Source organism: Chenopodium quinoa, unplaced genomic scaffold (assembly GCF_001683475.1).
Source record: "Chenopodium quinoa cultivar QQ74 unplaced genomic scaffold, ASM168347v1, whole genome shotgun sequence".
In the NCBI taxonomy this organism is placed as follows: Eukaryota; Viridiplantae; Streptophyta; class Magnoliopsida; order Caryophyllales; family Amaranthaceae; genus Chenopodium; species Chenopodium quinoa.
This window is the reverse complement of record NW_018743920.1, coordinates 7,219,475-7,339,542: the sequence shown is the minus strand read 5'-3', so window position 1 is coordinate 7,339,542 and position 120,068 is coordinate 7,219,475. Positions and strand designations below refer to the sequence as shown.

Genomic DNA, 120,068 nt, shown 5'->3' with positions numbered 1-120,068 from the left:
AGAATCAGTGTTGATATGCTGAAAGAATGGTCGTCTAATGTCACTCTATCAGAAGCACTAAGGCTTTTGACCACCACCCCACATATAATCCCCTCAAAAGCTCAGAATCAGAAATGCTGGAAGAAAAATAATCTCCCTATGCACCAGTATAAGGGTTCAACCACAGTGATGCCGAATCTTGATATACGACTTTCACTTTCCTACAGTAGCAATCTTCTGATTCCATCATTAATCAGACTGGGTACAAACTCAATAAGATCGAACCTGATGTTGAATGAATTTCTTGCTATTCGTCAATCATGGACAATGGACAAACAAAACTTCAATTTTCCCTGCATTTTATATAGACTAACACTGTATACAACAAATGGAACTCTTACTACACGTGGATATGAACAAGCAAAACATACAAAGATCTCCATTACAAAATGACCAAATACATTGAATAAATATTTCATTTAAAAACTCATCAAATACAACACATGTACCAAAATCTTTGCACTTGCAGCATGTATTAAGTCAGGGTCTGCTGATCTCCCTACGATTAGCATTCCTCTTAGCTAAAATTCTCAGTTTGCTTGTTTACTCAGCAGCTTCAGGAGTGCCATCTGCCACAACACAAATATAAAACAAGGTAGGAAAATTACTCCTTACTCAAATAGACAGAAACTAAAATATTCAAGCAAAGTGTCCTCCAAAAAGGGAGACCAATGATTTGAGTGAATCTCAAGCACTATGATATCACATATCAGTGAGCATGATAGGCAATAAGGCCAGCAGCTAGAGAAAACAACGTGACCACTCCATGAAGTTTTTTTTCTCTCAACCCTCCAAAAAGTATATACCTCAATTGACATAGACCTCACAAGACAACCATCATCCCACGGGTTCAATCTGTAATGCCCGCACTTGTTATAAACTTTAGGCAAGCTCATAGTTTCTTGATCCTATTCCCTGAAGTTGCACCAATACTTAAAAAATAGGGAGGCTCTCTTAAACTTGCAAGGAAAAAAACACAAATCTAATATCAAACTAAAATTCACTTTTATAATTTTCATGCGTCTTCTTGTCAACAGTGACAGAAATTCGCTTAATATATGCATAAATAAGATTATCTTGTCAGAGCCTATATCAGGGAAGCCACATGTTTCTTAAATAAGGGATCGCGGAGCTTATTACTAATTTGGTGCACGATCCATCAGGCAGAAGTGCAGAACAATCGATGGCCCTTAGCCAAGTAGTTAAGTACTTCAAATTCATATAGGGAAACACAGGTATAGCTGACGAATATAAAAATGTTGCTAACTACTAATAGCCAGGGGAAGAATATAACCTTAGAAGCTAATCATTCTTGTACTCAAAGCTCAGTCAAGGCTTATTCTAGTGTGTACAAGAGCACTAATCATTCTTGTACTTAAACTCAGCCAAGATTTATTCCAAATAACACACTGCTGAACCAAGACAGTGAGACATTGCTCCAATTTGCGTGGACACGTGGAGTGAATGATTAACCCTTTGCAACATCAACAGCCCTCTCCCCCCTCTCAAAAATCGACTTTGAAACACCAAGCTCACACCATATATGCATGATATAATCTTTGAATACTATTCATTGGTCTCAATAAACACACCCACAGTTTCCCGCCACTCCTCCATACAAGAATAGCACGCATACAATTACAACATAATCAACGCGATCATATCAAAATTAGACCTCCTAAATCTTCCTTCTCTCCATGATCTTCCTACTGATCCTTCAACCGTAAGTAATTCGGTAATTCCAATACACTAATACACATCAAGTTTCCAAATACATTAACCAGCAAGCTCATACCATAATCTAACAGACAACACAACTAATGGATAATGCAACTGCAAAATATACTACAAATCACCTTTAGTTTCACAATTGAGTCATAGTTCACCAATTTCTTTTTAATTTGTAAACATAAGTCATTCTACCATACCAATTGAGCATGGATTGCCACATTATAACATCAATGTAATTAAAACATAAGGTAATCTATACTACCAGCTTCCCCTTAATCCAGAAATCATGTTACATCCAACACTCAAAAACTAACAAAACAATGCACAAGATTATAACTATTCATTACCTTCCTCACCATCACCAACCTCTTCTCCTTCCCCTTCCTCATCGTCGTCGTCCTCCTCCTCGTCGTCATCCACAGAATCAACCCCATACATTTGATTCAAATAATCCACAGCCCCTTTAGTAAAAACCAGCTTCTCAGCATTCAAAACATCAAACAAATTCAAACTTCTTGGAGTCAACAACTTCAAAGTCCTAATATTCCTCCCAGATTTCTCCACATTTTCTTCCAATTCCGTCAAAAAAAACATCGATTTCTCAGCTGGGTCAAGCCCCCACCTCTGCATTGCCGCAATAAAATCCTTAGTTTTAGGCTTCCCAAAATTCTCCGCAAATTCTTCCACAACAATCGAATTCTCAGCGGCACTAGCAATGGCGGTCGAAAGCGCAAGCCTCTTCTCCTTCTTGTTCATCTTAATGGACCAATCTCTGGGCTTCGGCCCAAAAACAACCCCACCACCGGGCCTGAGAGGAGACCTCTGAGACCCACGTCGGGCCCGACCAGTTTTCTTTTGTGGGTAGGGTTTCCGACCACCACCACGAACTTCCGCACGTGTGAGAGTAGAGGCGGTCCCACGGCGTTTGTTCTGGAGTTGGGTGATGAGGCCGCGGTGAACGACGGCACGGGCCGTTTCGGATGGGGCGGTTTTGAGGTTGAGAAACGTTTCGCCGACTTTTTCTCCGGAGAAATTGAGGATTGGAAGAGGGGTGAGCTCGGATTTGATGGAGAGAGAAAGTGAAATTTGAGAAGGGGAAAAGGAAGGGAGTTTGAGAATGGGTTTGGAAGAAAAATGGTGGGATTTAGTGGAGAAGAGGGAGGAAGAGAAGAAGGAGAGAGAAATAGAGGATGAAGTTGAAGTCGCCATTGTTGAAGGTAGAGTAAGGTTTTTTGAGGGGATGAGAAAGGGTGGTTAGGCTTATCCGTTGGAGAGAGAATAGAGATTATAGATTAGAGATTAGAGAGTTGGACATTGAAAGTCAGAAAGATGAGTCGACTCCATTGATTTATTACATAAACATTTTTTAAACTAATGGCAAATTTGTAATTTTGGAAAGGTTTGGAATGTACACATCAGATTCATGATTTCTACTAGGTTCTTCATTGCGCGCAGATTACAAGCTCTTTGATGGGGAAATTTGTCAAAAATAAGCCAATTTTTGCGCGGTTAGCTCAAAATAAATCATTCTTTGGATAAACTTAAAATAAGTCAATCTTTTTTGGAGTATTATCTTTAAGTACGCTAAATTACCTACAACCTGCCCAACAAATCATTACTTTAATTTATTTATTTATTTTAATTTTGGAAATTCTTTCATCCCCATGAATCCCAACTCATCAGCCACCACTTCCTGCAACTCAACCACCACATCCCAACAATTACCCTTCACCACCTATGCCCAGCTACCACCATCAAGTTGCCACTCACCATGTTAATAAACTCTTGACAATTTTTCCATATAATTATGCAATAAGTTAAACAAAAGAGAGAAAGTTATTGTTTTTAATTTTATATACAAACAAAATAACTTTAAATTTATATCTGTATTTAACAAAGACACCAAGGTTAGTACCCTTATAATACTCTTAATTACCAAAATTAGTTAGTTTAACAATAATTTATTTATTTATTTATTTTTCTATAAAAGATATGGCATATGGAGTAATATTTATAAGATACGAGTATAAAGTAATACATATGAAAAGTATGTGATTCAAATTAAAATTACTACAATAATGTAATTTGGTGAATCTTAATTTTGTCATGTTAGTGCATAAATTGTAGTAGGTGGCATTAGTTAAAAAAAAAGGGAGGGGGATTTTGAAGGGAGAGAACAACACCTAGAAGTCACATGTGTCATTCCTAGTGTATGTTTTAGTATTATACTCCCTCCGTCCCTAAATTAGAAACTTATTTCTCTTTATTATGTGAGTAATAAATATTAGAAATAGGCTTATAATAAAGCGACGAAGGGAGTATTTGATTGATAGTAACTGAAATTCAAATATAATAGGTCTAGAAAAATGTATATAATAACAAATAATTAAATAAAAAATTTTCTAGCTAAATTAATAATTTTGTAAAATTTAAAAAGAAAAAGAAGAATTAAGAGGGAAAGGTCCCTCTAAAAAAACTTTCATTTTAGCATAGAAATATAGATTTAGAAGGAAGGACCTTACATAAAAAAAGGTGGTTGATTGGATCTTATTTCAAACAAAATAAAATAAAATTGAGATGAAACCTTTAAACGGAATCCAGTCATTGACCAAAATTTCCCGATGTTGACTATCACGTGCCACGTGACATTAGTGGTGTCTGATGGAGATAGCTAAGGAGTGGTGGTTTAGCCTTCAGATGGTAATGTTCAATTTAGAGTTTTGATGGTTCTCGCGATGAGCAGATGATGAGAAGGGGAAAGAGGAGGAAACAGAACAACAGTGCCATAGTGAAGGGGGAGGAGGAGGAAAGAGAACAGTAGTGCTATGGTGAAGGGGAAGGAGAAGGAGATAGACGAAGGTTTTTTCACCGTCCCGTGCGTGGAATGTGATAGTCAACGTCGGAAAATTTTGGTCAAGGGTCAAATTTTGTCAAAGGTCCCAACTCACATTTTTTTTTTAAAAAAAAAGTCTCAATCTGCCACATTTTTTTTATATAATTTTTTCTCACAAAATAGGTCATTTGATACGAATTTTTCCTAATTTTTAAGAAAATATAGTCACTAATTTTTTATTTTTTATTTTTTTTTCAAAAACTCTATTTTTTGAATTGCAACACTTTTAACTGGCATGAAATTTTTAAGAAAATATACTCCCTCGATTAGTGTCATAATACTGAAGCCAATAAGTCTTGTATAAGGCAGACTTATCAACAAATTGGTAGAAAAAATTACTTAGGAAATATATGAGTAAATAAAATAGCAACGATGTCAATTAGGCCAATAAATAGATTACACTTGACAGGAGCCAGCACGTGTAATACATAATTACATTTTTTTTAAGGAATAATACATAATTACATAGGTACGTATTTTTGAGAGTGAGGGATAGCTCAAGTGGTTAGAGTTCCCCTCCCGATACCAAGAGATTTTGGGAACGATTCTCATTATTTTATTTTTTTTGAAAACATTACATAAGTACATATTATGCTTCTTATTCCTTTGTTATCACATTTTCCCACTTTTTTTCCCTAATAAATTTTTATTAAAACCCTCGACTACTCTTGTTCGTTTTTTTCCTCTCTTCCCCCCCCTTTTTTTCTTAGCATAACCTTAGCAACATATATATAAAAAAAATTTATTTAAATTGATAATATTGTTTGCAAGTACGAAATTAACTGAGTAAAAGCACAGTGGAAGGGACTCAAGTTTGACCTTTGTCAAAACCAGGGGACTTAAGTTTCAATTGTCAAAAGGATGAATTTAATCCACTTTCCGGCCAAGCTAACCTACACCAACCAGTTAAACCAATTTTTTTTCTTCTTTTTATATAATTTTTCTTGTCTGCTAGGTTGCCTCTGCCTTGCAAGCTTCTGAAATTTAAAGTATGTAATCAGATTATGCTCTATGTAATGTCAGATTATTTAATTGAGTTACATTATTGAACTTGAAGTTGTTGTGTTGTTATGGTAGTTGTTTCTTGGCTTTGTTGGCTTGATGGAGGGTAATCTACAACATTAAATGAGTACACTGTCTGATCACCTTCATAATCTGAATAATAAGCCATGTATACCCTCTGTTCCACATGATGTGATTGAACACCAACACTTGGTTGAGGTTATTTACTCCACCCTGTAACAATTATCATTACATCAATGTTTGATAACCTGAAATAATGATAAAACCATAAAAATGAATAACATAAACTTAAAGTTGCCACTACTCTTTAATACCCATTTGGGTAGGTGCGAATGCCAAATCCCCTCATGTGCATGGGGATGTTAGTGGTAGAAGTACCTGTTGTTGTTGTCGCTGGGTAGATGGACTGTTGCTTGATGTGGCATGTTTGTAGCCTCTTTTGTTATGAACTTGCACACTACAAACACTACATGAAACTCTTGTTCCTATCCTTTTCAACTTTTCATATATTATGACCTCTCCAAGTTGTAGTCTCCTTTTTTTTAGGCCCATGTTGGATATCACAATCCCATCACTAGGCCACTCCTAAGGGTCATTCAAAGGCTCTAACAAGTAATTATAAGCTTTTAAATATGTGGATTTGTTGAAATACTCACACACATGGCTCAGGATTGTCACCTTTGTTCCACACAGCAACAATGGCATGTTTGCAGGGAATGCAACTAAGCTCCCATGCTCAGCAGCTACAGGTTTTGTTTGCTAAATTGACAACAAATTTGTCTCGAGTTGCACCTTCTTTGACTCCGTAACAAAATCCACCATCTTTAACTAGTTTCAGTAAGACAAAAACAAACTTATTCAAGCATCTTTATGAACATCAACCACCATTCTTAAGGGACCACATACAAAGAAAGAGAAAGGGGATTAGGGGAATATACCTTATGCGCTTGAGAGTTTGGCGATCTTGTTTCCTTTTTGTTCCTCCCAGCTAGGACCTGTTGGCCGGTACATGAGCAAAACAGAGAAAGGAGTAAATTTTTTGCATGGAGCTTTCATAAAAATGGAAGAGTATAATAAAGAAGGCGAAGGTACAACTCTTTTATAGAAAAAGGGGAAGCGTACAAGGGAAGCTTTACAATATCCTTTTAGTTTTCCGCCACTCTCTTATGGTTGCAGTTCATCCTTCACGTTTACCAATGTCTCCTGCAATTCTGAAAAATTTATTATTATTATTATGAAAAGCGTCATTTTCAGTTGATAATGAAGGGTGTTTATGTAATTTGATAATCACAGTTAACTAGCTGCTGTTATTGTTTCCCATCTTCATCTTCTTCGTATATTTAATTTCCAACCATTGCACAACAATGGAGACTTTGTCTCTTCCCCACCCACTTTCACCTTCTTTGCCTCCTTCTTCAAGTTGCTGATATGGAGATTTCGCCAACCTCAACTACCACCATTTCAGCAGCTTCGCCACCGAATTAAACGAAAACCCTCTTAAGATAAAAGGGAGAAATTAAGGGTATGGTTAACCCTTAAGGGTAGGTGTTTATCGATTGCTTGTGAGCTTTCCATCCCCCATTGAAATCTCCATTCAAGTTGGTCTAACCTTCTTCTTGAACAAGTGGATGTTTGTGAGTTTCACTTCCGTCAAATAACGCCGTGAAAAGTAGTATTTTGACAGTTGTACAGAAGTACTACACTGAGTTTTTTTTATTATATAAGCTCAAATATCAGTTGTACAATAGTATTTTGACAGTTGTACATGCAATGTCTTCTTTATTATATTGATAAACTTGTATTTCCTCTATTATATCTCAAAAACAGATAAAGTCATACAACCTACAATAAATTAGTGGGAAACCGAGATACAAGCTGGGCCCCTACTTCTCTAGCTATAGCAAAGCCTACCCTAGTGAAGATATGAGCGGTCGCACGAGCCCCAATGTCTCAGCTTCAAGTTATTATTATTATTATTATTATTATTATTATTATTATTATTATTTTAAAAATCAAAAACCTACAAAATCAATTGATTTACAAGAAATTAGTGGGGAGCCGAGATACAATCTGGGCCCCCACCCCTCTAGCTATAGCGAACCCAATCCTGTAAAAGATGTGAGCAGCCGCACGAGCACCAATATCCTGAGTCCCAGCGAACGCCTGAACCCGCTTCAGCAATGCAACAACATCTTTCTCTAATTCCCCCAATGAAGAAAAGGAGAAAGGGAGAAAACCATAGCCAATAGCCCTGCAACGCGCCCCATACTTGTCTCGCTTCCGCTGAGCCGCAGCCGCCACAACACGACCAGGAACGAAGTCAGACAACCCAGATTGAGTCAATGGAGAAGACCCCGTCAAGTCAACACATACATCTAGGCCTCTATCTCAGGAGTAAAGCAACACATCTGCTGGCCGAAGAGCCCCGTCATTCCCTCCAGTCAACCCAACGTTGACCTCCTTCCTTGCAGAAATCCCAGAGCGGAAACAAATATCAACAAGGGTATCACGAACAACGTTGTGTCGATGTTTAATACCCACCATCCCAGCACAAGACACTGCATGATCCCCATAAATATCCCCAGTAAAAACCCTTGAGCAAGCAGAACAAGGTGCTGAGACGGAGAACAAGGGAACACCCAACCGGTAGCAAAGAACACAACGGTAAGTCTTACCATTAATAACCTGACCAAGATCTGATATCGGGACCGCACGCAACCAAGCAGAAGTGTGATCCCCCTGCTGGGACTTCCATAAGGCAACCTGACGCGAAGATAAGGAGAAAGTGGATTCTGCAGAAGCAGTGACCTTCGTGAAATATATATCTGCCAATTTCTTCATGAGTTTGGGGGCAGCGATCTCACTAGGGTTACGCAAAAGGTCAGTCTCCACAGTCCTATTAAAAAGGCAAAGAGCGTCGTCGAAGGCCGGACCTGGACCAACAATATCAGAATTGCGAAGAAGCGAAGCCTGAAGACCAGAAGACTGCAAACGCGACGCAAGGAAAACATAGTGTCGAACATCACCCGCTGAATAGACACCCAATCCTCCATAAGAAAAAGGTAAGGTGGCAAGTCGCCATTGCCAATCACCAAAACCTGGCCCCGAAGCAGTTACAATGCGCTCCACAGAACCTCGTAGGGCCACATCAAAAGAAATTTGGGCCGCTTCAGAAAGACGAGGAGGACAAGTGCGCATAGAAAATTAGAGTTTAGAACCCCCAGTACACGCACGAAGTAGTAACAACTCACATTGGGGATCCTCAAGCTTAGCAACAGCATCCATGAGCACAATGGTCTTCGACACTCTCTGCGAAACAAGCTCACCACAGAAAGAGGCATCCGCACTTATAGGACCCCCAAGCAGCTTAACACCATGAGCAGGACGAGCAATATCCGGAGGAAAGACATCGGCCAGACGGCTACGAGGGTCCTCCGAGGGCCAGAAAACTTCCGTTTTCTCAACGTTCACATGGAGGCCGAGACGAGGTCCCTCCACCAAAATCAACTCCATAACCTTTCCTACCACCAAGGTGCCACCAATAATAGTGTCGTCATCCAAATACCAAGCCTGCAAACATAAGTCGAAAGAATCCCTGATTCGGCACACCAACGGATGGAGCACCAAAGCAAAAAGCAAAGGGCCAAGAGGATCACCCTGTTGCACTCCTTGACAAGACCTTAAGGTATGCTCCCCATAAAACAGTCTGGCTGGAGAAGAGTAACAGAATTCAACCCAACACGAGAGAGCAGGACAACGGAGACGAACCTCACGCAGTAAAGCCGTACGATCAACCAAATTAAAGGCATTCTTGAAATCCACTAGCAACATAGAGAGGCCAACATCACTACCACGAGCCTCAACCAAACGATTAACAGCATGAAGAATAGCCTCACCACCCGCCGGCACACCAACACCAAACTGAAGTCCTCCTAAATAGTTTCCCAAATGCGGACCAATTAAAGCAGCCCCAACCTTTGAAACCAGACGCCTCCAAACAGTACCCACAGCAATAGGCCGAATACCACCACCAGGCTTAACAAGTGGTGTGAGAGGAGCACTGGTGATGTATTCTCCCAACACAGCAGGACATTTCCCAGCGAGAAAGAGATTAACCACCTGCGTAATAGAGTCTACCAACTCATCTGAAATAGCAACTGCAGCACCACCCAAGCAATCCACAAGGTGTTGAGCACGCAAGCCGTCTCTACTGCATGACGTACCACACGGAAAACCCCTAATCTGATCCAAAATTACAGCAGGTGTAGCAATAAGGGGCTGATCAACGGGGATATCCGGTAAGATAGGAGCCGGAAAGGAAGGGTGCTTAGCTTGCAAATCAGCAAAAGTAGCATCATTGTAAGGGGCAAGACCAGAAGACGAAAGAACCCTAACCGCAGCAGTGTAATGTCCGTCACTAATCTTTCTCTTACATTGCTTAATATTACGCTCAGACAAATCATGCTCATCATCAACATCCAACAAAGGTGGAGACACATCAGCCAACGTATCCCGCACAAGATGCACTGGACCACCAGGCCCACACCAAGATCGAATAGCAGCGGTGATACTCTCTTCCTGCCGCTGCCGCCTGACACCCGAAGAACACTCACGACTACTCCTCGGAGAAAAGGTTTTTAGAACACAGAGAGGCAACACAAGCAGTTGAACCCAACAAGAGACATCATCAGGCTTGCAAATCACCTTATCAAGCGCTCCTTTGAGAACCCGAGAAAAACCCAAGCGACACTTAGAAGGAATAGATTTCACCGAACGGAACCGCTTAGATAGCAAACTATCCAAGAGAGTAACATCGAACGCGAAAAGGGGCTCACGAGGCACACTAGGAACAAGATCAGATACCCCTGAAGATGGACCCTGCGGTTTAGGAAAACCATAAAGAACAAACCGAACAATACCATCCCCAGAATCAGGTGGGGCCACAATATCATCAGAACCAGGGCCATGTCTACACTTCGTACGAAAAGTATGCGTCTTGAAACACTCCCCACAAAACCAAATGCCCATACGACGAAATTTTGACTCCGCCTCTAAGAAAATAGCCAAATCAGAAGAAAGAGAGTGTCGAGTCATTTCTCGCGCATCCCCACAACAATGATGATCACAAAGATGAGTCAGCAAATAAGCTTTAGTGAGCCCATTACCCCCACCATCCTGACACCTATTAAGTCCTACAAACGGACAATGAAATCGAACCATAGGAGGCATAACACCCACCACAACTTCCCCCGAGAAGAACACAAAACAACACACCAAAAACTACACCAAAATAGCACACCAACTACACACTAAAACCACACCCAAAAAGCACCAAAAACTGCACCTTATATACACCAATACTGCACATGAAACTACTCCAAAACCACACCAAAACTGCATCAGGAACTGCACCAAAATCACACTCAAACGTACCACCAAACTGCACCCAAACCTGAGCAGGAAACTGCCTGAAAAACAAAGAGAAAACCGCTTGAGCCTTGCGCTGAAAACTGCCTGAAACTCGCCCACAACAGCCCAAAACACGACCACAATACACCTGAAAACAACCCAGCAACGAAGCCTATCTGCCCTGAAGAAAACGCTGCCGAAAAACCACCGAAAAACTTCCTGAAACAACACCAAAACACGCCTAGAAACTGCACCCAGAAAACAGCTTGAATATTCGCCGGAAAACCGATAATGAAACCTCCGAAAAATTCACCTGAAAAGTCACGCCCGCTTGGGTTTGCAATCCGCAGGAAAATTCACCTGAAAAGTCGTCGAACCTGCCCGGAAAACGCCCAGAAACAGTCAATAAAACTTGCTGAATTTCGACGGAATAACGCCTAGATATTGCTTGCTAACCGCCCTGAAACCCCTGACATCGACGGCCACCAAATCGGACTACACCTCGCCGGAAAAAAGACGTGGAAGAAGACGGAATAGCCTAAACCTACCCAACCCTAATCGCCCCAACCCGAGAGAAATTGATTATTATTATTATTATTATTATTATTATTATTATTATTGTTATTATTATTGTTATTCTTCTTCTTATTGTTGTTGTTTTTTTTCAAATAATAAGGAAACTAGTTGTAGAAGGTCATGCAACCGGAATATTCTTGAACAACCGGTTAAAGTCCCCTCCTTTTGACAATTGAAACTTGAGTCCCCTACTTTTGACAAAAGCCAAACTTAAGTCCCATGTATTATGTTTTACCCGAAATCAACTTATCAATAAGATTACACAATGCAAGTAATAACAATAATTAAGAAAGACTCACCTTTCTTCATTATAAAAGTAATTTTGTGGATCTCCAACATTTGGTGACTGCTTTTTTTCCTTACAAAATTGATATTCTTTTCTTTGTCATCACTTCAATTTAGATGGGGTAAAGGAAATATGGAAAGACTTTCCTCACACTCTGTAGTCTACTGTATTGAGGGAAAAAGGCAAGGCCATTAAAGAAAAGAGTTTTTTTTCTAGGAGTATTATTTTGGAAGATGAACAAGGTGAGTTGAGAGTTAAAGTTCAAGAGGGTGAAAAAAAAACTAAAAAAAAATAAAATAATTACAGTACATAAGTGTGATTACACATTTACACGTGTTTACTTCCGTCAAGTCAGTTTATTGGCCTAATTGACGCCAGAGTTATTTTTATTTACTTAAATGTCGCATGAGCTTTATTTTACCAATTTGTCACATGAGGTCTTTTGTTTTTTTTTTTTTAGCAAATTGGTCAATAGCAAATTGGTCAATTGGCCAACCTTAAGCAAACAGAAAATATTAATTGCACTATCAAATGATGTTCTCCAAAATCCACAAACATGAAAGAATTTTACCAAGATATTATATGAAGTATGAACCACATTTTTGCTTCTTGAACAACTTTTTTTCTTTGACGGAAATCAGAGTATATTATTAATCAGAGGCTTAAAACTCAGACAAAACAAAACAAAGTGCTTCTTGAGGAACTTCCTCAATCCACACCCTTAACTCCCCCAAAAAGTTTACTAAGGTGAGCAAGGCAATAGACTACCTTGTTACCCCTTCTGCCTATGTGTAAAAACTTGATAAAATTACATTTCTTAGCTATTTCCAGAATATCACAAACAATAAGACCAAAAGTGCTGGCTTCCTTTGTCCCATTATCAAGATGCTTGAAGAGTTTCACGTTATCAGTCCAGTCTCGAGCTCAATCCTCGTAAGGCCAGCCTCCACAGCAATGCTGATTGCGTGCCTAGCAGCCAACGCTTCAGCAACTCCCCCACATCACCATTCCCCTGCATAATCGCACAAGTAGCAGCCATAGGGTCCCCCACACAGCCACACTATTGAAGGTTCAATGGGCACTCAAGAGGGGGGGGGGGGTGAATTGAGTGTTAAGTAATCGTTGGCTAATTTTGCTTCTTTTCGGATTATGTGTGAGGAACCAGTTGTGCTGGTTGCCGTACGCAGCGGAATATAAATAAGCAATAAAGAAGACAACAAATTTAACGAAACAAAGCAATAAAGAACACAACAAATTTAACGAGGTTCAGCCAACTCAGGCCTACGTCCTCCTATCCTAAGTTCTTTATTAATCTACTCCGAAAAACAAAGACAAAGAACACTCTGCTGTTTCCCTACTCCGGGAACCAGCAAACCCCACACTCTACTCCGAGTGTGCTCTCGACTTACACTCGTAAGCCCAATGTGTTTGAACTCACAAACACTCACCCAGCCTTTAACCCCTTTGTTAAAGACTCAATACAAGAATCAAGAACTCTCCTTTGATCTCACTTCTACGAAGCTAATTAAGAGAAAAAGTTTAAGTACTAGAATGCTCTTGTATATGACTTGATGAATGGGATTAGTGCTTAAGTATATGCTCTCAAATAATTGCTCTTTTAATTTCTGGAGAGGCACACGAAATATGTGAAATAAGATGAGTTTATATAAGCTTAGATTCCTAAAACCTAGTTTCCTTAAATCACACAATCTTAGAGAATAAGATATAATGTAATTTTAGGAAAGTTTTTATCTTATTTGATTTAATCACAAAGATAGAATCAATTAAGATAAATACTCCTAGTTTTTAGGTAACCAAGAATATTTCATCTTATTTCCAGCTGCACAAAATATTTTCAAGATAATCTTTTTGAAAAAATCTTTTTGTAAAATCTTTTTCCAAAACGGCAGCTCGAATACAGTGAACCTGGTTCCCCAACCTGGTTCCCTGAATTGAAACATGTTATGAAACCTGTTCCAACTTTGTACCAGATTTCATATCATACTTCAATATACTTTTAAGCACTTATATAACCCAAACATGCAAGCATACTACGGAGCATATTACATGAAAACCTAGATAACATATTAAAGCATAAATCGTCTTTTCTTCATGTAATCTTCAAGACTTGAATCTTCCTTGAATACTTCTATTATGAGCAAACAATCTTTCTTCGAAATATCTTCGAAAGACTTCTATGCTCCAAGTCTTGGAATCAACTCAACTACTGCACATGTAACATGGTTAATGCACAACATAAAGTAAGTGACTGCTGTACCACGTAGCAACCATGGAAACAGTACATACTGGTTCCCTACCAGTACATAACACTTTTATCATATAACTGTTCCCTGTATAAAGACAAGTTAGTTCAATAAGAAAACTCATGTAAGTAATAACTTGTCTGGGGAAACAGTGTTCTATGTTAGCTGGTTCCCCCAACTGTATCGAACACTTTCAAGGACCTGTTTCCCTTAGCTGTTTGTCATCATTCAAAACTATCAATCAAAACCTAAGGGACTCAACAAATTCCCCCTTTTTGATGATGACAAACTTTTGAAGTTCCTGAACCTGTGAACATGCTCAAAAGGAAAACCGTCAAAAACTTCAAGGACTCAAGACTCTTTGGAACAAGTCAGTTAGGCCAACTGGTTCCCTAAACAGAAAATAGAAAATACGAAATAAAAAGACTCAAACTGACTCAATCTAAACTAGCTAAACCTTAGGCTTCAACTTCAGACTACTTCCCCCTTTTGGCATCATTAAAAAGTATCCACAAGTAAAAGCAATGTGCACAAGTTAATGTGCTTATCCATACAATGGCATCAACCACCATTCAAGCATTATGCTGCAAAAAGAGATTAGTCAAACAGTTCATACCATAGCAGAGTTAGTAGTTCATACAAGCCAACAAAGTTCAACCAAAGAAGCCCAAATCCATCCAAAAAGAAAGTTCATGGAATGGAGAGAAGTAGACAGACCAACAAAATCAGTTATTTTAGAATAAACATGAGGGTGAGGAAAACAAGAACAGAAACAGCATCACTCCTCATCATCATTCTCGTTCCCTTCCTCCTCCTCAAACTTTGCAACATCTTCTGTATTATCATCTGATTCCTCTTCATCTTTGTCACCATGCTCTGCCAAAATCATTATATTACTAAGCATATTCTTGTGATTCCCCAATCTGTTTCAAAAACCACTTCCTGACCTGCTGGTTCCTCTTTTTTTTTTTTTTTTTTTTTTTTTTTTTTTTTTTTTTTATAAATCATGAGAGATATGTACTGATTCAGAATGTTCTCCTTGTTGCATAACGAGTGCAAAACTAGCATCACATCAATCAAGCAAGGAGGTTCTTGCTGGTACCCTTTTTCTCTTGGTTCCTGGAACAGCGTCAATGGACTGTTCCTCCTGCACCTTCTCAGTGAACTTCTTTAATTGAGTTACTCTACTTCGTACCATGGTCTTAGCAGTGGGTGTCTCCTCATAATAACCAACAACCTCTATTTCATCCTTTTCACTCTGACTTTTCTGAATTTCCTCCAACTTCGGGCTTAAGGACATTTATGCTTCCTTCTGATGTTCCCCCTGAGACTGAGCTGGTTCCTTGAGTGAACAGTAACCGAATGATCAATGATGAATTTAAAGCATACGAGAGAGAGAAAGAGAATTTCGAGTGATGATGATTGATGATCTGCACAAAGGGTTAGTGTACATTTTTAACAATGAAGCACAAAGAGAGAAGAAGGAAAGAAAAGAGTTAGTTGAGCCAATAAAAAGCAACTGTAAAGGATATTTTTAAATTGAAATCAAAAATTTGGTAATTATCTTTTACCATAATTATCTCAACCAACTATAAATAAGGCATATGATATGTTTGCCTTTTATATGGGATTAAATAACTGAAATAAGATAAATTCCTTCCAAAAGGAAATATCTTATAGTAATCTTCCGAAAATAAAAGATATTATCGGATGACATATCAGAGCTGGTCTGCTGTTTCCCTTTGCTGGTACCTGTATAGAACCATGTCACGCTGTTTCTGGCAATTCAGCCTGATTTCACCTGTTTCTTACAACAATGATTCTCAATCTTTTTGAGATTTTGAACCATCTACACAACACTTGAAAGATATCAACATAAGTATGTACACACACTATACAAGAGAATACCATTCTAACCAATCATTGAAGGAAGTAATTGAAGCCAAAACCTAAAATCTAACTAGACCTAAAAGGACTCTTAACCTACAAAAAGACTCTCTACACAAAGGCTTTGTGAAGATATCAGCAATTTGATCTTCACTTTTACAAAACAACATCTCCACCAATCCTTTTTCCACATTGTCTCTTAAAAAATGGTGTCTTATTTCAATGTGTTTTGTCTTGGAGTGTTGCACAGGATTCTTTGAAATATTGATTGCACTAGTGTTATCACAGAAAATAGGAACACTTTTATAAATAACACCAAAATCTTTCAGCTGGTTCCTTATCCACAGTAGCTGGGAACAGCATGAAGCTGCAGCTATATATTCAGACTCTGCCGTGGATAGGGCCACTGAATTTTGCTTTTTAGAACCCCATGAAATTAGACAAGAGCCAAGAAAGTGTGCCATACCTGATGTGCTCTTTCTATCAACTAAGAAACCAGCATAATCTGCATCTGTGTATCCAATAAGATCAATGGTACTGCCTTTGGGGTACCACAATCCCAGATTTGCTGTTCCTACAAGATACCTAAGTATCCTTCTAACAGCCTTCAAGTGAGATTCCTTTGGATTGCTTTGAAACCTAGCACACAAACCAACAGAAAATACAATGTCAGGTCTACTAGCTGTTAGGTAAAGTAGAGAACCTATCATTCCTCTATAAAGAGAAGCTTCAACATCTTTTCCCTTAAGATCAGCATCTAATTTTGTAGATGGGGAAACAGGTGTATCATAAGCTTTGCTGTTCTCCATGCCGAATTTTTTCAGCAACTCTTTTAAGTACTTTTGTTGATGGATCATTATTCCATCATCCATTTGCTTAATCTGCAGCCCTAGGAAGAATCCTAGTTCTCCCATCATGCTCATTTCAAATTCACTCTGCATAAGATTAGCAAATTCATCACATAAAACCTGATTAGTAGCACCAAATAAAATATCATCAACATAAATTTGTACTACAATCAAGTGTTTCCCCCTGGTTCTTATGAACAAGGTCTTGTCTATTGTTCCCCTCTTGTAATCATTTGCCATCAAGAAATTGGACAATCTTTCATACCAAGCCCTCGGAGCTTGTTTCAACCCATATAATGCTTTGTCCAACTTGTACACATGTTGGGGGAACAGTGCATCTTCAAAACCAGGTGGCTGCTCCACATATACTTCTTCCTTTAAATATCCATTGAGGAAGGCAGTCTTTACATCCATCTGAAACAGCTTAAAATTCATGTGAGCAGCATAAGCAATTAAAATCCTAATAGCCTCTAGCCTAGCTACTGGTGCAAACGTCTCATCATAGTCAATTCCTTCTTGTTGATTGTACCCTTGCACCACTAGCCTTGCTTTGTTTCTGACTATAGTACCAAGGTCATCTAACTTGTTTCTAAAGACCCATCTGGTGCCAATGACTGATCTTTCCTTGGGACGGGGAACCAGGTGCCAAACCTGGTTCCTCTGAAACTGATTTAACTCATCTTGCATAGCTAGTACCCAATCAGGATCAGTCAATGCCATTTTATAGTCAGTAGGCTCTACATTAGACAAGAAAGAATAGAAAGCACAAAAGTTTTGAAAAACATTTGTTCTCGTTTGAATCCCCTTATTTATATCACTAATTATTTGATCAGTGGGATGAGAAGATTGATATCTATAACTTTTAAAATTAAGACTGTTTTGTGCTTTCTCATTAAGTTGGGAACCAGCATGTTCATGGATCTCTCCTTCTTCTGAGGAGCCAGGAGGATTCACATTCATGCTGTTTCCTCTATCATTACTTACCTCAGGTTCAGGGGTGGTACCTTCTTCTGTTCCCCCTGAACTCATTACCTGTCTATTATTTGAGGAACCATCAGGACTTGGTTCCCCTTCAGAGTCCTCATTATCTTCATTTTCTTCTCTAGGCACTTCATCATTATCATCTGGTGGAGTATTTGGTAGGCCTAGATCTGCTTGCACTTCATCCGTGGGACCAGTATACTGGTTCCCCGTGAAATCCATCAATCCAATCACTTCATCAGGTTGTACCTGCGCAATCTCAGAAGACATGTTAAATTCATCAAAAATGACATGGACACTCTCCTCAACACGAAGAGTCCTTTTATTAAAGACTCTATATGCTTTGCTGTGAGAAGAGTATCCAAGGAAGATTCCCTCATCACTTCTAGGATCAAATTTATCAAGCTGGTCCTTCCCATTATTATGCACATAACATTTACATCCAAAAATGCGAAAATATGTAATGTTGGGCTTTCGACCTTTAAGCAGTTCATAGGGAGTCTTATTTAACTTTGGTCTAATGAGACCTCTATTCAATATATAGCAAGCAGTGTCAACAGCTTCTCCCCAAAAACTCTTTGGGAGACCACTCTCAATGAGCATCGTCCTCGCCATCTCCTCAAGAGTTCTATTCTTCCTTTCTACAACACCATTTTGTTGAGGTGTTCTAGGGGCTGAGAAGTTGTGATTAACTCCATGTTCCCTACAATAATCAATAAAGTTAGCATTTTCAAATTCAGTACCATGGTCTGATCTTACCGAGACCAGCTTGTGGGTGAGCTGGTTCTCCACTTGTTTCACCAATGTTACCCATTCTTCAAACGTTTCATCCTTTGTGTGTAACATCATTACCCAAGTGTACCTGGAATAATCATCAACCATAACACAGACATATCTATGACCTCTTCGACTTTGTACTCTCATGGGACCACACAAATCAATGTGTACAAGTTCGAAGGGTCTGCTGGTACTCAAAACAGTTTTAGGCTTAAAAGAGATTTTGACCTGTTTCCCCCTTACACATTCAGAACAAACTTTATCAGCTTCATACTTAATGTTAGGAAGGCCTACAACTAAGTCACGTGTTTTAAGTTTGTTTAGAAGTGTTAGGCTAGCATGTCCAAACCTCTTATGCCAAATCCATTGATTATTGTCAGAAACAGCTTTCAAACAGATGGACTTGTCTTGAGGGATTTTATCTAAGAAGGTGATGTAAACATCATGCTTCCTGGTTCCCTCACATACAAGTTCTCCTGTTTGTGAGTTAACTATGTGACATAGGTTGGCTTGAAACTCAACTATATTACCTTTGTCACATAATTGAGAAATACTCAAGAGATTATGTTGCAAGCCTTCAACATAATAAACATCATCTATTGCGTTAGAAAGTGTCTTACCAACCTTACCTAAACCAGTGATGGTTCCCTTGCTGTTATCCCCAAAGGTGACACTTCCTCCATCAAAGGCCACTAGTGAAAGGAATTGATCTTTATCCCCGGACATGTGTCTTGAGCAACCACTGTCCAAATACCAATAGGTGTCTCCCTTCACTCTAGCCTGCAAGAGCAAATCAAACATTAGTTTTAGGAACCCAAACATACTTGGGTCCCTTTTCAACAACATTAACATCTTGTTGATCCTTTCTTCTCCACACATATTTTACACCCTTGCTGTTCTTATTAGCACTAATTTTCTTAGCTGGACATTCATGTATCTTATGTCCATTTTTACCACAATGAAAACACACATGCATCTCTTTAGTCATGACATACTTGCCTCGTTGATATTCTTTGATCCAGGTGGTTTCTCTGGGAGACCAGTTAGTCCTGGTTCTCTGTCTAGTATAACCAAGACCAACTTTTCCTCTGTTTCCTCTTGATGAAATCAGGTAATTTAAGGATTCTTGAGCATTCAATAATTTGTCCACATGTCTATGACTATCATTAAGTTCTTTTTCTCTGGTTTCAAGTGTTTTAGTTAACAATTCGTTTTTCTCTTTAAGAAAATCAAAGTTACTTTTTAAAGCTTCGAATTGTAGATTAAGTTTTGAAACCATAGAGTCAATAGACATGTCAACAATCACTGGTTGCTTGTCCTTTTTCAGTTGATTGATTTCCGCATGCAAATCACAAATATTACTTTCATACTTATCAATCGTATTACTGACATCTACACTGGTACCTGTAGGGGAAACAGTGAACTGTGCAGCTTTAAGTGAAGCAATTTCCTTGTGAGAGTTTTCCAGGTTGTAAGCCAATGTTTCAAAGGCCTTCAACAAGGAAGTTCTAGTACACGAATTTGCTTTACTTATAGCTACTGAAAAATCAAGAGTATCACTAGTGGTTGATAAGTCTCTAGGGAACCAGGAGGTCAGATCCTCTTCTCCATCAATTGGTTCAAACGATCTTTCCTTTTCTAGTTCCACTTTACACTTGTCCAATTCAACCTCTAGTTCTGCTACTTGATTTTTTAGTTCATAACAGACTCCTTCTAGATGATCACAACTAGCAATAGCAATATTACATTCACCACGTTTTTCTTTTAATTCTCTTTTGCAAGTTATGTATGTTTCACTTAGTTTATAGCATTCATCTAGTAAGGAATCAATACAAGCAAGCATATTTTCTCTATCATATTCATGCATATCTTCTCTAATTTGCTCTAAGCTTACCTTGCGTTCATGTAGTACATCCTTCTTTGCCATAAAGCATTTGTTGAATGTACTGGTTCCCCCTCTGGTTCCTGGACCAGTGCTATTTTCCTTGATGTTTGTAAAGGCAGTTAGGCAAACATCTGAGTTGGGTGATCCTTCTTCTTCATCTGACTCTGAGTCAGAGTCTCCCCACATGGAAGCTATCATGGCATTCTTGTATGCTTGTTTATCTCCGGATTTAGACTGTTTGTCATTCCACTTAGGACAATCTCGAATAAGATGTCCTTTTTCTCCACACTTGAAACATCCTGTAGAAGAAGAATTAGAGTTAGATTTTTTATAGTTTTTAAAATGCTTACCTTTGAAATTCTTTCTTTGATCTCGAAGAGATCTCTCAAATCTTTTTGCAATCATGCTAATTTCATCTTCATCATCTTCTACTGTTCCCTTAAGCGCCATGCCTCTTGCTGGTTCCTTCTCAGACTTAGAGTCAATCAGCATCTCATGAGTCATAAGGGAACCAATCAGCTGTTCCAGAGACAAGGTAGACAGATCCTTTGCTTCATATACTGCTGTTACCTTGGCTGTCCATGCATCTGTTAAACTACGCAATAATTTTCTCACAAGATCCTCGTCAGATAAATTTTTACCAAGAGATCTAAGATCATTTACAATAGTCATAAACCTACGAAAGCAGTCATTGATTTTTTCATTTTTATTCATGGCAAACAATTCATATTTAGACATGATTAAATCAATTTTAGACCGTTTTACCTCGCTGGTTCCCTCAAACGCAAGTTCAAGGGTGTCCCATATCTCCTTAGCACTACTACAGCCAGAGATACGATTTGTTTCGGTCTCACCTATTGCTTGTTGTAGTATTGACATTGCCTTAGCATTCTTTTCCAGCAACTTGTAATCAGCAATGACCAATTCGCTATCCTTCTTGGGAACCTGGTTCCCCTCAACATCTGTCTTGAGAATGATATTAGGACCATTTTTAACTACGAGCCAGCATTCATAATCAATACCCATGATAACATTCTGGATCCTGTTCTTCCACCAAGCATAATTATTTCCATTAAACTTGGGTGACTTGTTGTCATAACCGATTGCACTTAATTCTTGAGTACTCATTCTTAACTCCTCTAGATGTTACTCTTTCGAGAAGCTTAGGCTCTGATACCAATTGAAGGTTCAATGGGCACTCAAGAGGGGGGGGGGGTGAATTGAGTGTTAAGTAATCGTTGGCTAATTTTGCTTCTTTTCGGATTATGTGTGAGGAACCAGTTGTGCTGGTTGCCGTACGCAGCGGAATATAAATAAGCAATAAAGAAGACAACAAATTTAACGAAACAAAGCAATAAAGAACACAACAAATTTAACGAGGTTCAGCCAACTCAGGCCTACGTCCTCCTATCCTAAGTTCTTTATTAATCTACTCCGAAAAACAAAGACAAAGAACACTCTGCTGTTTCCCTACTCCGGGAACCAGCAAACCCCACACTCTACTCCGAGTGTGCTCTCGACTTACACTCGTAAGCCCAATGTGTTTGAACTCACAAACACTCACCCAGCCTTTAACCCCTTTGTTAAAGACTCAATACAAGAATCAAGAACTCTCCTTTGATCTCACTTCTACGAAGCTAATTAAGAGAAAAAGTTTAAGTACTAGAATGCTCTTGTATATGACTTGATGAATGGGATTAGTGCTTAAGTATATGCTCTCAAATAATTGCTCTTTTAATTTCTGGAGAGGCACACGAAATATGTGAAATAAGATGAGTTTATATAAGCTTAGATTCCTAAAACCTAGTTTCCTTAAATCACACAATCTTAGAGAATAAGATATAATGTAATTTTAGGAAAGTTTTTATCTTATTTGATTTAATCACAAAGATAGAATCAATTAAGATAAATACTCCTAGTTTTTAGGTAACCAAGAATATTTCATCTTATTTCCAGCTGCACAAAATATTTTCAAGATAATCTTTTCGAAAAAATCTTTTTGTAAAATCTTTTTCCAAAACGGCAGCTCGAATACAGTGAACCTGGTTCCCCAACCTGGTTCCCTGAATTGAAACATGTTATGAAACCTGTTCCAACTTTGTACCAGATTTCATATCATACTTCAATATACTTTTAAGCACTTATATAACCCAAACATGCAAGCATACTACGGAGCATATTACATGAAAACCTAGATAACATATTAAAGCATAAATCGTCTTTTCTTCATGTAATCTTCAAGACTTGAATCTTCCTTGAATACTTCTATTATGAGCAAACAATCTTTCTTCGAAATATCTTCGAAAGACTTCTATGCTCCAAGTCTTGGAATCAACTCAACTACTGCACATGTAACATGGTTAATGCACAACATAAAGTAAGTGACTGCTGTACCACGTAGCAACCATGGAAACAGTACATACTGGTTCCCTACCAGTACATAACACTTTTATCATATAACTGTTCCCTGTATAAAGACAAGTTAGTTCAATAAGAAAACTCATGTAAGTAATAACTTGTCTGGGGAAACAGTGTTCTATGTTAGCTGGTTCCCCCAACTGTATCGAACACTTTCAAGGACCTGTTTCCCTTAGCTGTTTGTCATCATTCAAAACTATCAATCAAAACCTAAGGGACTCAACAACTATCAAATAGCTTCTTTTTTCAAAACCCAAGCATTTCTTTTCAACCACAAACCCCACAAAAAAAAACCAAAATAAGCTCCACCAAAGCTTATCAGAGTGAATTTTCTCCAGAGAAAGGCACCACTCTTTGCAGGAATGCACATTACAAACAATCGTATCAAGTCAGAGGGGGGAAACATACCATAGCAGTTGGGCTTCTTTGCACTTAAAAAGCACATGAAGAAGAGACTCAGCCTCATTACCGCACATGGGGCACTAACATGCAAAAACTTCCAGGCAAAGTTTATTGATTTTTGGTGGAGCACCAGCATCCCACATGTTTTCCATATGCTCTTTGTTTGCTGAACTGAAGAGGAGACCCCAGAGTTCTTCGCTTTTAATTCATTGAAGTAAGCACTTCTCACACTTAAGCAATAACATAGAATTTTAAAAAAATAATTAAAACAAAAAAAAACCTAAAAGCTAGAGATTGAGGCTCGTCCACTTCACAAATGCTTGAAAAAGAAAGTTTTTACTCTTAAATGAGTCACCTGTTGTTTTAGGTCGTGTTCTTTTCAGAGATGGAGGGTTAAATGCTTGCTTGTATTGGAGAGTCTCAATACGTTTTCCATCAACGAGCACATGCAGTTTAGCAGAAACAACAAGAGACGTGTTGCCATTAAGTGGGACAGCAACCACTGACTTTGACAATGGTATTTTACCAAGATTTACAGCCTCCTCCACGTCCTTTCTAAAAAGACTACTTTGATAGTACTTCTTTTGATAGTGCGTTGAGTATTTGTAGCTGCTGTAACTTGTATTTATCCTCCCATAAACTCCATAATTTACATTATCACAAAGCATAATAGGCTCTAATGTAAATTTGAGTTTAGTTTGAATTGCATCAGCAAATATAGTGTACTGAAGAGCTGCAAAACCATGTTTTCCCCGGATAATTGAACACATGCGCATATTATAAAATATTTGCGCATTGCTGAAATCATATCCCACACATCCCCTACTGATCTCACGACCCTCGCCATCCTTGAGGTTGACGTGAATAGAAAAATGATCACCGCAATAACAACGTCTAGGGCCTGTTAAATTTACAGTCTCGTGGGAGTTGTGATACCCCAAGGCTCCGTCAAAAAGAACAAAATCTTCCTCTTCATCGCAAGCTTTAATCTTTCCATTAAGGCCTTCGCAACCATTAACACCATAGAAACAAACAGAGACTGAGAAAATCTCCATGTATGCCATGGGAGTATCAGATACAAACCTAGAACAACACAAATAGTGTAGTCTGAGTAATTTATTTGATGTTGAAAATAGAAATATACTTCGTATGTCACATTACAAAACAAGTGCAAAACTAAATCACTTTCATATATCAATGCAACTTTACAAGTTATTACTTTGTATTAATTACAAAACAATATTGAGTATTGAAAATTTGAATTTGAATGTCACTTAAAAAATTTCAATATTATTACCATTTATACTAATTTTAAGGAGTTTGAGATTAATATGTGTTTACCAGTCTAATGGATGGCGATGATCATAAATGAGCTACAATAAGAGATAAAAACCAAGTTAGATCCAACACAAAGCAAAATCCAAAAATAAAAATGAATAAAAAAAGTACAGGAAGTATTTATATGCACCAACCTTGTCTTTCTTACTATTGTCATACTGAAGCTCAGAGGAAGGGTATTCAAGAAGGAACCTTTTTCCAAGCCCCCAATCCACAATCAAGCGGATATGATATACTTTGCCAAAGAATTCATCCTCATGTGGTGTGTGAAACCAACCATCAGGTTCAAACTTGGTTGAATATGTAATTTTATCACCATTAACCTCCAGGTTTACTTCAAATTCAAGAAAGGAATAACTTGGAACGGCAAAGGAAGCCAAGTTATTCAAAACCCCAAAAACCAACTCCTTTGATCCATAAAATAATAAACGTTGAATTCTTGAAAGATCACTCATCACAGTAGCACTAGTTATGCTACCATGTACTTCAGAAGGAACAATATTACTCTCAGGACTTTTATCTTTCTTATCAACTATGATACCTACATTGGCTATTAGTGCACATCGGAGAAACAAAAAGTCGAATGAAACCCATAAAACAGGAGTATTGTACCAAACTGTTTGTACTTGGTCATAAATTACAGATTGAGAGCAATCAACATCTTTAGATTCATCTAATATTGTGACATTCTGACGCTTATCTTTGAGAAGAAACTTCAAACGAGACTTCTTCGTTATACAGCGTGGACCTTGGATGTCGAAATTATTCAGAATAACTGTTGTTGGGTTACCTGATTCACTTGAATTGTGAAGAAAAACAGTCTTTGCTTCATTTTTCTTTCGATGAAAGAGAGAAAACTTGTTCTGATTCTCATCAATGAGTTCAATTCGACCATAAATTTCAAGACGCAGATCTTTGAAATTGTGGTAGCCTACTCTAAGAGAGAGTAATTCAAATAATGGTGTCCCTTTTAAATCTTTGCAAGAGTATTCGTAAGCTGGAGATTTTGGTACTTTGATTGTATCTACCGGAGGACTACCATATGCATTCGGCATTATGATAAGACTGCACAACATAAAAAATTATACATTCAGTAAATAAGATAACAACAGGGTCGAAAAACAAAAATTAATTCAATTATCAAACTAGGGTCTAAAAATTACGACTTTAGGTAGAACAGGTGCAATTTTTATAATTCTATCCTAACAAACAACAAAGGCAAATTTGATTCAATAATGAAATTATGATCTTTCATAACCAGTAAGTTGGTAATCATAACCCATAGTTTAATAATCAACTTTAAAAAAAACCTTAAATTGAATATCCTGACAAAAAAAAAAAAAAAAAAAAAAACCCTAGATTGTGAAATTGATAATCGACGAATACAAAAGGAAACAACATCTTACCTCAGAAGCTGCTTCAATGGAGGATAGAGATTTCAGTCAGAAAGGAAAGCGTGGAGTGCGTCAATGAGAAACCGAGGGAGAGGAAGAAACTGAGGACAGAAAGGAACCTAGTCACGTGCATTACTATTTATCATTAATTAGATTAGCCCTACATATAATTATAAAGAGGAAAATTTGCGAGAAAGGTACTTTTAAGTGGTCGATCTTGTGAGGAAGGTCCTTTTAAATAAAAGATGGCACTAAAAGTCCTTATATCCTATTTGGGTTGTGGGGAGGGTCCTTTGACCAAACTTCGATGTTGACCAAAATTTTCCGGCCAAAAAAAGTCACGACAACTTAAGTTTTTTTTTTTTCCTCTTTTTTCCTCAATTTCCCTTTTTCCCCCTTATGAAACCTGAATTTCAGAACCAAAGTAATCCCAAATATTCAATTCTTATCCTTGAAATTACAATTGAAGGGCAATCAAAGCCATTTAACGCCAGTCGAAGAAGGTAAGGTAAGAATCCTTTATCAAATTCAAGTGTTATTTTGAAATTTATCTTTGTTTTTTTTTAGATTATAGTTGCGCATAACGATGAAGAGGTGTAATTGCGGTCTTCCAATTGAAGATTTGGGATTACTTTGGTTCTGAAATTAGGGTTTCATAAGGGGGAAAAGGGGGAAAAAGGAAAATCGAGGGAAAAAGAGGAAAAGAGGGATTTTATCAACCGTATGTTTACTAATTAATCTACAATTTTTCAAGCGTCCAACAAAGAAGCGTACACATTAGCCAAAAAGAAGTCATTCAACAAATAAATAAAGTATCCTCAAAATTATCAATATATCCTCAAAATAAAATTTTAGTTTGCACACAATATAATTACTCATTCAACAAATACAGTAAATAAAGTCACTACAATATCTTTGTTTACTAATTCATAGAAAGGTACCAATAACGATGAGAAATTCTCCGATCTTCTCTGATTGATAACACTCCCCGTTGGCGTCCGAACCACCACACCCTAGCGGCGCCCAGACCACCCTCCCTGGCGACGAACCACCCTTCCTGTATTACAGATACTACTAATGCTGCTGCCAGCTCATCCTCCAAGTCATAAGTTTGTTAGCTTTTAAATGCTTTAAATAGCTTCTATTTGTAATTCTTCAGTTGTTATTGGTGTATTTGGTGATCAAAGACAGCTCCAAGCATTGATCACGACAAGCTGGTTTCTGAATTGATAGCTTGCTTATTGCATGAAGATGATCTAGCTACTGATATTGATGATTCGACGTGGCAGCAATCCTCTAAAGACACACCTCAGCAGTCCTCTAATAAAGACACATCTTAGCAATCCGTGTGAGTTGTCCAAGTCAGCATTCTGTTATTACTAGCTATAACAGAATTAGATCCCTTTTGTAACCGATTCTAGTAGCTTCCTTCTGTAATACTTGAGCTTGTATTCCTCTATGAATACTCTAGCTCTATATCTTCTGTAATTGATTTGAGATAACACTGATTTTCAATGGGTTCATTCTCTCTCTATTTTCCTAGCGAGTTCACTATTCAGTGAACATCGATAGTTGTCTAATTGAATTACAGAATCTTCTTCCTCAAGATTTCTCTCTCCTCTTCTTCTACTTTACTTCATTTCTCTCTGTAAAAGAAGCTGAAGCTGAAGCTTATTCAGCCATTAATGGAGTTTCTCGAGTTCTGCTGATCTTGACTGTTTCATTACCCTGCCGGCGAACCGCCCTGAACACTCAACCCCCCTCCTATTTCCGTCATCCTAAGTCTTTGATTTCAGTGTATGCCATTGAAATTGCCTGCGTCAGCTTCTTGATTGTGGTTGCGATCAACTATTTTACTGGGAAGAAGGAAATCGAATGACAATTTGGCTTTAGCTTGGGCAGCCAAATTTGCAATTACGGACACCGTTTTCAAGAAGAAGTTTAGTTCGATCATCTGTTCATCTTCTTGCTTTGATTCTGCTGATCAATTCAGGTGTGATTTTAATTAGTATTACTCGATTTGTTTTTGATAGATCACTGTGATTCTGAGGTGTTTGCATGTAGTTGTTTTTGGAGAATTGTTGATTGATGTTTGTAGATAAGATACTTGATTGTTTGATTGATTATGGAATTGCTGGTTGATTGAGGTATTTTTTGGATTTTTGTATCATTCTTCTGATCGAATTTGCCAGAAGTTGTTTTGATTTTGTTGTTTGATGTTTATTCCAGTATTGTAATTTGCAACTAAGCTTTCATTTAATGCTAACGTATATTGATTTAGACCAACTAGAGCACATGGTTGATGTGATTACTCTATAGTTTTTATAAAATGATTGCAAGTTTCCAAAAGAGTCAACTAAAAATCTAACACCATTTTTTTTTTGTTAATGATTACACTATAAGCCCATTGTTAGATTGCCAAAGTAAATTATCAAGTTGAGATCGAATGCTACCCTGAATGATCATATGTCAAGTAAATAATTCGTATTCTTTAATTGGACTCGGGGTTTTAGCCTGAATTTAAGAGAATAAACATGTTTGGAATGAATCCTATATGGTCGGTGGTATCATGGTTATTACTTTCAAAACTGATGCATAATGGAAGGTTTTTTTTGTTCAAAATAAAACATAGTTTAAGATATTGTTGATGAAACTATTAGTGTTTAAGGTTTCTTGTAGTTTTGGAGGCGAATTTAAGCTTGATCGTGTAGGGAAGACTTATCTTGGGTTTCTATATGTTCTCTGGCTCCAGCATAATTGTATTATTATATTGTTCATTGGGTTTCACATTATATTCCAGGTTGATCAGATCGTATGAACGAAAGCATTTTATTTTTATAGAATATTATGTATGAAATATTATGAGTACTAATTTTCTAGGATATATTAAAAATCAAAATCATCCAACATCAAGGAAATTTTCTCTTCACCCCAAGCTGAGCAGAGCTTCCTTCCAGCCAAAGCAAAAGGACGTCAACTATATTATGGGTAAAAAAAACCCCAAAAAAAGGTTCATCAGCTAGCCGAAGGTAAATTATTAGTTTCCTTTTATTGATTAGCCAAATATAATGGACTTAGTGTTTAAAAAAAATATAATGGGCTTAAACTTGGGTTTAAATTTGGATAATTAGAGAAGATTTGCATGTGGACATGTAGTGGTCTTAGTGTTGGGTTTGAACAAGTAAAATCAAGCCTAACTTTATATATCTTTTCATGGAATCGGAACGTTTTTTTTGTGGATTTGTTAATTTGATATATTGTATATAGTTTGAATGGTTTGAATTTATCTCCTAGTTTGTTAAGGCCATTTAGTTCCTTGTTTATAAGCTAGGATTACTTTTTGTAAAGTGTATATAATTGACGTTAAGCATGATAAAATTTGGACGCACGCGGAAGTTTAATGGACCCGAATATCATATAACAATTTTATGTTTTCATAAATTTCATCATAAATTGTACAACAATAATTTTGGTGGAGACTTACTGACCCCTATACCACTCATATATATCTAATTTGTGAGAGCTCATGTATCTCACTATCTTGGTGAATACTTCCCTCACCACATCAATGGGAGCTCTCTTAATTGGCTCACTTCTAAAGTTCTAATCCATGTACATTGAACATATTTATAGTGGTTGTTCCTACATTCTAGATTTTTCTACACATGTCTAATATTACATTTATCTAGATCTTTCTACATCAAATATCCTTGATATTTTTACAAGATATTTCTAGATATGAACCTCTCTTGATTTTTCTACTTTATTCTAGAATTTTCTAAACTACTCACTAGATTTTTCGTTGGACATCTAGATTTTTCTAGATTAACTTCTAACAAAGCAATGAGAAAGGCAACACATTGAATTCCTTCAATAATACTTGTTTATTTTTTATAATAGGGAGTATGATATATCGAGTTTTCCACTTAAAGATTTGATCGATATTGATATTTGCAATGCAAAATTTGATGGAGATTCGTATATTTCAAAGTTTGATTCACTTAATGGCAAGTGTTTTAGAGGCGGTACGAGTTATAAGCTCAAGCCTACTACATTTGATGACGAGGAGCACCCTGGGTGTATAATTAGGCTAAGTGGTTCATTGTTTGAGAAAGATGTAGCTACAACATTTTTCATTCTAAAAAGGGACGTATATAACAGGGGTTACTGCCATGATTGTAAAAAACATAATTTTCTGATTGGAAGAAATTGGAGGTCGATTATTGGATCACTTGTGAAGATTAAGGACTCTGTACAGGCACGTTTGATGTAGCATACGACAAAAAAGAGGAGAAGGAAAAAATTAATGATACATTGTCATTTTTATATGATTGGGTTGGTAAGGAAGTTTTATTGACTCCCCTGTATAATCTAAAGTATGGAAGTACTCAATCTCCAAACCTGCTGAAAATCTCATTCCATTCTGTGTCTCACCATCTTTGTGAAGGAGCGCGATTAACTATTGTTTCGGAGTTGATTTGTCGATCATTTAACTCTAATGAGAATTTAGAGTGAGGTGACTTGAGAGACTTGTTTAAAAAGTGGTCAAAATTGTCGAAAGTTCATAGGAACGTTTGTTTAGGAAGACGGAAAGAAGCTGAAAATGGGATGAAGAACAAGGATTTTGCTAAGCTTGGGTTGACCGGTTTTTGAGAGTGTTGAGAAGGCTTTGAAAATTGTGTTGATGGAAAATGAAGGTGAGCGTGTAGTTAGAAGACAACAACTCGCTCAAAAATCCATTTGTCTTGAAGTATTATAAGAAGGTTGTGTATACCAAATTGGGAAGAGAGAGCCATGTTGGTACGATGTTCATAGGCTAACTTGGAACAAATTGAAAGAAGCTCGGGAAGAAAGGTTAAAATTGCTAATGGACAGTGGAGAAGGAGATCCAGGTATATTGATGGAAGCCCGTGCGATGCACGGTTTTTTCATCTAAGATATTTAATTATTTGATTTATTGTATTTAATAATTTCAGACAAAATTACAAAATTTTAATATTTTTTTTTTACTATAATTTATAATGAATTTATTAAATATAAATAAATTGTAAATATGATATTTTTTCCATTATATAAAAACTTTAATGTGACATGATAAATTTTTAATAATTTAAATCTTTAATCATTATTCATTGTTTTACCATATCTTTTATTTCAATAGAATCACCAACCTCGTCCACAACCAACCTACTACATCAATGGATAAATTGAACCGTGAAATGTTAGCCAAACTAAAATTGATATAAATTAAATCTTTACATTTATATAAAATAAATCAATATATTTACCAAAAAATGAAAAATTGTTGCGATATAAAATCAAATCTATGCATTGGAATTTTTTCATCATCTCCAAAAATAACCAAAGACATCTATATATTAAGTATACAACATCTAACCGTATGACATTACATAAACAAATAATCGTTAAGTATCCTAAATAAATACAATGTAATTAATAATTACAAATATAAATTTAAACATAAGGTTTTAAAAATTACCCGGACATTGATGACGTAAAACTAACACAAAAATTTGCTTGATGGGGTTTTGTGTTGATACAAAATTTTATTTGTGTCGTATGATGTGTTAGATCTGCATGTATAAAAACATTTAGTAAATAAAACATAAACATATAATCGTTGAGTATCCCAAATTCATACAATGTAAGTAATAATTAGAAATACTAATTTAAACATAGGATTTTAAAAATTAAGCTAAAAATTACCCGGCCATTGATGACCAAAAATTAACACAAAATTACTAACACAAAATTCGCTTGATATGATGGGGTTTTTATTGATACGAAATTTTGTTTGTGTCGTATGATGTGTCAATTTATAATGGTAGGTATCACAAATTTTAATTTTAATTATAATTAACATACAATTTGTATTTCTTATCACAAATACTATCAAAATTTATCTTATAATGATAGGTATCAAACTTTATTTTAAGCGTTTATCATTTAAATATTTTTTAGTATATAAAACAAGTAAAGCTTCCTTATCCCACCAATATGCAGTGGGACAAAGAGTTTTCCTCTAAAACAATAAATTCAACACTCTAATAACTTATTATCCCAAGATTTTTATAATCCTTGTTTTTCATAACACTCTTTACTTGTTTCAGATTACCTAAACAGTTGTTTAGGTGAATTTTGGACAACTTAGACCATTTGTGAAACAAAACTTTTAAATTCTCAATTTCAAATCCTTATTAGTGTTGAATGCCCGACGGACTAAATCTGCTACAGCAGTCAAACGTGCACTTTCGCATACATGATGAAAAATAGAGGAAAATGCAACTTTACATTCATCGAGAGTTGTTCCAAACTTCAAATAGTAGAGAGCAGTGAGCAAAACAGCTTTACCTAACGAATCCACTAAAGTTGACAATTTATCATCATTGTTTTCTACTTGATCATATGAAACATCAAATGAAGCATTGCTAGATCCCATAATCCGCACAAGTGATCCAGCAAGAGTTTTCATGCTTTAATGTTTAAAGTGGGGTGACTTGAGAGACTTGTTTAACAAGTGGTCAAAATGGATTGTAGATATTATTAATCACATATAAACAAATTATATTACAATCAATAAAGTAATGTAATTTGTTAATTTATCTTAAGTTTCACGTAATTTGTTAATTTGTAAGTTTCACGTAATTTGTTAATTTTGATATAATTTGCTTTTATGTATATACTAGTATATACCTCGGGCGTTGCCCTGGATATTTGTTTTTATGTATATACCACTTGTTAAACAAGTCTCTCAAGGTTAAACTAACTAAAGATATACACAAAATAATAGACATTATTATCTACATATATGAATAGGTTATTATCATAATCTATCAATCCCAATTTAAAATTATAAGATTTGTATTCCCAATATAACGACAATTATTTAGTGCTAATAAAATTACTAATTAGTACAAAATATTTAACACTAAACAAGGAAAGAGATATACCTTTCCATGATTGGGTTGGTAGGGAAGTTTTATTGACTGCCCTGTGTAATCTGAAGTATGGAAGTACTCAATCTCTAAACCTGCTGAAAATCTCATTCCATTCTGTGTCTCACCATCTTTGTGAAGGAGCGCGAATAACTGTTGTTTCGAAGTTGATTTGTTGATCATTTAACTCTAATGAGAATTTAGAGTGGGGTGACTTGAGAGACTTATTTAACAAGTGGTCAAAATAAGTTGTAAATATTATTAATCACATAAAAACAAATTATATTACAATCAATAAAGTAACGTGATTTGTTAATGTATCTTAAGTTTCACGTAATTTTTTAATTTGTCGTAAGTTTCACGTAATTTGTTGATTTTGATATAATTTGCTTTTATGTATATACTAGTATATACCCCAGGCGTTGCACCAGATTTCTGTTTTAGGTAGAGTGTACTTATTTTTATACTCATGCTTCGTAATTTTTTATGAAACTCATTATTATTATTATTATTATTATTATTATTATTATTTGTTTTTTAATTTTTACAAATATAAGATTTTTAGTGGTAGGACAAAGTTTGGTAGATGGAGAACATAAATTTGAGTGGAAGCGAGAAAGTGACAATGACAAATGAAACATAAGGCGGACTATCCAGGGGTCATTGGTACAAGTCCAATAATGTATTTTGGAATAAATGAAGTATTTGATTTTTATTTATTTAATCGAGGCTTAGCTAGGTAATAGTAATCTAATGTATTTCCTATCAAAATATTGATTCTCATATTATAAAGTGAACTGTTAAACATCGCCCGCAAATTCCTACATAAAGCCCACAAAATAAGAGTGAAATGACACTTTTGCCCTCAAACTAAAAAACACAATTTCTCTCTCTACTCTCTACTTCCACTTTCTCTCTCTAAATTATTTCCCGAGCTATGTCGAGGCGGCCCGGCAAGGAAGTGGCGGCTCCGGCAGTGGGCGGAAGGCGGTTTGCCGGCGAGAAGGTAATTTTTGTAATTTTTTAAAAAAAAAAAAACCTCCGGCGACGGTGGGGCGCCAAGGCCAGACGCCACCACCACGGAGGAGGCGCCTAGGCAGGACGCCCGTACGGTGGAGGCGGCGCCTAGCCCAGACGCCACTACCACGGCGGCGGCGGATAGGCTAGGCGCCACGGCCGTGGTGGTGGCGTCCGGGCTAGGCGCCGCCACCACCGTACAGGCGTCTTGCCTAGGCGCCTCCTCCTTTTTTTTTTTTTTAATTTTTTTTTGTTTTTTTTTAATTTTAAATTTTATTTTCGAAATTTTTTTTTTTTTTTTTTAAAAATTTGTTTTTCTTTTTTTTAAATTGTATGTTCCCTTTTTTTTTTTTTAAATTTTGTTTTTTTATTTGTTTTAATTTTATGTTCTATTTTTTTTTTAAAAAAAAAATTGTTTCTGGTTTTAATTTTTAATTTTATGTTCCTATGTATTGTTTTTTTTTTTTTTTTTTGAATTATATTTTTGTATGTAAAAAAATTATAAGTTCCCTTTTTTTTTTATAAATTTTCTTTAAAATTTTGATGTTCTTCTTTTTTTAAGTTTTTGCAATTTTAAATTTTTTAAGTTTTGTTAGTTTTTTGTTTTTGGTTTTTCTTTGCATTTTTGATTTTTTGTTTTTGTTTATGTTTTTCATTTTTTAGTTTGTTGTTTATATTTTTTGTTTTTGGTTATATATTTTGTTTTTGGTATATTGTTTTGTTCATATTTATATTTTTTTATGTTCATATTTATATTTTTTTATGTTTATATTTATATTTTTTATGTTTTTATTTATATTGTGTTGTTTATGTTTTTATTTTTTATGTTTATAATTTTATTTCCGTTACTTGTTTATTTGCTTTTGTGTTTATTTTCGTCCTTTTTTGTATTTATATTTTTTGTTTTTGGTAATATTTTTTGTTTTTGTTTATGTTTGTTTTTTTTTTGTTTGTAGTTTATATTTTTTGTTTTTGGTTATATTTTTTGTTTTTGGGTATATGTTTATGTTTATATTTCTTATGTTTATATGTATATTGTCTTGTTTATATTTATATTTTTTATGTTTATAATTTTATTTCTGTAACTTGTTTATTGTCTTTTGTGTTTATTTTCGACTTTTTTTTAATTTGTTTTCGTTATTATGTTTCGTTATTTACTTGGAGTTAGGCATCGCAATTTGGACCTGGTGTGGGGAAGAGTATTGACGTCGTGAGGAGTACGATCTACTCAATGGAGAGCTCGGGGCCCAGACACGTTAGATCCCGTGGTATTTCGGCCTCGGCCCGCAGAGAACGGGTGCACTGTTCTGCGGATGATCAAGATGATGATGATGATGATGAGGAGGAGGAGGAGGAGGAGGAGGTCGAGGACGAGGATGATGCAGATGAGGATGTCGACGATCAGAGTGGACCATATGATGATTACGGTCCATTCAGTCAGAGGCTTGATGATACGTATGAGACGCATAGGGTAGATGTGCGTAAGGGTCGAGATGGTAGGTTTGTTAGTAGATCTGGCACATCATCTGCGTCCACTGTGTCTGCGGGTAGCAGAAAACGGTCGAGGGCCGTTAATGATTCTTGGGTGGTGAGGGGTGAGGTGGCCGGGGGACCTATAGACGGGAGTGTGATTCCTAGCTTTCTAGGACACATCGCTACCCGTATTTGGGAGGACCAGGAGCGGGCTTTGGATAGCGGCATTTTGAAATGCCAAACCCGGGAGAGGACTTGTAACTTCTTGTGTAGTTGGGCTGAGGCTTGGCCGGAGCAGTTTTGCAGCGATGTTTGCACCCCACTTCACGTAGGACGCAGGACACACAGCTGGCTGCATATGTTTTTCTTCTTCTCGGGTGTACCTTGTTTCCGGATAAGAGCGGAAACAAGCTCAGGCCACGCGACATAGTTGACGCGTGTGAGCCCGACAGAGTAGGCCAGTTTTCTTGGGGGTCGGCTACATTAGCGTACATGTATCGCCAGTTAGGATTCTCGAGCCGGGTTGATGCGGCAGGTATCACTGGATGTATGACGTTGTTACAGACGTGGATATACGAGTATTTCCCGGCGTTTCGACCACACCGCGACCCGGTTCCTATTGGGGATGGCCAGCCACGTGCCTGTGCGTGGAGTCCGCGTGTCGAGAAGAAGTCCATTGACCGCCTGCGATCGATACGGTTATTGCTTGACAGGATGTCCCCATTAGAGGTAAAGTGTTTAAATTATTTCTACTTTTATAGTTTGATGTGTTTATTGTATGAATCTTACTAATTTTAAAAAATGTGCAGGTGAACTGGATGCCTTTCGGCCAGAACCCTAGTAATAGGGTACCCAGGACCCTCTACACGGGACTGATTCAGTATCGTGAGATCGTAGAGGCGTACATGCCGCAGCGCTGTCTTCGCCAGCTTGGATATGTCCAAGTTGTTCCTCCTCCACCAGCATGGCCCAGTAAGGCCGTCCGATCTGCGTCGTCGAAGGAGTACGTCGTCCAATGGCCGGCAAGCATGATTGGCACGTGGGAGCAGTTTCCGATGGTTGCCCGCATATGGATTGAGCAGCTGCAGCGGCCGCCAACTGGGGTGGCTGCCATGTGTGACCAGCACTACATGGAGTGGTACAACCGGCACTCGCACCCGAGGTTGATCAGAGACGTCCACCACGGCGACGACGCCGATGATGATGATGTGCCACCGCCCACTGCCGTGGATGCGGTACGTCTCATAAAACATTTGTAGTTGTGTTTTTTTTCATATTATACGTCGTTATTGAATTTTATGTGTTTTGTTATGTGTAGTGGATGGGAAAGATGACGCAGTTGGGACACAGACTTTTTGAGGAGAGGGACAACATGACGACTGCAACAGGCAGAGCTGTTATTGATGAACTGGAACGGGCCCTTGAGCAGTGGCAGTGGGCGTCACAAAGAGATTATTGATATGTCGGCAGTGCATTTATATAACATTTTCCTAGTTGTTTGTAAAAGTTAACATTATCTATTCTTATAATTATTATTTTAAGTTCTTAGAATTTGACATTATATTTTTAGTTTTTATAATTTTTATTTTAAGTTGTAATTAGTGGGCATACGAAAATTAAATACAAGTTCACATTTAAATGGGAAAACTAAATACGAAAATTAGAATCCGAAAATTAAATAAATGGGAAAAACATAGCAATAACAATAGAAGGTCACATAGAAAAGGCAACTAGATTGTTCCACTGCTGCACCCGGTCATGATATAGCGCATCCCAGCCCTCTACGCTTGCTGTACGAATGGTGTACCACGTTGGTATGATCGGTGGGACCGGAAAATCGGGTGACAGGTCCAGTCGGATGAAATGTCTGTATGACGGCCCCAGAAATCCAATAGCAACCTCTCTTACCGGTCTGGTGACGGTCTCACGCGAACACCAAGGCAGAACCGTGGTACATGGATAGTAAGCTCCACCATGCAAACCAAGGCCGAAATGCATCACTGCACACTTGTAGATGTTTGCAACGGCGAAGAGATCAAGTGGCGCGTCGAACCAATGATTTTGACCGCAACGTCCTCCTCCCCACCGGATACGCTGCAGAGACCTATCCAAGTCCTGTCCGTACACGTGGCGATAAACAGCTCGGTTTGACGTTGTAGATGTGTCTTCGGTTTGGCTGGTCTTCAGGAAATTTCTCCAACACAGATGCTAATATTTTAGCAGGCTTCACTTGAGCATCACTCATTTCTTTTACAATTAGTTTCGCACCAGGACTTAGGCCACTTAACTGTCGATGACCCACTTCATATGCGATCATCTCATGGTTGTGATACCCCCATTTACCGTAACTCTTCACTTCCCAACCGTCACCCCTTTGCTGTTGTCGAACCTTTACTCTGAACTGACACCCACAACCTTTCCGCTTTGTATCAAACCGAATCGCTTGACTGAAATCTCGTTCCTCCCTTTTGCGATAACGGTCGCATCTCAAAATGCGATCCATTCTACCATCCCGTTGAGATTTATGAGTTGCTACTACTAAACAAAAACCTGATCTAATTGCAACATGTTTCGCCCAATCAACCGCTTGTTGAGCATCTTCGAACAGACCATTGTGTACAAAAATCCCACTATAATCATTTCCGTCTCCACCATAATCCTGCAACAATAACATATAAATATAATCACATAAGATTAGATTAAATTAATACATTTGACACAACATTAGCACAAAAGCAAAAACAATAATAAAATATAAACAACAAACAAAGAAATAAAAAACATAAACAAAAAGTATTCAAAAAAAAAAAAAAAAAAACAAAACACAAAAATAAAAAACATAAACAAAACTTTAGATTAAATAAAAAAAAAAACCAAAAAAATAAAAAACAAAAAAAAAACATAAACATAAAAAACATAGCGATCAAAAACACAAAAATCAAACACAAAATTTTACATTACATTTTAAAACAATTAAAAACAAAACAAAAAAAAACCAAAAAAAAACGAAAAAAAATTGTAACACAAAAAAAAAAAAAAATAAACAAATTTTAAATTAAATTAAAAAAAAAAAAAAAAAAAATGCAGTGGCGCCTAGCCAGGACGCCGCTACCGTGGCGGTGGCGTCTAGCCAGGACGCCGCCACCGTGGCGATGGCGCCTGGCCAGGACGCCGCTTTCATGGTGGCGGCTTCTTGGCCAGACGCTACGGCCACGGTGGCGGCGTCCTGGCCAGGCGCCATACCTACGGAGGCAGCGTCCTGGCTAGGCGCCACCACTACGGTCACGGCGTCCCGGCAGGACGCCAGCCGCCAATTCGTGGTTTTAGATGGCTTCGTACCTCCTTTTCCGGCGTCAACGGCGTCTCTCCGGTACATCTAGCCGACGTTGAGGGCTCTTCGGTTTCACTCGGCGATCCAGTCCTGCTCCACATTTTTGGTGAGTGAAAATTTTCAATTTCGGTAAAAATTAAAACAAGGGCAATAATGTCAAAATTTTTAAAAAATGTGGGCTTTATGTAGAAAAACGCGGGCGATGTTTAACAAGTCCCATTATAAATTTGTTTTTATTACACTGCTTGTACACTTGTATAAGTATGTTATACATTTAGTTATGATTGGCCCAAAAGAAATTTTTTGTAGTAATTTAACATGTATATTATCTTTTCTTTTTCAGATATTTGGAGAGCTCTTTATGAGAGTCTCCGGGAGCCCGAGGTTCGTTATGCAAAATACAAGGTTCAAAATTCAGATGTAAATCTCAAGCGTCGTGACATCTCTCGATCTATAGATGACAATGGTAATACAATTCTGTTAATTTAAATACATATACTTTTATTTATATCACTTTGAACTAGCTAATTGTTTTTAAATTGTACGTTTCAGGTGTGAATTACAAGTTTAAGAAGGGCTTTATGCTATGCGATCCTATTGATGGCTGTGAGAGATCGAAGAAGAAGTTAAAGACCAGTGTTTAACTCATCACTGTTTATCATTGTATTTCATTGACAACTGCCCTATCGTTTATTCCGCACACTGCCAAAGCCTAGCTTTCAAAGGCTATCGTGAGGTTGAGATGAGCTGTTCTTAGAATCCTACTAGCAAGTAATCACACTTCTGATTTTATTCTAAGTTTATATAGGGAGGGAAAACCGGAAAAGGAAAAGGACTCTTTGTAAATTTACCTGCAGATATACAAAGATGGTAGAGGAGGAGAAAATTCTGATTCTGGAGCAAACTCTCTCACATGTATTCATCTTAGCAAATTCCTTCAAGGGCATGTAATGACTCTCATAAGGCTTGCAGACATGCATAGAGGCAAAGATGCAAACCTAACACATCATCGAGCAAACAATAATTAGCTAATTAACTATATTACTTTACTATCTAGTTTCCTCCTTTCCATACAGCTAAATGTTCAAAGATTCAATTTAGCACAATCTGAAAGAAATCATTTCTTATAAAATCATGACATTCTTCTCTTTCTTAGTCAACTAGAGATAGATCAGTGGTGGTTCCAATGAAGTAATTCATACTGAAAACAAAAGCTATACACTAGAAAATGTTTAGTTCAAGACATGGAACAAAAACAATTACACAACTATCCAATATGAATCCCACATAAAGGGTGTATGCAGAAGGAATGAATAAAGCATGCATGAATGCAACTTGACTCCCTATTTTTCAACCCCGTAGGCCATGATACTTATTTTATCCTATCTTATCTGTACTTGTCGAATCCAAAGGGTCTCTAAATGTTTAGGATGAAGAGAGTATTGGTTTTAATTGCGAAAATTCACAGGAACCATACTTAAACATTGTAAAATAAAATAAAACAAAAGTAATTCTTTATACACTCCAGCCACTTTTGGAATAAACAAATTAAAAGCAAAAGTCAACAAACATTTGTGTACCTGATCAAGATAATAATTAAATGATTACAGTATCATTCTAGAACTAAGTCTCAAAACAAGGTCGAGAAATGTCATTATAAGAATCTGGTTCTATTATACAAACAATAACAAGTTTGCTAATATAATGCAGATCTACCAATAGCTGACAATAAAATTGCAATGAGGTATTCACTTAACTACTTAAGGGCAAATCATACATTAGCTAAAGGAGTCAGGACACATGATCATTTAAAAGTACTTTGGGTTTGCAGAACATTTTGGTTCAAACCTAAACAGCACAAATGTGTTTGATGAATGCCAAAACAACATCCTCTTATTGAGCCTGCCCAGCTAGCTGAGGATCCACTTGCAGCAAATCATCATCATTTTGATTTTTGTGGCCTTTTGATTGATGAGTTATCTCACGAACAACCATAAATAGTTTATCTGAGAAATAAGAGCTGATCTACAGCAGAAAACATCCTTCATAAATAGCAGAAATGCAGAACATATACAATCCTGGGCACAAATAACAATGAAATTACAACTATATGATAACCAGTATGCTCTTCAAACCTGATCTTTGAGATATTTAGTCATGTGTGACTCAAAATTTTCAGCTACTAGTTGTGGGACCCCAATCCGGAAAAATATTACCGAGGACATTAATGGTAATTAAGTTCTGTGATGATAATGTGTAATACCAAATGCAGTAGCTAAGTAATGTAGAAGAATGTTTGTGAAGAGCTAAGTTTTGTTTTTTCACAAATAATTTTGGTAAAACACGAACTAATATGGATGGTGAAATGATAGTTCTCTACTATGCTGGTAATAGGAGATTCTATGTAAATATATTTTCTGATTCAATGGTCGAAAGGTTAGCTTGCCTCGAACCTAGTCAAAGGAATGTAATACTGTTATTTTCACTGGGTTTGGTTTAAATGTACAATAAGTTATTTCTTTTTTAGCTAGGTTTATTTAGAAAAAGTGACTTGCAAATAAGCCACATTATTGTGTAACAACAAAGTAAGAAAAATACTGGAATACATGCATTTAGCAAATGCATGAAAGGCAAGTTATTTAAAAGACAGTTAAATAGATATCACATAATATGTTTTAGCAACAAGCTCTACATGCATACACATGTAGTCTGATAGGCAGGTTTTTTTATACCATATAATTTCTGGCCTATGTTTCTCTTAGATTTCTCAAAAGATTTAGGCTTAAGCTGGACAGCCTGGTGTTTGTTAGGAACAGAAATTGCTATGTATGTTCCTCTAAAACACTTCAAAAGGCTATAGTTGTAGTAGTAGTAGTTAAACTTTACATTAGTAGGCAAGATAGTCTTGTTGCTGGCAAAAAGTGGCATCTATCACCAGTCATAGTAGTGCTGCTCAATTCAATATTCACTGCTGGCAAAAGGGAGCAGCGACTATTTACATTAAAAGCGGTTGTAAGTTTATGGCTTGGTTGGTGCTGATGCAGTGGAATCTTTGTTCATTGGTGCTTTTGCAGGTGGAGTTTGAGTTGATGACTTAGCAGAAGGAGTAGCAGTCCCAGTAACAGGAGGAACATGATCCTTGTTTTCTGGAATTGTAAGGCCCTTTGCTGTAATAATATTGCCTTCAGGAAAAGGGGTTGTTCGCAGCTTCTTACAAGGTGCAGTTTCCAGGCTATCAGATTCAGGTGATTGTCAGTCGTCACACTCAGAAACAACTTCTTTGTTCTTGGACCGTTTGTTGATGTTGTAGGAGTGCATCTGTTTAGCAGCATCTTTTTATTCTGCTGTTGTCTCAGCATTGGAGCTTGATCCTTTCTCAGTATGAGGAATACCTTCTTTTGACTGACTGGGGAAGTCATACAATGGAACAATAGGGTCTAATTTATCAAAATAAGGTTCTAGCTGATTGTACGACATTGCTCATGGATAGTGCAATTGATGGGCCAACTTTAGCAAGGAACGGCTTGGTAGTTAGCAGGTTTTGAATGTGATGGAAGGCGAGAACAATTTACCTGAACACACACAACCAAATGTATCATAATTTGGTATTGATTGTGATTTAAGTGTAGTCAAAGTTATGTGAAGAATTCCAATAAAATCAGATAACTTTTTTAACATGACCAGGTGTTCAAGGAAATATGTCATTCTTTAATAATTTTGAACTCAGCATGGTAATTTGAAATATTCAATAATGCAGATTATTAACATAACCTAGGAAACATGTGAAGTGTTGGATTTTATTTTTTAAGGAAGGCAACCAAAAGAGGACTGTGCAGCAATTTAAGGCCAAACTTAGTCTTCAAATATTGTATATGAAGTATTGGCAAAAGTAGAAGTCCAGTTGCTTAAATAAGATTGTGCATACGTTTTCATCTTTGAGAATGAGAACTTGAAACCTGGTTCCTTTTGCAGGAGAAAGTGTAGGTCTGCCTTTGTCAGCCACATTAACCTTAACTTTGGAAGCCCTGGCTTCTAGGGTTAGCTCGTCCAAAGCCATACTTTCAATCTTCATGGTTTTGTTTGAAATTGAGTCCTGCCAAAGTTAAACAAAGCACAGTGTATAAGTTAAAGTAAACAAAAGTACAGCATACAATTTCAAAAGGACTTTCTGTTTAGTTTCATATAGAATATACAGAGAGCAAAAAGAAGATGCAAGATTCTCTTACCTAGATTATAGAAACAAACAATGAAGCATATTCAATATTTGTTTGATAATTTAGCTACACAGGACTGTAAAGATATAAAATATACGGAGTATATGCTTTGGTCATTTCATTATATGTGTACATGTTTCTATTTTTAAAATGAAGAAGGCAACACTTGTTTGTTTGTTCAGCTCATGCTGAAGTAATAGTACTTCCTCCATTCTTTTTTACTTGACTTGTTTCTTTCATCATGATTGCCAATGTAAAACTTTAACAAATCATAACTTTAATTTTTCATTAGTAAACATTACTATATGTTATGATAGTACTTAATGAGATGAATTAAAAAAGATTTCATATGAATATGTTTTTCCTTACATTATTCACAAAAGACGGTTATAGAAAAAGTGATAAATAGTGTAAAAGTCAAAGCGGGTCAAGTAAAAAAGAATGGAGGAAGTAGTAAATATACTGTATAAAAAAAAATTAAAAAAAAAAGTAGTAAATAATTAAATATACACTGTACAAACTTTAACTAATATTATAACGTGTGATATTGTAATACTATATAGTAGGGTCCTACCAAAAAAAAGTTGCCTTCTTTTTTTTCCTTCTTTTTCAATGTAACAGTTCATTAAACTGGTTAACCCTTACTGCATAGCTGCTATTTGTAAACAAACATATAGGATGGTAAAAAGTACCACTACATGTATAATAGTACACAAAAAATACTCTTAAGACAACTTATACTTTAAAGGGTTGGTGGAAGGGGGATGTGAATTTATTGGAAGTAAATAATACTTGCATTGTTCTTATTCCGAAGTGTGATGACCCAACTCAACTTTCGGAATTCCGACCTATTAGTTGCTGTAACGTGATTTATAAAATTGTTTCGAAAACGGTGGCTAATAAATTGAAGGGTATTTTGGATAAGGTGATTTCCCTTAATCAGAGTGCGCTTATTCCGGGTCGGTTAATATCAGATAATGCTCTTGTTGCTTTCGAAATTTTTCATGCTATGAAGTGGGGCGGTGAGGGGAAGCATGTTAGTATTGCTTTGAAGCTTGATATGAGTAAGACCTATGATCGGGTTGAGTGGGTGTTTCTGGAGAAGGTGATGTGTAAGATGGGTTTTTCGTTGGCATGCATTGGACGAATTATGAGTTGCTTGCAGAGTGTTCAGTTTGCATTTAAAATAAATGGGCAGATTTCAGGGTCGGTTACTCCTTCTAGAGGTCTCCGGCAAGGTGATTCGATTTCCTCATATTTATTTCTTTTATGTGCTGATGTCCTTTTGTGTTTGATCAATAAGGCGGTTAGGGTAGGGCTTATTCATGAGGCACGAATTTGTAGAGGTGCTCCACGAGTGTCACATTTATTCTTTGCAGACGATAGTATTCTTTTTGTTAGAGCTAATACTCAAGAGTGCTCTGTGATAGCTAATATTATTAGCAAGTGTGAGAGAGCATCGAGCCAGAAAATTAATTTAAACAAAACTGAAGTTGCTTTTAGTAAAAAAGTTTGCATCAATTGTCGAAAGGAAATTGTGGACACTTTAGAGGTTCGTGAAGTGGACAAGCATGAGAAATATCTTGATCTGCCGACAATAGTTGGTAGATCGAAGAGAGCTATTTTTGCAGGCCTTAAGGAACGTCTCTGGGATAAGTTACAGGGTTGGAAGAAGAAATTACTGTCAATGTCGGGTAAAGAAATCTTGATAAAAGCGGTAGCACAGGCAATCCCGACGTATATGATGAGTATTTTGAGGATTCCTGATGGTATCATTGATGAAATTCACTCTATTTTGAGGTTTTTGGGACCGAAGAAAGAAAATGCACCCTAAATTTGGGATTATTGTAGAACAATCAAAAGTTGAGATTATTTAAAGTAAATTAGGCAAAGTTGGGATTATTAAAATGAATTTTTCCTTTAGTTATTTAGTTATTTGACCTTGACATGTAATCTATACTAAATATTTTACCACCAAGCTATAAATAAGTATTTTACCACCAAGCTATGAGATTTTTTATACAATCTTTTTAATACAACATATTAATACTCCATCCACCTCATAATACAATGTCTCTTTTGGTTTTTACGCGGGACTTAAGAAATTTGTAAATTCCTTGAAACTAATGATTAGAAGTACATATGTGCATGTGGGGTTAGAGAGAGATAGAAAGAACGACCCTTTTGGGTTGATTTCACGGGTATTAGAGCATCATTATTGGTGAACACAAAAAAATGGTTCATGGGTCACTATCACCATTTCTCTCTCATCCACATCAACCCAACAAACCATTTACAATATTCACTCTTAACAATGAACACTAAACAATGGTTCATCATCAATACTCCCTACCCCACCTTATTTTATTTTTGTAAATATAATCTTTTTTGTTTCATAATTATAATTTATTAACCCGATGTCAATGTAATTAATTGACGTATTTAATATTTTAATCGTGATTACTAATTAAGAAATTATCGCATTTTTTTATTAGCTTTTTAAAAAACTAATTCTTGTGATTAATATTTTTTAAACAACAACGCAGCTAATTTTAATTAACAAAAAAAAAAGAGGTACAAATCGTGATTACAGTTCTACAACTATAATCTAGTACATTTTATTTAAAAAAAAAACAACTACACGTCGTTTTGTAAGATGTCCTTAGGGATAACCATTTGTTGTAAACCTAGTTGCCTAAGTTTTCGTTGTTACCAAATTTATTCCATATATGTTCGACCAAGTCGTTTTTTAGCTGCAAATGAGTCTGTTGATCCTCAATCTCTGTTCTACGAGACAAGTATAAGCCGATATCCACAATACGATCAGTACGGTACTCGGTAGTGTCCTCATTAGCGTTGCCTCCAGCATTCATAAACTCATTGGTATTAACGTTATTTTGATACGTCTCTCGTTCATCTTCAACGATCATATTATGTATTATGATGCAGGCGAGCATGATATTGTGGAGTATGTCGGTATCCCACGCCAAAGACGGCTTTTAATAATGGCAAAACGAGCTTGAAGGACCCCAAATGCGCGTTCAACGTCTTTCCTTGAAGCTTCCTGGTGTTTTGCGAATAAACGATCCTGACGAGTTTGTGGACTCGTAATGGATTTCACAAAAGAAGCCCATCTAGGGTAGATTCCATCAGTAAGATAATACCCATTCGTATAATGATGACCATTGACTACGAAGTTCACAGGAGGTGTTCGACCCTCTAAGACGTCTTCGAACACAGGGGATCGATGAAGCACATTAATATCGTTGCAGCTACCTGGCATCCCAAAGAACGAATGCCATATCCATAGATCTCTGTTCGCAACTGCCTCCAGTACGAGAGTTGCAACTCCTTCTCTTCCTTGATACTGCTCCTTCCATGCGTGTGGACAGTTCTTCCACTCCCAGTGCATACAATCAATGCTGCCTATCATGCTAGGAAATCCACGTTCTTCCCCAATACGTAGCAATCTTTCCATATCTGCGATGATTGGACGGCGTAGGTACTGATCACCGAACAGGTTGATGACACCTTCTGTAAACTTTTGGAGTGCCAATCGTGAAGTTGCCTCACTTATACGGACATACTCATCACAAGCGTCTGAAGCACACCCGTAAGCTAGTTGTCTAACGGCCGCAGTGCACTTTTGAAGTGGAGACAAACCAAGACGACCTGCCGCATCTCGCCTTTGTTGAAACCAGGGGTCATGTTGGGTCACTGCGTTGAGAAGGCGCTCAAACACATGTTTACGCATTCGAAACCGGCGCCGGAACAAGGAACTTGGATAAACTGGGACTTCCGCGAAATAGTCATTGTATAACCGTGCATGACCTTCTTCGCGTCCCCTATCCTTTCAGGGCTCAGTAGATTTGCGTCGGCGTTGCTGAGTGGCAGCTTGAATAATTGGTGGAATGTACTCATGCATTACGTGTTGTATCATAAGACACACTTCATTACGTTGTTGAACTCTAAGCTCCCTTCCCTCATCATCCGAGTTAGATGAAGATGAAGAGGAATCGGTTGAGCTTTCGTTTAAACTGTTTGAATTCATTTTGTACGTAAGAAATGTAAGATAGAGTGAGGTTTGCTAATAGTAACTGCAAACGATTTATGTGTTTGTGTGTAAAAAAAAAAAGAATGGTGTTTATTTATAGTGAACTAATTTGTAATTCTTCTTCAGAAATAACTGAATATAAAGAGATAAAGATCACATGGGCTATGACAAACAATGAATTACAACCACACAGAAATTGAATGGAGAAGAAGGGTTTCACATGAGCTATGACCAACACTGGATTAGAACCACACAGAAATTGAATGGAGAAGAAGGGTTTCACATGGGCTAACAAAGGGGAAATTAAGATACTGACACAATTATATATAAAGAGACAAATTGATATAATTGAATAAACAGAATAAGATCACATGGGCTATGAAAATGGGAAAGTGGAAAAGATCCATTTTACTGATTAATTGATAAAGTACAAACATAAGGAAATGAGTACAAGAGGTTGAACTGGAATTGAAAACTTATCACTACTGAAAATGAAGAACAACAAAGGAATTGAACACACTTAACTACAATAAAAATAAAGGACACTAAGCATCATTATTGAAACGTTGAATATTGTTCCGAAGTATTACTATCATTTCGTCTTCCCACTGTTCTCGGTTTACTTTCTGTTCTAGACGAGATAGTTGCTCCCAGTTGATCCTATATTGTTCTAGCTCAATTTTCCGTTGTTTCCTTGCCTCCTTGCGCTCCTGTATTTCAAGTCTCTTCATTTCTTCTTCGTTTGACACATTCATCGAATCCCCAAGTAGCTGCAATCGGCTGTTGAATGTTTCTAATTCCTTAAATGCTTGACTTGATGGAGCTTTACCCTTCAATCTCGACTTAGCCTTTTTAATACCTTCAGCACGAGCTACTCTCTCATCACCGACACCCACGCTGGTTGGTGTGGTAGGTGAGGAATTGTCACCCTCATCCCGTGTCCTCTTCCCACTACTTCCGCTCCCTACAGACTCATCCGTCAGTGGAGTTGAATGTGGACGTCCCACCGAAGGCTTGAATGTTTGTTGGTCCAAGAAAGACCGGAATTTGTCCCACTTCCTTAATTGGATCCATTCCTCGTAGAAGGTGAATCGTCCGAATGAGTTCTCATGGATTTTGTGGGCCTCTTGGATAACATCATCTTCGTTATAGCCACTTCCCTTTCGCTTCCGGGCCTTATCATAGCTTCCGCACCACCTTAACACGGCTTCAGAGATTCGCATCCACCTTCCCTTCAAACTACTAATAGTTCGTAGGGATATTTCATCTGCATTCGATTCCCTGGCAGCATCGTATGCGTCCAAGACTCTCTTCCAAAATACACCCTTCTTTTGATTTGTGCCGGTAATTATGTCGGTGCTGGTGTTCATGTAGCCGGATATAAGAGCCGCAGTTTCTGATCGCGACCAACCTCTATTGTTTGAACCACTAACACGAAATTCCGGAGTTGATTGGAGTGGTTGCTGTAACATTTGAGTGAAGTTTTGATGGGGAGAAGGAGTTTCATTTCCCTCACCATCATCCTCGCATTCTTCATTTGCCTCATCTTCTTCAGATAAGACATTGTTCGATTCCCAAATATTGGGATTCGGTTGTTGTGACGGAAAATAACCAGATGCAGCACCATATTCACCGTAACCCATTGGTATCATGGATGGATGTGGGAAATTTGAACTGCTTTGAGAAAAATTAAAATTTGGAGGGAAATTTGGTGGATTATTTGGGAAACTTGACTGGGGTATTTGAGGATAAACTCCAGAAAAATTATGGGGAATATTTGTGGGTGTTTGTGAAAAATTTGGGTGAATTGGAGGAAAATTGGCTTGATTCGGGATCATATTTTGACCCAAATTTTTTTTCTTCTTTCTATTTGTTTTGGGGTTGGTATTAGCATCCATAATTATAATTTATATTTGGAAAAAATAAAAATTTAATAATAATAATAATAATAATAATAATAACAATAATAATAAAAATAATAATAACGATAATAATAATAATAATAATAATAACAATAATAATAATAATAATAATAATAATAATAACGATAATAATAATAATAATAATAACGATAATAATAAAAATAATAATAATAATAATAATAACGATAATAATAAAAAATAATAGTAACGATAATAATAATATTAATGATAATAATTAAAAATAATAATAACAATAATAATATTAATATTGGTATAAATAATAATAATATTGGTAATTATAGAGGGGATTTTTGAAGAGAAAAATATAGTAGAAAAAAATGAATTTTCAAAGTTGAAAAAAGTATATCAATATGGGTGTCTATTTATAGAGGGGAAAAAAATAGAGTCGTTGGTAATTTTTTTTTTTTTTTTTGATTTGTATTTTGTAAAATATATCCGTTGTAAAATTACAACGGATATATTTAAAACAGTACACACGTGTCAAGCAGCGGCTGGGCCAAGTGGCGCGCTCCCAGCCGCTGATTTCTAATTTTTTTTTTCTGACCTTTAACAGCAAAACGACGTTATTTTGCAACATGAAACAGCAAAACGACGTCGTTTTGCATGAATATCAGTCCAAAATATTGGTGGGGCCCACAACGAATTAATTCATGCAAGTGCTTGCTCCTGCAATCGAACCCATGACCACTCAACATGAACAATTAAAGAGTTTGCCATTAAGCCACCACCTTATTTGTTCACTCATTGTGAACTATTAAAATGTTCACCCTTAAAGATGCTCTTAAGAAAGTGAAAAAGTTAGTAATAAAAATACATTGGAAAGTGAAATTTACATGGGGTTTGCAAAAAAGTAAAGAGAGAAAGTAATAAAAGTACATGGAAAAACAAAATTTACATGGGGAAGTTAACTTTGCACAAAAAGTATTGCAAATTGGATAATATTTTAATGCAAATGGGATGATCATTTTAGGACTAGATTAAGGCCATAAGGGTCATTCTTTCGGGGACGGAGGGAGTAGTTAGGAATAATCGAAGAGATAGAGAGAGAATGTATTGGAAATTGATGTTAAAAGTACAAAAAAAAATGACAATTTATCAAAAAAGGGTAATAATGTCAAAAAATACAACCTCTAAATAAAAAGAGCATCGTATTTTGGTTTGACCAAAAAGGAAAAGAGGCATTATAATAGGAGATAGAGGAAGTATGTAGCAAATTACAATATAAACAACAAATTTAATTACAAGAAAATCTACCCAGCCACTCTAGCCCCACCATCGACCACCACTGCCACCTTCACCCAACACAGTCGCCGACCAGACGCCGACGCATCCCCTCCCCCTCCCTTACCTGACCCACCTGAACCCTCCCCCTCTCTTTCTCGCAACCCTAATCCGCCCCAAAACCACCTATCCATATTCCCTCTCCTCTATTTCTCTTAACTACTTTTGTTTTTTTATAATATTTTATTTTTTCACCTACCTATTACTTCTATATTTTATTACTTTCTCCAATTTCTCCTAAAACTTCAAGCATGAAACAAGTATTTAGAAATGAAGGGAGTATAATAATATATAGATATAATAACCCGGGGCATCGCCCGGGCCGTACACTATTTTTTATTATATAGAGTAAGCCTTCAAATCTGATCATTTCTATGGGAATTAAACTTCTGGGTTCGTTATGGAAGAGCAAATCAAGTCGGGAATTTACCATGAACGTCAAAGATTGCAGTTTTGCCTCCTTCATGCCCTCAACAATCTCTTTCAGGTAAACCCCACTTTTCCCCTTCTTTAATTTGACACAGTAGTTCTATTCCAAACAAAGAAATTAATTTTGCTTGAAAAAAATGTAATCTTTGATGTTTCAATATTAGTAAATTAATTTCCCGTCAAAAATTTTTTTTGGCAAATTAATTTAGGATTTAACTAATTTTAGGAGAAAGTTGCATTTAGCCGAACAGATTTGGATGGAATTGCTGAAGAACTCAATTTGGATGATCCCACCCCAGTAAATTGGAACCCTATTTCTGTTGTCTTTAAGCCTCACCATAATCTGTTTACTGGGAACTATGATGTTAATGTTTTGATTGCTTCCATTGAAAGGAAAGGTAAGAATATAGTGTGGCATGATCGGAGAAATGGGGCTAGTTCAATTTCTTTTCTTGATGGGTCTGAAGATGATGGGTTAATGGGGATTGTGTTGAATATTCCTGTGAAAAGGTATGGTGGGCTTTGGAAGAACAGGCATTGGGTCAGTTTGAGAAAGATTAATGGGGTTTGGTATAATTTGGATAGTGATCTTAAGGCTCCTATCGCTTTCGAGGATGTCCATGAAGTTAGGGTGTTCTTGGATAGTGTTATTCTTGCTGGTGGTGAAATTCTACTTGTTATGAATGGTAAACAACAAGATTGAATGTGTGGCGATTGTTTTGTTCAAATCTATGATGTTGAATTCATGGTCAATTGATGAAGTCAGCTTTGAGATCTTTGGGATTTTTGGAACGAAGGTGGATGCTTCGGCTATTATGTGATACATGAGGTCTGTTGTTTCAAGGGGATTAAGGAAGGAGGGAAAGAATGGATGATGCTCATATGTTATGATTTTTTTTTCTAGTTGGTGAATGAAATGTCTGATGAAAAGATTCATGGTTCTGAGCTCTGTCAAAGTAGGTGATAGTCTGGAAGGCGGGATGCTGAAGACTATCATGATCGTCATACTTCTAGCTTCTATTATGAGAGATTTTCTCTGCAGTGGTACAGCTCTATTTGTGCCGTGCTGGTTAGTGCTTTGTTCTCCTTTCTTCACTGTCCATTGATGTACTATATTGCTGCATAATGAACACAAATGCAAGTTATTGTATAGTTTTACATGAGTATATAGTTTATGGGTACATGTGTTTTCTTACAGGAATTCTTTTAGCATATTTTGTTCAAGTGTGAATGGTGAAAAGTATAAGATTTCATGATTGTGCAAAAAAGCTTCTGCTCTGAGTTCATTTATAGCTCAAGTCTATATACTTTATGTTTGCCTGCTGAATTATGCCAGCAATCTGCCTCTTGGTCGTGTGAAAATTATTTTTGAGGTTTTGTTCATTCATTTTCCTCATAGCATAATATAAAGGGGAATTTATCATTATATCACCGTGATTTAAAGAGTGGCCTGCTTTTGTTTCTTTTATATGACTTTACAAATTAAAGGATTTCTAGACAGCCTAAACACAACACAGGACTTTTTTTTTTAACCTTGTGTTCCCGTAACGTTGAGTGGAAGGTTCTTCTATACACGGTTTTTTCTTTTTACAATGAGAAAATATATTCTCAAGTAAATCTGCGTTATTGCATCTTGTTTTAATAAGTCTTGCATGATATATGTGTTCGGTGAGAACGTAGGTAACTTTTACGAGTGACTTGTTTGTGGATGGGTGACTATAGTGAGATTTAGAGGACTGTCAAAGGAACTTGAGTGGCTTGGACTTGTCATATTGCTCCCTTCTCCTTTACTTAAACTAGTAGACAAAGGTGATTTGTTGCAAACTTTAGTTATTCATTTTAGGAAACATATCTGTTTGAAGATATTTTTTCCATTAATGCTTACATTTTGGTGATTATTTGCTCCTTTGTTTAGCTGCCAGCTAATATCAATAATGCATCAATTAACTTTTATACTTTGAATTATTAATGTTTCTGTAAAAATTTCAGAGAGCTTTATTGACTTTACCCATCCACCTATGCCAATTCTTCAGTAAATTCTCCCTGCCTAAAACTTCATCCTCTCTCTCTGTTCTAAGAACTGCTGCTCTGTTCAGATGTCAAGAGGTGATACTCAAACACAAACTTTCACCAGACTAGTAGGCAATGAACTTATAATTAAGAGGCAGAACTCAAGTAATATTTCTGGTCATGGAGCACCCTTTTCGAAAAATATCAAGAATGCATTTTCACCTTTGCAATTCTTGAAGCGTTTTGGTATAGGCATCAGAAATACCTTAAGAATTGTAACCGATAAAAAAACCTGTTCGTCTAAGAACTCAACTCTAGGGTGCACAAAATCAATAGATGTGATAGAAGCTCATTCAAGAGAAGCTATTGATGATTGCATCGATTATATTAAGTCATGTTCTCCATCTCCCCCGTCAAAAAATATTGATCGGAGCTCTAGTATCTAGTTAAAAAACATGATGCTGATTGCTGGTTGCAGTTGAGAAGAAATGGTGCCAAAATTCTACAGATATCCAAAAATTCTGGAAATGGTTTCATCAGTATGCTGTTCAGACCTCCCTCCCCCCTTTTTTCCCCCTGACTTTCACAGAGCCATCGTTCTGCCTTTCCTCATCCCCGACACCCTCTTATTTTGTTGCATCTGAAATTCTCCTGTAACCACAATTTATGCCTGAATTATTGTTATGTTTGGGACTTTTGAAATTTTATTAATCACTTCTCTGAGCTCTCTCCCAAATTATGCACACCAGGTTTCAGATCTCTCTGTGAACCATATTTTTTTTTTTGACGCTTTATTCGCAAAATTGATTGATTTGGAGCAAGAATAGCTGATTGATTTGGAGCAAGAATAGCTGATACTAATCACACTAAGCAATCTTATTCTGTGTTAATCATGGACAATCAGTTAGGTATTTCATACAAAGTCATGGCCAATCAATTGCGTGTCTTGCTGTAAAACTGTGATGTGTCTCTCAGACCCTTAGAAAGGCAGTCTGATTCACGAAATCATCCTTTATTAACAGTTACAAATTCTTCATTAAAAAAGATTAATGGTTATTGATCTTTGTATGTAGTTTGAAATTATCCATAATGCCATTCTATGTAAAATATTTGCACAAATTAAAACAACTCCATCTTACAGAGGGACTCCTTCCCACTTCCCTAGTTCCCTGGGATGGGTGATTTATATCACCATTGTTCATAGATGATAGGAAACCAAAGCATACCACCGAGATTGGACAAGGTATCCAACGCCTCGGAAAGTGACCCTTCAGGGCTGGATCACGTATTCACCTTGGAAACTTAGTAGTTGGAATTTAGACCATCTTCACAAGAATGAACATGACAAATGCAAATGAATAGTGTGATAAAAGAAACAATAGAGGGCAGATATATATACGTTTCGAGTATATTCTAAAGCATATCCCAGGGTAGTAAATGAAGATTGAATGATAACAATGGGATTAAAACATTAACAGAACTCAAATCATCCAATAATATACTAAATAAAACACTGCAGGAAACTGAAAAGTGAAGAGTGTGATGTATGATCAACTAGTCCTTCTTGGCAAATAGACCACCAAAGACACCTCCATTACCATTAGTCTTCTTCTTGCTCTGCACTGATACCGTGCCCTTCATTGAAACCGTGCCCTTCCTTCCATTAGTGGTGCCACCGGATTTCTCCTCAACCTTCTGAAGAATTGGGTCAGTCTCATAGAATTGATCTTCCTTTGTTACTTTGCCTAGAAGCCAGTCCACAAAGCTCTTTTCTTCCTTGGTTTCTACCGTGCCTTTGGCTGCTGACACTCTGACTACTCTCGCGCTTGCGGCTGCTCCGAATATGGAGGGCAATGATGCCATTATCTTCTTCTTGGGTTGTAAATGGGTTAAGTGATGGAGGTTTAAGGGAAGAAATGCTCTTAGACCAACAGTTTTATTATGGAAAAGGCTTAGGATAATATATGCAACTTGGAGGGTGTGAAATTTTCAGGCCTTTGATTTTTTCTTTAATTTGAAATTTGTTATAGGAGTGTTTCCACCACGGGTTTTCTACAAGGGTCTTATAAATCTTATCTTTAATATATATTTTTTTTCCTGAATTTTATTTGTGAAATTTCCCAAGAGATTTATGATAAATCATCTTCCTTGAGTATGGTCGTGTGCTTGACATGTGGCTGCTTTTGGCCCATTCTCTTATCAAAATATTACTCCCTTCGTTTTTAAATACTTGTTCCATTTCTCCATGCGCGGAGTTTTAGGAGAATTTGGAGAAAGGAATAAACTATGGAGGTAGTGGGGTAGGAGGAAAATATAAAATTGTAAAAAGCAAAAGTGGTTGAGAGAATTGGAAGAGAGAGAATATGAAATTAATACAATATGATTTATGTTGGATCCACTAGGTGAGAGAAATGAATTAAATATTGTAAAAACTTTTCAAATAAGAAAATGGAACAAATATTTAAAAACGGCTGAAAAAAAAAAAAAGTGGAGCAAGTATTTAAAAATGGAGGGAGTACAATTTTCTGCCCAAAAGTTTTTAGTCACCTCAATTTGTTGTGTGCCATAATCTTCGGATTGAAAATATTTACCTTTACTTTGTTTGGATAGGATACATGGAAGGAAAGGAAGGGAAGAGAGAAGAAAGGGAGGGGGAGGTGAGCTCCATTTTCCCTCCAAATCTCTTCAAATTTGGAGGGATTATGCTTATTAAAGAGAGAGGGAAAATAGATCCCTCTCCTTTCCCTTCCTTCCCCTAATCATTTATCCAAACAAGAGAGTTAGTCCCCCTCCCTTTCTCTTCCTTTTTATTCCTTCCATTTCCTTCTATCCAAACTAGGTGTTAATGAATTACATATCATTTAAAGTTCAGTACGCCGTATAAAAATGAGGTAACCAGTTTGTTTATAGTTTTGCATGTAGACAAACTTTTAAAAAAATCGGATGTACAATATTGTACATCCGTTATAAAGGTACCCTAAAATGAGCAAAAGTTACCCCTAAAATGAATAAAAGTTACCCCAATATGCATAAAAGTAACCCAGTACAAATAAAAATTATCTACGCTTTATTAGTAAAGAATCACATTTTACATGACTAAAAATCAATTATTAGTGATTGAATGTAATTAAATTACCTTTATAAAACTTTTCTGTTGTCTATATATATAAAAATTGTATTATGTTTAAAGTTACCCAAAAAAAAGGGCAAAAAATTACCCTAAAATTAGCTAATAGTTACCCTTATACTGCTCGATGTACACTAATATTAGTGTAAATCGGGTGTATACAAAAGTTTTTCTTGCATGTAATTCGCGCGCAAGGATCAAGAGCCCTTAGGAGGAATACCACATTGCAATCCTCAACCTCGATAGCAATACTCGCAACCATCTAATATACTTGTATAAACTCACAGCCTCCGGGCCTCCATGACATACCTTTACAGTCATTCAAAGTATCACTGAAAACAATGTTGCCACAATTATACAGTTCCACAAAGTTATATTACTATACAAGTTGAGGAAGAACTGAAACAGAGACCTTAGAAGTTTTCATAATCCAACCAATTATGAAAATAAATAATTGTCATGTTAAAACAGTATTTGTCGTTCTGATTAAGAAGCCACAGATCACCCTTTTTTAGCAGTAATGTGCACAATATTGCCATTGTGCATAGCTACTGAGGCTTCTATTACTATACATCTTCAAGTTGGCTGACAGTATCAATTACCAGTATTTTTTGAGGTAGTAGCTAAGCGAAGCCAATTGAGGTCATACTCAAATAGCTAAAAACAAGTACGAAGGATAATATAAACCTAAACTGCAGTCAAATAACAACACTGAAAGAATCAAAAGCATTGAATACGCTTGAGAATACATTATCCAGTGGACAAAATTTTCGAGCTACAGATATATCACCAACAACAAAATTATCAAAGGCTATTCTCAGGAGTACCAGAAGATTATATATCAATACACACTCTTCTCTAAAATCCAGGGCGCAGAATCAAGGCTGGATGCGTAAAACTGCTTGAATTAGACTCACAAAATCTGAGCAGCGGTGTTCAACTTCTCTGCTAAACTCAGCTGTGTCCTAGTGATGCTAGATAAATATACTAACAAAAGTTGGTCCTGTTCACACAAAAATGACATGTAGTCAGATAAGATAATCACTACATAAGATTGAAAAATAAAAAAAAAAAAAAAAAAAAAAAAAAAAGGGATTCGACAAAAAAGATGTAAAAGAGGCCAATCCCTCATATCTCTCCAGTCAAGCTCGTTCTATGCCTATCAGCTTTTGAAATCAACTAGATAAAAAGAAGAAACGATTTTTTGAAGTGTTGAATTGAGAAAGAGTTGATATACCTGTAGGCTGTCGTTCACAAGCTTATCAAAAGCGGAAGGTGTTAACTTCGGGAGGGAAGATACTGCCTCTGCAAGGAACCGCCCAATTTTGTTGTCAGGAGCAACACGACTCTCCTGGAGATACATAATAAACACATAGCTCATTAAAGAAAAGAAAAAAAAAAGAAAAAAAGGGCCGAATAATAGTCGAAAGAAGAGTGCTGCATCAATTGAGTTCTCACCACAACATCATCCACATATTTATAAGTTTCATCAATTAAAGCCAGCAACCTCTCCAGAGTACTTTCCATGCCTTCCAAATCACTTGGAATTTTGTCCGCCACAGTTGATTTCAAAAGTTCATCTGCCAACAGCAATAAAGCCAATCAATTTCCAATAAACCAGAATATATAACAAGTAAATACAAATTAGCATTGTTAATTAGGTGGTTTCATTATTTTGACAAAAAAATATATCAAGTGCTTGTGCCTACATCCAACCCTCTCAGCTTCTGACATCCGAAGCTCTGCAGGAATTTCCTGAAATTGAGCAGCAAGCGGCTGGTCTCCAAGAGACAAACTAACAGAAACAAAGGCTTTTATTGTTGCCTCTCCATTTCTGAATGTAGTATCCACAGTTAAATGGACTGGATTTGCAACCTCTCTAGAGTAAAATTCATGAATCAAAGCAGAACCTCCAGTAACACCAAACCCGGTTGAATACCTGTGGCACAAAAAATGGGGAGATTAAACAACAATGACGCCAAGGTAGTAAAGCTTGCATTAGCTACAGCCGTAGATGTAATCATCACAACCTAGACAGTAAATATCACTAATTTTTTTGCCAAAACATATAAAGGTTTTTAGAACTCAAACTTACATACAATCAAAGATTCCCAAAACATGATTAGAGTGAATAAAGCACCAATGCAAAGTATTAAAAACATGGAAGAAAGTAAACCAATGTTTTCAAGCAAAACTAAAATGGACCAATTTGTCTAAACTAAAAGGTACAGACAGTCTAATTGCAATAGATGAAAACTGCAAACAGGAAATCTTGTTAGACACTACATAGTGCCTGACACTATATACTTACAAGTAGTTAGTATATCTAGCCATTAACGGTTCAAACAATTCCTTAATTAGATTGAGTCAAGGTAAATTTGAGGCAGTAGCAGCATTTTTAATCAGGATGCTATCTCAAGCAAAAAATAGAATGCCAATTAAGCATTTGACAGCAAATGGCAATTCTCATAGGTAACTGTTGCTCTAGAAGTATGACATGATAAATGAAGCTACTGAAAGGTTCAAAGATAATATAAGCTACGAAGACTTACCATCCAACAATGACTTCCTTTGGGTTCACTTTTTGATGGGATGTCAACATATTGTGGTGGTACTCAATGTCTAATGCCACCTGCAAGGGAATAAAAAGTAGGTTAATTTCTACAGGTTGCTAATATAAGACAAAAATGAACACTAAAATATAGTTAATAGCGGTAAGACAACACACATTAAAAAAAATTAAAAAAATCAATTTACAGAACAGTGAAGAACAGAAGAGCAAAAGCTGTTCACCAGATTTCAAATCATAGCACATCAGAGACCAAATGTACCATGGTGATGAAATTGCTGATAACTGTGCAATATGGGCACATCAAATAACTTCCTTTTTTTTTTTTTTTTTGAAGTTCAACGATCTACCATCAATTGATAGTAGACACCTATGTCTGAACTCTCCACTATGACATCAAATATAGCGATATCAAATTTCAAACACCAGATAGTCAGATACTATTATAAATGAATCAATACCATAGGGCATTCAACAGTATACTATATGATCCAATAAGTACAGCCACCTACAAAAATCTTCAGACAATACCATGATCCAATAAGTACTACAATAGCCAAAAAGTAGTGACATGGATTATAACTACATCAAACCACAAAAGAGTTCATACATATGAGTTGTTCACCAGAATTTCAAACCAAAGATGCATGTAGAGTCCAAATGTACTCCGAGTAATAAAACCGTATATTACTGGACAACGAAGGACACATAAATTTCTTTCCCAGGACATTCAACGGTCTACCATAGGATTGCCAGTAGACCTCTGACAATGCCTGGAATCAGGGTGATGATAAAAGAAAACCAGTGCATGTCTAAACAACTGTCCCAATAAACTCAGAAGCTTAACAGATAAAACCATACATGAGCACATAATAAACAAGTCAGTCATATCCACATTGGTATTAAGCATTGCTAGATGTCAGATTTCAAAAATCCAATTCCACATTAGAAAAAAGTAACGATACACAACCAAGATCCACTTCATACTATTCAACACTCAACATGACAAGGTTCAACAAGAATGGTTGCTTATGATTTCTTTGCTGTACATAAAACATCGATTTAGTGTGGTGTGTATTAAACATACACCAGAGTACACATTAAATCAAAATGAAGACATCCAAAAACAATATAAGTCTTTGTTATTTATGCTAATATATAGCAACAAGTGCATAAAGTAACTCCTCCTTCTCAATACACCATAAGAAGTCTCGAGACAAACATAACATATTCAAGTGCTCAGCTTCTTCAAGAATTGACATCATAAAACTCAGAAGAAAACCATTTACTTGAGAAATATATCCACCGACTTTCAACTGCAAAGGAGTTCTCAGTGTGCAAAGATAGGAGCACGCATACAATGATACAAGAGTAACAAAAAAAACTGCCATTCTAGCTTTCCTGTGGCTCCTATTCTCTTTAAAAAAAACATTAGTAATCCCCTGAACAAAGGACTTAAAGTTGTGTCTTTTCCCATTCATTGACGACCATCTACTTAATAAGGGGGGATTTTAGAACTTACTAACTATCATCACAATCAACACTAAAATCGCTAATCTTCCTTAGGGTGGTGTTAGTCAATCTACATTTGGAAATTAAAAAGAATTAAAAAAAAAAAAAAAATCACAAGAAATAAGAACTCCTCAACAACGACATTCTCATATCCGAAACTCCACCAATCAGTCCACCATAACTCAAACAATCATGTCTACTGTCAGCACTTATACTCACTAAAATCTGATTGTTCCGTTCCGTCTAAAAATCAAATTCCAGTTCAAATTCACTAGCCTTTGAAAAGACAGAAGATTTCGTCACCTTTCTTAAAATAATGTTGGTTTGGCTAAATTCACAAAGATAACTCCACTAGTCCACTAAGTTTAAGTAATAGAGGCAGTCAGCCAACTATAGTTAACAACTTATAGCAAAATCATACCATATCCTTAATTACAAAAGATTGAGACAATTACACTCACTTAACACAGAGAACTTAACAACTTATTGATAATATCTAATCCTATTTAATTTTACAGAAACAATTTCTTCGAAAAACCTAAACAATGCAAATTAAACAATTGCATCCAATTTGTTGAAATTATCACTATTTACAATTCCAGATTTAACAAAACAATCCAAACTTTCAACAAATAGTGTGAATTTCACAATCTAAAACAAACAAAATACGAAATTTCACAATCTAAAAAGGAAATACCTGATCGGAAAATTCATTGTGAGGAACAGCGTAAGAGTTACGAACATCAACAGTACCGTCGGGTAAAAGGGATCCGAGAAGAGTTCCGATGACCCGTTCAGCTTGGTCGGGTCGTCGGACATAGCAATCACAGATGTTGAAGATCACCAACGGATGAACCTTCACATTCAAAGACGTCGAACCTCCGAATTGGAGCACCGTTTTCTCGCCCGGCGCCATTGTTGAAGATGAACAAATTAGGGTTTGGTTTTTGAGAGGAGAGAGAATTTGCGCCGGAAAGAGAGAGAAAGAGATGTTGCGTTTTGTGGGAAATAATAATAATAAATAAATTGATGAGGGGTGTAAGTGTAATTTAGTTGATTACTTTGATTGTTTTTTATTGTACGAAGTATGATTTATTGGGCTTGGAGTTTTCCTATTTCGTCTCAAGGCCCAAGTAACAATTTTATCAAACTAACAATTTTTTATTGGATTAATGTTGTTTTTTAATCCCAACTTTTACTAATTTAGTTTCATTAATCCCAACTTTGGATTATTCCTCAATAATCCCAATTTTGGATTATTCCTCAATAATCCCAACTTTAAGGTGGTCTATCATTCTTCAATCCCCAAAACCGGTTACCGGTTGAATGGGTTAATTTTTTTTTTGTTAAAGTGACACGTGTCACAAATTAATTGGTTAAAAATATTTTTTTAAAAAAATAACCAAAAATAAAAAAATAAAAAAAAAATTTCACCCAGCGCAACCACCTTCCACTGCCACGTAGCCCCACCAACCCAACCCCCTGCCTGGCCCCCAGCCGCAGCCTCGCGCCAACCACCCTCCCCCTCCCCCTGAACCGCCGACTCCCCTCCCCCTCACCCTCACCCTGAAACCACCAACCACCCCCGAAACCTCTACGCAACCGCCAATAAAACCCCTCCCCTTTTTGGAAAACTTCCAACCACCACTCCGGTTACCTCGAAACCCTAGCGGCTAGGGTTTTCGACGGTGAGGAAGTGGCTGTTGGGGTTTTCGGGAGTGGGGAAGGGGTTTCGAGGGTGTTTCGAATGGTTGGAGAGGTTTAAACGGAGTTTTGATTGTGGTTGGCGGAAAATCGAATCAGAAAAGGAGGGGATTGGGGGTGGAGGTGGGTCACAGCACCGACACAGGGGGATTGGGGGGAAAGCGGCGCAACATTGGGGCAGGGGAAGGGAGGGGTCAGTGCGGACGGCTGGAGGCAGGTGGTGGTGGTGGGGGGGGGGTTACGGTGGGGATTATTGTTTACTGGGTTTTTTTTTTAATTTTTAGACCAATCAGGACTTGACACGTGTCAAGTGACCTGATATAACAGATTTAGTTACCGGTTGGGTATGAAGAATGATAGGCCACCTTAAAGTTGGGATTATTGTGGAATAATCCAAAGTCGGGATTAATGAAAATAAATTGGTGAAATTTTGGATTAAAAAACAGTATTAATCCTTTTTTATTCTACCTTTTTTTTTTTTTTTATTATTCTACTTGTTCAACAAAACTTATCAAACTTTGAGGTACAAAACTTATCAAACTTTTTTTGTGAGGAACAAAATTTATCAAACTATTTGTATATAATACATAAAATGAACCGCACATAAAGTAGTAGTAGTATTTTTCAACAAAAAAAAATAAAAAATAAGTAGAAATTATAGACTAGTGAGATAGGTGGATAGAGCAATTGGCTAGCTCTTCGACTTCCTAACATAAGGTCAGTATCAATATCTATCTATCTATTAACCTATACTAAAAGCAAATCCTTCTATGACACTTGTCATTACCTTATAAAAAAAAATTCACGCCTTTTTCGCTTCTCTTTTTTTTTTTTTTTTTTTTGTGCAAAATCCTTAAGTAATTAAACTATTTATACGTATTTTATTTCCAGTTTGACAATCATATTCCATACATACCTAAATGACATATTTCTGAATATTTTTTATATACTTTATATTTTGTAATATTATTGTCAAAAACATTTAACAACCGTGCATTGCACGGGATTTTAACCTAGTTGTAACAATTGGTAAATAAAAAGCTTTATGTAACCAATTTAATTTTAGGCTATGGGTGCAAAAGCTTTTTTTTAATATCTTTGTAAGTGTCAGTTTACAACCATCAATAGTATGATGGATTGATCAAACAAGGTAAGTGCAACATTTATATTGTAATTGTCTCTAATCGATAATACCTTTATCATCTTTAATATTAATCTATCCCTAATTTAATTATTCTTCAATGGGTAGATATTGCTGGGTGCCAATATACCACAAAAGGTACAATGGTACAATAAGATTAGGGAAGCTATGTTTTTCAAGCAAAAGTAAACCCTTACAATTAATAACTAGGTGCTTCATAATTCATGTAAGTTGTTAGTTCAAGGAATCTTTTGAATTTTAACTTACGGTAGGTTTAGTTCAAAAAGGTGTTAAAACTTTTATTTTGTAGAATTTTAACGTGTGTTTAATTTATGAGGTATGATCTAACTTCTAAGTTTTAATTAATACTCCGTATAAAATGGGGCTTGAATTTGTATTGTTATAATTTTTATAGTTTATCATCCCTTCGTTCTATCCGGAAACGATTGATGCAACAAAATGAAAGCTAAGAATGACACAATTAGCGAATTTACATACTCTAGCTCTCCAAGTGAGGAAGAGGGGGTAAACAAATTACACTAAACCCGTATTGTACGTCGTCTATACGTACATAAGCAGATTATATGACTGTCTTATGGACACTATTATTCTAGAAACTACTACACTATTATTCTAGAAACTACTACAAGATAGGTATTACTCTGCTAGTAATAATGTAATGCGTTATACCAAGAGTACAAAGTTAGCTAAGAAGCTGTTGATCTTCAGCTGATAATTAATAAGCTTACGACTTTACGAACAGCAAGATTTATACATATACCAACAGCTAATAAGTAATAAGCCAAAAAGTTTATTATATGGTCTTACTAACTTTTTTTTGGTGGGACAATTCCTCTAATTAAAAATAGCAAGCATAACTTGTTACCTCAAATTTACTTGCATTTAATTAACATTTTTCTACTCTCAACAACTGATTTCTCAAATAGGTCAAAAATACCCATTACCATTTTTATTCATTCTCTTCCTTCTATTTTTTCTTTTGTAGAAAAAGTGTTTTTCCTTGCTTTTTATCAACCTTATTTTCCTAGCATGGTTACACCATCTCTAACTACCTGGTATAATTTCTCACATTTTTAATTAAAAACTATCCAATAATTAGTAGCCGTATCACCAACAACTAATATCATATGATAATTAATATTATACTTAGTTGATCGATTCACGTATATTATATAAAATATATATTATAAAATACAACTTACTTCGTATAATATTACTGTATTAGTACTATAGTGTGTGTTAGTATGAACCTGCTACTTGGTAGTCATTGGTACACGACAGGAAAGTAGACAAAATATGTATAAACTATGGTTTGCGTAAACTAACCAAGAAAAATAAGATCTTTTCAATTCATTAATAGTTAGTTGCATGTAGCTGACTATAGTGCCATTCTGCCTGTAAATAATCTAAATATCCTAGGTAGATTTAATTAATATGGTGTCTAGAAGAGAATATATATTATTACTCCGTAATAATTATACTAGTAAGTCTACATTAGTCGTTTAATTGAACAATATTGTCAACTTTGTCATACATCAACAGATGTTACACATACAATAATCGAACTTATTCATTTCATTTGTATTAAAATTGAATCTCATTTGTATCACTTTTTGTTTTAGTTTGATGTCTTTTTTTGAATATCACCGCCTTGATTGGGTTGAAGACTTTCTTACTTTGCGATACGCTGAAATAATGCATTGCTTGACGATTGAATTAAATATGATCACTGTACTTAATTTTATGAAGGTTAATTTGTTAATCCATGATTTTTGGACCGTGAGTTGCAATATTGAGTTGCCTTCTACTGGAATTAATATGTTTTTTAAGGGAGGAGCAGGGGTTGATTGAGTGAAGAGTCAAAGAATGAATTAATTTGCTTTATGATTTTTTGCATTTATAATTTTTATTGCTTTATTGCTTTATTATCAGTTATCAATTATACGAGTTTTCTTTTTTTCATCACTATATTGATTTTGTTGGGAAACTTTATCACTCATGACTCTCGTTTGCTTTTATTTTCTGATTTTTCGGTTCCTCATTGTATTCAATTTTGTCCCTTTGTGTAATATTTTTATTTCATATTCTTATGAATCTTATTCATGTTTTGCATCCGATTTCTCATCCCCTCTTGTATAATTGTAAGAGACTTATCTTAGATCTTAAAGGTCCAAAGTTTGAATCATACCTACTTAGAGGTAGCTTAGGAGTACCTTTACCTTTTTCCCCTACTTATAAAAATCTGGCCTGTAAAAATTGGACACAGAGTAAAAAATATTACTCGCATAAGATGAGGATTAAGGTATGATCAAAATTCAAAAACCAAATTGGCTTTATTATTATTAATAATAATAATAATAATAATAATAATAATAATAATAATATATTTTACATAATTTCAATATTATAATCATCCAAGCAAAAGCAAGTTCATTACCATAATCGTCATTGCTAATCTAACTTACACTTGCCACTTCTTTGAGTACTTGTCTTATTCTTACACGAGTAGCAAAAGCCAAAAACGCATATGAAATATCCTCACACATGTGCAAATATGTAGTGCCCTGGTGACTAACCCCCTAAACCCCCAAAATTAAACAAAAACAAATTCTCAACAACTTTTACTAAACTCCTTTTACCAAATTTATCACCTTTTTGGTTTACCGCTTACCTCATCTATATATTATAACACCCCATTTCTCTCACTCTCCTCAAACCCATTACTTCATCACATCAACTCTTCTTCTATCATATCCCTCTTTTCTTAAACACCCCCCCTTCCCCCCAAAAGAAAAAAAAGAAAAACCATAACTTAAAACTTCACAATTAGCACCACATATACATACATATCATAAAAATGGAAACCATGCAAATGCAAATCTTTTTAGGCATGGTGGCCATGTTATCGGTCTACATGTTATGGTTCTCTCAGCTGTGTAGACGTTTAAGTACTGGTCCAAACCTTTGGCCTCTAGTAGGAAGTCTACCATATCTGTTCAAAAATCGAAATCGACTCCATGATTGGATTGCGAGTAACCTCCGGCGGACTAGTGGGGCCGCCACGTACCAAACATGTACCATAGCCATACCTTTCTTGGCATACAAGCAAGGGTTCTACACGGTTACGTGCCATCCAAAAAATATTGAGCACATCCTCCGAACCCGGTTCGATAACTACCCTAAGGGCCCACAATGGCAAGCAACTTTTCATGATTTACTAGGCCAAGGTATTTTTAACAGTGATGGTGAAACTTGGCTTTTACAACGTAAAACTGCTGCTCTTGAATTTACTACAAGAACCCTACGTCAAGCCATGAACCGGTGGGTTAACCGGACTATCCGAACCCGGCTTTGGAAGATTCTAGAAACAGCTGAAGATGAAAAAAAACCGATTGATTTACAAGACTTGCTTCTTAGGCTTACTTTTGATAATATTTGTGGGTTGACTTTTGGGAAAGACCCGATGACTTTGTCACCGGGTCTACCCGATAACCCGTTTGCCTCCGCTTTCGACTCCGCTACCGAGTCTACCCTCCAGAGGCTACTATACCCTGGTTTTCTATGGAGGTTAAAAAAGGTATTTCAAGTTGGAGCTGAAAAAAGGTTACAAAAAAGTTTACAAGTTGTGGAAAATTATATGTCAGGTGCACTCAATGCAAGAAAAGAGAACCCTTCTGATGATTTACTATCAAGGTTTATGAATAAGAGAGATCAAAACGGTAACGTCTTTGCTGATGATGTGCTTAAACGCATCGCTTTGAACTTTGTCCTTGCTGGACGTGACACGTCATCAGTGGCCTTGAGTTGGTTTTTCTGGTTAGTGATGAATCACCCTGAGGTTGAGGCAAAGATCATCGATGAGATATCGACGGTGTTAAAGCAGACACGTGGCGATGAACCGGGTAAGTGGGTTCGTGAACCACTAGAGTTTGATGAGGCTGATAAACTTGTTTATCTAAAAGCAGCGTTAGCTGAGACTTTACGATTATACCCTTCTGTACCGGAGGATTTCAAGTACGTTGTAAACGACGACGTATTGCCAGATGGGACAATTGTTCCTGCGGGGTCCACGGTGACGTACTCGATTTACTCCGTAGGAAGGATGAAAACTGTATGGGGAGAGGATTGCATGGAGTTCAGACCCGAAAGGTGGTTAAGTGAACCGGTACTCGGTTCAGGATACCGGTTCGAACCACCTAAGGATGGTTATAAGTTTGTGGCGTTTAATGCGGGTCCTAGGACTTGTTTAGGGAAAGAGTTGGCTTACCTACAGATGAAATCTGTGGCTTCTGCTGTGCTGCTCCGGTACCGGCTACAGCCGGTTCCCGGTCATCGGGTCGAGCAAAAGATGTCCTTGACTTTGTTCATGAAACATGGGCTCAAGGTTTATGTTGAGCCTAGAGAGCTCAAGGGTGGTGCGGGTGGCATTGCTACTTGTGCATAGCGAGATTGGGGGCATTTTCGTCTTTTCAAGTGTTCAAAGAAGTTTCATTTTATCATTATATTACTCATAAAATGTGCATTTTGATTTTAATATTTACATTTGTGTATGTTTACTAGTGTTTTGATTTGTATTATTGTTGTTACTATTCTATTGAATTGAAGTTCTTAAAATGAGATTCATTTGTATCTAGAAAATTGCTGTTTAAGGCATATATATTTTGATGACTTCGTATGTAATACATTGTACTCGTATATAATTTACTTCTATAAAGAGTGGAAATGTACAATGTCCCCTCTAAATGAGATCGGATGCTCTTGTGTTACAGATGAATGAATGATAGGAAGTAAATAAAAATGTGGTTGAAACTTGCTCCAGCTGTTTTTTTTTTTTTTTTTTTTTTTTTTTTTTGTAGGGAGTATTAAGTAGTAAGATCATATTTAAAACTTTATAAAGATATGAGAAACTCGCAATCAATTGAATGGCCCAATAATTAATAGTTTCAGTGATACATCGGATAGATGTTATGCTATTTTTCAAGTTTTGTAATATCACATAGTTTTAGTAACACCTTGAATGATTTTCGTTTGTGACGGTACTATAAATGACTAGTGGTACATGCATTGGTACTTAAAGGTGCATCAGTGCCCATACGATGAGGTATTTGAGCTTGACCATGAAGGACATCTTACTTACTCCGTACGTAATAATCGGTTCGAAATTTCACGTTAGCTGACTCCAAATCATTTTGGGACTAAAGGTTTTGATGTTGTTGTTGCCGGAATATATGATATGGTGTGGAAATCCGATTTTATGTGAATTTGCAAAGAAGTTAGCAAATTCACAAAGTAACATTAGTTAACATGATAATCAGGCATAGTTTAAGTCAATGGACAACTTCACCCAGATAATTTGGCATAATTTTTTATGCAACTGCATAACTTCATTAGTCCAACCAGCAGATAGAATAACTTAGTTTGGAGTTATAAAATTTTCGCAACTAATAAAGCACCTAACAAACAGCTTCAGAGACACACTGAAAGTTGATTTCTTGGTAGTGGAAAAATTAGTTGCTGACTTGTAGACTGGGGTTGATAAAACAAATCCAATTTCAGAAGCCATATCTTATGTATGCCCCAACCAATGGGGCAATAGCACTAGCTTAAATTCCTGCCTATTTTTCCATGCATCATTTTTCCATGGAATATAATTTAGTCTTGTGTTTAATGAAAAGCCACTCCCAAAAAAGCAAAACTCCCACTTTTGAATTATCTAACTGCACTATTGACTTCAACGTCATCACGCTTTAAAAGGTAATTATGTATATGTAGGGGCGAAGCTAGGATTTGAGAATTAGAGACAAGACTTGACGTATTCAATTGGTTGATTTTTGTATACATATTTCTTTTTATACTTTGTATATATAATTCTTAAGAATTATACAGCATGAAATCATGCAATTTTAAGATTATAAAAGATTGGGACAATGTAACAACTAAGTATAGACAAGGAGTACACAAAATGGATTCTAGTTCTTTTGTTATTTACAGCAATAACAACCACCGTGCCAGTATGAATCCTGCCATTGGTGGATCTAAGATTTACTCTAATTTACAAGTAGCCGTGTCAATAGAACATCTGCAAATTGTATAGAACATTTTCTGTAAGAGTGATTAGGCTAGTGACAGACCTTCGAGGGAGCTGCTAGTGTAATGAATCAAATCTTCTCATTGTACTAATTCAAAGCAGCATTCAGCATTTCAGCTTCATGTTGATCAGATGACCATCCATGACCCATCCATTACTTTTTTGAGCCCAAAAAAAAGGCCTAATAACGAGCTCTGTCGATTTCTCATTATATTATGGTGAACTTTCTTTTCTGAATATCTTGGACTAGCATTTCCTTGAAACAATCTGGCCTTGCAGAAGTAAGATTTATTTTAAAAAGGATTAATCCAAGATCTTTTCACCTGTTGAAAAGAGGTTCCAGACCACAGTTCCAACCAAATACAGCCCAACTGAAACCTCGAACACATTATCCCAAGAACCTGAGAGTAATAATAAAAAGCGTCAGAAAGCTGCACAGCATCAGATCTTGTTTTTTTTATGCATGTCTCATACAGCACTTTCAACCTCAATAAAGTTATGGGATTTGTGGTTATATTATTGACAGTATCACTTAATGATGCATAGAGGAGTTTTGGTTATCAGTCCCACACTAGAGTAGCCAAAGCTCACTACAACATGCTATAATTTCATTTGATCACATTCTGACACAACCTCTAATATATAGGGAATGTAAACAAACCATGTTGCAATATATAGCCGGTGGCTGCTGTTCCCAGGACACCCGCCAGCACTCCAGCAGTGTTTGAAAGGCCTAACAAGATCCCCTGAGGACGGTTCATAAGAAAGGATTAAACAAACCACATTTGAAGACTTAGGGAACACCAGAACAATTCCATAATTATGGAATAAAAAAATGTTTTACCTACTGCGATTTCAGTGTAGCTACGGCTTATGAGGCCTATTATAAACAGAGGGGGGGGGGGAGGGGGCTGAGTTACAAATACTCACAGAGTACCGAGGGGCTATGTCTTGATGATTTGAATATAGGCCAGATTGTGAGAACGCATCAGTTCCCTAGTTATGACAGACAACATAAGAAACAAATGGCCGTTAGGATCAAGAATCATGCATGATTTAACAATGCAGACAATTTCAACGAGTAACAAGAATTTTTTTTCATATCTAATTTCAAAAAGAAATTCTCTGGCTAGACCAATAAATTTGTACACAGTAGGATTTTGTTTGTCATATATAACAATTAGTTTGCAGGTGTATAGAATTGAAATAGCTCATACTAAAAGATCCTGAAACTATGTGCAGGCGGTTTTGTTTCCGAAGAATGAATGTCACAAGGTTTACTTCAGCAAACCAGAGCATGATTAACGGTGCGTTCCGTGGTCATGTACTCATGTGTAATATGCTAACTGTTGATTAATACCAGGCACTAAGCCATCACTGCCTTCTCTCATGAAAAGCAAAAATTACAAACCTGGCTGCAGGACATGCAAAGAACAGCCATTGCAGGTGAATCAACATGGCTCAATTGAGTTAGGAAAAACGCAGGTCCAAGAAAACCAACAGTTTGCATAATCTGCAAAAGGAGTAGACAAGTATAGTTAACAAAACAATTTAACTTTGTTACTGTCATTGAACATCGGCACAAACTTTAATGATCAAGAGATCAATTATACACAGCCAGCATAAACATGCTTGGCTGCTTGCTGCAGGATACTGTAACTAACACAGGACTTCAAATTCAAATGCAGTAAACTAAAAGGAACATAATCAACCAGCGGTTAGAATAATAAATATTAAAGGCTAATAAATTTCATTACCTTGCGAACTGTTGTCACAGAATAACCTTTACTCACAAGAGTATCTGCAATCCAACCACCGAAATTTGCAGATATTGCCATTGTAAGCCAAGGCACAACACATAACATTCCAGAATCCGAAAGGTTAAATTTCAACACCTGTTGAGAAGCATGGTACAAAGGAGAAAAAATAGTCATGATTCAAGTATATTTCTCATGATTTGATGTTCAAATTAATTCAGAAGAACAACTAAATCACATCAATTATAAGAGAGTTGAACCATGCCAGCACACAAGGATGTCCTTCTAAGCATACCTTAAAGTCGCATAACTTTCAAGTTGCTGGCTTCATTCAATTATCCCTTTTAACTTTTTAAGTCGCATAACTTTTTCATAATAAGCATCATAGGGGCATAGGGCCATAGGGTGATCAATCTTAGACAAATGAAAGTATTAAAGTTCACTTTGGTTACTCACTAGTCATTAGCATATTTTTATGGGTCTCATAAGAGTGCTGCTCACTATGTTCAACAATTTGATTTCATCCAACCGTATAATTTTGAACCAATATCTCTACTCAACAACTTCGGCTAGGCACAACTCACTAACCAGTAACCACACTTCTGAACTTGTAAAAATAGTCAAATGACGAGGACCTATAAGGGTCCATAATCTTCAGATATTATTTCTTAAGTTAGTTCATATTTTGTGCTTTGTATTTACAAATTTGAGCTGCAGTCTGCAGACAGGTTATTGCCCAAATCAAGCTGGGAAAAAAGCAACATGTAAAGAACATATGCTGGAATATAGAAGTACACCTGGTGATAATATGTTGGCATCCATGTAAGTATGATAAATGTTCCCCAATTATGACAGAAATGCGACACTATCAGAGCCCAAACTGGTGCTTTTGACAAAATTAACTTCCATGGAATGCTCTTAATTGGCTCTTTGGATAAGCTGCTGCTGAGAATCAACTTTTTCTCTGCAGGCCGCAATGAAGGATCTTCAAGTGGTGAGTTACTTGCCTATGTGTTTATTCCCCAGAACAAAGAGAAAGGAGAAAAGTACCCAAGTTGAGAATATTAAAAAGCAAAATGTATATTGTGGCTGAAATATATGATAAGGGAAATTGCAATGAATTATAAGAAATTACCTTACTTAGCCACACTGCAAACCATACAGTTCCTAAAGAACCAAAGGAGTAAAAAACTGAAGGCCAACCATAAGTATGTATTAAATATGGTGAAAATGCCAAGCCTGTCACAGATCCAAGGTACATTCCACTATACACCAATGCCAATGATCTACTTCTCTCTGACACAGGAACCCATTTTGAGAGCATATTGTTCATGGCTGGCATGGCCACACCCTGGAGAATCACAGAGAAAACAGAACTTAAACTATGTTATTTGGACTTCAAGAATCTACAAAAAAAAAAAAAAAAAAAAAAAAAAGGTACCAACCTCGCCAATGCCCATGAAAGCACGAGTGACAAGTAAGAATGGCAATCCAAGCTTCGCAGCAACAGGAGTAAGAGCAGTAGCAATAGACCACCAAACTACAGCAAACCCAAGTACAGCTTTGCCACCTAGAGTATCTGCCCAAATACCCCCTGCTATCTGTACATTAAGTGGCCACTTAGCATATTTAATTTGAACAAAACAAAGCAAAAATTACCACATGTCCATAAACCATAACTATAGCAATTAGTTTCCTCATGCTAATCTAAAAAGATGCCTGAGATAAACATACAAGCATATAAGCTAAAAGTAGGTTAACTTGAATAGCCTATGACATATGATGGACACAAGACATACCAGAAACAAGAAACAAACACAAAACACCCAAAATTCGGAGGATAGGAAATGTCACCTGTGTAAGAAGATAGCCCCAGAAAAAAGAAGACTGTATCAAACCAACAGTGGTTGGATTCCAGCCATACTCGGCTGACATTGGAAGTATAGCAATGCTCATATTTACCTGCCAATCAACATCTGTTTAAAGTTACTCACCCTAGCATAGACCATTGCAGTTGAATGCACATTACAGGCTTATGAATTATAGAGTATATATCATACTTTCGTAGTTTCATTATATCATAAATAAGGCTTGCTTTAGCAATGGACATGTACATTTGCAAGGTGACCAACAAACAACCTCTATATAAACATTGAATTGAAGCAAGCCAATGAAAAGCTCAACCTCCCTCCCCTTTCATATATTGTTTTATAACACATCAACTCTGAGTGCTATCAACCATCACTAACAATTCAATTACGATCCAATAGTCCCAACACAAGAAGTTTAAGGATGTCAATATACAATTATACACGGAACATTGAGTCTAATTAGTACATTTCAAGATCCTCTCCAATTACTCGACGGTCCAAGATAATTAGAGGGGGATTTGCAAATACAATTTCCTTCTTTTAAAACATCTTCATCTATCATTCTAATAACAAGACGTCTAGACGGCCTAGTCACTATAAAGAATTCGTTTTTGTAAACACATTTCATTAATGGAGGGACAATACTAGCAAGGGGACACATAACTACATAAGAAGTGCAATTAATTGGTTGTTAGTTGTTATTCTTGTTACTCTACTAAAAATGGCTTAGTGTTCATCTCAGTCAAACTTCAACTACATTGCTGTAAATTCCATTCATTCAAAATTACTTGTCACGTTGATAGTGTAATTCTACAATCTATTATGAGTAATGATAAAAAACCCTAGATGCATGTCTAGATTATTAATAATCGAATCAAACAGTAAACTTTAGGTAAATTAATAGTAATAAAATAAATAATTAGCAGAAAAATAAAATTAAATTAGGATTAAAAAATTAGAAAAGCTTACTCGGTCCATATTACAAAGAAGAAAAGCGGAGAAACACAGAATCACAATAATCCACCGTTTAGGAAACTGCTCCCACCATTTCTCCTCCGAAACTACATCGTTTAACGCGTCACGGAACTTCACTGACTCAGTAGGAACCGAGTCAGCGGATACCTCAAATGGCTTAGGTTTTACATCAGCCCAAACTTTCCCGAAACTTCTCCTTTTCACCGAAACGTTTCGTAATTCTGCGGTCACTGAATCCCGCCGGAAATTCGACGGAGACCGATGAATATCCGACCAGAGTAACCGGAAAGAAAATCGACGGCGACATGTAGATTCTGGAAGCTTCGGAGAAGTTAAGGAAGAGGAGAGAGAAAGTGAATTTGTGATGAGAAACGTTTCGGCGTTCATCGGAAGCGCCGGAAACTCTCACTGCAATTCTTCAGTGAAGAGGAATTTTCCTTTTTTTATTTTTATTTTTTATTAATTTTTTACTTTATTTGGGTTTTATCTGGAAGATCTTATTTTGAGCTGATATTTTATTTGGTAACCGGTTATCGTTATGACACGTGGCATTGAGAATAGATTAGATGGTGGAAATTGCGAGGCAGGTCGTTAGTTGTAGGAGTGCTATTCCTTAACGGAATTTTGCTTCACCAAGCGCGGGTAATGATGACGTGTACGCAAAACTTCTTTTTTTTTTTTTTTTTTTTTTTTCCTTTCTTTTTTTTGGTGATTTTGGCTTAAAAGTTGGGAAATTATGTTCTACAAGTAGTACTGTAGTAGATTATCTAATCTAATGAATACTATGGTGCAATTATGACAACTTTATCCTACATCCAAGATTTGTGTTCTCGAGTAGACAAATAGTTCAAATCGGAACTTTTAGTTTATATCAATAAAATTTATGAAGACGTAGTATTTATGTGATTTACTTAACAACGTAACAAATGTATAGTTCAAATTTTTTAATGTACAATATGCATATACAAAGTATGTTAATAATCTTTGAGCAATATGCTCATTATGCTACAACTAATTGTTAGTACTTGATCACCATGTTTATGCAACTTAATAATTGTGAAATTTAACCAGTGAGATCTTGGCATATTATTCAGATTGAAGGCTTATGTACATTAAATTCAAATTCTCTATCCACATTTGTTATTTGTACATATTACCCATGGCCTTATAGTTTTCAATTATTCAGACAAAAAAAAATGTGAAATTCATATTTAGAGGTCAGATTATGGAGATTTGGTGAGTTGATAGAGCCCAAAAACGAGGAAAAAGTTGGTTGGAATTGGGCCAACGATCCACATTTCTTCCATCTAGTATAAACGGGCCCAAAACTAGATTAACAAAAGTACAAAACTACATTGCCCATTGGGCTTATGAGCTAAGGAAAACTAAGAACAGTCAGTTAAATATTATTTGGGTTTCAAGCTTACAATTGTTTGATCATCAATGTATTTTTTGATAGTGAGGGATAACTCAAGTGGATAAAGTTTCCCTCCTAATTCTAGGTGATCTTGAGATCGATTCTCATTGCTTGTCCTTGTCGCTATCTAAACACCAAATTTAAAAAATTAAAAAAAAAATAAATAAAAATAAAAGCATTTCTTATCTTGATTGAATGGTTAATAAGAAATTAGAAATCATTTAGAGCTTAGACTGTCTCATATAAGAAATTACTTGTATAATTTAGTTACATGGAGGTTCAAATGATAAGCTAATGTTTCGTGAACATAAGACATATATCCATGATTCAAAGTACTGGGCTTTCAAAACTTTTGTTGTCATTACTGATTGTGGGTTGTTGTACAGCTATTTGGACTCCTGTATTTGCTACAAAGCCCATCTAAAACTATAAATAAAATTTGATTATGCTCAAAATCATTGCATTATTGTTAATGGAGCTGTAAATTAGAAGGAAGATGGCCCTAGCTAGTAGACCTTGATTCTTGAGAGGCCACTATCAATCTAATTTAAAGTGACTCGAGGGTATGTATTATTAGATGTGACGCATTTATCAAGGATAGGGGTCATTTGTTGTATAATTATTACTATTATACATTAATAAACGCAATTGCATTAAATTAAAGAACTTTCTACGAAGTAAGAAGAATTTATTTCATGTGATTTCTTTTAACCCATCGGAACCGTGTCACAATCAAATATAAATAGATAACTTTGATTTGGCCTATTATATGTACCATAACTCCATAAGTGTATAAAAAAATTAACAATAGATGAGAAATGAACATTATTGAAGGGTTAGACAAGCATGTGGCAAACCATTCAGTTGGACAGAAATGTAGACAATATATGTCCCGCAAACTTTATACAGTATTATAACTTGAATGAATAAGTGTTTTTGATCACTCATCCATTGCATAAAGTTAACTTCAGAGAAGTCCATTTTTTGTACAGTATGATGTAATGTACTGTGTAGATTTATTCTTTTCAACTTCCATCATAATTTTTGGTTGCCCGCTAGTAACGAAACAAACTTCTTCAACGACTTGCGTGTATATTATTACGTTGAGGAATCAAACCCATAGATTTTTGTATTTCCTTTTTGAACCATGGGAATATATATATATTAAAAAATCTAAGTTGGCCCAATAGACCTGGCCTGCGTTTTTAATTACGTAATAATTAGTTTATTTTGATCCCAAAATGTGGCTATCCTATGTTTAGGTCATTTTGACCTTTGGCTCATTCGAATTGCCTTAGCTCAACTCAATGTATCGGCTCAAAAATGTTGCTCATCCGACGGCTTAAGTCGAAATTGGCCATGGTTTTTGTCATTAGGACAACATGTATTAACTATTAGGAAAAATTGCGAGGAAGGGTCTTTTAAAGGAACGACCTTGTGACAAAGGTCCTTATAAAAAAAAGGTGGCATCAAAGGTCCTTATAAGTCAGTTGGGTGGTGAGGAGGGGTCTTTGACCGAATTCCGGCCAACTTCCGGCGTTGACTTCTATTTTCAGGCCAAAAAAAACACGTGCCAAGCACCTTTTTCTTTTTTTTTTTCCCATTTTTCCTTCTTCTTCCTCGATTTGCCCTTTTCCTCCATTAACATTTTCTCTCTCCTAATTTCTTCATTTTCCTCCATTTCAGATACACCTTCAATTCCATTTTTCTGGAAAATATTTTAAAGTTTGAGCTTAAATTACTATATTAATTGAAATTTGAACTTAATTAGTTAAATTAATAGAAGTTTGAACTTAATTTGTTGGATTAGTTGAAGTTGTTAATCTTATTATTATGAGCGTCGGAGCTGGAAAATGTTGGATAGTTCCGACATTGCCGTGTTGACTCTGGTGGTGATGTCAATGGCAGCAATACAAGTTAAAACTCAAGCCAAGTTCAGAGCAATAATGCTCAAGGGGTTTTTAGAGTGGGTTGTTCAGGTCGGGGAAAGGGGATATTTAGGGGCGGGTTTTTCAGGGCGAGGGGGGTTTTGGGTGGGCTCAAGCGTTCAAGCCACCGCCGTTTGTGGGGTCGGGTTTGCAAGGGGTTATGGGTGGCTGCTGGGGATAAGAAAGCAGAGATGAGGATGGGGTGTTAATGGAGGAAAAGGGGAAATCGAGGAAGAAGAAGGAAAAAGGGAAAAAAATAAAGAAAAAGAAGTCACGTGCCAAGCATGTGTTTTTCTTTTGGCCTAAAAATAGAAGTCAACGCTGGAAGTTGGTCGGAATTCGGTCAAAGGCCCCTCCTCACCACCCAACTGACATATAAGGACCTTTGATGCCACCTTTTTTTTATAAGGACCTTTGTCACAAGATCGTCCCTTTAAAAGGCCCTTCCTCGCAATTTTTCCTAACTATTAAGTATTAACTCAATATTTCATTTGATTGCAATCAATAAACGAAATAGTTTATGGGTCGGTTGGGTAGATATGAAGTTTATGGGGTTCAAATGCCATCAAATGAGCCAGGTCACAAAAATTGATATAACCTACAAATTATTAATTTTGAGTAGTCGAATTTTGATATATAGGTCTCTAGACCGAATCATTACACAAGGGTTAAGTATAATAGTACAACATTCATACAAAACCATTATTTTGCTTACTTTTGCCTAAACAAGTTTGGTTAGGGAATATTCACAAAAGTTTACGAGTAGTTTAATAACTCAACATCTTTAAAAACCTCACAATTAAGCATGGATTCCACTTAATTAAATGGTAATCCCAAGTACCCTTCGTCCTTCCCACATGCAACTTTTTAATTAGTGCTTCAACACTTTTACACAAAGCAAACAATATTATGCGTATAATTGAGAGCCATTACCAATATCAAAATCTTTATTGATAATATGGAGTATTATTTTGGGAACAAATTATTGATATTTATTAATTTACGTTATTTATTTTTATGTTTTTGTGGTGCCAAATTTTTGCATAGTTTAAAGCACGGGGGAGACACATAGGCCTCCAAAAATATATTTGGACCCAAAAGAAAATCATGGAGTTGGCCCATTCGTAAAGAAAGGGATTATTGTAATTTTTAAGTCAGAAGTCATACATCATGTGGCCCACTTAGTTATCTTCCTGTAAAATAAAATCTGAATAATTAAATTAATTAAATATATTTTAATTAGGAAAATTAGTGGATGTAAAGTTTACGGACTAATAACTAAAGAAAAATCAAAAGTAAAGATTACGGACCGACCTCTAAAAAACAATAACAAAGAAAGTAAAATTTACGTACGGACCGTGTAATATGAGTTGGTATTCTACGTACAGCTAGATTCTTGTAGAAAATAAAGATGACATTTTCACTATTTTAGGATGCTAATAAAATTTGCAAGTTGTAAATGTCATGTATATGATCATTTTGGCCTTTGGTAAAAGCAAGTAATAATGGAATAATATAGAATGAGACCTTCATAAAGGTTAATTAACAACGAATAAAAATGTTCATTATGGTGAGCTAATAATAATAATAATAATAATAATAATAATAATAATAATAATAATAGGTCATATAACGGATATGCTATGCCATAATGTTAACTTTGACATTAATTGATATGGAGTATGTATCATTCTACAAAATATATATGTTAAAACGATGAACGCATATGCTTGAATTCATTTCCCCAAAATATCCAACTTTTGTGTGAACTTAATTAATTTACAATAATATATTTCCTGCTTATATTTTCCTTAAAAAATAAACCATGAATACAAATGTACACTTCTAATAGAAAAGAGTCAAACTCCAAAATGTTAGTACAAGTGTATACAACACCATGAAGCGGCTAAAACATTTCGCACATTCATTACACTTTATATAAAGACAAATCAGAGATCAAGTTGTTGTAAATAATAGAGAAGTCTAGAACAAATAGTATAAAATATATTAAGCAAGATTGAAAAATTGATCTTACAAAAGAGAAAGAGTACGGTGTGTCGTGAAGCAAATTCACTGACTTGAAAACAAAATTCCGACGCAACCGGGGTGCTCAATTGTATTCGTCGGCACGTTCCCTAAGGTTAACACACCACTTCCACTCAAAGGCACTTTTGGGTGTAAGGTTGGAACCAAGTAACTTATGTCCAATATAGAATATGTGTTTAGCTTGTGTTTGATGTATATGTTTCAAGGTATATAAAATCAGAAAATCTTCCTCCAATTTATAAAGTTGAAAGGAAGAAGATGGAATATCATGGAGGAATCTTTTTCATCAATAAGAGAATAAAATCAGAATAAACATAATGTTTAAAACCATAATCAACCTCTTAAGTGGATGGGGGGTTACAAGAAATTAAACAAGAAGAGGAATCCAAGGAAGCCATTGAAGTCCAACAGACAAACTCGCGCCCGATCGGGCGGAGCTCGCCCAGTCGAGTGAGCACCCAGCTAAAACCTAGGTTGCCCTCGCGCCCAGTCGGGCGGAGTTCGCCCGATCGGGCGGGCATGCACTCCCTTTTTCCAGACGTCTTCTCGCGCCCGGTCGGGCGGAGCTTGCCTGGTCGGGTGGCAGAACTCCAGAATTTTACGATTCTACTTGCGCTCGATCGGGCGGTGCTCACCCGATCGGGTGCCCATATCTGACTTCTTTGAATTTCCTTTCTTTATTTCAACAATCCCCCACTAAAGGAAGGGAAGAAAATCCAACAAAAGATGAGGATAAGCAACATATTGGGCATAAGAGGAGATCAATACATAACACTTAGATATTACATAAGTAACTTGAAATGTAGTGTTTAGTGAGATGAGGCAATGAATTACAAGTATAAGGGTGGACAAACCTTGAAACCCTTAGACCCTTGATCAAAGATTGGACGGACCTTGAAACTCTGAGATTTAATCCAAGACCCCCACATCACATACATCACTCCAAAATATACTTGAAATCCGCGAAGGGATATACTTATTTATAGCCAAGCACATTCACCTTAGGTCTAGTGGAGGCTCTAGAAAACCGGCCAAAGTTTTCATAGAAGATGGTTAATCTTCACAACCACATAGGTGAGTCCTTTAATGTGTGTCTCAATAGCACAAGGACCCATTAAGAGTTAAACAACTCAACTTCACAAACAAAGTCAAACATTACTAACATTATCACCATAGGAATTAGGACAAATATAATGTATCATACGGCTTAAGTCTTATTCCCCTCGATGACTCACCAACTTGTTTTCTTGCCAATCCTTTCGTCAAAGGATCCGCCAAGTTCTTTTCAGACCTCACATAATCCAATGCAATTATTCCATTCTTGAGAAATTGCCTCAACACTTTGTGTCTCATACGAATATGTCTCTTTTTGCCATTGTATGTAGTTGCTATTATTGGCCACTCTAATTGCCGCTTGAGAGTCACAATGTATAGACACCGATGATGAACTCTTCCCCCACAATGGTATCTCGGCTAGGAGATTCCTAAGCCATTCTGTTTCATGACCTGCCAACTCAAGAGCAATAAGTTCAGATTCCATGGTGGAGCGAGCTAAACATGGTTGTTTTGAGGACTTCTATGAAATAACACCTCCACCCAAAATCAAAACATAGCCACTAGTCGAGGATATTTCATCATTATTGGTTACCCAATTTGCATCACAATATTCTTCTAGAACATTAGGAAAGCGATTAAAAATACAAACATTCATTGCCAAACGGTTTTTAAAAGTTTTAAGTGAGTCTTCCATGCAATTAGTACATAGTAGAATTCATAACTTTCCATGCAGTTGTTAATGAACGTATTAAAATGGCCGGTGAAGAAACTGATATGACAATATTTATTTAGGTTGAAAAAAATGGTTTAATTTTTCTTACTCAATAGAGGAGATCACTGTGAGTTAATCATACATACATTATTAAGTCTTAGCTATGTACAGCTCTCTCGGTCTCAGATCTCTACTGTACGTTCCGATCCTTTATAGTTTAGAAACTCAAAACAATCATGTAAAATTAATGACCAAGCAATCAAGCTTGGTAGAGTTGGTAGGGAACTTACCTTGTGACCTTGAGGTTACAAATTCGAAACTACAATTGCTTGGGAGTAGGGGGATTTCCTTACCTCCCCCCTCTACTCTCAAGCGTTGACTTGCGGAGCTAGGCTAACTTAACCTGTGAGAGGTGTCGATCTAGTAGGGTTCTTCATCTTACCTTAAATAATAATAAAAAAAAATTAAAAAAAAAATAAATCATTGAAAATTAATGACATTGCTCTAGAAATCAGTGAGCAACAAAAGGTATACTACATTTACGGTTAAACTACATACTGCCATATATAGTTACTCGGTGCGTATGTGCTTCATTACGCCATAACCCTGATTAATTATTAGGAGTTGTATTAAATCAAGGCTATTTAGGATTATATCATGTGAATAATCCTTAAAATACGGTAACATACTGTCTTTATCATGTGTACACCACAATTTTATAAACTAATTCACTGCACTTACTCATCCATTCCAACGGTTAAATTAAGATTAAACTCCAATTTTCAAAGGGATTAAGGGTTCAGATGCATCTTGATAGTATAATCACTGAACAAATTTACACAGTACAGAATAATTTGTATTTTTTTTTTACTGTCAGGTTCACTCGCAGATTTTAATCACAAAGTTTGTCATTATATATACTACGTACTTCGAATAACTAAAACAAAATAAATGATTTTTTTAGAAGTTTCTTTAAATGAGTAATTGTTTTTATTAGTTTCTCCAAAAAAAAAATATTGTTCTTATTAGCAAATGTTTAGTGAAACATATAAACTAGGTTATGAAAATAACCTTCACTATATATACAATTGGTTGTGCAATAAAAAGTTGTCCTCTAATAAGTTGTATTTCTAGTATCCTAAAATTGATTAGTCTTATACGGACTACGGAGTATTAGATTTGGCCTAACATTTACAAAACTTAATACTACTAAAAAAAATTGACTCTCATAAGTCATAATAGATTTAATAAAATAAAATATCCCGTAATAGGATTCTATCATTTTTAATAATCTAAAATAAAAAAATTGTGATATGCACTAAAATATATATATATATATATATATATATATATATATATATATATATATATATATATATATATATATATATATATATATATATATATATATGAAATTAAAGGGAGAGAGAATCCCTTAATGTATGTTTCCAGATCCATTATGAGACACAGACAATGTGTACAATAATTATTACTTAGTATTATTCTTAATTAAAATTAAAAAATAATTTAAAAAAATAAATAAAATCGGTTTCCCCTCAATAAAAAAATAAAATAGATGATTATACATGCATGCAGGAAGCATCGGATTCGCCTTGAGGATTGAGTTAGAAAAGATAATTGGCGTTACGTACTCATAATACATACATTCTTTCTTTGGATTTAGACATATAATCCAAGATTGATACTCAAAACCAACCCTAATTTCGAAGTTTACAACTATATACTAATATAATCTTATACTTCGTAATAAATAATCTTATATTATATGGTTGATTAAGTTTTAACTGATGATTTCAAATTTTCAATCAATGTCGTTGGTTAGGGAGGTGTCATATTTAGGAAAACATTGCACGTGTGTACCCATGCATGTCCTTTTCCCATGAAATTCCAAAAATCTATTTAAATTAAAATTAATTTTTGTAATCAATAATATTTAATTACTGTATTTGCTTCTTATAATCCAAAATTTCTATCATATATAATAGGTGATAACTTCAGACATGAAATTTGTTGTTGTCATGTCAATGGCAATTGAAAATGATATAAGTGGTTGTGCACATAATTGAAAGAAAAGTGATATATTAACCATTAATTAACTTAACATCATATTTATGTATATGCATGGAGCATGATCGATTTTGTATTAGGCTATCTTTTTTTTGTTGGATGGGAAAAAACAAAATCCCTTTCTAAGAAATTAGATTTTTATTATTCTGACTATATATCTACCACTTTAAACCTAATTATTTGCCTAATGAAGTCTAATATCATGGTCGAGTATTATAATTATTTTGGTAAATCCAAAACAGGATTTAAGATCGACTAATTAAAAGTATCAGTTATAATAATAACAAATCAGTACAAATAACCTCTAGGATATATGAAATACGTAGTACTTATTATCTTGTTTTATTAAAAGAAAAACTTGACATTGATATGCATTTTCAATTATTCACCAAAAGACCATAAGCATCCAAGAAATCAAGTTGCATTTTTTTTTCAAAGGGTGACTATATAGGATTCCTTTATAATCCTACAGTCCAATTAGTATTTATTAAATTCCATATTTAGAAAATAATACTCTTCATCTCTTCCATATATCACATGATATCTGCCACCCCCCTTGTACTTCTCCCCCACATTCTCAACCCTACTCCATCATCACACTACAACACAAAAGATTAGATTCAATTATCCCCAAAAGTATAGTACTAATTATATTTTCTTATTCTTATTAATTACTTTCTCGTCACTAAAACATTACCCCATTATTTCATATGCATTTTTTTTTTTCTTATAGAATATCAATAAATGAATATATTAATGGTTTTAGACACGTCTTAAAAATCGTAAAAAGATCGAAACAGTATGTAAGCTACTAAGCTAGCATAGCTAGGGACGGAGCCACGAACGGAATAAGTAATTAATCGTAATGATTATACTACCCTTAATCTCCCAATAAAATCATCCAACTGTAGCATCATAAGATGCTATTATATCCCTACTACAAGAACTTTCTCACCACCTAACCTCTCCTTTCTTCATTCCATCCATTTTTCATCTTCTCTCTCCTCCAATGGACTGAACCTAACAACCCCTTAACAAACTTACAAAAACTCCATTAAAATGGCACCCAAAAGCTTAGCTTCTCACTTCAATAAGCTCTTTTACCCTTTCCTCCTTATTTTCATTCATCTTGGTTGCTTCTTCTTCTCTTCTCACAACAATAAGAATAACAATAAAAACGATTTTAATTATCTACAATCAAAGAAAAGAAAATCCTCTAATAACATTAACAATAAGCTATCCCCTAAAAGAGCGTTTTCATCTTCTTGGTGTTTTCTAAAGCGCGTTTTCACCTCCTCTAATAAACGTATGACCCAACAAACACGCCCTTCAACTCCTACCAATACTACTACTACTACCGCTTCTACGACGTCGTTTTCGTCTCCGAGATCGTCTCAACACTCTATTGTTTTACCCATTCATGACTCGGACGAGTTCCGGTCTCGCCCGCGTAAACGCCGATCCGAGTCAAGGTCCGAATTCGACTTATATGAAAACCCGTTTTTGCCCCTACGCAATGATATCTTCCCTTGCCCTTCTTGTGGTGAAGTGTTCCAGAAGCAGAGCCTTCTAGAACAACATCAGAGTGTTAAACACGCAGTTTCGGAGCTCCGAGATGGTGATTCGGGTAAGAATATTGTATGGATCATATTTAATACGGGTTGGACTGATAAAAATAAACTCCCGAAAATTCACCGTATTTTGAAGATTCATAACTCCCAAAAGATCCTCGCGAAATTCGAGGATTTTCGTGAGGCGGTTAAGTCTAAGGCGACGCGTGATATTGCACGCGCCGCCAGTGGCGCTACGACGCGGCGAGACGAGAGGTGCATTGTGGACGGTAATGAGTTGTTGAGGTTTCATTGTACGACGTTTTTATGTAACTTGGGGCAACATGGTAATTCTGCTTTGTGTAGTCAGGTTTATTGTAGTGCATGTGGGATTATTCGGTCAGGGTTTTCGCCTAAGTTGGATGGAATTTCCACTTTTGCCACTAGTTGGCGGGCTCATGAGGCGATCCCTAATGACGTGGAGGCCGAGTTTGCGTTCATGAACGTGAAGCGGGCTATGCTCGTGTGTCGGGTTGTGGCGGGTCGTGTTGGGTGTGATCCGATGGTGGCAGATAAGGAGGACCCGGGATTTGACTCGTTGGTGGGCCGGAGCTCGGCCGGGATGGGTAAGATGGATGATGATGAGCTCCTTGTTTTTAACCCGAGAGCGGTGCTCCCTTGCTTCGTGATTGTATATTCGGTGTGACTTGAAGAGCTGTTTGGGTCGGGTTCAATTCGAGTTGGTTTACATCGATAAATTTACTTGATGGTATCATGTGGAGAACACGTGAGGTAATATGATGTTGGTCGTTGGATGATGATAAATTAAAGCATGCATGTGTTTTTGTTTATGTAGTTGGAACTTTGGTTGACAGCCATGATTAAACTTGTAAATATTTTTCTAGTACCACTTAATTAGTCTGGTGTCATTATCATGTGAGTCTGTTGTTTTATCTAAGTCAGAAAACTTGTAGTTTTGATGAGGAAAAAATAGATGATGTAGGTGTCAAAACCTTCAAGTGATGTTTGATATGTGTTGGAAGGTAAAATTTTGGTCATCGTAGATGATGTATGATCTTTAATTAATGTAATATTTGCAATACTATATACAGTACTTTGTAGCAAATTAGTAATTGTTCGTATAACAAATTTCTCCATAGATCCCAAATACGACTAGGTGTGAATGTTCGGATATTATATATTGTTGTTCTTTGCTATTTATATCTTTTACACAGCTTATCTTATTCTATTAAGCAGATTATTGTAAGGATGACCTTAAATATAGACATTAACCCTCAAGGGTTTTTTGGTCCATTATTACGGGTTAGACATTTGAAAGTAGAGGGAATTGAAGGTAAAAGAATCCCTACCCCTAAGCAACAAAACTAATTGACTACTCCATATATATTATTCCCACACTAGGAATATGTATTGCATCTTCTCCGTTAGACAAGAAACATTACGTATACGTTGAGGCATAAATAACACGAAGTCCACATTTGAGTCATTACGGGATCATTCCATTGTACATTTCATTCGTTAGAGAATAACTTCTTTTTTTTTCTCTATGGTGAGACAAATTTATGTAAGTTAACTATATAATTAAGCATGGAATATACAAAGTACAAATTGTGATCATTTCATTAGCTAATTCAGAGAATTATATATCAGTAGTTTTGATAGTTTCAGTTGGTAATAATAATAAAATTCTTTACTTGGAAGATCAAGAAACCAAGAATCTCCCAACCAGATCCAGCATGAAAAGAATGTAACATTAATTGAAAGTAGTGACTAGTACTAAATCCTCTGATTTTCATCATACTTCTAGGATAAATCAAACATGTTTCAGTACATATCAACAAACCTTTTTTAAGAGTCAATATTCACCCTGTTGGGATTATTATCCTCCAACTCACCAGGCTTGAGGAAACAAGAAATTATTAACTTGTCCAGCATGTGCTTATTATTATTAATAGTATAAAGATTTGTTTCCAATGTAACAAGGCTTTAATTATGTGAATACTTGCTTTGATTTTACAATTATTGCATATAAGTTCAATTATCGAGCATCGTGCACCACCATATATGAGCGTGTACACCTCATATTCCAGTAAATTTCAAACACGTTATTGATTTAAGATCATGAAAAGTTAAATTAGAACCGGCCATGGAATGGTAACTAATTTCAGAATTTGCCTTGAATCAATTAAATGTGTTCTAGCTAATCTGTAAAACAGTTCAACTATATAGAAAAAAGTAGCCAAAATCAACGCTAATTACTAACTTATGGGGCCATTATATTGATTTCATTTCACCTTACTTTATCAACTTTGACGAAAAAAAAAAAAAAAAAAAAAAAAAGATAAAATGAACAATAAATCAGAAACCCACCGTAAATTGTGCTTCCCGGCCCACAGGCCTTACACCTGATTCCCTACAAGGCTACAATAACCATTAGCAGAAGAGACACACCGCACTCCATAATTTTACACATAATAAAGTAGTTTGAATTGTAGTCAGCAGACCTGGGCACGGGCCGGGTTGGCCCGCGTGCCGCCCGGCACTGTCCGAATTCAAGCACGGCACGGCACGAAGTTCAACTCCCGTGCCACGGGCCGTGCCACGGACAGGGTTGAGAATTCCCAGGCACGGCCCGGCACGAGCACGGGCATGGCCCGCCGTGCTGGCCCGTCGTGCCCGCAGGCCAACGGTAATGTTACCGTTTATTCTAGCTCCTTAATAAGCCAAAAAAAACGGCTAAAAAACGGCTAGTTTTTTGCCAATTTGCTCCCCAAAAATTCTATAAATACTCACCTCCATTTCATTCCCAAATCACAAAATCACAATCTCTTCTTCTTATCTCTTATATTCTCTAAATCTCTAATAATCCTTATTTTCTTAAATTCTCTAATTATTCTCTTAAATTCTCTAATTATTTTCCTAATATCGGAAAAAATTAAAAAGTTCGTAATCGTAATTAGTGGAGCGTTGAAGCACGGTTGTAAGATCTAAACTAATCTTAAATTTATTATTGTTTTATTGTTATTATTAGAATAATCTTGTTTAATTATTATTGTTGTTAATTGTTATTGTTGTTGTTATAATTGTTGTTATTAATTATTATTATTGTTACAATTGTTGTTATTATTTATTTTTGTTGTTATTGTTATTGTTATAGTTGTTGTTATTAATTAATATTATTGATATTTTTATTGTTAAAATTGTTGTTATTAATTATTATTATTATAGTTAACCACTTTTTATTAAAAAATTAATTGTTAATTATGGCATCGAACAACCCATCATCTAGGTCTAGGGGGAAAGGCCGACTTATCCGTAGTAGTAGTTCTAGGGAACCACCAAATACAACGAGCCCCCAAATTACGAGTCAAACCAATGACCCCATTTACTTCCCCCCGGGCTATGAGCCATATAATACGTCGGGATTTCCAGCACCACCACTAAACCAATTTCCACTACCACCATACCAATTTCCACCTAATTATATCGGTGATCAACAAAACTATTGTTCTAGCCAAGGTAGCCAAGAAAGTACCCGAATTCCCTCCGGTTCTACCCCTTCTACTGCCACTCCCACTAGTCCCACTACTAACCATCACACACATCATGAATGGTTAACCGAAACTGAGATGCTACTTTTGAAAAACCGAAGGAGTGAGGTATGGCGTTATTTTGTCCTAAGTAAAGATGGTGAACAATGGGCAAAATGTAAAACATGTAATAGTGTATTCACGGCAGTTACCAAAAACGGGACGGGACACTTATCTAGACACATGAAAGCTTGTGCAAAACCAGCTAGTGATCCAACCCAGCCCAAAATTTCCCAATTCCATCCATACGGCTTTACATACAACTATGAGAGGGATAGGGATGAACTAGGAAAAATGATAGTACACGCCGAACAACCTTTTCTTTTCTCGGAAAGTGCCGCATTCAACACCTACATTAACAAAGCACTACAACCCCAACATAAAAGAATCTCTAGGAAAACCGTTCGTTCCGCCGCAATGAAAAATTTCCTAGAGTACAAAGTCCGGTTACAAGCCGAATTGAGTAACCTTAACTGTAGAGTATCTTTAACAGCCGATTCTTGGGATAGTGGTTATAAATATCACTATTTATGTGTGACTTGCCATTGGGTAGATGATCAATGGATGTTACAAAAAAGAATAATACATTTCAAAATGCTGGAATACCCACACACCAGCATTAACATTGCTCACCATTTAATGCAAGCAATAGACGAATACAACCTTCGAGATAAAATGATGTCTATGACTTTTGATAATGCAACCTCTATGACATACACAGCTAATCTTATCAAACAAAACTTAACCGATGTACTATTAGACGGTGAAGCTCTTCATACTAGATGTGTTTGCCATGTACTTAACTTATGTGTACAGGATGGAGTTCGGGCAATTGGCCCATACTACAGCAAAATCAGAGATGCTATTATGTCTATTAATAGCTCTAACATGAAATACCAAGAATGGAAGAGTTTTCTAAAACAACAAAAGATAAGGGTAATAAAAATTAGAACCGGTTGCCCAACTAGGTGGAATTCCACCTATGACATGTTAACAAAGGCAATTAAGTACAAGGGCCCGTTAACATTATTTTACAACCAAAAATTTCCACAAAATGCTTTGTATGATGATGATTGGAATAACTGTGAAAGATATATGCAATTTTTACAGTTATTATATAACATGACGTATTGTTTTTCTACTGTTTACAATCCTTGTGCTCAAAACTTTCTTTCTAATGCATGCTTACTCGCCCAACTTTTCGCGATCATCGCCATCAAAGTGATTATGATCAGTATCTTCCAGCAATGGAAAAAAAAATGGCGTAAATATTATAGTGAGATTCCTTTGATTTATATTTTTGCTTCCATATTAGATCCTAGGCAAAAGTATGAAAACACATTTATGTTAGTTGACATTTACTTTCACTGCATGTTTCTTGACGATGATGTAGAAAACTATAAGACTGATGTGAAGGATCAGTTTTTTGCTTTGTATAGAGTCTATGAAGCCAAATATGGCACCGTTCCTCGCTCAGGGCCTTCCCAACCATCCAAAAACGTAAGTAAGAAGGCCAAACATTTATTTTCACAAGCTACTAACTTGATTTCAAGGTTTTCAGGTGATTCATCAATCAGGAGAACGGAAAGCGACGTCTCGGAGTTGCAGATGTACCTGAGTTACGACTTCACCAAAGGCATGGACGACGATGAGATAAACAGCCTCGACCTCCTTGCATGGTGGAAACAACAAAGCTCGAAGCATCCAACTTTGGCGGCAATGGCACGAGACATTCTTGCTATCCAAGTTTCCTCCGTCGCCTCCGAACGAGCTTTCAGCGCATCCGGAAGGGTTTTAGACGATAGAAGAACAAGTCTAAAACCCGAAACACTAGAAATGTGCGTGTGTTTCAAAGATTGGTTGGATGCGGAAAATCGCTCACAAGATCGTTCTTACGACCACAACGACAACGAAGAAGGAACCTCCGCTTCCGGTTCGGGTTCGGCTAGTTCCCAATCTATGCAACTAGCCGATGACCTTGAAGGCGAAGGCGAAGACGAAGACGAAGACGAGCAAGAAGAAGGAGAAGAAGAATAGACAATTATTGTATATTGTACGATTTTAAAAATATCAATTTTATCATTTTCCAATTTTTGTTTAATACCATCATTGTATGATTTTTATCATTGTTATCATTGTACAATTTTCTCAACTCAAGTAATAATAATATAAAGTACGCATTATTCACATCCAAAGTCCAATTTGCCTTTTTTCCCCGTTTTGTTACAATTTGTAAATTCATATTAAAAAAAATAAAATTATACCAATTACTAATAAATCATAAACATTAAATTTTAAAGTAATAGTATAAAGTAAATATATAAATATAAATATTGAATATACAAATTATAAAACATAAATATTCAACTTATAATTATAAAATTCATCACTTAATAACTTATAACTTATAAGTTATAAACTTATAAGTTATAACCTTATAAAACTTATAATTATAATTTTATAACTTATATACATTATAAACTTATTAATTTATAATGTTGTCATAAAAAAAAAAAAAAAAAAAATTATTTGAAAACTGCACCAGCCCGCTGCCAGCCAGCAAGCCAGCCCGCAGGCCGGCACGTGGTCGGCACGGCACGAGCCCGCCAGGCACGAGGGTCGTGCCGTGCCGTGGGCTGGCCTGTGAAAATGGCCGGCACGACACGAAATCCTGGGCCCGCCGGCAAGACGGGCACGACACGAGCCAGCCCGTGGCCCGCCAAGCACGACCCGCGGCGGCCCGGCCCGGCACGGTGCCCAAGTTTAGTAGTCAGTTTCACCACCAGTACTTTAATCCGTGAGCTACGTCGTTTTACTATCACCAGTGACAAAGTTGACTAATTTCTAACACTAAGACATGTACCATGTACCGATGTACGTGATTCAAGGTTATTTGTATCTAATGTAAATAATATGCCGAGAAAGTTCAGTTAATCAAATATATTTAAGATTATTTGTATCTAATGTAAATAACATGTTGAGTAAGTTAAGTTAAGATATATCATATATAACAACATTAGAAAATGCATTGAGTATTGTAAAAGTTTTATTACCAAAAATTATGCTAAATTGGTTGCTCATTATTAAGCTCGAGATTTTTGAACTCCATGTCATTGCTTTGCCAACTCGTGCATCTAACAACCGCGAAACTAGTATTAGTATCACATGAGCTTAGTTAGGCCATTTTTATTTCTTTTTTTGAACATTCAAAAAAAGGGGGTTTGTTAAACAATGCCCCATTTTACAAGGCACCGCTCCCATTTTAATACGAATTTCCGTATTTACCCCTCGTAAATAAATACTCACGACACTCACAACACTCATTTCTCATTTATGAAAATATCACAATTCTCTCGTAACTTAACTCTCATTTCATCTCTCTAAAATTAAAAAAAAAAAAAAAAAGCATAACCCACCACCGACACCCACCAATCCAGGGAAACCAACGAAGCTCCGGCGATGGAAGACCGGCGTGGAATAAGGCTGACTTATGGAGGTCGAGGCGAGCAGGTATGAATTTTTACCTGAAAATTGAAAAAAAAAATTAAAATTAGAAGGATCCGCCTGAATATTCCGGACGAACCTAAGAGGATCCGAAATTTTTAGGCGGATCCAGCCATCCGCCTAAAAAATCCGGATGTTCGAAGGTGGATCCGCTTGGAAAATCCGGATCCTCTTTGGTTCATCTGGATATTTCAGGCGGACGTCCTGAATTAATTTTTTTTCGTGATTTAATTTTTTTTAATTAACATTATTATTATTATTATTATTATTATTATTAATGTTATTTTTGTTGTTGTTGTTATTAGTATGCTCCGAAACATGTGGTTTATAATTAATATTATTATTATTATAGTTATTGTTGTTATTATTATTATTATTATTATTATTATTATTATTATTATCATCCTTATTATTAATAATGTTGTTGGTGGTGGTGTTGTTCTGAATTTTTTTTTTTTTTGAATATTAATATCGGTTGTTCAATTTTAATCAAATAGTTATATTTGTAATTATTACTAACATTTGATTTTGTACATATTTAATGTAGATTGAGGGTTCGGGTGCTCGTCATGCTATATCACGACGTTTGAATGCGTTTGTTAGGAGGGAGTCATCTCGTTCAAATATTACGGGGGCAACGCTTCGTCATGAGAAACAATATGGATCTAGTAGTTGGTCGAGAGAGCATCAGTCACAAGGGATCCGCCCCATGTACTCGGGTGGACCGTCTACATCTGACGATGAGGACGAAGAGCCAGTACGTCATGATGATTGGGACGAAGACTCGGACCCTCAGGATTTTCATACGGTATATAGGGGTCATCATGGGAGATTTATAAATAGTCAAGCGAGTCAACCTACTACCACCTCAGCAGAGACATGGTTGGTGCAGCAACCGATACCAAGTGGTCCTGAGGATGGGAGTGTTATCCTGGGATTTGTTAAACATCGCCCGCAAATCTCCACATAAAGCCCACAAAATTCACTTGATTTGACAATATTGCCCTTGACCTAAAAAAAACACTCACACTCTCATCACTCACACTCTTATCGCTCATCTTCTTTCAACATCTCTAAAAAAAAAAAACTACGGAAATGTCGAGGCGGCAAGGCAAGGAATTGGCGGCGGCGGCGGAGGGAAGGAGGTCTCAAGGAGGCAAGGTACAATTTGTTTAAAAAAAAAAAGGGAAAACCGCTGTGACGGAGGAGGGGCGCCTTGGCTGGACGCCCAGCCAGCGGTGGTGGCGCCAGCTGCAGACGCCGCAACCAGTAGGCTGGCGCCTGGGCTGGACGCCATAGCCACGGTTGTGGCGTTTATTCAAGGCGCAGCAGCCGTGGCTATGGCGTCCAGCCCAGGCGCCAACCCACTGGTTGCGGCGTCTGCAGCTGGCGCCACCACCACTGGCTGGGCGTCCAGCCAAGGCGCCCCCCCCCCCCCCTTTTTTTTGTTTTTTTTATTTGTATTAAATTTTTTTTTTGTGTAATATCTTTTTCAATTGTTTTTATATTTTGTTGTTTATTTTTATAAATTTTTTCAATTTTGTTGTATTTTTTCTATGTTTATATTTTGTTTACAATTATTTGTTTGTTTTATTTGTACATTTTTATTTTTATTCTCTATTTCAATTTGTTAGTACATTTTTTTGTTCATTTGATATTGTTTTTGGTTAGTTAATTTATTTTAATTTTTATTATTGATTTATAAAGTCTTAAAAGGACGTTAGACAAAAATCAATATTAAGTTCAGTAAATTATCAAATAAAGCGACTACACCTAATTGAAAACCAAAACTAAATTGGGAATGAATTATTTGTGTTTATATATATTCTTATGTGTTGGTTTTATTTCCTTTCTTAGTGTATTTTTTATTCTATTATTTTTATTTAAGTGTTTTGTTAATTTCTTTATTATGTTAATTTGTTAGTATGTTTTTAGTTTATTTGATTTGGGTAGTGGTAGCTATTTTTCGTATAATTTTTTGTATGTTTATATATTTTTAAATTTTTTGTAGAATTCACTGGGTCGTCATGGTACGGAGAAGAATGTAGAGCTTCTTAGTAGAAGCTATTCAGTGGAGAGGTCGGGGCATAGACATGTTAGATCCCGTGGTATTTCGGCCTCGGCTCGTAGAGAACGGGTCCACCGTCGGGATGAGGATGACGATGACGATGATGATGTTGAGGAGGGTGACCAGGAGGAGGGCGCAGATGAGGATGAGGATGTGGACGATGGCAGTGGACTGTATGATGATGACGGTCCATTCAGTCAGAGGGTTGATGACATGTACGAGACACATATGGTGGAGGTGCGTAAGGGTAGGGGTGGTAGGTTTGTTAGTAGATCTGGCACATCATCTGCGTCCACTGTATCTGGGGCAAGCAGGAAACGGTCGAGGGCCGTTAATGATTCTTGGGTTGTTAGGAGTGAGGTGCCCGGTGGGCCTGTTGACGGGAGTGTGATTCCTAGCTTTCTAGGACACATAGCTGCCCGTATTTGGGAGGACCAGTAGAGGCCTTCAGTTACGAGGTTGTTGAAATGTCATACCCGGGAAAAGACTTGTAGCTTTTTGCGTACATGGGCTGAGGCTTGGCCGGCGGAGAGCGAGATGTTCGAGCGACTGGAGGGCACTGGGGTGAATCACGTTCCTGCCACCATGCACGATAAGATTGACAGTACGCTGATCACGACTTTCATTGAGCGATGGCAGCCGGATACAAACTCTTTCCACCTTCCGTTCGGTGAGATGACGATCATGTTACATGACGTCGAGGCCATTTTGGGGATTCGTGTTGAGGGTAAACGACTTTGTGCTGTGGCTGATGCGGATCAGGCAGATTTGCTGGCGGAGTTGTTGGCGGTGGACAGGGCTGCACTGTACACCGAGGCGCTTGGTGTTTGGGAACACGGCGGTGTGAAGATCGCATCCGTGTTGCAGCGGTGTTTGTACCCCAGTGCACGTAGGACGCACGACGCACAGCTGAGTGCTTATGTTTTTCTACTCCTCGGATGTACCTTGTTTCCGGATAAGAGCGGCGGAAACAAGCTCAGGCCACGCGACATAGTAGAGGCGTGTGACCCCGACAGTGTAGGCCAGTTTTCCTGGGGATCGGCTACGTTGGCGTATTTGTATCGCCAACTAGGATTTGCGAGTCGGGCTAACGCGGTAGGTATCACTGGGTGTCTGACTCTATTGCAGACCTGGATATACGAGTACTTTCCTGCATTGCGACCACATCGTGACCCGGTTCCTATTGATGAGGGGATGCCGCGTGCTTGTGCGTGGAGTCCGCGCTCGAAGAAGAAGTCCGTTGACCGCCTCCGATCGATACGGTTATTGCTGGACAGGCTGTCCCCCTTAGAGGTAACGTTTATAAATTGTTTCTACATTTTATTATTTGCACATATTATATTCATGTTATTAAATTTTAAAACTATGTGCAGGTGAACTGGATGCCTTTCGGCCCGAACCCTAGTGTTAGGGTACCTAGGACCCTGTAAACAGGACTCATTCAGTATCGTGAGATCGTCGAGGCGTACATGCCCCAGCGTTGTCTTCGCCAGCTTGGATTTGTCCAAGTTGTCCCTCCTCCCCCGGCATGCCCGATGAAGGCGGTCCGATCTGCATCGTCGAGGGACTACGTCGTGCAATGGCCGAATATCATGACCGAGACGTGGGACCAGTTTCCGATGGTGGCCCGCTTATGGACTGCGGAGTTGCAGCGGCCGCCCTCTGGGGTTCCTCCCATGTGTGACCACTACTACATGGAATGGTTCAACCGGTATTCGCACCCGAGGTTGATCGCACATCTCGACCACAGCGATGATGATTATGTGCCACCGCCTACTGCCATGGAAGCGGTATGTCTCATATTATATTTATCGTTGTCTTTTAATTAAGTTTTATATGTTGTTATTGTATTTCATCTTTTATTTTTTATTGTATGCAGTGGATGGGAAAGATAATGCAGGACGTACAGAAACTCTCTCTGGAGAAGGACATCATGAGTGCAACAGTGAGAGCTGTTGTTGATAGTCTGGAACAGACCCTTGCGCATTGGGAGTCGGCGTCGAGGAGGGATTACTGATGGTTTTGTCATTTTATTTATAGAGCACTTTAAATATTATCGTTTTAATTTATTAAATTGGACATTATGTTGTAAGTTTGTAACATTTTAGATTGTTCTTTTAGCTTCCAACTTAGACATATTATCATTGCTGTTTTTAAATTTTGACATAACGTTCGTGGATCCGCGCAACTTACCCATGCAACATATAGAATGCAGTAAGCAATACAATATAAAAGATTAATTTTCTCATTAAAAGAGAAACGTACAAATAAGATTACATAGGAAGAATGTAAACATGAAAAACTAAAATGCAGCTAGGGTGTTCCATTCGTGGATCCGGTCATGATATAGTGCATCCCAACCCTCTACGCTCGCTGTGCGAATGGTGTACCACCGAGGTATAATCGGTGGCACTAGAAAATCGGATGACATGTCTAGTCGGATGAAATGTCTGTATGACGACCCAAGAAACGCAATAGCTTTCTCTCTGACCGGTGTGGTGACAGTCTCACGCGAACGCCAAGGGAGAACCGTGGTACAAGGATAATAAGCTTGACTATTGATAGGCCGTCGTCGAGCCTACCAAAGATAATAATTCCTATCTTGGTCTCACTAACAATAGTAAGGGTAAGAAAGGGTCGAACCCAAGAGAGGCGTTGAATCAACCACCGAGTACTACCGTTTAAATAAGCTAAATGAATTCTAAATTAGGTTGGTTTTGAGTAACTTCTTCTAATTCAACTCAACTAAAGCTAAGAGGAGATTAACAATATTAAGAGGAATCTAGGGCTCGGGTTATACCACTCAACTTCATCACAAATCACAATTAGCATGCTACAATCAAGGTAAATTAATGGGACAAATTAGGGGAAGTCATCTAAAGCACCCAACTACTCTCTCAAGCTAGAGGGATTACTTGAATCGTGAATACAACCTACTCTCGTGGTTACATAGCATAAAACAAGTGTTAAAGCATAATCACGATGACATAAACATTCCCCTGACCGGTAATCCCTATTCTCATGGCATTTCGGGTCAATCAAGCATAAGGGAGCTAACTCAAGTTCATCTCTCGATCCTTCGTTGAGAAAGCTTGGATAAATAGTTCTAGCAATGGCCATATACAAGAACTAAGCAATTAAACCACTTAAGCTCAACTAAGTAACATCCCACAACAACCAAATTAACACATGCAACAAGTAATTAGTGACTACATTGAGGGTTTACCCAAACCCTAGAATTTAGACTACTCACAATCCATGGAGGTTAAAGCAATTAAAGATTTCAAGCAATTCATGAACAAGTTCAAACTAAGGATTAAGCTAATTAACAATCTAAACATGCAAGAACTAGCAAATAATTAACAACAAAGTAAAGAGAAGTAGAAAAGATGAGTAAGAAATGGTTACTATGAAGCTTCAAGGTGAGCAACAATGGTGGACTTTGTCTTCTACAATGATTGAATTTGAATAATTCCAAGCTAATAATTAAGAACTAACTAATGATTTGAGAATTTCATGTTCTAAGATTGCAAAAACTAAGAGAAAGCTCTAAAAACCTTGCCTCCCTTGCCTCCCCCGTACAAATGAGCTCTAAAGGGGTATTTATATGACCCCCAAATAAAAAGGACGGAGAAAACAAGGAAGGAGTTCGACTCCAGGTCTGCACGGACGTGCCAGATTTGGCACGGACGTGCAAGGCTAAGCACGGCCGTGCCAAGTTTGGCACGGACGTGCAGGAGGGTCAAAATGGAGGCAGAAGCTTCTGCCAAGGTCTGCACGGACGTGCAGCTTTTGGCACGGACGTGCAGACTTGCATTGCCGTGCTATCATCTTGCACGTCCGTGCAGAATGCCCTGCCTAGACTGCTTAACTTTGGGAAGCTGTAACTTCTACGTTTCTTGTCGGAAATGGACTTGTGACCAGTTGTTGGAAAGCTCTTGAGACGAAATTTAATCTTCAATTTGAATCGCTTCAAAACGTTGAGAATATCAAAAGTTATGGTTGGTTGAAGTTGACGCTTACGCAAACGACCTTTCAAGGTTCTCCAAAAGCTTTTCATTTCCCTTTAAGGCATTTCTCCTTCTTCCTCCATGGCTCTATCAACCAAGCTTGCCCTTATCCTTGCTCACTCATACTTTATCACGTCCATAGTGCTAAAAATAACTACATTATATCAAAAACAAAAACAACCGGTGAAGCATGGATGGTACAAAATTTGAATAAAAATAGGATAAAAAATGAACTTTGATGTCGATTAATAACGAAAACAAGGTTCAAAAGTACCCTAAAATCATGACAAATAACAAGTTATCAACTATGCAATCCCAGGCCGAAATGCATGACTGCGCATTTGTAAATGTTTGCAGCGGCAAACAGATCTAGGGGCGCGTCAAAATAATGATTTTGGCCGCAAGGTCCACCTCCCCACCGGATACGCCGCAGAGCGCCATCCAAGTCATCCTGGTACACATGACGATAAAAATTTTGGTTAGAGGCAATTTCGCTGTACATCAACTGACGCACCAAACCGTAGTTGTCTTCGCCCATTTGAAAAACATCAGCCACGACCCGGAATCCGCAGTTACCATCTCCGACTACATCATTCCACCCTTCCAAGTACGGCATGATGATCGCAGGTATCCTGTCCTTGTACGGAAACTGATCAACATCGTTTCTTCCTATTTACCATATAATTAAACACAGTTAAGAAGGCAGGAGTAACATTTTAAAACTATGTGCAATGTAAACAACCAAAACGTACCAGTTCTCAGGGGCATATTCACAGACGATGAAGATTGACTACGACTAGATGACGATGTCCGACCACGAGCACGACCACGACCAAGACCACGGATATACTCAAACTCACTCATGTTCCGCCGTTGCCGACCTCAAGGACGGTCAACTCCTTCGGGTTCCTCATAATCTAAGGTAGACGTGTGGAACATGTCATGAAGTATATGAGTAGCGTCACGAATAATAGAAGGATGGCTGGAGGACACTCGGTCGTACATCGAACGAAACTGCTCCAACTCCTCCTGTTCACGGTCGGCCGTTTGAGTATCTGCATGCTCACCAATAACGAGCGTCCGCCAGAATGAATGGACCTGATCAACATGTAACGACGCCCTGTCTTCTGTAATAACGCGGTGAATGGTGCATGCGCAAGGTAATCCATGAGTTACTGAAATAGCACACCCACACCGAGCATACACTTCGTCAGCCAAGTCCCTCATCCTGTTCAGCTCAGTGAGAATCAACCCCAAGCAGTAGTGCGACACACGACCATGGAGAATCTTAAATATGAAATGGCTATACATCGTACCATGTCGTCGTCTGGAGTCCTCTAGAGAGTTCCTGATGCCGTTCTTCTGAGTCTCAATTGACTTGTTAAGTCTATCGAACAGTGTATCCAAAGCAGCGGTCGATGAATCAATCCAGTCCTTGGTAGCTCTATGAGCGCTCTTAACTCTACATGTTGTAGTGTTCCCGAAATGAAGTACCTGGTTTGTCCAATATTTGACAAAATTTTCCCTGTGAGGGACCCATTGTTGCATCACATAGTCCACCAGTGCCGGACACCACTGGTACGAATCCCTGAAGTTAGCCAATGCTCGCTCATACGCTTCCTCTGTGGTAGCCTGTAGGATCTTCCGCCACTTACCATTCACCAATCTCTCTGCCATTTCCAAATTCTTGTTGAAAAGGTTGTAGGCTTTCACTTTCACGCAGTTGTTGATGTGCCATGTGCACAATAAGTGCTTTGATTCTGGAAACAGCTCTGCTATGGGGGCAATGAGACCTCCCTCACAGTCGCTGACGATGGCTGTTGGATGAACATTAGGCCCGATGTAGTTACTCAGCTTCTCCAAGACCCAATAATAACTTGGAGCCGTCTCATCCTTGATGATTGCATGACCAATCAGAAAGTGCTAGTTCGTTAAAGTCATCCCCATGATCTCAACCAGTGGGAACTTGTACTTGTTTGTCTTGTATGTTGAGTCGATCAAAATCACAAATGGCCAAGACTTGATCATATCAGCACAATCAGGATGAACAAGGAAAAGATGAGTCACCTCCGCTGTATCTTCATCATAATCAAATCAGAACAGGTAACCACGTGATTGTGCCTGGTGTAGCAGCTGCTGTATAGGGTTCCTTCCTTCTAACCGTTCAAACCTGAGTTGCTGTCTGACGTTGTAGATGTGTCTTCGGTTTGGATGGTCTTCTGGAAATTTCTCTAACACAGATGCTAATATTTTAGCAGGCTTGACTTGAGCATCACTCATTTCTTTCACAACTAGTTTCGCAGCAGGACTTAAGCCGCTCAGCTGTCAATGACCCTCTTCATATACTATCATCTCATGGTTGTGATACCACCATTTAGAGTAACCAATCACTTCCCGACCGTCACGACTCCGTAGTTGTCGGACCTTTACTCTGAACTCACACCCACAACCTTTCCGCTTTGTATCAAACCGAGTGGTTGTACGAAAATCTCTTTCTTCTCTTTTGCGATAACGGTCACATCTCAAAATGCGATCCATTCTACCATCCCGTTGAGATTTATGAGTTACTACTACCAAGCAAAATCCAGCTGCAATTGCAACCTGTTTTGCCCAATCAATCGCTTGTTGAGCTTCTTCGAATGGACCATCATGTCCAAATATCCCACTGTAATCATTTCCGTCTCCACCATAATCCTGCATCAATTATATATTATAATAAATACATTTAACGGATAATACATTTAATTTCTATATTTACACAGAATTAACAAAAAAAACATAATTATGTATAATATTATTCATACACATACACATACAAATTTTAAACACAATCATTTATAAAAGTCACATAAACAATTTCCAATTTTTTTTAATACAATTTCGAATTGTCAAACTTAATTTTAGAAAAAAACCTTTCTCAACAATCAAACTTAATTTTTTAAAAAACCCAATTCGAATTTTCAAACTAAATTTAAAAAAATACCATTTCGAATTTTCAAACTTAATTTTAAAAAAACCTATTTCGAATTTTCAAAATTAATTTTTAAAAAACCCATTTCGAATTTTTAAAAAAAATTATTTTCGATTTTTTTTTTTTTAAAAAAATAAAATAAAAAACAACAACAAAATCAAAAAAGAAAATATATATATATATATATATATATATATATATATATATATATATATATATATATATATATATATATATATATATATATATATATAAAGGTGGCGTCTGCCAGGGCCGCCACATCCACTAGACTGGCGCCTGGCAGGGCCGCCTCAGCCAGTAGAGTGGCGCCTAGCCAGGACGCCAGTCTGGTGGTCTGGGCGTCTGGGCTGGACGCCACTGTGGTGGTTCTGGCGTCTGGCTTGGACGTCCAGGCTACGGTTAGGGCGTCCATCCTAGGCGCCGGAGCCACTCCTACGGTAAACCGTGAATTTTAACGGTGACTTACCTCGTTTTCCGTCGACGACGACGTACCTCCGGCGTCCCCCGCATCTCCGGCCTGCCCTCCGGTCTCCCCCGGCGAGCCAGTACGGCTCCACATTTTTTAAACCGAGATTTGTTCAATTTTAGAAAATGGGCATAATGGTCACACCAAGCCATATTTGTGGGCTTTATATGGTAATTTGCGGGCGATGTTTAGCGATTCACAAGTTTTGGTGGTCACGTGGCGTCATATATATGGGGCGGGCAGGAGCGAGAAGTTTTACGCTGTTTGAGTAGGACACAGTTATGTTCTACATTTGTTGATTGGCGATGTAGTCTTGCACAGGAGCACCTCGAGTTGATTACCAATATGACAATGTACTCGGACCGCCTATACGCTATCCAAAGAACCTGTCGTTGATTCAGAATATAAAAAACATTATGATTTTTATTAAAATTACTAAAACGAAGTAAAGACAACAACTACAACATTATAACAACGAACCTGTCGATGATTCAAACTACGTCTTCACTGCCGAATGTTGGCTTTCAACTCTACAATTACTCGTGTTACCATAGTGAAGAACTTGGTTCGTCCAAAATGTCACAAATTTAATTTTATGACAAAGTCATGTTTTCTCAACGTAAATAATCACTGTCGAATAACTTGCCCACATAGCTTTCATTGTATCCAGAGCAACATTATAATCCGCCTTGGTTGTAGCATCCATGATACATTTCCATTTTCCATTTTTGAAACTCGCACCGATCTTCTTATTTTTAAACCTATCTGTCACCCTAGCCTCCACATCTTTGTTAATGTGCCATCGACAATGAAAATGCGACGTCCCTGAAAACGCTTCTCTCAATGCCGCACATAGGCCAAGTTCACGATCAAACAAAAATACCGATGGTTCTTTATCATACCCAATCAACTCCCTTAATCTCTTCAACACCCACCGATAGCTTGCCGTGCACTCGTTGCGCATGAACACATAACTAACGAGGAAATTCTGATTTGTCGGTGTTACACCTACTATCTCAAAGAATGGCATCCCGTATCGGTTGGTCTTGTAAGTTGAATCCATACCGATTACATGTGGATATGTGCGTAGTATGTTTACCGTGATTGGGTGCACCATAAATGCATGTTGTAGAACACCGAGGTCATCGGCCATGACCCAGTAAATATACTGACTTTGTCTCGCCAAATGAAGAAATTGTTGAACAACTCCTTTGCCTTCAGACATCTTCATTCTAAAGAAATTCCGAAAATTGTAAATGTGTCTGATGTTTGGATGATCATCAGGAAATTGTTCTACAACAGTTGCCATGATGTTACGCGGTGCAACCTTGGACTTTGTCATGTCACGCACAACCTTTTTGGCACCCGGGATCAAGCCACTAATTTTACGATGACCCTCATGATACACGATCATTGGATGGTTATGGGTCCCACTTTCATCATTTTTTGCACGGATCTTCCAACTATCTGTGGTGAATTCATAATATATCTTGATGTAGAAAGGACAAGCATTGGCTTTGGTTTTTGTGTCCTTCCGTATTGCGTTCTTCAAATCTCTCGGTTTGCTCTTCTGACCCCGATCACATTTCAAATATCGATACGACCGACCATGTCTGGTTTTGTTGTAAGACGATTTAACCAAAATAAGTCCCAGATTTATGGAAACAACATCCGCCCATTTTACTGCGTCATCAAACGTTGGAAATAACGTATTCGTGACGAAATTAACACTATAATTGACACCATCACCGCCGTCTTCAGACTCCAAATCCATTAAAAATAAACTAAACACACAATATTCCCCAATATTATTTCTTTTATTATAGTTCAAACTGTTATTATTATTAAATATTCAGATAATAATAATACAAAGATTACAATAATAACTTTAATTAATTAATCAATTCAAAAAAAAAAATATTAGTAAAGATCCGCCTAAAATTTCCGGATCCACCTAGGTAGATCCACTTAAAAGTTCCGGATCCACCTAGGAAGATCCGGAAATTATGGGCGGATGTGGAGAACCGCCTTAAATTTCCGAATCTTCCTAGGTGGATCCGGAAATTTTAAGTGGATCCACCTAGGTGGATCCTAATATTTTGGGCGGATCTTTTTTTTAAAAATCTAATAAAAAAAGTACGACGACTTACAGAATCCTCCCACAAAGCCTCTGATGTCCGAACGTTGTCGTCATCCATCGTCCTAAACCTGTCGCTAATGCTTAAGATTTTTTTTTTAAAAAAAACTCGGATTTTTGGTGGTGAATCGAATGTGGTGGGGTCGGATGTGGAGGGGTCGGGAATTTTTTTTTACCGCGTGCTAGTAAGTGGAGGGGTCGGAAATGATATTATAGTGCCAACAAGTCCCATAATAGACCATTATATACTACAATTTACACAAAGGGTAATATCATCCTTCCATGTCAAAAAAAAAAAAACGCTCTCTTGTAAAATGGCAGCGTTGTTTAGCCATTCACTTAATGGGTTACAAGTAATTATTCCTAAACATACTACATCAACCAAGATTAAGTATGAGCTAAAACTTGTTGATTGGGGGAAAAAGTAGTAAAAGTTAGTAAGGTGGTGAAAGTCCGATCCGTACGACAACTTTACAGTTCAACAAACTTTTACGTAGTATAATAACATGCTTTGGTTTAATGGCGGCAAGATGAATCATTAAATCTCGAGGGAAGTTTGAGTGGGGCCGTAAGCTCGATGATAGATAATTAGATATGATCATTACTCATTGGAGACATTTTAATTGAGCAAGAAAGAAGATTGGGCTGCTTAACTAGCTACGTTTCTCATTGTTTTAGTTGGGCTTTTTTTATTAAATTATTTTGGGTTGTACTATGGGCTAAACCCCAGATGGCCCGAACTTGATTGATTTTGGAATCCCTAAATGATTTCATGTAAATTTAGATAATTAGTTGATTCATTAATTAATTATATCATGTGATTTTGGAATTCCAATAGGATTTTATCAATTAATCGTTCCTCTATATAATTTCATGTAATCTTGACAAGTTATATATGCCATTGTGACTGATGTATGCTATCACGACAAGCTAAAACACATGCCAAGATTCTTCATTTCTAATGTCGTTTTTCCCAAACCAATGCAATTTCATTATAGGAGCATTCCAATTAAACAATTACTCATTATGTCCCATTCTTGTAGTCATATTTAAGGAATAAAAGAGGGGGGGGGGGGGTTCTTACTGTGATTGTTGGGAAGGATTTGAGGTAGTGGGGGGCTTATCCCGTTTTGAGTTTTTCGGGACATCGTTATTATATACTCATTTTGGATGATTTTTCGAAATTTGTGTGGACTTTTCCTTTAGCTAAAAAATCAGATGTCTTTGATAAGTTTTTAGCCTTTCAATCCTGTATTCAAACACAATTTGAGCGACCAATTAAGAATGTCCAATGTGATAATGGGAGGGAGTATGATAATAGTTCTTTTTGGGCGTTTTGTGAGTCTAATGGGTTGTCAATGTCATTCGTTCTATATGGATTTTTACTGATAAAGTGAAATCTAATGGTGATTTTGAGAGGCATAAAGCCCGTCTTTTAGGTGATGACAAATCTCAGCAGGTTGGCATAGATTGTAGGGAAACTTTTAGTCCGGTGGTCAAGACAATGACTATTCGGATTGTTCTTAGCCTTGCTTTATCTAAGGCTTGGCCAATTCATCAACTTGATGTCAAAAATGCTTTTTTGCATGGTGAGCTTAATGAAATAGTGTATATGCACAACCTCTCGGTTTCCGTGACCGCAATAATCCAGATCATGTATGCTTGTTGCGTAAGTCCTTATGTGGCCTTAAGCAAGCACCCCGGGCGTGGTACAAAAGGTTTGCTGATTATGTGTTGTCCATTGGTTTTATTAACAGCAAGTCTGATACTTCATTATTCATCCATCGGTCGGGGTCGCAAACGACATATATTTAATTTTATGTTGATGACATAATTTTGACAGCTTCTTCTCATGCTCTCCAATGTTCTATTATGTCTCTTCTTGCCTCAAAATTTGCTATAAAGGATTTAGGTCCTATAAATTATTTTCTTGGCATTGCTGTGACTTGACACAAATGCGGTCTCTTTCTTTCACAGCGTAAGTATGCGGAGGAGATAATTGAGAGAGCAGGTATGTCGGCTTGTAAACCATCAGCCACACTAGTTGATACCAAGCCGAAAGTGAGTGCGTCGGGCACTCCCTATGCTAACCTGACTCACTACCGCAGCCTGGCTAGGGCTTTGCAGTACCTAACCTTCACAAGGCCTGACATATCATCGCAGTACAACAAGTATGTCTACATATGCACGACCCGAAGGATTGACATATGGCTACTCTTAAGCGCATTATTCACTATGTTCAAGGTACTAAGGATCATGGGCTGCACTTATATCCGTCCTCTACCTTGTCACTTATCTCCTACACCGATACGGATTGGGGTGGGTGCCCCGATACAAGGCGGTCTACATTGAATACTGTGTCTTTTTAGGGGATAATTTAGTATCTTGGTCATCAAAATGCCAAGCTACCCTCTCCTAGTCGAGTGCCGAGGCTGAATACAAGGGAGTGGCGAATGTGGTGTCCGAATCTTGCTGGCTTCGAAACTTGTTACTTGAGTTACATTGTCCACTACGGAAGGCAACATTAGTGTACTGTGACAATGTAAGCGCAATCTATCTCTCGGGTAATCCGGTGCACCACCAACGAACCAAACACATCTAGATCGATATACTCTTTGTTAGGGAGAAGGTTGCACGTGGTGATGTCCGAGTGCTTCATGTTCCTTCTCGGCATCAAATTGCGGACATTTTTACTAAGGGACTTCCACGTGTACTTTTTGAAGACTTTTGGGATAGTCCCAGCGTCCGTCGACCTCCCGGACCACGGGGGTGTGTTAAGATAATTATGTAAATAATTAGCTAAGTCAAGTGTATATATCGTTTCCTAGTTTGTAGAATAGCATTATTGTTTCCTAGATTATAGCCCTAGAATTATGGCTGAATTATTCCTTGTATATTGTATAAATATCAATGAGCAATGCAGGAAACATTCACGGAAAACGTTCTGTTAGTGATGCTTCTTACATTTTAGATAATACTTCGTATTTCAACAATACAACTTGATTTATAGCGACACATTATATGTTTATGTTGTTTATTATTGAAAACTTTACAACTATTTTGAATAATCTTGTAATTGGAAAATTTAACAAAACTAAAAGGAACAGAGGGACTAGAACAAAGTAAAACGGTCTTTATCCTTCAATGTTTGACAATAACTTTCTAGTTGTCACCTTACCACAGATGTTAGTATAAATCAAGCTTCAAATAAAACATCACATTATAATTTGCAACATATTGCATTACCGTTTTGTCATCTACCCATCTACCATTAGTAATAAGTACCAACACAATACTCAATATTATTGCCAAGTTAAGGTATTTAGCAAATCAATCGACCAAGGTCCAAGGCCCATACTTTGACACAACTATCTAACTAAAAAATTAAAAAGCCCAATAACGAAACACATAAATTTAGCCCACATTTAGCGAAACATCAATTTATTTTATTTTTTATTTAAAAAAAAAACATCAATTTTTTAATTAATAATTTAAGAAGCCCAAAAACGAAACATGAATTTTCAATAAACGCCTTTGCTTGAGTCTGTAGTAACGCCACCATCTTCTTTGTTCTTCCTTCGTCTTCAACACAAAAATATTCATAAATTCCAGAAACAAAATTTAAAAAGTTATATGAATTTCAGCGAATCAGTTGACTTTTCTGGTTAATTTCTCGAAAATGAAGCCAAAAATGGAGGTGAATCAGCAGCATCTGTTGTCATTCTCTCTCTCCTCCAATCTCGCTGCCCCTTCCTTCAATGGTACACTTCTTCATTTTCTCTCTCCTCCAATTTTTTTAACATTTTTTTGATGAATTTTTTGATAAATTAATATTTATGTGATGCTTATTGTGAGGAACTATACTCCTTTGCGTGTCATATAAAAAGTTGATCATAAAAACACGTTCATTTCATGTATTTTTCATCACTTTCTTTTTCATCTTTCTACTGCATTTCTGTGTGCTGGAAATTCGTAATATCAACTTCAAGATTTTAATTATTATTTATTTTTTTTAATTTTCTTTTTCTTTTGGTGATTTGTGTTTGTGAAATGTTTGACCAAATTGATATATAGGTCACACTTTAGGGAGGTTAATTAGTGTTGTAGGTCGTTGAGATTAGTCAAATACAAGGTTCAAGTTGAAATTGGTGAGTTTCTACATTTAGTTGCTATTTATTGCTACTTAGTTAGTATTTGTGAATAGACCAAATGTGTATATGGGACCCAAATTATGTATGCAATGCTGGTATGAGCGCGAATTACTATAGCAATTGATTATTATGATGGTGATTGTGCTTCAAAAGCGAGAATGAGAATGGTAGATATGTACATAAGTTAGTTTTGAAGCAAAAGTTTGATTAAATAAAGTACTGCCTCTATTGGATTTAGTTGTCACGTTACTAGATCGAGTTGAATTATTGATAAAACTATCGCATGAGTGTTTTTGCTTACTGTTTAGAAATGTATTGAGTATTTTGATTTTAGGTATTTTTAAGGAGATTTCATTGATAGGTGTTGAAGTTTATTTATCATTGTAAGATGATATCTCTTAGGAATTAGGACTCGTTATATTGTATGAGTAATGCATAGACAAATCATCAGAAGCTTAATTAGAGTAGCTGCTCTTTCCTCTAAGATTCCTTAAGAGCTTTTTTGGAATATGTTGATATACATATTGTGTGTTTTGCTGTTCTGGTAGCATGGGTGTGGTCTATGGGTGAGGTTTTAAATTTTTGACAAACTTTCAGTTTCTCTTCTCGTCTTCTCAATAGTGGTATAATAAATTAATAAGTACTATTGGATTTTTTGTTAATGAATTAATTGCAATTGGGCCTGAATATTGGTTAGAGAATTAGCATTAAGAACTTGTGACAAGCTACTGGCCTTTTGTTCTTCTTCTTTCTCAAGTATTACGTCAGTTCCTGCACTGTGCAGTGTCCTACGATTTTTACTCTTTTTTTTCTTCTTATGTACAATCATATGCAGCCTTAATCAGATGTCATCAGAAATCAAGGTAGACATAGCGAACAACTATGATCATTATGAGTCTGAAGGAGGTCCTCTACACGAGAATGATACTATGGCCATTGGGACCAACGGAATCTACAATACCCTTGACGACTACCATCAAGGAAAGAAGTCAATTAGTGACATTACATCGCCAAGGGAGCGCAGATCATTAGGTGACAGGTGAGACTTAGTTTCCACTGTAATATTCTTATATTGAAAACTGTTTGTTGCTGAGGATGCGTGTGTGTGTGTGTGTGTGTGTTTTATTCTATTGTTTCTGATGAGGAAGTAATTTCTGGTTCTCTAATGCAAACTGTTATATAGTGTTGATCATATTTTGGGAATGTATCTCAGGATAAGTCATTTGATCAATTATAGCTGAACTTGGTCTCCAGTTATCCATGAATTATAATTATCAGTGTATGACCTAAAGTAATTCTTGTGATCTGTGTTTATCTCCGACTCTCTGATTACAAGTAGGTTGTTGATATGGTCTGCTACTTGTTATCGGGGAAGGGGAGGTGGATGATATGTTATTTGTTATGTAATGCTTCTGTACAAATCTTTCTGATACGTGATGATCTAGAGTGTAGACTCTATGTTTGTTGATGGCGTGTCTTGTTGACTGTAAATGAATTGTTTGGTGTGTCAGAAACTTGGATTACTATTAGGAAGTGATGTTAGATATTCTCCAAGTGACTTTCTTAGGACCCTTTTTAGGGAACATGAGTCTAATGTCTCCCTTAGGAGGTAGGACATTTTCCCAAATAAGGGTTATTTGTTTGCAAATCTTTCCTGTCTTTATGCTTAATATGATAAAATGCATACATTTATCACTGCATGACTGATCCTGTCAAGTCCTCTATTTAGGCTTCTTTGTCCCAATCGAACCATACAAAACTGCATTGGCAACCATGTAGATCAAGAGGAAGAAGATAGGGAGCACAAAACTGTAAAAAAACCCGCTGGTCCACTTGTGTCTGGTGCTGCTTACTGTCTTTCCTCTTGTAGCATGATATTGCTGAACAAAGTAGTTCTCTCAACATTCAATTTCAACGCTGGGATATCTTTGATGTTTTATCAGGTTTGTTTAATCATTGATACAGTGTGCATTTGATGTTGGCATTTCTTCTATAATTTTCTTTCCCTGTATAACCTGTGATTGGTAGTTCATTCTTTCATCTCAAAGGATTTATTTTGTTTCTTAATTTAATCATGTTAAAGGTATATGTATCAACCTTTTTTAAAATTTAGCCTTATGTTCCGTTCCTAATGCAGAACTTAATCAGCACTGTAATCGTTGCTGTTTTGAGTATATGCGGGGTTGTATCAGTAGAAAAGCTCAGCTGGAAGCTCATTCGGGTTTGGCTACCTGTCAACATTATCTTTGTGGGTATGCTTGTATCAGGCATGTACAGGTACTCAAAATTCTGTGATGAATAGTGATTGTGGCATTGTGATTTCTGTTAATGTGGGCAATTTAAAATGGAACATCCTTTTGACAATATGGCATAATGCAAGCAATCCATGTTTTTTTTTCCCTCATAAGTTCAATGGAAGTATATTTCTATTACTGAATATCCCTGTGGCAAAATCCTTGCAGTTTGAAGTACATAAATGTTGCAATGGTGACGATTTTGAAGAATGTGACGAATATTATTACAGCAGTTGGTGATTATTATTTATTCCGGAGACACCAGAATCAGAAAGTTTGGACTGCAATGTTTTTGATGGTACATACTACATAGTTATGTTGCACTAGGTTAAATTTGAATACATGTGTGAAGTATCATCTCTGAATGTCTCGCCATATGACCTTTGATAATGAATGTTGATCTTTTGTGTTCCTGGCTAAATACTCTAGTCCGCTTATGTTGGTACCTTTTTTTTTTGTTAGACTGTGCTTAAATAAATTCTGTAACTATATAAATTTGGTCTGGGTTATAAAGACTTTTGTCTCAAAAAGATGCTTGTTAGTTATACTTTGTAGGAGTGTTCGTACACAGTCCCTGCAAGAACTAATCACTATTTGGTGCTCTGCTCCTCTGTGTTACTCCTTCCTTTCCTTAAGAAATTGAGTTAAAATACCAACCTATCCATCATATCAGTATATATCTAATACTCTGTAACTATGTAAGGAATTACTAATGGTAATAAAGGATAGTGTATTAGTGTTAACATTAGTATTCTAAATTTAGAAAGTGGACTAATTTTGGATGGTTTGGCAAATAAATTTGGCCTATTATTTACAGACACAGGGATTGAATAAGTTCCAGAAATAACTTGTGCATTATACAATTTGCTTTGGTATTTAGAACTCTGAGTTCTTCATTCTAAATGACAGATAATATCTGCTGTAAGTGGTGGCGTCACAGATCTTTCTTTTGATGCTACAGGATATGCTTGGCAACTTATAAACTGTGTTCTAACAGCAAGCTATTCAGTATGTATTTTCTTCTTATATATGGTCCATTTTATTGTCGCCTATGTTGCTATAATGTTATAAATCATGTCAATAGAGCTTCGTTCTGTTCTCTTTTTGCACTTATGTTGCCATGAAGTTGAGACAAGTGTGCATTTTGACAGCTTACACTGAGAATGGTCATGGAAAAAGCAAAACAGCTAACAAAATCAGGATCTCTAAATGAAGTTTCAATGGTGTTGTTGAACAATGCATTGTCATTACCATTTGGACTGGTTTTGATTCTTATATTTGACGAATGGAATTATGTCATAAACGTGTAAGTACATATTTAGATCTTAAATGTTATGATTAGTCTTTTAGTCAGTGCTAAATTTAGTAGAACAAAAAACATTGTATCCTCAAGTGTATTCATGTATTTGCAGCAATGTCATTACAATGCCAATGTTTTGGGCTGCAGCAACACTCAGCGGATTGTTGGGACTTGCCATCAGCTTTACTTCGATGTGGTTTTTAGGTCAAACCAGCCCTACAACTTATAGGTACTGTTCTTTTTTCTCTGACCTTTCTAGAAGCAATTTTAGCGCTGATTAGTAAACAGGACAAGGCTAATCAAAGTGGTCATGACTTAACAAAATGGTAATAAGCAACCCATGTAGTGCATCCATCAACCATATGGTAAGTAGTGGGAGTTTGGGTTTGATAACCAATGAAGGAATCCCTCCACCATAATGGGATCGGACCTAGGATGTCAAATTAGTGATAGGAACCATCTCTTAAAGCTTTTGATTGCTAATACAACAGTCAAAATAGCCATATAATTGAACTAAATTAATTTCTAAGACTTTATAGACCTAATGGTAGGTATATTATGGTTCCGAACCAACTTGCGTGAGTGTAGGGGATACCCCCCCATATTCACTTTATTTTGGTAAAATTTCCTAAACTTGAACCAAACACGTGGATTATAACAATTTTCGACATTTTCGAACTCCATAAGGAATGAGATCAGGGTGCTTCCCATGACCCCATTAAGACCCGGTAAGCCATTTGGGTGGTTAGAAACATTCATTTTGTCTTTAAACTGTCAATTTAGCTAGTTATGTACATGTCTTCCTTCATTTATTTAAGCCACCACAGGGCTCTATGTGACCAACTAGTGGTTGTATAGGTTCCAAACAACATTATATGACCTTGGGATACCTTTCTTGGCATCACTTGACTTTCGACACCAAGCCCAAAATCTCCAAAAACGATCCAATTTCGTGTATTATAGCTTTCGAATCTGGCCTCTGTAGATAATTTTTGAACTCGACACGGTTTTGCATCGAGGTGTTTTCTTCCAAAGGGCCCCAGGAGGCCTACTTGGTGCCATGAATCATCTCATTCATGCCTTTGTCCACCCCTCGTTTTCATGCCTTGCCATGGCCTTGTTGCCTTGCCTATCCTTGAGTTGGCCTTGCGTTGAACCTATGGCAAGCAAGATGCTACCCTGCCAATAATAGGTTTTAATAAGGATGATGTGTTATTATGTCTTGTCCTTGGGTGCATGCCTCGTGCAATTGCCCCTTGCCTAGGCCATAGCATGCCTTGAGCTTGAGTTGGGCAGCAGCATCCAGCCCCCATGCCTCATCAGCACCTAGGCCTTGGTGTGCCTTGCATGGGCAGCGGCAGGTCGGCAGTTAGCATTTTTTTTAGCACCAAAGGTAGATGCTACCCTCATTTAACACATAGGTATACAACCTAGCTCCAGTTCACATGTAATTAATTTTAGGCTGTGTTTTGGGTCAATATTTAAAGGAAATTATCTTGAAATGAACCTTGTTTTCAATAGAAATCGAGATTTAAACTTCACCTTCCTATGTTAACCTGATAGAGAAGTCAGGAGAGAAGGAAAAAGGAATATAGAGGGTTTGGGATGGGAGGAGAGTAGGGTGACAAAGGGAGGAATGTGGTATCTCTTCCTTTAAAAAAAACAACATAGGGAGGAATGTGGTATCTCTTCCTTTAAAAAAAACAACATAGGGAGGAATGTGGTATCTCTTCCTTTATATTTATTTTTAAAATATAACCAACATAGCTTCAGTGTACAGAAATTGGTATATTTTGCTGAGTCAGACGTCTTTCTTATCCATTGTAACATCCTGTTGATGTATATTTTACAGCTTGGTCGGTTCCTTAAACAAGATACCTATATCACTTGCTGGATTGGTGTTGTTCAATGTTCCACTGAGCATACCGAATCTCTTCAGCATATTATTTGGTTAGAATGACAGCCAAATCTACTCTCTTCCACAAACTTTTTTGATCTTTAGTTTTTAGCTTAATGAAATTTCTTCCATGTTACAGGTCTATTTGCTGGGGTGTTTTTTGCAAGAGCCAAGATGTCCTGATTCTCAGGTTATGTTGGATTACTCATAGAATAGAGATACAACATAAATCCGTATCTTCTGTAGGAACAATTCCTCAGTAGTTCAGTGCGTCATAATGCAGCACAGCTGCGAATACTTCCTCCCTTCGACATTCTATTCATTGTCTCATTAATAGTGTAATCTGGATTAGTTAAGTGCAACTAAACCTGGTTCTGCTAGATGTAGTATTCTACAAGGTAATCCATCATTTTTGTCACTTGGATCGGCCATGCGGATCTATATAGTTTGACTTGCATAATTCAAAAGGCTTTTTTTACCCCTTTTCCTTAGTTGTTTGCAAGCAAACAGTTATATTACTCCATATTTAAAAAGTTGGCTGATAGGCTTAGCTTTGTTTGTTTCTTTTTCTTTTTTTCCATGAAATTTTTTGTTTAATTTGTACTATTAATTATTTGAAGTTGAAATATTTTACTTCCTCCGTTCTTTTTTTATTGCATCATAGGGGTTTTGGAGGCAAAATTTGGTAGTGGGAAAAAGTAAGAGAGAGAAACGTAAAAATACAAAATTGTCCATGTAATGTAAAGATAAAATAAAAAGTAAGTGAGAAAAAAGTAAGGGTATGTTGGGTATTTGCAGTGTGAACATAGATATTTTTTGTCCTAAAATAGAAGTGATGCAATATTTGTGAAACTTCCCTAAAAGGCAAGTGATGCGATATTAATAGAACGGAGGAAATATATAATTCCCACCTAGATTTAGCTCTTTGAATCTCCCCTTCTTATAGTTTTATGCACGAAGTATTTAGCAAACGAATTGTTAAGTGTGCGGTGAAACTCTGAAAGCTATGGTCTTAGTGGAAAATCCAAGTCTATCTCACAATCCACTGGGTAGTTTTATCATCTGCAGGGTGCTTCTTAATGGATCAGCAGGCCATTCTAAGAAAGCACAAGTTGCCTGCTATAGTTATGATTCTCGAAGGAGATCGATCATTATGTTACAATGAAGCAAGTTCTAGAAGCTTGTTCGTCACATGGTGGGCAACCTTGAGTAATGTGGTTACTTGTTAGTTGATATATCGGATGTTCACATTGAAATGGTGACATGGTGTGTTCCTTCTGTCCTTTTGTAACGTAACAGTATAATTATGCATTTATATTTTTCTTCGTCGAAATTTTCTTTTAAGCAGTTGCTCACTGTCGGATCTTCTCCTATAGTTCTCGTCTTTTCGATACCGAGATAGAAATCTTGAGAATAATGAAGAATGAGAGAGATACTCTATAGGATATGTTTCTGCAGAGGCTGATTATGCCATTTGGTCAGAGAGAAATATGAAGGTGTTATGTGGATGTGAAAAATTCAGATGTAATAAGGCCCTTATTACATCTTAATATTTAATTCACATGAGGGTTTTGTTGCTTGAGTTTATGGAGTTACATAATTGTTTAGTTTATTAACCTAATTATTACATTTATGGAGTTTTTTTTACCTATACATTTGATGGAGTCGTTCCAATAGAGATGTGGTGGAAAATTACTAATACAGTTCTCTCAAGACGAGAAATAGGGGGGTTTTCAGAATTTGTTTCAAGACATAAAATTACTCTTAATTTGCTATTTTGATTGGTGAAAAGGAGGGTGTTGTATCACATGACATATACAATTATTTAGGTGTTTTTTTGGAGGGATGAAAGTAGTGGGTAAGAAAGCAAAGCATTTATTAATAGAATATGGGGTATGTGAATTGGACAAAATAGTATGCAAAGATTTGAAACGTTTGGTGAATAGAGATGTCCAAAGAAACTTTTTAAAAATTTTAAGGATGCATTGTGAATTTTTAAATCGCAAAGAAAAAAAAAATCATTGATCAGCCTTGATTACAATAATTCACTTAACTTGAAAGGAGATTTATATTATTAATGCAAAACATAACTATGGTATGATCAAAAACAAAAGGAGTAACATAAAATTAACAAAAATAAAGCAATTGTCAACTAACTTGCAGAAAACAACTTAGCTTAGAGTTCATACTAATGAAGTCTACTAATTTAGACAATAATAATTCAAATTCATCATCGAAATCTCCATAATTGTCTTCCTTCATCTTTTAAGCTGAGTAATACTACGCATCTTCCATCCATTCAAAACTCTCCTTCATTTGATCAACACATGGCAGACGTTGTTCATGAACTCATCATCACGGCTCGAGCTTGCTATGGTTGATGGCGAAGACTCATTAGAAGCAACATCCTGAAAATGGTGTGCGTTTGAGCTTTCAACAATATTTCCATAGGTACGTAAGGACATCGAGCTAAGCGAGGCGGCCGAAGGGGCGATGATGGTGTTGGAGGTGGAGGTAGTGTTGCATTGATACAGGCTTCTTAAGTAATCTCGTAAAACAGGAGATAATGGTTGATTTCCAGCTTTGTGATAATACTTAGTCGTAAAAAAGCTTACTTTTGGCAGCATTGAAATGATTCTTGATAGAATCACTTGTTCTTCCTTGAATAAACTTAGAGTTGATCGCCCATCGATTGCCATGTATCTTATGATATTTCACCAAGATCTCTTCTTTTTCGTCCCAAGCATCTTCTATTATTTCATACAAAAAAAATTGTATAGGAAGAAAGTTAGACTTGAATTTTTGTATGCGTTGTTATTATTAAATACTTCATTCTAATAGATAACAAGTTTCATTTATCACGTGCGTCAATTTAAAATTAATTTTAAAATAACTCTAATTATACATAAGTAAAATTATAAAAAGTTGATATTTTGAAAATACACATTAAAATATATTCTAACACCACATATGACTATGCTTTTTTTAATCTATAAAGTCAAAGTGAATTTGTAAACAGGGTTAAAAGTCAAATTGTGTCATCTACTTTGGAATAGAGGGATTGAAATAAATAAAACTTGTTTTTTTTTTTTTCTCCTTTTGGAAACTATTATTCTATAGAAATTTAAAAATATACAATGCTGTGGGTGTGGGAAGTGGGTTTGTAAATTGTCCTATGATTATGAGGTGTACAATACTAAGGTGGGAGGTGCAAGAAGTAGTGTTACTACCTCACTGAATGCAACCTGGACTCCCCTCCAATGGGCAAAATTAAGGTGAACGTTGATGCTCACATCATGAGTGATTGCGGTATCAAGTTTGGGGCTGTCTTCAGAGGTTATGAAGGGCAATTACTTGCGGCTGTTGTGAGACATATGGATGTGAGATGGAACTCGGAGTTGGCAGAGGCTGGTGCAGCGCGTTTTGGGGTGGAATTAGCTCGCAGATTGGGGTTTCAGGAGGTACTGTTGGAGTGCGATGCATTGTCAGTGGTTCGAGCAATTCAGACAAAGCAGCAGCAAGGGCTTGCTCCCATCTTTCTTCTGTATAAGGATATCTTTAAGGAGTGTAGTGCTTTTATTTCTTTCCAATGTAAGCATATTAAAAGAACTGGCAACTCGATTGCTCATTATGTTGCTAGATGGGCAACGGATGCAAACTCGGAATTTATTTGTACAAACTCTTTTCCCCAAAGTCTTCAAACTTTGGCGGAAATTGATCTTTATTAATTGACGCTCCGTTGGTTTAAAAAAAAAAAAAAAAATCAAATTTTGTACAAGTATAAGTTTGGTGCTTTTTCTGTGTGGATGGTCACACCGTGTAGCTAGGGTTAATTATAAGGGTTACTTATTTAAAGGTTACTTATTCTGTGGTTACTCAGTTGGCTAACGCATTTTCGGAGTTACTTATTATGGGTTACTCAGTTGGTCAGGTGATACTTATTCTAAATTTACTTAGTCGATTAACTTGTTTTCAGTGTGAGAGTAACCCTTGAATAAGTAACCACCATAAGTAACCCTTGACTAAACGAGTAACCCCTGAATAAGTAATCCCAAAATAAGTAGCCCCGGCCACACATAAAAATTTGTGAAATAATTATACCATAACCTTATTTTTGCACTTAAAAATTCATTTTTAATTACTAAAATCAAATTTGAACCCACCTTTTCTTAGCAAATTTTCTTATAATTTTCGATCTTTTTTATGTGACTTAGGTCATGTTCTTTTCACCTAATTTTTAATGAACTTAAGTATTTATAATGAAATTAAAATGTTTTTATTAAACTTTTTTTTTTTTCCATTTGCAATCTATCTCATCTTACTAATGTAGCAATAAAGATTAAAGATTGAACAAATACAAGTGAATTCAATCCACATTTGTTCACACACTCATACCCTTGAAGTGTGGGGATCAACAAATGAATTAGGGGAAGCCCCACCCTTATATAATTATAGAACCATAGTTAATAAGAATCGTGAGTGTAACAAAGAAAGAATCCTGCAACTTATGTTGTATTAATAATACTACGACGTATTTATTCCTTACTCTCAAAGTGTAGTGCTAGATACTTCAAAACTCAAAATCAAATAAGAAACACATATTCTACTTTCACAACCTCGTTGGTGTATTAATGACATCAACGATAACAATTGACCTTATACTATGATAATCCTACACGTTTGACTCATAACAAGTCAAATAAAATAAAGAGGAGAGAAAGAGGGATAAAGGTAGCAATCAGACCTGGGCACCGTGCCGGGCCGTGCCGCCGCGGGCCACGGGCTGGTTCGTGCCGTGCCGGTCGTGCCGGCGGGTCCAGGATTTCGTGACGTGCCGTGCCGACCATTTTCACAGGCCAGCCCACGGCACGACCCTCGTGCCTGGCGGGCTCGTGCCGTGCCGGCCAGCGGGCTGGTGCAGTTTTCAAATAATTTTTTTTTTTTTTATATATATGACAACATTATAAATTAATAAGTTTATAATGTATATAAGTTATAAAATTATAATTATAAGTTTTATAAGGTTATAACTTATAAGTTTATAACTTATAAGTTTATAACTTATAAGGTTATAACTTATAAGTTTATAACTTATAAGTTATAAGTTATTAAGTTATGAATTTTATAATTATAAGTTGAATATTTATGTTTTATAATTTGTATATTCAATATTTATATTTATATATTTACTTTATACTATTACTTTAAAATTTAATGTTTATGATTTATTAGTAATTGGTATAATTTTTTTTTTTTTTTAATATGAATTTACAAATTGTAACAAAACGGGGAAAAAAGGCAAATTGGACTTTGGATGTGAATAATGCGTACTTTATATTATTATTACTTGAGTTGAGAAAATTGTACAATGATAACAATGATAAAAATCATACAATGATGGTATTAAACAAAAATTGGAAAATGATAAAATTGATATTTTTAAAATCGTACAATATACAATAATTGTCTATTCTTCTTCTCCTTCTTCTTGCTCGTCTTCGTCTTCGTCTTTGCCTTCGCCTTCAAGGTCATCGGCTAGTTGCATAGATTGGGAACTAGCCGAACCCGAACCGGAAGCGGAGGTTCCTTCTTCGTTGTCGTTGTGGTCGTAAGAACGGTCTTGTGAGCGATTTTCCGCATCCAACCAATCTTTGAAACACACGCACATTTCTAGTGTTTCGGGTTTTAGACTTGTTCTTCTATCGTCTAAAACCCTTCCGGATGCGCTGAAAGCTCGTTCGGAGGCGACGGAGGAAACTTGGATAGCAAGAATGTCTCGTGCCATTGCCGCCAAAGTTGGATGCTTCGAGCTTTGTTGTTTCCACCATGCAAGGAGGTCGAGGCTGTTTATTTCATCGTCGTCCATGCCTTTGGTGAAGTCGTAACTCAGGTACATCTGCAACTCCGAGACGTCGCTTTGCGTTCTCCTGATTGATGAATCACCTGAAAACCTTGAAATCAAGTTAGTAGCTTGTGAAAATAAATGTTTGGCCTTCTTACTTACGTTTTTGGATGGTTGGGAAGGCCCTGAGCGAGGAACGGTGCCATATTTGGCTTCATAGACTCTATATAAAGCAAAAAACTGATCCTTCACATCAGTCTTATAGTTTTCTACATCATCGTCAAGAAACATGCAGTGAAAGTAAATGTCAACTAACATAAATGTGTTTTCATACTTTTGCCTAGGATCTAATATGGAAGCAAAAATATAAATCAAAGGAATCTCACTATAATATTTACGCCACTTTATTTCCATTGCTGGAAGATACTGATCATAATCACTTTGATGGCGATGATCAGCGAAAAGTTGGGCGAGTAAGCATGCATTAGAAAGAAAGTTTTGAGCACAAGGATTGTAAACAGTAGAAAAACAATACATCATGTTATATAATAACTGTAAAAATTGCATATATCTTTCACAGTTATTCCAATCATCATCATACAAAGCATTTTGTGGAAATTTTTGGTTGTAAAATAATGTTAACGGGCCCTTGTACTCAATTGCCTTTGTTAACATGTCATAGGTGGAATTCCACCTAGTTGGGCAATCAGTTCTAATTTTTATTACCCTTATCTTTTGTTGTTTTAGAAAACTCTTCCATTCTTGGTATCTCATGTTAGAGCTATTAATAGACATAATAGCATCTCTGATTTTGCTGTAGTATGAGCCAATTGCCCGAACTCCATCCTGTACACATAAGTTAAGTACATGGCAAACACATCTAGTATGAAGAGCTTCACCGTCTAATAGTACATCAGTTAAGTTTTGTTTGATAAGATTAGCTGTGTATGTCATAGAGGTTGCATTATCAAAAGTCATAGACATCATTTTATCTCGAAGGTTGTATTCGTCTATTGCTTGCATTAAATGGTGAGCAATGTTAATGCCGGTGTGTGGGTATTCCAGCATTTCGAAATGTATTATTCTTTTTTGTAACATCCATTGATCATCTACCCAATGGCAAGTCACACATAAATAGTGATATTTATAACCACTATCCCAAGAATCGGCTGTTAAAGATACTCTACAGTTAAGGTTACTCAATTCGGCTTGTAACCGGACTTTGTACTCTAGGAAATTTTTCATTGCGGCGGAACGGACGGTTTTCCTAGAGATTCTTTTATGTTGGGGTTGTAGTGCTTTGTTAATGTAGGTGTTGAATGCGTCACTTTCCGAGAAAAGAAAAGGTTGTTCGGCGTGTACTATCATTTTTCCT

The 120,068-nt window shown here is 36.6% G+C and overlaps 12 protein-coding genes across 14 annotated transcripts; 5 read left to right on the top strand and 7 right to left on the bottom strand.

The window, feature by feature from the left end:
- Window positions 1-307: 307 nt before the first annotated feature.
- On the bottom strand, window positions 308-3,103 carry LOC110688298 (50S ribosomal protein L4, chloroplastic-like). Its single transcript, XM_021865030.1, has 2 exons — window positions 2,118-3,103; window positions 308-608 (listed from the first exon to the last, which is right to left on the bottom strand). The coding sequence occupies exons 1-2, from the start codon at window positions 2,977-2,979 to the stop codon at window positions 583-585; spliced, it is 888 nt and encodes a 295-aa protein (XP_021720722.1). The 5' UTR covers window positions 2,980-3,103; the 3' UTR covers window positions 308-582.
- Window positions 3,104-35,896: 32,793 nt separating this feature from the next.
- Window positions 35,897-37,742, top strand: LOC110688296 (protein MAINTENANCE OF MERISTEMS-like). Its single transcript, XM_021865029.1, has 3 exons — window positions 35,897-36,326; window positions 36,407-36,832; window positions 36,916-37,742. The coding sequence occupies exons 1-3, from the start codon at window positions 36,090-36,092 to the stop codon at window positions 37,054-37,056; spliced, it is 804 nt and encodes a 267-aa protein (XP_021720721.1). The 5' UTR covers window positions 35,897-36,089; the 3' UTR covers window positions 37,057-37,742.
- An 8,338-nt stretch (window positions 37,743-46,080) lies between these two features.
- On the bottom strand, window positions 46,081-46,896 carry LOC110688584. Its single transcript, XM_021865351.1, has one exon. It carries the CDS (start codon window positions 46,894-46,896, stop codon window positions 46,081-46,083), a length of 816 nt encoding a protein of 271 aa, XP_021721043.1.
- An 845-nt stretch (window positions 46,897-47,741) lies between these two features.
- Window positions 47,742-48,839, bottom strand: LOC110688583 (glutathione S-transferase T3-like). The gene has a single exon (XM_021865350.1). It carries the CDS (start codon window positions 48,837-48,839, stop codon window positions 47,742-47,744), a length of 1,098 nt encoding a protein of 365 aa, XP_021721042.1.
- Window positions 48,840-50,762: 1,923 nt separating this feature from the next.
- Window positions 50,763-52,117, top strand: LOC110688294 (josephin-like protein). 2 transcript variants are annotated; one of them, XM_021865026.1, is made up of 2 exons: window positions 50,763-50,907; window positions 51,076-52,117. In XM_021865026.1, the coding sequence occupies exons 1-2, from the start codon at window positions 50,821-50,823 to the stop codon at window positions 51,550-51,552; spliced, it is 564 nt and encodes a 187-aa protein (XP_021720718.1). In that variant the 5' UTR covers window positions 50,763-50,820; the 3' UTR covers window positions 51,553-52,117. The 2 variants fall into 2 exon arrangements, with proteins under 2 accessions (XP_021720718.1, XP_021720719.1); XM_021865027.1 differs by having other exon boundaries at window positions 50,775-50,907; window positions 51,079-52,117.
- A 2,106-nt stretch (window positions 52,118-54,223) lies between these two features.
- LOC110688295 lies at window positions 54,224-54,915 on the bottom strand. The gene has a single exon (XM_021865028.1). It carries the CDS (start codon window positions 54,720-54,722, stop codon window positions 54,414-54,416), a length of 309 nt encoding a protein of 102 aa, XP_021720720.1. The 5' UTR covers window positions 54,723-54,915; the 3' UTR covers window positions 54,224-54,413.
- Window positions 54,916-56,668: 1,753 nt separating this feature from the next.
- Window positions 56,669-61,076, bottom strand: LOC110688293 (eukaryotic translation initiation factor 3 subunit F-like). The gene is made up of 6 exons (XM_021865025.1): window positions 60,765-61,076; window positions 58,539-58,618; window positions 57,696-57,925; window positions 57,445-57,566; window positions 57,224-57,337; window positions 56,669-56,989 (listed from the first exon to the last, which is right to left on the bottom strand). Exons 1-6 carry the CDS (start codon window positions 60,981-60,983, stop codon window positions 56,900-56,902), a joined length of 855 nt encoding a protein of 284 aa, XP_021720717.1. The 5' UTR covers window positions 60,984-61,076; the 3' UTR covers window positions 56,669-56,899.
- A 4,301-nt stretch (window positions 61,077-65,377) lies between these two features.
- Window positions 65,378-67,676, top strand: LOC110688292 (cytochrome P450 86A1-like). Its single transcript, XM_021865024.1, has one exon. It carries the CDS (start codon window positions 65,791-65,793, stop codon window positions 67,375-67,377), a length of 1,587 nt encoding a protein of 528 aa, XP_021720716.1. The 5' UTR covers window positions 65,378-65,790; the 3' UTR covers window positions 67,378-67,676.
- Window positions 67,677-68,850: 1,174 nt separating this feature from the next.
- Window positions 68,851-74,441, bottom strand: LOC110688291 (sodium-dependent phosphate transport protein 1, chloroplastic). 2 transcript variants are annotated; one of them, XM_021865022.1, is made up of 10 exons: window positions 73,619-74,441; window positions 72,633-72,740; window positions 72,224-72,379; window positions 71,914-72,129; window positions 71,576-71,785; window positions 70,779-70,916; window positions 70,433-70,534; window positions 69,952-70,017; window positions 69,683-69,767; window positions 68,851-69,422 (listed from the first exon to the last, which is right to left on the bottom strand). In XM_021865022.1, exons 1-10 carry the CDS (start codon window positions 74,009-74,011, stop codon window positions 69,325-69,327), a joined length of 1,572 nt encoding a protein of 523 aa, XP_021720714.1. In that variant the 5' UTR covers window positions 74,012-74,441; the 3' UTR covers window positions 68,851-69,324. The 2 variants fall into 2 exon arrangements, with proteins under 2 accessions (XP_021720714.1, XP_021720715.1); XM_021865023.1 differs by having other exon boundaries at window positions 72,633-72,754; window positions 73,619-73,707.
- A 9,191-nt stretch (window positions 74,442-83,632) lies between these two features.
- LOC110688290 lies at window positions 83,633-85,591 on the top strand. Its single transcript, XM_021865021.1, has one exon. It carries the CDS (start codon window positions 83,931-83,933, stop codon window positions 85,125-85,127), a length of 1,197 nt encoding a protein of 398 aa, XP_021720713.1. The 5' UTR covers window positions 83,633-83,930; the 3' UTR covers window positions 85,128-85,591.
- Window positions 85,592-101,676: 16,085 nt separating this feature from the next.
- On the bottom strand, window positions 101,677-102,846 carry LOC110688581 (protein FAR1-RELATED SEQUENCE 5-like). Its single transcript, XM_021865349.1, has one exon. The coding sequence runs from the start codon at window positions 102,844-102,846 to the stop codon at window positions 101,677-101,679; it is 1,170 nt and encodes a 389-aa protein (XP_021721041.1).
- Window positions 102,847-106,516: 3,670 nt separating this feature from the next.
- Window positions 106,517-113,424, top strand: LOC110687635 (GDP-mannose transporter GONST2-like). Its single transcript, XM_021864273.1, has 10 exons — window positions 106,517-106,970; window positions 108,196-108,399; window positions 109,090-109,303; window positions 109,498-109,637; window positions 109,823-109,952; window positions 110,564-110,662; window positions 110,806-110,960; window positions 111,067-111,183; window positions 112,807-112,904; window positions 112,991-113,424. Exons 2-10 carry the CDS (start codon window positions 108,206-108,208, stop codon window positions 113,032-113,034), a joined length of 1,191 nt encoding a protein of 396 aa, XP_021719965.1. The 5' UTR covers window positions 106,517-106,970; window positions 108,196-108,205; the 3' UTR covers window positions 113,035-113,424.
- Window positions 113,425-120,068: the final 6,644 nt, after the last annotated feature.

Excerpts from the sequence above, each read along its gene's own strand:
- LOC110688583 (XM_021865350.1), bottom strand. The coding sequence starts at position 48,839 with ATGGGTTACGGTGAATATGGTGCTGCATCTGGTTATTTTCCGTCACAA.
- LOC110687635 (XM_021864273.1), top strand. The coding sequence starts at position 108,206 with ATGTCATCAGAAATCAAGGTAGACATAGCGAACAACTATGATCATTAT. Across the intron at positions 109,638-109,822 it reads CTTGTATCAGGCATGTACAG|TTTGAAGTACATAAATGTTG; the intron begins GTACTCAAAATT and ends AAATCCTTGCAG. Across the intron at positions 112,905-112,990 it reads TCTCTTCAGCATATTATTTG|GTCTATTTGCTGGGGTGTTT; the intron begins GTTAGAATGACA and ends TCCATGTTACAG.
- LOC110688584 (XM_021865351.1), bottom strand. The coding sequence starts at position 46,896 with ATGCGTAAACATGTGTTTGAGCGCCTTCTCAACGCAGTGACCCAACAT.
- LOC110688296 (XM_021865029.1), top strand. The coding sequence starts at position 36,090 with ATGTATCGCCAGTTAGGATTCTCGAGCCGGGTTGATGCGGCAGGTATC. Across the intron at positions 36,327-36,406 it reads ACAGGATGTCCCCATTAGAG|GTGAACTGGATGCCTTTCGG; the intron begins GTAAAGTGTTTA and ends AAAAATGTGCAG. Across the intron at positions 36,833-36,915 it reads CGCCCACTGCCGTGGATGCG|TGGATGGGAAAGATGACGCA; the intron begins GTACGTCTCATA and ends TGTTATGTGTAG.
- LOC110688292 (XM_021865024.1), top strand. The coding sequence starts at position 65,791 with ATGGAAACCATGCAAATGCAAATCTTTTTAGGCATGGTGGCCATGTTA.
- LOC110688294 (XM_021865026.1), top strand. The coding sequence starts at position 50,821 with ATGGAAGAGCAAATCAAGTCGGGAATTTACCATGAACGTCAAAGATTG. Across the intron at positions 50,908-51,075 it reads CCCTCAACAATCTCTTTCAG|GAGAAAGTTGCATTTAGCCG; the intron begins GTAAACCCCACT and ends AACTAATTTTAG.
- LOC110688291 (XM_021865022.1), bottom strand. The coding sequence starts at position 74,011 with ATGAACGCCGAAACGTTTCTCATCACAAATTCACTTTCTCTCTCCTCT. Across the intron at positions 70,535-70,778 it reads CTGTGACAACAGTTCGCAAG|ATTATGCAAACTGTTGGTTT; the intron begins GTAATGAAATTT and ends CTCCTTTTGCAG. Across the intron at positions 70,018-70,432 it reads TTTGCATGTCCTGCAGCCAG|GGAACTGATGCGTTCTCACA; the intron begins GTTTGTAATTTT and ends TGTCATAACTAG.
- LOC110688293 (XM_021865025.1), bottom strand. The coding sequence starts at position 60,983 with ATGGCGCCGGGCGAGAAAACGGTGCTCCAATTCGGAGGTTCGACGTCT. Across the intron at positions 57,926-58,538 it reads AAGGAAGTCATTGTTGGATG|GTATTCAACCGGGTTTGGTG; the intron begins GTAAGTCTTCGT and ends TTTGTGCCACAG. Across the intron at positions 57,338-57,444 it reads AATATGTGGATGATGTTGTG|GAGAGTCGTGTTGCTCCTGA; the intron begins GTGAGAACTCAA and ends ATGTATCTCCAG.
- LOC110688581 (XM_021865349.1), bottom strand. The coding sequence starts at position 102,846 with ATGGATTTGGAGTCTGAAGACGGCGGTGATGGTGTCAATTATAGTGTT.
- LOC110688295 (XM_021865028.1), bottom strand. The coding sequence starts at position 54,722 with ATGGCATCATTGCCCTCCATATTCGGAGCAGCCGCAAGCGCGAGAGTA.
- LOC110688298 (XM_021865030.1), bottom strand. The coding sequence starts at position 2,979 with ATGGCGACTTCAACTTCATCCTCTATTTCTCTCTCCTTCTTCTCTTCC. Across the intron at positions 609-2,117 it reads GGTTGGTGATGGTGAGGAAG|ATGGCACTCCTGAAGCTGCT; the intron begins GTAATGAATAGT and ends GTGTTGTGGCAG.
- LOC110688290 (XM_021865021.1), top strand. The coding sequence starts at position 83,931 with ATGGCACCCAAAAGCTTAGCTTCTCACTTCAATAAGCTCTTTTACCCT.